The 123753-nt window shown below is 42.6% G+C and overlaps 2 protein-coding genes across 2 annotated transcripts; one reads left to right on the top strand and one right to left on the bottom strand.

Annotated features, from left to right (window-relative positions):
* Positions 1-17369: 17369 nt before the first annotated feature.
* Positions 17370-40375, top strand: LOC121282146 (guanine nucleotide-binding protein G(t) subunit alpha-2-like). The gene is made up of 9 exons (XM_041195657.1): positions 17370-17452; positions 17569-17611; positions 19417-19558; positions 20549-20706; positions 24303-24431; positions 26616-26745; positions 30507-30660; positions 36746-36959; positions 39785-40375. Exons 2-8 carry the CDS (start codon positions 17607-17609, stop codon positions 36934-36936), a joined length of 909 nt encoding a protein of 302 aa, XP_041051591.1. The 5' UTR covers positions 17370-17452; positions 17569-17606; the 3' UTR covers positions 36937-36959; positions 39785-40375.
* Positions 40376-42183: 1808 nt separating this feature from the next.
* Positions 42184-98679, bottom strand: LOC121282145 (guanine nucleotide-binding protein G(i) subunit alpha-3-like). Its single transcript, XM_041195656.1, has 9 exons — positions 98254-98679; positions 70961-71003; positions 69423-69564; positions 68311-68468; positions 57847-57975; positions 54718-54847; positions 47167-47320; positions 46481-46696; positions 42184-46251 (listed from the first exon to the last, which is right to left on the bottom strand). The coding sequence occupies exons 1-8, from the start codon at positions 98369-98371 to the stop codon at positions 46506-46508; spliced, it is 1065 nt and encodes a 354-aa protein (XP_041051590.1). The 5' UTR covers positions 98372-98679; the 3' UTR covers positions 42184-46251; positions 46481-46505.
* Between the last annotated feature and the right edge of the window lie 25074 nt (positions 98680-123753).

Here is a 123753-nt window from a genome sequence, read left to right as displayed (position 1 = left end):
GAACAATGGGAGAGTTCACCTGCACCTTTTTAGAATAGTGCTATGGGATCTTTAATATCCACCTGAGCGGGCATAGGAGCCTCAGTTTAACGTCTCACCTGAAAGACCTCCAACAATGCAACACTTGCTAAGTACTGCACAGCCTAGATAATATGCTAAAGGCTGTTGACCAGTCCAATAGCGTCCACATACCATATCTTACAATGATGACAGTGTTATCCTGTCTGCAGTGGGCTGGATTTTATGCCCCCCCCACCCCCCCACCCACCCAGTGGGCCTGTTTTCAGCAGGAGGGCAGGTAAAATATGTTGGGTTGCTAGCCTGCTTCCCTTCTGCCCACCCCCAACCTGTACCACATAATACAGGGTTGGCTAAGGCACCCACTAGGCCAGGTATTGCCCACTTCAGGCCCTCAATCCACCCCCAATGCCATAATATTCTGGTCAGTGGAAGGCTGTTTTTTCACCCAGGTTGGTGAAAGGTGAGAAGGAAGTAGGGTACATCTTTTGGAGGGTTCACTGTGTGCATCGGGGGCAGCCCTACCTAAGATCATACCTCCTCTTTGTGCCTCTCCAGCTGGCCTCCAAAACCCAATCACACCCCAACTTAACCCTCCCTCCTGTGAGTGCCCCATCCTTCCTTGCCCAAAAACCCTGGGACTTGCCTGGGTCTGGTGTCCATGCCTGATTTCTGTTGGTCTTCTTGCAGTCCCAGCAGCGCCCACTGCTGAGCTCTGGCGCTGTTGGCACTGCTAGAGCCCCCGGCCAATCAGATTGGCCAGCAGCGCTTGAAATCGGGACTTCGTTCCACTGAAGGACGGAAGTTCCACTCTCAGGTACTTAAGGCTGCCCGCTGCATAATATTGCTGTGGGACAGCCTCTTTTAAAGTCAAAACAAAAACAGAATTACCTGGAAAAACTCAGCAGGTCTGGCAGCATCGGCGGAGAAGAAAAGAGTTGACGTTTTGAGTCCTCATGACCCTTCAATAAAACTAGTCAATTGGTTTCTGGACAACTTTTCTTCTAGGTGGGGGGTGGTGGGGGTGGGGATAAGTATGTTCCTTCACCACCACCCCCCCCCCCCCAACACCCTCTCACCCCATCCCACCCCGTAAAAATCCAACCCAGTTCCTCCAATTGGGCACTGTGAAATTTTAACCACATAACCTCCTAAACAATGGTTTACCCACACTGCTCTCCCAGTGGGTCTCAAAGAAAGCAAGGGGGTGGAGGCATTATATTGAGCAGAGATGTATTCTGGTGCAGAGATTGGTGGACAGGGTGTGGCATCATTACATGGGTAACACACTTGTGCCAGGGTTTATTTGATCCTTTACACTGGACATTTGCTTCACATCTCGATTGTGGTGCGCCCCTGGTCCCAAATAGACAGGAAATCCCACCCCATAGTTTTAACAAGACTATTCTGTCTCCATAAGGGACATTGCGATTGATCTTTACATCTCCCTCAAGGTATACAACACATACCTTTAAATACGCTTAACGTTTGGAAGACTGCATGTGCAACTCAGGCTGCCATGCCTATACCGCTGCAATTATGATTGACAAATACTTGGTTCTGTTGGGGTCCCTGCTCAGCTCTTGGATGGCAGAATGAATCCAGGGCAGAGTGGATGATGTCTAGCTGCATGCACAAATTATTAATATTGATGTCCTATTGTCGTAAATGAAGTACCAGTGTCCGGATCTAAGCCAATAATTTCCTGGAGCCTTAGTCCCAAACAAGAGAAAGCCTCAAATGGTAGAGGGGGAGGTTCAAGGAGTTAGCCAGCATTTCCTAAATACAGCCAAGTGGAAGCACTTCAGTTCAAGTACCTTCGCAGGAAATTATAATCATTGAACTATTTGTGTCTCAATATTAATAAATTACAAGTGTTGCAAGTGTAAGTGTGCAGATATTATAGGACAAATAGAGAATAGAAAGGGAAACATTTTCTATATGTTCTTGGGATGTGAGTGTTGCTGGCAAGGTCAGTATTTATTGCCCAACCCTAGTTGCCCTTGAGAAGCTGGTGGTGAGCTGCCTTCTTGAACCGCTGCAGTCCATGTGGGTAAGTACACCCACAGCGCTGTTAGGTAATTAGAGTTTAAATTCTTTCTGCGCTTTAAATGCAGGAAAATACATGTTGAGAAAACTGAAAGCATTACACAAAAGAGGAGTTACTTTGTTTCGCAAAAATAAGGAAGGAAGGAAATGTTTGCTGATTACTCAGAAACTGGGGGCGGAATGTTTCCTGCCCGTTGGCAGTGAACATCATGGCGGGTGTGAGCAGACAACATGGTGGGAAGGCCAAAAATCAGCTTCACACCTTCGTGAAACCAGTTTGCGATTGTCCGCTCTGCCCATCAATGGCGGGGCCATCTTTCCCACCATCACACTACATATGTCGAGAATGTAATTTTAATACGTCTGCATATCATTATAAGCCCTGCTTGTCGGAATCATCCCCCACGTCAAATTTACCGCCCACGTCAGCAGGAAATCACTCCGGCCCAGAACACATCTTGACAAGTGTGTGAAGTGCGGAAGTTGGGACTTACCGCCAGGGCCTTGCCCACATAGTGGACACCTGAGGAGCAGAAGATGCTGGATCCCTACAGCTACCTGCAGGAATATGTGCGTCGCACGCTCGGTGGATTCATATCGACTTGGCTCCACTGCAAAGCAGCTCACAGAAGGTGGAAGGTCACCATTGAGAGCCTCCTTCAGGACATCAGTGTCTCGGCCATGGGCTGCTCTGGATGATCGTCGGTCTCAGAGAGGAAGGTGTCCCACAGGAGGGAGGTGTACCAGGGGAGGATGAGGTTGGGGGGGGGGGAGTCAACGATGGTGTCGGGTGGGGTGAGATTAGTGGGGAGGGATGAGGGTGTTGAGGGGTTGAGGTTGAGAGTGGGGAAGGAGGTACGGGGAGGAGGGTGTAATGGGGGAAGAATGTGGCAACTAGGTGTAAGGGGGAGAAAGTGTAAGGGAAGGAGCTCGGAGAGGGGAAGGAGTTCGGAGGGCAGAAAGAGTTCGGCAGAGGAAGGAGTTTGGGGGAGGGAAGGAGTCCAGGGGAGAAAGGCGTAAGGGTGGAGGAACAGGTAAGGGGGGGGGAGGAACTAGTAAGGGGGGAGGATGTCCAGGTGAACATACAAGAGAGGGGTCTGTGGAGTCGATGACTGCTTCCTGGGGACCGAAATGAGGGTGGGAATGGTGAGAATGAGAGAGGGCAGAGTGAGCCGGTAGGGTGGGAGGGTGAGGGTGTGACGGTAGCTGTAGAAGGGACAGTGAGGGTGGTTGGTGGGGACTCAGAGGCAGACACAGACCCTGGGGGTGGGAAGGAGGAGGTTGGGGGTGGGATTTTTGGGAAGGTAGGGAACATGCACACCTGCCTGGACATCCCGGAAAGAGAAGGGTTCTGGCTGGTAGGGGATGGTGGGAAAGCGGAAGGTGATGCCAGGGGTGGTCAACAGTGAGTGGCTGAGGGAGGCGAAAGGATGGGGGCACTGATGACATACTTCACTACAACCATCTTGCAAAACTGAAAGCGAAAGGAGCCTTGTGTAGGTGCTGCATGGGAGTGTGGTCAGTGGGTGGGTGGAGATGCGGAGCCACTCAGATGGACAACTGAAAGAGAACCCCAGCAGGCAGCATTGAAAATGCTCAGGACATTGAGATGCGTGTGATGGACGAGGGCTCCGGGTGCGTGGGAGAGAGTTTGCACGAGGCTCTGAAAGGCCCTGCCACACACACACTTCTCCCTCCAGAATCATTCATTGGCCAGCTACGTGCAGCTGAACTGCTGGTGGATGGAGGCAGGGGGAGGTCTCACAAAACCTGTAAGTGAAGCTGAAAGACACCACTACACATTTTTCAGTGAAAGTGAATATATTTTCCAATTACAAAGTAGCAAAATGTGTTCATCCCTGCAGCCACCTGTGACCAGAAATTATTACAAACATTCGAATTAGAAGCAGGGGAAGGCCGAATCCAGAGGCTTGTCATCAGACTCGGACCTCATGGATGCCCTTTGTTGAGCAGTCCTCCGAGTGCCGGGGAGCTCGGCTGAACCTGCCTCCTCCTGCAGCGGACACGTGTCTGTGCAGTGACCACCTGATTGTGAACCTGAGCCTGCTCTAGATCAAGGTCCCACCGAGGTGTGTGTCTCTGCACTGGTGCAGGGTGTGGGTAAGCGCTGTGACAGGTCTTCCAGGCTGCTTATTTCCAGCTCTTCAAAGGAGTTGGTGTCCTCTTGGCTGGAGGTGAGGATGTGGGTGGAGCTGAGGGACTGGCTGGCTGAGGGTATCGGTCACTTGGCAGAGCTCCCTGTGAACCAAAGTAGAGATAATGAGTGCAGGGCAGCTGAGTCAAAGGCAGGAGAGAGAGCTCTCACAGTTGCATTGAGAGAGGGATGATGGGGTGCAGGACCGTCACGTGGCTCTTCGCTGCCAACTTCACCGTCATGATCCACAGGCACGGTCCACGGTCTCGCCAACGAGCACAAAGGCACACTCCTCAAAGTGAGTGAGGGGCCTAATGTGGGCCACTCCACCCCCGGTCTGGGACCTCTCCCTGCTGTTGTGAGCTAGCTTCTCCTGCATGAAAACGGATGGAGAGGGTGTGAGCAGGACACATGGCACTGAGGGGAGTATTCGTGTGGTGAGCAGAACCATGGATGAGATGAGGACGCGAGCTCCAGAGGATATGAGCCTGATGGAGATATGAGGGTGTGTTTAGAGCTTGTGGTGTTGACCCTTGAGGCGTGAGATCCTTGTGGATGTGTGATGGGCTTGTGAGTATTTGCATTTAGAGTGATGAGATGGTTGCCTTACCCTGGCGGCATGGACGAGATCACTCATCCTCTTTCTGCACTGGATGGCCGACCTCTTGTGGGCAGCATTGGCACTGACCACCTCTGCCACTGTCTCCCAAGCCAGGTTGGTGACGATGCTGCCCCTTCTGTGGCCAGAGCGAAGGCATAGAGGACGTCACAGCGGACCTCCATGGCATCCAAAAGGCGTTCCAGGGATGCATCGGGAGAGCTGCCATCTTCAAGCCTTTCGGGGCCATGTCTTCTGTGCAGCAGTCCTGCTGGAGGCACTGAGAGATGTGCGCAATGCTGCACTTTGAATATGCCACCCGGTGTGGAGAAGCGGAGAGATGGTGGTGTGGCAGGCGAATCGGAGACCTCCCACCTGCGAAACAGTGTGTTTCCTGGGAATGCATGCTTAATGAGGTGGGATTAGGGCGACTTCAACGTGAGAACCCGCCATTGCGGCCCGCTGGTTAGATATCCTTCCACCCCCCTACTACCGCACTTTGTGCAAATCTGGGACGATCCCCCCCCCCAACCCCCAACCTCCAACCCCCTGGGCCTGTTTCGGACTGAAGAATGAAGTTTGAGGGAGCATACTGAAAGATTTGAAGGAAGAGAGGCGCATTATCATATAAATTGTTGTGATCATTTGAAATTTGGCATTCTTGCTTTTGTCCTGATGATGGAGAAGAGGGCAATTAAGCAGGAGGCCATGCGCACAGTGGGTATTCAGTCAGCACATCTCCCATCTACACATCTATGTCTGAGTCCCCTTAGCGTCACTAAAAAAGAGGCCCGACCATGAGCTATGGCACCTGCTGCCACCACTCGAGTGTCATGTCAGGGCATTGACAGAACTGCCCAGAGTTGTCACGGTCACCATGACCCTTCCTTTACATGCCACAGGCTCCTTCCAGGCAGCTTGTGACACCAATGGCACCTTACACTTTGCAGACCATCGCCACATAAGGAAGGTTACTGAGGCTCTCTATGCCAGGAGGAACAGCTATATCTCTTTCATACTGGACAGAGTGAAATGGTAGAACAGAGCTCTAGGCTTGCAGTCGTCCCCAGGCGTAAGATGCCTTTGACGGCTCCCCATCGCCACCCTGACATATTTGTCAATAGAAAGTGAGTCGACTCCCTCAACACCCAGCCTGTTTGTAGTCATACACAGCACATCACGTAGGTCTGTGCCTGTTTCCCGGCAGCAATCACAATTCATTTATCCAGTGCCAGTCCTCTTTGCCTTTATTCCAACAAGGCCATCAGGTTATGGGCTTGGCCATTGGGTGACGACGGCTATCACCTTCAGACTCATAACTTCTGTCAGGAACCTGGCAGAACCCCAGGTCTACGATGAGAGCCATGCTACCACCGAAAGCATCGGCAGGCACACAAAGGGCACGCCCAAGTAATATTTCAGCTGCCAGGTTTGTTCCGAATAAGCTGTGCGGCACAGTCCTGAGTGGGTATTCGGATTTATGGTCATCTGCTGCATAGTCCATAACTTTGGAGAGTTCTTGTCACATGCCAGGTCTTATCACCACTTGGGCAACAGAAGTAGAATTGCCCATTAGTGCTCTTAGCTGCCAGAGCTCCCAGAGAGCAGCTCATCAAAGAGGGCTTCTCCTGAACTATCTCTGCCACCTTCAACACACCAGCAGTCCAACAATCCTAATCATTGCAGTCTTTAATACTACTTCTCTCCCTTTAGTCCAGTCTTAGTAGAGTTGCCCTAACTTTGCAACAAACATAAACACCAAAATTGGAAGAACAAACAAATATAACAACTCAATTCCATCTGGATCTAATAGTTAACAGCAATAGTTGAATTGTTGGATCAGTGCTATCCTCTCTAATGGATGAACTGAAAGCTTGAAGTAGATAGCTAAATATATCAGACTGTCGAAGAAACTAAGGGCTACCAAATTTACAATGATGACGCAGTCCTTAACCTATTGACATTCTTGGCCTCATTATTTACTCTAATCCAAATGGAACTCTATCACAGTGGGTGTTAAAGAAAAAGAGAGCATCCACAGCCATTTTGAACATCCCATCATGCATCTATCATTGTCACGTGGTGAAGTTTGATATGAAAGTTTTCGGAACAAACAACGAATGACCATTGTATTTTTGCGGGGCCTGCACTGACTAAAGGGCTTCACATGACCACTCGGGATTCTGTTGGGCTGCAGCTGTTCTATTAAACAAAGGAGATGGGCAATATATCAGCTATGACATCTTCTCAGCTTCTCAAATACAATATTTGTACAAGAAGCCCCTAAAGGGTGAAAAACATTTATTTTATTTTTAATTGTCTCTGCTCACCTGCCACTTGATTTTTTTTCCCTTTTATTCTTTCATGAGATGTTGGCATCGCTGGCAAGGCCAACATTTGTTGCCCATCCCTAATTGCCCTTGAACTCGCCATGCTAGGCCATTTTAGAGGGTAGTTAAGAGTCATCCACATTGCTGTGGGTCTGAATTAACATGTAGGCCAGACCAGATAAGGACAGCAGATTTCCTTCCCTAGAGGACATTAGTAAACCAGATGGGTTTTTACAACAATTCTTGATAGTTTCATTGTCACTGTTATTGAGACTAGCTTTATATTCCAGATTTATTAACTAAATTCAAATTCTACCAGCTACCATGGTGGGATTTGAACACAAGCCCCCAGAGCATTCACCTGGGCCTCTGGGTTACTAGTCCAGTGACATTACCACGACACCACCATCTCCCCCTGGACTTGACTATTCTAATGCACTCCTGCCTGGATGCCCACATTCTACCCGCCATAAACTTGAGGTCATCCAAACCTCTGCTGTGCATGTATTAACTTGCACCAGGTCCTGTTCCCCATTCTCAACGACGTACATTGGTGCCCAGTCAAGCAAAATTTTGATTTAAAAATGCTCACCCTTGATTTCAAATCCCTCCATGACCCCGGCCCCGCCCACCACCTACCACCATATCTCTGTAAACTCCTCCAGTTCCACAATCCTCTGTGATATCTGTGCTCATCTGTTTCTGGCCTCTTGTGCATCACCAATTTTAATCACTCCACCAATGGTGGCTGTGCCATCCATATTTTAAGACCTAAGCTCTGGAATACCTTCCCTACAAATCTCAGCTAACTCTAGATTATAAATCTACATCACTTTCCTCCTTTACGACACTCCTTAAAATCAAGCTCTTTGTCAAATTGTTCGATCATCTGACCTAATAACTCCCTATGTGTCTCAATGTCATAGATTGTTATATGATGCTCCTGTGAAGTATCCTAAGACATTTTATTATGTTAAAGGCACAATATAAATAAGTTGTTTTTGTTGTGAGCCTCTTCACAGCACTAAAGGCTAAAAGAAACAGCAGACTGTTCCATAAAGATGATTGTACACTATTTAGGATTTATTTGTTTTTTGTGTAGCAGGGAGGAAGCATCCCTGTTATTTGACTATCTTGAGAAGCCAATAAGACCATGGTATTATCGACATGTGTAATAAGCTTACTTGACGTGACCTCACAAGTCATCCTGCCCAGTTAGTGATGCACAACTGTCCCACTTTATTAAGGTTGATCTCAGCTGAAGCCGATTGTGCAGCAGCAGGAAGCTGCATCCAAGGGAATTTAGGAATAACAGGAGCTATACCGGGAGATCTGGTGGTGGCATCACGACTTTACCAGATTAGCATCTTATCTACTAAGAGGATTACTGCTCAGAACGAAGAGCTTAACCTGGCAGCTCAGAATCGGAGCAAACATTTAATCAGCAAATGCGGCAGGAATCTACATAAGCTCCAGCAGGGGGGATTTTGCATGTTCCGTTTGTAATTTGTCTTTCCCTCAAATCCACTTCTCCCGCTGTTACGTTGTTAAAGAAAGCAGACACTTCCTGATTGGGACCACCAGGAACTAGGAACAGAATCCCTCCTGCAACTAATCAACTCACCAACTCGACCACCTTTTGGACTGTTCCCTCCCCATTTGCTCATCAACCGATTTGTATTCACCCCCTGTCGCTATCACTCCAGTCTACTTTCAAATGGAAACATATATAACTAACTAGGTAGTCCACAATCCCAACGAAAACGCCATCGTTAGATTGGTAGGGATCACAGTGTATTAAAGCTTAGAAACTACTTTAGGCATTAGGGGCTGTTTGGATGATATTCCTCTTATTTCATTGCAAATGGATTAAGGCTTCCACAAAGTAATAGAACAACGCAAAACAAGCATGCCAACCACCGCAGCATTCATGAAGGTGGCGCATTTCCTTCTCAAGGGCAATTAAGGATGGGCAATAAATGCTGGCCTTACCAGCGACATGCAAATCCCAAGAAAAAAAAATTTAAAAATATTAAAATCACCAAGTAATTTCTTTTTAAGAATAATTTCTCGTTTAAAATAGACATAGCTTTTAAAACATAGAAATTTCAGCACAGGAGGATTTTTAGTTTATTTGTTCGTGGGATGTTGGCATCGCTGGCTAGGCCAGTATTTATTGCCCATCCCTAATTGCCCTTGTTCAGAGGGCATTAAAGAGTCAACCAGATTGCTGGTTGGGTCTGGAGCCACATGTAGGCCAGACCAGGTAAGGACAGCAGATTTCCTTCCCTAAAGGGGCCAAGTGAACCAGATGGGTTTTTATGACAATCGGCAATGGTTTCATGAGTCAGCGTCAGACTGTTAATTCCAGATTTTCACTGAATTCAGATTTCACCATCTGCCATGGTGGGATTCACACCCAAATCCCCAGAGTATTACTCTGGGTCTCTGGATTACTAGCCCAGTGACAATACCACCGTGCCACCACTTCCCCCCAAATGCCAGATTGCTCACTGTACATGTTCTAGTGAACAGCTTGAGTAGTAACAGAACCCAAACACAATGCACATTAATCAGAACTTGTCACATCATATGTTAAGAAAACGTGCACTGACATCGGTACGAGGAGCAATGAAAATCTTTGGCTAAGGGCAAGAGTTCAGACGCAAGCAAGTTCCTTCTTAACATCAAAGAGGATCAATTAATTTGAAGGGCAAGGATTTTAAATTAAAGCACGGGCACCTAAAAAAAAAGGACCTACACAGCATAGTTTACAAACATGGTGCAGGATTCCTGATCAAGCAGAATAATTGTGCAACGTGTTTACTGGATCCACACCGGTTGGTGAAGCTAAAACTAAGACACAGCAGCTTTCTTTGCTACACAGAGTTTATTGGCTTAGTTCACAGTCAACACTACTCTAAACCCCCAGTGTCCCAGCTATCCCCGTTTATATGCTGCTTTGATTTATCCCCATTTATAGGTGGACAAATACCCATCACCTGTTTGACAATGCAATTGCCGTTAAACCTTAACAATGTAGTTCATAAGACTTTGGCCTGAATTTTACGCTCCCCTTGGCATATTTTTAGGTTTGGTGGGGTGGTGTAGGGGAGAGTGAAATTGCAGGGGTGGGATTCCGACCAGGTTCCTGCCCACCCTGAGCTTGCTGCAATTTTATGCTGGGGCTGGCAATGCCCTGGATGGGAAGCCTGCCCTTTGCCACGAATGAGGCCACTTTAGGGCTGTTTCCTACCCAGCCTCAATTTTTAGGTGGGGGGCAGATTGAAGCACCATGGGGGAGGCTGAAAATAGTCTGTTAGATCTGGGATGGGAGGTTGGCGTGGTGGGTGGGTGGGGGGGAGATGCCTCCATCAGAAGCCTTGCTCTGGCTGGGAGGGCCCCTTCCCCCCTTTCCCACCCCCCCCACCCCCCCAAAGGCCCAGTGACATCCTGACCTCTCTCCCCCCTGAACCCCAATTACCCCCTCCAGACAACGCCCCCCCCCCCCCCCCCCCCCCGCCTCCCAGGCCTTCCCTACCCTCCCCACCCTGGGGCCCCTGGCACTTACCTTTTCCTCTGGTCTCAGGCCTCTTGGTGGGTGCAGTTCCTCTCTCAGCCACTGCAGCGCCATTGCGGCGGGGATGGGGGAGCTGCCAGCCACTCTGATTGGCCGGCAACTCTCTCTAAGGCGGGACCTCCTCCCGAGTGAGGGGCAGAATTCCGGCCTAATGCCAATCAATGGTCACTAGAGCGTAAATTGGCAGCGGGGCAGTCAGAGTGGGGGTCCCCGCCATCCTAAAAATTCAGGCCATTGGCTCCGCGAACCTCTCACCAATTCCCATTCATTAAACCATGCCATTACTTAGCGATCTAGTTATTTAGAGGCGGATGTGCCTCAGATAGTGGTATTGTAAAAATGGGATAAATAGGGGAACAAATTAATAATGTAATACTCACTTATTGGGGTGGGAGGTGATTTACAAAGAGCCAAAACACCAGTATGGACCGAGTGGTCTGTCTGAATGCTTTACCCTCTGTGTAATTCTATGCGACACAGAAATATAAAACAGCCCAAAGTTACAAAAATTCCAAGGGTTTCTTTCCACCTCCACCAAGAGAACTCAAGGGCCAGAATTCTTACCTCGATGGGCGGGCGGACCCCACCGGCTCGGCAGCCAGCGAGTAGGCAGCTAAACTCCACCGCCGAAATGGGGCCCACCTCCATTTTAAGTGGGCGGGCCAATTAAGGCCCCGCCCAGCGGCCTGCCCGACAGGAAGCGCTGTGCACTTCCTGTACGGGGGAGGGGGGTGGGGGTGGAGGAGTGGGGGGGGGGGGTGGATTCCCCGTCTGTCAGAGTGCGCTCTTTCACGCATGCGCACTGCTCCCTGAGGCTAAGTGCTGTCTCAGGGAGATCACTGACAGTGTTAAAAAACATTAAAAATGGAAAGATATAAAAATTATTAACATGCCCCCCCTCATGTGACCATGTCACACGAGTTGGGACATGTTAATAAAATGGACAAAAACTTTATTAAACTTTTTAAAAAAGGGCATGAAGCCTCATCCCGCCGGTGGGTGAGGTTTCCTGTATTATCAGGAGCCCGCTGGGGCTCCTGGCCAGCCCGCCAGCCTTAAGGTTGGACGGGCAGGTCTTTAATGATCTTAGTTAGCCTGTCAATGGCCTCAATTGGGCATTGACAGGTCGGCAGGCAAACAGCTGATTTCGCTGTCCGCCCAGCTTCCTCAATATTTAAATGGACCGGGATGACATCAGGGGTTCCTCCTGACATCATCCCTCGTCATTTTCCCCTCGGCGAGAGGGCCCTGCCTCCAAATCACCAACAGGAAAATTCTGGCCAAGGTTTCAAACCAGGTGGTCGAGGCAGAACTGAAAGATAAAACAGCCTTTAATGCACAAGAACTAGAAAACATTCATTTATTGACTGAAAAGCACAAAACTCTCAATGAATATTTACAGAAAAACAGCAAATTAAAAACAGGTCTCATCAAACAGCACCTTAATGCAGCCCTAATGATGATACATGTCAATAATCATTAGGTTCTCTGCCACTCCACTTTACCACTGAGAAGTAAGCTGAAGTTTACTCTCATCCTTGTTTTCAATACCTCCATGACCTCACCCCTCCATATTTCTGTTATCTCCTCCAGCCCAACAAACCTCTGAAATACCTGCGCATATCCAATTCTGGCCACTTGAACATCCCGATTTTAAACCACTCAATCACTGCCAAGACCTGAGCTCTAGAATTTCCTTACTAAAGCTCTCCACCTCTCTACCTTGCTTTACTCCCTTAAGATGTTCCATTAGAACCTACCCCTATGTGTCCTAATATCGCCAAAAGTAAAATACGACAGAAAGTGCTGGAAAGTCTGAAGAAGAGTCATATTCGGCTCAAAACATTAACTCTGTTTCTCTCTCCACAGATGCTGTTAGACCTGTTGAGTATCTCCAGCATTTGTGATGCTTATCTCCTTCTGTGTCTTGGTGGCAAGTTTTGCTTTATAATGCTCCAGTGAAGCACCTTGGGGCATTTTACTACATTAACATTTACTATGTAAATACAAGCAGTTTACAAATACAAGCTGTCATGCTGTGGTTTCAGGTAGCAGTCGCCTCTCATCAACCAGCCACCTCATGACATTAACTGTATCCTTCTCCACAGATGCTGTCAGACCTGCTGAGTTTTTCCAGCTATTTTTGTTTTTGTTTCAGATTTCCAGCATCCACAGTATTTTGCTTTTAACTTCCTGACAGCAGCTAGTTAATCATGAGAGATTTAAAATATGCCAAGATAGGTTTTTGTGCAGGGTGAGAGTTAGGAACGACTTTTGTGCGGTAAACCCATGGAGTGAGACTGTCTAAGCTCATGTTTCAAAGAAGGCTCACTGCTGGCAGATAGAAGGAGACTCTCCAGTTATTCATCCAGGTTGGATTTTAACCAAAGGAGCTTTGGCAATGTCAACATCGAACTCACGGTTCCATCCGGATTTTCCATCTCAGAAATGGTTTAATCTGCATTATTCTGCAAAGAAATGGATGGCCACACTGATGACATATGGAAACCATAGAAACAAAAGCATTTTTAGAATTTTTTTCAAATGAGCAACATGATCCTAAAGGTCAGGAGAAACACCACAAGGTTATTTTTCCTTTGGTAGTATCTAATCTGTGAATGGGACTATGTGGCCAGAATAGATGTCCTTCGGAACATCTACGGCAAGTAAAGTATTTGTTTCCTCGTGTGTCAACTTTTGTTAAATTGTCACAATTTACAATCTTTTTAACCAGGCTCCCTGAAAACCCCTATTCTTCTTTAGCATTTTCCCATTCATGAAACTGAGCAATGCCACATCTGAATTGGAGCCAATCTTCGCTCTCTGTCCCCTTCCCCTCCCCTTGCCATCTCCACCTTCTAATTTACCATGAGTTCCTCATAATTGGCCTTTAACAGGCTTTCAACAATTAAGGCGCTGGGAGGTGGCTTGCTAATTCCTATGAACTCTACTTGGGGTAGTGGCACAGATAATCCAAACATTTTTAACCTGTGATTCCAACACACAGACTGGCACGAAGGTTATAACACAGGGGTTCTTTATTCCAATCGCATCCAATCTTCTTGAACGTTAATGGAAAAGCTTAATTTAGAGGAACAAACTATTTATAATGGATATTCACGGCCAATGCTCCAGATTCCAGGATACAGTTGAGAGCTTAACTCTTGATCTCTAATCAGCCAGATAGCACAGTTCAATTGGTGCAGCTCCCATTGCTAATTTCCTGTGACCATGTGAACTCAGTTACCATGTCCCATGGACACGAAGGGGGTCTTCCTCTTTTTGTGCCCTCTTGAGCTCAGGGGTACTGTCCAAGTTGTGCCCAGCTCTCTAGTGGTTGTTTGCTCCCTCTGCTGCTGCTTCCTGGCTCTGTCACCATCATCAGAGGCCTTGGCCTGCTCTATTCATGGCCTTGGCTCCTCAACGCTATGACTCACCACCCTCGAACTTCTGCTTCAGCTGCTTGGCTGCTGCCCTTCTCTCCCTATCTTCACGAGGTGCCTGGTCCTTCCTTCTTCAGCCCACACCCCGAGCTCCAGACTCCACCTCCCCCTTCTTCAGCCTGCACTCTGGGCTCAGGCTCCACTCCCAGCACCCAGTTTTGCCTCTTGTCCTCAGGGGAGACCCCAGGGCCCACCTAATCCCTTGCCTGGCATTCTCCCAGGCCGACAGACCTCCACTGGCAGAAATCTAGTGCCCTGCAGGGAATGCCCCATAGTCGGCAGGGCCCAGCATCAGGCCCCAATCCAAAATCGGGACTCTGAGGGCCCACTCACCTCCCCCACCACACACTTTGAGTAAAGAGGTTTTTAATAACAATTTTAGATTTTTTTTTGCTAATTCAAACTTATACCCTCTGCTGCTCCTTACCTAGTTTAGTTTTAAGTAATTTTCTGGCTTTATTTATACCAGTATCATTTACGTAGATGGTCCGGCCATTTATTTAATTGCTACTTGTGGGATCTTGCTGTGCACAACTTGGCTGCTGCATTTTCTATATTACGTCAGTGAACACGCTTCAAATAGTACTTCCCGAAATGCCTTACAGCCAATGATGTCCTGAATTTGTCAAAGGCTCGATATAAATTCCAGTCTTTTTTTCTGCAGCATTTAATATTTTTATATCTCAAGGACCGACAACAGTCTGTGTTTATAGAGTGTTTTACTAGTAAAACCCCAAAATGCTTCACAGAAGTAGAATTTGACACTGAACCACAGGAGGTCAAGGCGGGAAAAGATGTAGGTTTTAAGGAGAATCTTAAAAGGAGGGGAGCGATGTAGCGAGGTGATGAAATATAGGGAGGAAATTCCAGAACTTGGGGCCTAGACAGCTGAAGGCACGACTACCAAAGCTGGAGTGATGTGAACAATGCCTTGATTGGAGGAGTGCAGAGATCTCCGAGGGCTGTAGGACAGGAGAAGATTACAGAGATAAGGAGAGATAAGACCAAGGAGGGATTTGATAACAAGGATGTGCAAAGGCAGGCTCTGCGACCGCTTTGCAGCACACCTGCGGTCTGTCTGCAAGAATGACCCAAACCTCCCTGTCGCTTGCCATTTTAACACTCCACCCTGCTCTCTTGCCCACATGTCTGTCCTTGGCTTGCTGCATTGTTCCAGTGAAGCCCAACGCAAACTGGAGGAACAACACCTCATCTTCCGACTAGGCACTTTACAGCCTTCCGGACTGAATATTGAATTCAACAACTTTAGGTCGTGAGCTCCCTCCCCCATCCCCACCCCCTTTCTGTTTCCCCCTTCCTTTTTTTTTCCAATAAATTATATAGATTTTCCTTTTCCCACCTATTTCCATTATTTTTTTAAAAATTTTAAAAATCTTTTATACTCTCCCCACCCCCATTAGAGCTATACCTTGAGTGCCCTACCATCCATTCTTAATTAGCACATTCGTTTAGATAATATCACCAACTTTAACACCTATGTGTTATTTTGTTCTATTGTTGTTGACATCTTTTGATGATCTGCTTCTATCACTGCTTGTTTGTCCCTACAACTACACCCCCACTCCACTTCTCTCTCTCTCTCTCTCTCTCTCTCCGCCCCCCACACACACACCTTAAACCAGCTTATATTTCAACTCTTTCTTGGACTCGAACTCAAGTTCTGTCGAAGGGTCATGAGGACTCGAAACGTCAACTCTTTTCTTCTCCGCCGATGCTGCCAGACCTGCTGAGTTTTTCCAGGTAATTCTGTTTTTGTTTTTGTTTTGGATTTCCAGCATCCGCAGTTTTTTTTTGTTTTTATCAAGCTCTTTCTGTCTAGCTTTGCTAATTAGGGGTGCAGAAATTCCTTCAGTTCTTTCTCTTCCATTTTTAAACACGTGTAATTCTTAGTTTCTTCCATCACAGGGAAACAATTTTCGTATTTAATGGCTATTTTTAAAAAATTCTGAATCGTTTCATTGTTTGTCAAGGTTAAAAGGACATCTCAGTAATCCATGTAGCTAGATCACTTTGCATAGATCATTAGCTACTTTTCCCTTTGAGCAACAAATGATGCACTTGTGATGGGACCTGCTAAGCCCTTCAAACCAATCCAGATTTCATTGCCGAACTTTTAAAACACTGGTTGGAATGAGTACTTGGGGTCATATGTGCATACATAAAAAAAGGGTAACCAGGGAGCAACTGGCCCATTAATTCCACCTTGTCATGGTGTAGCTTCTGCACAGCATCATCCTCTTGCCCCTGCCACCATATCCGTGTCCACCCCCATGCAGCCAAGCAATCTCCCAGGAGAGGCAAATGAACGGTGCTAGTGATAGCGATTGGAATTCCCTCTAATCAAAGCACCCAGGGTCAATATCCAGCAATTCAGATACAGCATAGCCAGACCTAGAGTAAAGTTCCCTCCACTATCCCTCAGCAATGTGCCTCAGCCCTTACCTCAAGCAGTGTGAGGAACATTCTTTGTTCCAGTCATACTCGGGTCCCCTCCCTCATGTATTTCTCTGGCACATTGATAGCAACGTTGGTGCTGCTTCCTGGTGTTTCCGGCGTTTGCAGTGTTTTGCTTTTGTCCCAGGCAAGCGTCTTTATCTGCATCAGTGTGATTCCCCTCTTTCACGTTCCCCACATCATCCAACCTGAGGCTTGAGTTAGGCCACCAGCCACTCTGGTACTTGAGTTAGCTTGCCAATTAAAGAGAAAATTAAACCTATAGTTTCATGCTGCAGGAGTAGGTCCAGTAAGACCTGAACTAACACTAATTAAACTCTGCTTCTGTTTCTGATTTGGTTGTGTCAACATCACAGAGTAATATCCGTATTCCACCAACATTTTTTTGGGCAGCGCTAGCTAAACCAGGCATGACTTGCTGAGATGGTAGTCCTGATAATGAAAACTTACAAATAGAAATAATCTGAAGATGAGTCTTGAAGGTTTTCAGTGATGGGGCTGTGACTATTTCCTTTGGCAGCTTGTTCCATTGTGGGATTGTCCTTGGGAAGAAAGATTGTTGATGCGTTGTCTAGGTAATTAGTGTGGGTGGCTACCTTGAGTTTTGTCAATGCTGGAGGACACCAGGTACTTGTTTCTGTCAATTCCCAACAGTCCACTCCATGTTTTACAGAATACAGTCAGTCTATTTATTTCACTTCATTTCATTTCTTGTTGGACGATTGTAGCAAACGAGCTTCACCACATTTTTGAGGGCTGGATTCAGAGGCGAATGGTCAGCGCAAAACCCACTGCACCAACCAGGTCCCTATCTCTGACTTCTCTTTATGCTCATATACTCTATGTGGAGTCTATACACCTTCCCTATGGTACACTGTATGTCCTCTTTTTATGGTAACTGTTGTTTTTCAATGTTTCAGGTGCTGGTGAATCAGGAAAAAGCACCATCGTCAAACAAATGAAGTAAGTTTTGATTTTTCCTGCATTTTCCTTTTATTTAAGGAGATACAAAAGTTTAATCACTTCACTGATATGATCCCATTAATCATACAATGGAATTTCAGTGTTAAAATAACTCTGGTATTCCAGGCACACATATCCATGTGCCATTCATTGCCACTTGCTGCAGTCACAGCTTCCCAACTACACTACAAACACATTTGCATTTTCAAATCAAGCTGTAATTGCACGTTTCCTCCCACATGTACGAAACTCAGATCATCAGTTCACACTTACAGACTGTCCCATGCAGCTCGGTCTCACTGAGATTTAACCATTAACTATTGATAAAGCGGAACTGACCCACCTTCAGTTAACAATGTTACACATGAAACTTCGCTGTAAACAGAAACCTTTTCATCCCAAGATATGTCTTAATACATACATACATACAATAACCTGGCAGTGGTAGAATGAACATACATTTAATAATTTCCTTGAGGTGAAAATAAGTGATGGGAAAGCTGTTGCTTCCAGATGAATTGTGATCGGTGTTGTTGAATTTAATTTGAAATGTTATATTTGAGACTATGCTGATTTGCATTTCTTCTTCATTTCCTGGGCTAGGTATTTGTTTTCCATTCATGGGATGTGGGCACCACTGGCTAAGGCCATTTGAGTGTCATTACTGTGGGTCTGCAGTCACATGTAGACCAGACCAGGGGATTTCCTTCCCTAAAGGACATTAGTGAACCTGGTGGGCTTTTCCTGACAATCAGCAATGGTTTTGTGGTCCAGGTTTTTATTGAATTTAAATTTCACCATCTGCTGTAGTGGGACTTGAACCCTGGGTCTCTAGAGTACTAGTCCAGTGACAATACCACTGCACCACCGCCTGTTTGAGCAGATTCCCAGTCTCAACGTAGGAAATGCCGTTGAACATTTTGTGTTCTTGCTTGAATTCCCACAGTCAGAAAGTTATCCTCAGTCACTCCTTTTGATATTGTATGAAAGAAATCACAAATTCTGACTGTACCTTTCCAATAAGATAACCTTTAAGGGTATCTTGATAAAAGAAATAAAGAACTGGTTCAAAAAAATAAAGCTATAGTCAATATAGAAAAAACAAATTTCTCATTTGTGAATATTTTCTCTCCCTAACACTAAGAAGTCTGCCAGGGTGTCAAATCAGGTTCAGCTTACCCATAGAGAACTCAGTACTACTTGTTGATGGGAAGAATAAAGTTCATTGTATTTATAAACTTGGGTTGCATTGATATTTTTCGGTGCAATTTGCTGGATATTGATACAATCAGAGAAAAGGATCATGGAGTTTTGAGTGGAAATTGCGTTTAAACAAAAATCAAGTTTCTTTTGAGCCAGTTTTCAACACTCTGAATTAAAAGCTAGCCGAGGGGGATGGGGATAGGGCAAGAAAGTGGAGCTGAGGTGGAAGATCAGCCATGATCTCACTGGATAGTGGAGCAGGCTCGAAGGCCTACTCCTGCTCTTAATTCTATGATCTTATAAGCCTAGAGGGGACAAAAGAAGCAGGCTACCAGCAAGGAGGCAGTGCAAGCCAACACAGCGTTCCAATGGAAACCCCCCACAACAGGTACTATTATCTCCATCATTGCTCAAACACACCTTGTTGCATATTGCCTGTGGAACAGCAATGATAGTATTGCTGAGAATGCCAATGTTCAGAACCCTCTGACCAATCAGAGCTCATCAGAACAGAAATTTAGAGTGGAGAGTATGAAACATGAAGTATAAAACAACCAAATCTTTATTCAGTAATTCACAGAGCATGTTGACTTTTCTTGTAGAATTATCCATCAAAATGGTTATTCAAAGGAAGAATGTTTAGCCTTTATATCCATCATCAATGGCAACATTCTTCAGTCTATCCTGGCTGTTGTCCGAGCTATGTCCACTATTGGAATCGATTACGGAGATTCAGCAAATGTGGTGAGAATGTATCCTGGTTAAAATATTTTATAGAGGGAGATCCTTTAAGGCTACAAATGCTCTATGTTTTGATGAAAGTGAGCAGGAATAGCCCATTATTTTTAACAGCACATAGCATTTGGCAAAAGTATAGAAGTATTTAAAGATGCTATATAAATGCAGGTTGTTGTTGTGGAAATAGGGCATGAAGAAACACAGTTGAACGTTTTGTGCTCTTGCCTAAGCTCCCACAGTCATTTTTCCTCAGTCACTCCTTATGATATCGTATGAAAGAAATCACAAGTTCTTGCAGTACCTTTCCAATAAGGAATCTTATCTGAAAATCTTAGTATTCTACACAAAGTGTTTCAGTTTCCAAGGATACCTAGATGACAATAGTACTTTAAATCAATATCCGACTTTCTAAAGCAGAATGGGGTCAAAGTAGAAGTGATCCCAATAACCCAATAGTGATAATTCATGTCAGCACATTCTTAACGTGTTGAGACATATTTTACTTTCACATTAACTGGTCCTACCTATAAGCAATTACAAAGAACCGAGAAATATTTACCTGTCATTAAGCTGTACAAAGACCTTGAGGGGCATATTTTCAGCTCATGATGTCATATGAGGACATTGCTTCATCGCCAGTGTGTCATGCCATAGGCCTCTCCACTCGCTTCACTGTTGGACTGACACTGCAGCTGAGAGAGCAAGTTCCCACTGCAGCCTTTGGAAAAGATAGTGTTATACCTGTTCATGCGATTAGCAACAAATGCCAACACTATGACGCTGACCATAAGATCTGGGCCAATTTAGACTGTCGGACAGTTCATGTTTGCTTAACTGAAAGACAATACATTCATTCATAGTTAATGAATTGCGGCTAGAAAACATTTTCATACAGCAAATGGCCCTTACTAATTTGGTCAGAGTTGGGAATGACATAATGATGGATTATACCCCACAATTTCCTAACTCCTGTTTTCCTTTCATTTATGTTACCAGGATTCTGGGAGACAGCTGTTTAATCTTGCGGATTCCATTGAAGAGGGGACCATGCCGAAGGAGCTGGCGGACATTGTAAAGAAGTTGTGGATTGACTCAGGAGTTCAGGCCTGCTTTGAAAGGGCAGCAGAGTATCAGCTCAATGACTCGGCCTCCTAGTATGTTCAGCCTTGCAAACAACTATAGGCGAGAAAATATTGCTGGCAATATTGATGGATGCACTTCTGTATCTGTTACTTTAGTTAAGGGATTAACCTGTATGGTTTAAAATGATTAATGCCACTATTAAAATAGTGGACAGAGAAATATCTACCTAACATATTGTATGCCCACGAATCTCACCTGTGATGTCTAATCTGTAGTCGTGGAATGAAAATTGAATGAAAAGTCACCTTTCATGAAGAATTCCTATCTTCTTTTCCCCATTATTTTGTTGTTTTGGGCCATACGAGACCATTACTTTTTTGTAACAGTTTATTACAAACAGACTGAGAGCTGTGTTCTCATCAGGAAGAAATTGGTGATACATTATTCTACTGCTGTTACTGGAATGGTCAATAGCACGTACCCCACCCATACACATACAAAATCAGTGTTGCTTTCCCATTCTATGAACAGCCAATACTTTAACACAGTAAGATTTTTAAAATTTAATTCTTGGCAAGGTCAGTATTTGTGGGCAATTGTCCCTAACTGCTAATGAACTAAATAGCTTACTAGGCCATTTCAGAGGACAGTTAAGAGTCAACCATGTTGCTGTGGGTCTTGAGTCACATGTGGGCCAGACCAGGGAAGAACAGCAGATTTTCTTAGTGAACCAGGTGGGTTTATTTCAACAATTGATGACAGTTTCTTAGTCATCATTACTGAGACTAGCTTAACATAGTGGGACTTAAACCCCTAGACCGCAGGGCATCTATATTACCAGTTCACTAACAATACCATTAGGCCACTGTGTCCCCTCTGAGATGTGTCAATTGTGCTCTATTGCAAGGTAAAGAGTCCTCTCTTTTAAACCAACACAATTGGTTGGGAAAACAAAGCTTGTCCTACCTATGGCAAGTAGATTGGAGTAACAGGGTGGTGTGGGATAGATTGAATTTCATCCTCACTGGGTCATTTTGATGAACCATCTACCCACACACCATCTCTATATTTACATTCAAAGTGTGAGCAACAAAAATCACTCCAGAGGTGTGACAGATAAACGGGAAGTAATTGCCATTCATCACTTAATAAATGATTGGGACTGTTTTGGAAATTCTTTTCAGACTGAGCTTTTTCCTTTAATGGCAGGAAGTCATTGAATAGGTCACTGATTGCAATGACTTTTTAATGTTAGTTGAGTTGGACGCGTGTATGCCTCACCTCATGCTGTTTAGCGATACGCTTGCATGTGCACTCAGGCATCACTTATTTAAACTAGTGAACCCAAATGCACAGCACCCAAAGGATGATGCTGTGAGTATATAATGCTTAGTTGAGCGTGGATTGTATAAACATGGTTTCACAGGGGAATCTATGTGGTTTCCTTTTTATACTCTTGACAGTGCTGAGGTTGTTGACGTATCAGACTAGGAAGTAGACTGCAAGTTGACATTATTTTGCTCAATATGTTTTTTATCCCTTATAAACGTATCCCTTTCTAACAAAATGATGCCTTAATGTTGGAAAACTCCTTGTTTAAGTGGAATGATTCCCAGTAAATTCAAATAGTAGAATCTGATGTCTTATGTTTCTAAGGCCTGTTGCCAAGTTTAACCATGGCCTCAGAACTTTGAAGGACATGACCTTTTATGAACTAGAAAAGGGCTTTAGGCACAAGCACACCTGACAGACCCATCATCCACCTCCTCCCCATATTCCTCAATCCCTTCTCTCTCCCTGAATATATCTGGTTATTCTTGGACATGGTTAAAATGGCTCCTATAACTGCCTGCCTTGGTAACTAATTTCACAACTATCTTGCACTCTGAAAACATTTTGTTTGACTTCCTTATTTTAACTTAAGTCCTCTGGTAGTGGAAGCTTTCACCATAGTCAACAATTTAGGTTAATTTTGTTAATTCACTTCATAATTTTGAAAATGTTCAATTTTACTTTGAAACACCCTCCCTGGAGTTCAACTAATTATACTACTCCTCAATACTTATGTTCCTTATCTCTGGAATCATCTTATTGCAATGATGCACTTCACATGAAATCCTTATTTTAAACTACTTCCTTAATTTTCAAGAACTCTTCTTAACAGTTCATTCAAATGCCAAAAGTAATCTTGTTAAGCTTTGGAAAGATATTTAGCTATCAATTCCCAGTGCAATGGTATCTTTGCAATTCTGTGCTGTGGGAAAATTCATTCTGTCAGAAACGTAAAGTAGACTATTCAACATTAAGAAATAACTCGCATTTCTATTGTACCTTTCATAACCTTAATATATTCCTGGTTTGCTAATGTCCTGTAGGGGAGGAAATCTGCCTTCCTTACCTGGCCTGGCCTACATGTGACTCCTGACCCACAGCAATGTTATTGACTTTTAACTGCCTTCTGAAATTACCTAGCAAGTCATTCAAGGACAATTAGGGATGGGCAACAAATGCTAACCATGCCAGCAACATCCACATTACTTAATAGGAGATATCCATTTATATATACAGGTATCCACAACTGTCTTATTAAGCTATAGTTCAGTACCAAATACCAGTTTCCACTTCAAAAATAAAAATACCTGGAAAAACTCAGCAGGTCTGACAGCATCTGCGGAGAGGAACACAGTTAACGTTTCAAGTCCGTATGACTCTTCAACAACTTCTTCGCTTCTGGATCCTTTCCCTATCCAGAAGCAAAAACCCCCTTGCTGGGGAGTGGGGGGATCCCAACTCTTAGTACAGGCTTCAATGAGCTTCACCTGCTCTCAGTTCACTCTGAAGTTTGTCCTGGTTTATTCTTAAAGGGACCTGCATTTCTAACATTGTCACACATCCCATGAAAGAATATAGAGAAAAGAAGCCCCAAAGTGCATTATAGTCAATTAAGTACTCATGAAAACATAGTTACTGTTGTGATACAGGGAAATGTTGCAGCCAATCTGTGCACAGCAAGGTCCCAGAAACAGCAGTGTAAAATAAGTGACCAGATAATCTTTTTTACTGTTGCTCATTGAAGAATAAATATCGGCCAGGACACCGTAAAACACCCATTCTTTTATTAAAATAGTACCAGGGGATATTTTACATCCACCGGAAAGGATAGACATGCACCCAGTTTAACTTCTCATTGAAAAGATGGCACTTCTAACAGTGCAGCACTCCCTCAGTACAATACTGGCGTGTCAGCCTCCATTAGGTGCTCGAGCCATTGGAGTGCAGTTAAACCTACAACTTTCTGATTCAGGAGTAAGAATGCTGCAACTGAGCTGGAGCTGACATCTAAGCATCAAGGTAATATCTACACAAAGTAATATCTGCACAGAGGTATGAGCTGTAGAGGTGCAAGACAATATGACCAATTCTTCTGTTAGTCACGTCTTGTGTCTATCAGTTCACAGGGAATAATGTGTTGAGAAAAAGGGCAGACATCGGTAACACTGAGACCCTAACACATTTGAACATGAAGAGCTTTTCTGGACAGATTGTGCATCAGTTTTTGGGTTGCAGACTTAGGAGTGGTATTATTTTAATGTTTGGTTTTAACTAAAGAATGATTAGATATTAATCAAGGATGTTTGGAAATGTGATTTTTTTTTCTCTCCATCAGCTACTTGGATAACCTGGACAGAATCACAGCTTCTGGCTACATTCCAAATGAGCAAGATGTCCTGAGGTCAAGAATTAAGACCACAGGTATCATTGAAGAGCAATTCTCTTGCCAGGATCTGAACTTCAGGTAAACAGCGGCATGGTTTTAGAATAAAAGCAAAATACTGCGAGTGCTGGAAATCTGAAACAAAAACAAAAATTGCTGGAAAAGCTCAGCATGGTTTAAGAACTTAGTCTAAAGCTCCTGCATTGTGCATGCAAAGTGAGTTGTACTTCCAGGGCCACCTCACATTGTTGTCAGAGTTTGGATGATTCCCAAGACTTAATGAGCAAACTGAGATCCTTGTGGAATAAGTGTTCTGCAGTGTCCACTCCTTCAAGTCTTACTGCTTCTTACAAGGCACAGGTCAGGAGTGTAATGGAATACTCTCCACTTGCCTGGATGAGTGCAGCTCCAACAACACTCAAGAAGCTCGGCCCTATCCAGAACAAAGCAGCCTGCTTTATTGGCACTCCATTCACTACCTTCAATTTTTACTCTCTTTACCACCGACACAGTGGCAGCAGTGTGTACCATCTACAAGATGCACTGCAGCAACTTACCAAGGCTCCCTCAACAGCACCTTCCAAGCCCGCAACCTCTACCACCTAGAAGGACAAGGGCAGCAGATGCATGGGAACCCCACCACCTGCAAGTTCCCCTACAGGTCACACATCATCCTGACTTGGAACTATATCGCCATTCCTTCACTGTCGCTGGGTCAAAATCCTGATCTCCCTCCTTAATAGCACTGTGGCTGTACCTATACCACATGGACTGCAGCGGTTCAAGAAGTTGGCACACCACCACCTTCTCAAGGGCAATTAGGAATGGGCACTAAAATTACAAAAACAAAAACAGAATTACCTGGAAAAACTCAGCAGGTCTGGCAGCATTGGCGGAGAAGAAAAGAGTTGACGTTTCGAGTCCTCATGACCCTTCAGCAGAACTCAAGACTAAAATTACTGGCCTAGCCAATGACACCCACATCCCATGAGAGAATAAATAAAAATGCAGAGTTTAGTAACACACTCAGAAATTAAATTCACTTGCATTATTCGAATCGAAGTTAAATAGACTTCTGTGATTTTCTCTGAAACTTTGACTGCAAAGAAATTGCAGGTATACGTTATAATATCCCTTGGATGGTATGAACCTTAAGGTCTGTGGCACTTATTATGTGAATGTATAGCTGTATGGGATGTACACTTCATAAACAAATTATTCTCACCAAGGTAAAGGATGTTAGCACTGGGCTTTTGAACTTTATCCATTATGGGAAACTGGTGCCAACAGCAAGCATTCCCATGTCAGTTGTATCACAACCAGAGCCAGAATAAAGCTCCCCCAACCCTTTGCTGTTGTTCTCCAAATGAGAAAAGCACTCCATGCAACTCCTTTTTGTACTGGCTATTCTATGGACCCTCTTGAGTGTGATTGTCAATTAGGATTGTATTAAGGACAAGCTGTGCATACTCATTAGGATAAAGATTGGCAATATAATTTCAAATAGGACCCTTATGACCAGCGTAAAATATATTTCTGGCATCAACTCGGGCTTCACCTGGTGCAGAGGGAAGGGGGGGGAGGTGGGGGTGTAGGGAGGAGGACGGAGGACCTCCTTGTGAATCTGCTCTTGGGCCTGGCCAAGTTGGCCATCAACAGGTCCAGGCAGCGGGCGTTTGAGGAGGTTGTCTGACCCGATTGTCTGCCCCTCTTACGCGGCTATGTTTGTAGCCGGGTGTCCGCCGGCACCATCGAGACCTCCCATGTGCTTGGTGGGCACCGCGGGGATGGGGGTGTTTTACCGACCCCTTTAATCAAGTTTTAACTTGACGTTTTTAAGTCTCCTTTTTAAGGTTTTAGTATCCTTTTTGCAGGATCTCTTTAAGAGGCTGCTTTTTACTTTGTCCCTCGTTTTGTTAAATTAGTGTAATTGGTTTTAAATAAAAGAGTCGTCAATTTGGGCTGAGTTGAGGTCCGGGCTCCTAAGGTGAATGGCCAGCATCTGACCTACTCTTGTACTCAGAGCAGGTGTTCAAGGAGGATACGATCAAATGGACCAAAGACTTGCTTTTATATGAACCATTCAATTAAAGTAAATAAGCAGCTACTTTACCGGAAATAAAACTTTTTACTGGATAGTTTCAAAATGATACATATGAATGGGGTCTCTACCTTATAGGTACAGCACAATTTAATAGCGTCACTCTTTATTAGATTCGTAAAATACTAAAGCAGCTAATATTCTCATTTTTGCTCTAACCTCAGAATGTTTGACGTCGGTGGACAGAGGTCAGAACGGAAGAAGTGGATCCACTGTTTTGAAGGAGTTACCTGCATTATTTTCTGTGGTGCCCTCAGTGCCTATGACATGGTGCTGGTTGAAGATGATGAAGTGGTATGTAATTCTAAATGTGTCTTCACAAAATCAATCTTGTGTGACTGGAATACATTATTTTTGAAGGATTTAAAATCTCTCGTGTAGTGCCAGCAGTGATTCCAATATTTTCAAATCCTCACTGGATAGAAAAAAAAACCTAAAGTTTTAGGTGGACTAATTGGATAAAAGGGCTGGCACAGATATGATGGGCCCAATGACCTCCTCCTCTACTATAAAATTCTAAAATTCTGATCCTTTAAACAGATGACGTTATACAAAAGCACTAGAAGAGGTATTTTTGGAAAGACATGCATTTTCTAAAGAATGTATTTGAGTGAGATAAACTTCAGTGAGACCAAAGTATGTCATCACTGGATGCTAATTCATTGACGTTAATCCAGTTCAGAGCCTGAGCTTGTTACATTAACACATTTCTGCCTATGACTGAAATGGGACTAGTTTTAATTTAGTGCAATGTCAATAAATGGATATGTCACACGTTCATTTCAATGCAGTGTCATTAAGTAACTATGTCTCAGGTACAATCAATGCGAGAGCTGTGTCACTGTATTGGGGCTTCATTTGGAAAAAACATTGCTAACGTGACCAGAATGTTCAAGGATTGATTCAGAGCTTTACTGCACCAGAGTTCAACTAATGAAATGTCATTCTGTTGCTGTTCTAAGTTTCTTAAGTGTGGGATGAATGTCAGTTTAAGGACACATGTACAAAGGGCAAATAGCTCATTAAATTGGCCCTGGTGATTACTGACAGTTTATGATGAAAACTTACTACAATTAAATTCAACATAAAACTAAGCCTGTGAAATTTTCACTGGCAGTAATATGCATTCAGGTTTTCAGCATCTGCAGTATTTTACCTTGCCAGTAATCTGTGATTGTGCTAGACATTGATTGCATATTAAATTGCAAATTAACATTCTATTAAAAGCTGGCCTTACATGCATTATTTCAATTTTGATTAAACATCAGTGGAAGATTTCATCTCAGTTTGCGTCCTACAGTAATGAGGAGTGATGAGCATAATTAATTTTCTAGTGGATAGTGAAGCTCATATCGAGTGAGCTGGCTCAGACTTGCTCAGAATTTCCTTCACTCACAATGCTGAAGCTCTCAACTTGGATCTCAATTTCCCAATAACCTGTGTTGAGAAACAGATGGGCAGTGGTGGTTACTAACCTGTATTCTGCTGCTCCAACCTGCACCTGATTGTTGTCTCAAAGTGCAAAATTTAAAAACTCAGAATTTCAAAATTCCCATCCTTGTTTCCAAGTCTCTTTGTGGCCTCACCTCTCCCTGTTTCCGTCATCTCTTCCAGCCTTACAAAACCTTCCCAGATCCCTGCTCCCCTCTCATTCTGGCTTCTTGCATATCCTCAATTTCTATCGTTCCACCTTTGGTAGCTGTACCTTCAGCTGCCTAGGGGCTAAGTTCAGAAATTCCAAGCGTTGCCACCTCCCCCAACAATCCTCTCCACCTCTCCTCCTTTAAGACACTGCTTTAAACTTACATCTTTGATGGAGCTTTTTCTCACCTGCCTCAAAACTCCCTGCGACTCAGGCCAAACTTTGCCTTGGGACCTCAGAAATGCAAGGTTGTTATTGCAGCAGCACCATGTCACACAGAGGTTTGATCTAATTGAAATTAAATTGGGTCCCAGTTGAGCTGTTCGACAAAGGCAAGTCACAGGTAGAAGCCATCCTTAGGTCAGGTTTATTTCAAGTAACTTGACAATTAGCATTTAATCCGTGAGAATTAGCACCCGAGAAGGCCAAATGCAGAACTGGAGGAAGCGATGTGTTATCAATGGGTAACTGTTGTTGCTCAGTCCCTAACTTTCCTGGTTCCTGCAAGGTAGATAATAATCAGCATTTCACACTGAGGAAGGAGCTGTCTTTCTTCTGAGCAACAGTTAGTCTTGATGATATCTGCCCCATTCCACAAACTCCCTCAGTGACAGCAACCCTGCCTGTTCATTTAATTCTCAATAGACCCCCAAGTGTTTCACTTCTGCATCCTGAGTCCTTATTTCTGGTATAAAGCCTTAAGGAATCCTTGGCTTTATAAACAAGGAAGCATGCTAAACCTTTATAGATCAATGGGTAGGCCTCAGCTAGGAGATTGGGTCCAATTCAGGGCACACTTTAGGAAGAATGTAAAGCATTGGAGTGGGTGCAGATTTATTAGAATGGTACCAGGGTGATGGATAGGTATGTGGAGAGAGGAGAGAAATTGGGATTGTTCTGCCTAGAGCAGAAAAGAAGAGATCTAATAGAACTGAATGGCTTCGATAGAGTAAATAGGGGGGAAATTGTTTCCATTGGCACAAGCATGTAGATTTAAACAGCCAGGGGAAGAGATGAGGGATTTTTTTTTAATCCAACGCGTCATTCTCTGGAATGGACTCACTGCCTGAACAGATGATGGAAGCAAATTCATGAGTAACTTTCGAAAGAGAATTGAATATATCCTGGAAAAGGAAAATATTTTGGGCTATGGGAAGAAACAATGAAGTAGGACTAATCGACCACTTTTTTAAAAAGCTGGTATAGACTCGATTGCCAGATGGCTTCCTATCACACTGCACGATTCTATAGTCAAGGACTCCAGTCTTCGTCTGTATTATTGCCGATACATATTCCAATATCAGACCAGAAAGTGCTGGGAACCAGAATTGTGGTAAATGTGCGGTATCAGCTAAAATCTCCCAAACAGTTAAAAATGATGTTGGGATGCAGTAGAAGGAAGACAAAAGAGGAAGACATTTTTACAGAATGTACAGCACGGGAACCCTCCACACCAGTGTGCCTGCTCCATATAAGCCTCCTCCCTCCCCTCTTCATTTAACTCTCCCAGCATACTCTCCTCCGTGGCCAGAATTTTCAGCTCTCCGAGGCATAAAATGATGCGGAGTGACGTTGGCTGTGTGTCCCGACATCACCGCGCGTCATTTAGATTTTCAGTTCGGCGGGTGTGCAGCTGAGTTGGCTGCTCACCCGCTGAACTGTCGAAGGCCTATTAAGGCCATTTAAAGGCTAATTAAACTAATCAACTGAGCTGCCCGTCCAACCTTAAGGCTGGCAGGCAGGCATAGAGCCCAGGCGGCCTTCGCATTTTTCATGGAACCTCATCCACGGGCGGGATGAGGTTTCATGCATTGTTTATAAATGGAATAAAAATTTTAATGAAAATTCATTGAAATATTCCAGCTCATGTGACGTTGTCACATAGAGGGCACATGTCTTAAAATGTTTTCTTTTCTTTATTTGGATTTTAAAAACTTAAACTTCTCTGTGCCTCAGGGAGATTTCTGCGCTCTTTCACACAGGCCTCGACTCTGGGACCGCCCCTCTACCCCCCACCCCACTCTCTCCCCCACCCCCCACCACCCCCCCCCCCCCCCCCCCCCCACCTCCCACGCACAGGGAGCGCTCAGTGCCTCTGGATGCACGTCACGCTGGGTGGGCCTTAATTGGCCCGCCCATGTAAAATGGTGGTATGAGCCTGATCGGGGCCACACCCACCCCTGCACAACCCCCCTAACGGGGGAGGAATTTTCCCCCCATGTGTTTATTTGGCGTGTCTTAAATGCATCTAGTCTATTTGTCTCAACTAGTCCTTTGTTGTATTCCAACCACCCTGAGTAGAGAAGTTTCTGCTGAATTTGGTATTTGTCCCATTTATATGCTTTCTTCCCCCTCCCCCCATTCCACAATAATACAGTTTCAGCATCTCTGTCTATCTATTTATTCCCACCAGAACCGTATGCATGAGAGTCTCCATCTCTTCAACAGTATTTGCAACCACAGGTACTTTGCAGCCACTTCCATCGTGCTCTTTTTGAATAAAAAGGATCTTTTCGAGGAAAAAATCAAAAAAGTTCATCTAAGCATCTGCTTCCCGGATTATGATGGTACTTCCCATTTTCCTTTCCAATTTCTTAGAGGGGAATATGATTAGTAAGCTCAGATAGATAACATGGACAAACCATTTCTTACTCAGTTCAGATGATTTAATATTTGACCTTTAAGTGTCCTCTACGGTTTGTGTTTTTTAAAAATTCTCCAGTTGTGGCTGAGATCTGATCAAATTTGTTACCGTGATTCCAACTTCATAAGGAATATCAATCATAGCAATATCAGTTGTTGCCTTCAATCTTCCTGTACCAACAGTTCACAAGATCATTGTGTATTGGGAAGAATTATACTTTGAACCTATGGCCCTTTTTCAATTTAATTTAAACTAATATTCCAGATTTATGATAGAGATGAATTGTGTTCATCACAAATCACTGCTGAGTTTCCTGTAGATTCTGTGATGGTAAGGGTTGAAACGCAGCAAGGAAATGCCAGACCAACCATTGCTAGATCCAGTGCCAGCCTTGCATAATCACTGTTGGCCAATTGTAAAACTGCACACTCCTGTGACCACAGATCAGTTGTTCCATGCCCTGGAGAGTCGCCTCCCACATCATCAGACAGTTCTGCTAAATGCAATTTAGTAATAAGCAAGACAAGTTTGGAGAACTGACATTTCAAGCAATCTAATTGAAGGCTGCTTGGAGGTCCACATGTGTTGGGCCAAAGATAAAATCACAAGCTGAATTTTACAGAGGGTGACAGATTTCTACCATGTAGGGGTGGGGTGGGGTGGGGGGGAAGCAAAGTTGAGTTCCGTCCTCGAGAGCTGCCCGGACAGTCTGATTGGCTGGTGGCTCTTGCAGTCCTAGCCACACCAGAAAAGAGCAGTGAGGGCTGTTGGGACTGCAAGGAGGCCCACGACAAGTGTCATGGACATTGGAGATAAATAAGGCTTTACAGGTGGGGAGGGATCCCCGGGGATGGTGGTGAGGGCGTCCAGGGCGGGTTTTGGAGACCAGACAGGGAGGCACAAAGTCGTGGACGGGAGGTACAATCTTAAGTGGGAGTTGCCCTTGATGTGCACAGGCAACCCTCCCCTCCCACCCCCAAAGGATGTACTCCCTGCCTTCCCATCTTTTCACAAACTTTGGTGAAAAAATAGCCTTCCCACTCTTGCCACCTTCCACTATTGGCAGTGGGAGCAGATTGAAATTCTTAAGTGGCCATTAATTGGCCATTTAAGGGCCTCAATTGGCCTAAGGGTGGGAGGGATAGTGGGCATCCTATCCACCGCTCCGTATAACAGGGACTGGGTTGGGGGTGGGTGGGAACGCTGTGGGCTACCCACCTGTCATATTTTAGGTACTCTTCCCCCACTCCACCTCACGCCAAAAAGGCACCCAGCAGGAGGCCATAAAATCCAGCCCCTCAGTAAAGCTGTAATATATTATAGGGCAAAATAAATACCAACTGCAGAGATATAGCCACAAGCAGGGAAGCAACCATTTCAGTGCAACGAATAGTGAACATCGGCTGAATGAAGAAAGAACGCCTATGAACAGACCATTGGGTATCTGCTACAGGAAGATGATCATGATTTTCGGAGGGCAGGGAATTGTCCACCTTCAATGACACATCACTTCAGGAGTGAGACGGATTGCTAACAATTCCATTCATAAAATATTCTGATAATGAAACAGCCCACGTCAGCTTGCGACAGAAACTGTCTTTACACCCATGTTCCGGGTGACACATAGCAAACAAAATTCCTGCCAACTGCCGGCCAGTGGCCCCAGTTATCGCTCTGGGTTTTAATATCATAAATCGCCCTTCATCACCTTGGGCAGAACGTTTAGGTGCGCACGCGGGGTCCGAGCAATGAAGCGCATTGACGTCGGCCGAGCGTGACGGCGTCACCGCGCACTCTCGCGATATTTCGCTAGGCGGGCGCACAGTGAAGACGGAGACCTGCCTGCCATTAATCAAGTGACCAGTTAGGGCCCTTGAGACGCCAATTGTCCCAGAGTTTACGTGACCCCGTGCGATTTTCAGGCCGTCGCACTGACAAAACGGGCAGGCGGTAGGCCACAATTTCAAAAACCTCATCCATGGGCGGGATAAGAAGGGCGAGCGGGCTTGTTAATTTGAGTTGTTTGTACTTTAGCTTATAAGTTGCTGCCGCTTGATCGTGTGAACGGGACATCTTCATTTCGCTTCAGAGCTGCTTTGACAGAAATAAGAGGCTTCAGTTCAGGGCCCTGTGAATCCTCCGAGGGCCTGGAAAACAACAACGTGTGGGCCCTTCCAGGTATCAGACGGCCTTCCCCTACCCTGGGAATAAGGATTGTGGTCTCCGCTGGAGGCACCTCGGAGGAGGAGGAAGAAGAGGACAGAAAGGGGAGGAGGGCAGGTGTCCCTATTCAGCCTCCAGAGGAGCAGTCTGTGGGAGGAGAGGCGCAGGCACAAGGGGTGCAGGGCCAACAGGAAGTCCAAGACCGAAGGGGCCGTAGAACATGCCACTATCCTGCTGCCAGGGTTTACAGGCAGAGATGCAGCTACCTCAATATGTCTGAAGTGCATTGCCGAAGGAGGGTCCGCCTCTCAAGGTAAATTTTGATCTCCATCTGTCACAGGATCGGCCCTGAGATCAGCTCCGACTGTGTGGGGGGACACCCCATGCCAGAGGCGCTGAAGGTCACTGTGGCCCTCAACCTCTATGCCTCCGGCTCTTTCCGGGGGTCAGTGGGTGATCTTTGTGGTGTCTCCCAATCAGCTGTCCGCAGTAGTGTCAAGCTGGTGACAGACGCTCTGTTCAGGCGGGTATTGACTTTCATTCGCTACCTCACAGATGAGGCAAGTCAGACACAGCGAGCCAGAGGCTTCGTGGCCATTGCTGGCTTCCCCTGCGTCCAGGGAGCCATCGACTGTACACATGTGGCCATCAAGGCACCAGCTGGTCAGCTGAGTGCCTTCATCAACAGGAAGGGCTTCCACTCCATGAACGTGCAGATAGTGTGTGATCACAGGATGCAGATTCTACAAGTCTGTGCAAGGTACCCAGGCAGCTCCCACCACGCCTACATCCTCAGACACTCCCAGGTGCCGGGGCTCTTCAGTGCTCCAGCCCAAATAGATGGATGGCTGCTGGGTGACAAGGGCTATCCCCTCAGAAGGTGGCTCATGACGCCTCTCCACCATCCAAGAACAGAAGCTGAGCAGCGGTACAATAGGAGCCACGGCACCACAAGGGCGGTGGTAGAGAACCATAGGTCTTCCCAAGATGTGCTTCCGATGCCTGGACAGTTCAGGGAGTGCACTCCAATACCCCCCAGATCATGTGTCACTGATAGTCGTCCCATGCTGCGCTCTCCACAATCTGAAATGGGGGATGCAGTGGAGGAAGAAGATCTTGATGCAGCTGCTCAGGCAACAGACAATGAGTCCAGTAGTAAGTCCGAAGATAAGCATGCTCAGGATAACACTGAAGGCATAGAGGCTGACCTAAGCAACCTCCAGGGAGGCTTTGATCCAACGCTCCTTCAGCTAGCCTACCAAATGAGAAAAACCACCACCACATGACAGGGCTGCAGGCTCCATACTCGATCCCTGAACATTTGCTTGGTGAACAAAATGCACTATGTGCCATTTCAATTAATTTAATGAGAAACAAGTCACCCATAATATCATGGGTCACCCTGCGCCTGCAGAACTAATGAAGCACCCAGAGGCATGTTGTACAAAAACACATTTAATGATGTGGTGCCTGGAAAAAGTTCACAAATGAAATTCAGAGGTGTTCTCCATCACACCAATTAAGAATTAAATTAAAAGTGGGGCAAACGAATATCTCCCGTGATCAGGCCATATTGTGATTAAGGTGCTTTTCACTTGTGGGTGCTACGTCTAGGTTCTTCCCCCTTCACTGGCACTGGCATTGGAACCAACCTGCTGACCCTGGCCTTGATGACTTTGGTGGGCGTCTGCTGGCCCCTCCTGGGAGGCAGTGGCCAGTGCCATAATTGGCTTCTCCCCAGTTGCCACAGTCTCATTGGATGCCATGATCAGTGGCAAAGGGGCGGAGGAGCTGCTTCCCTCAGCTGGAGTCCCCTGAGAGAAGCCCGCAGAGATGACAGGCAGCTCGTGCCCTAACATGAAGTCACTCTGGACCTCCCTGCTCACCATTGATGGACGGACATGTAGCTGGGATACTGGGTGCCCCAATCCATCTCCCACACTGACAGTGACCACCTGAGGTCATTGCCGGTGTGAGGGCTTGCAGGTCTGAGTGCGTCCCCAGGAACACCCGATTCAGCTCCTGGAGGAGCCTCTCCATAAGAGTCACCTTTCTCTCAATGAAGGAGGCATTGCACTTGGCCATGAGGGTTATTGCATTTCTCATGCTCCACATGGACTCCTCCACAACGGAGACCATTGCACGCATTCCGTCATGTATCTCTGCCAGATCCTCCCACACACCCTGCTAAATGTCCAGCATCTGCTGCCTCATGGATGACATGAAAGGCTCATCATCAGCCACTGACTGAGCATGTTTCTGGTCCCCAGTGCTCCTCTGACTGCCGGCACCCTGGGCACTCTTTGCCTCTGCCTGCACCTCAAGCATGTGTGAAGTGCCCTCACCAATGTGCTCTGAGACACTAGCCTCCGATCTAATGCCCGCCGTCGTGCTGGTATCTGCGCTGGTGCATGCTTGGCAGAGAGGGTGTATCGCAGGTGCGTTGTGATGGTTGCTGTCCTCTGGGGTCAGTGGTGGACCTTCAGACTCCTCACCCTGATGGGCTGCTGGTGAGCCTGAAAAGAAGAAATGACATGGACATGTCATTAGTTGAAGTCATTACACTGTAACTGTGCATGCCTGGCACCTGGGTCAGATGTCCTCATCTTTCCATTATCAACAGGGATTACAGGTTCAATGTTCTCATCAATATAGAGACAACAGTGGAATGGTTGCAATGACAGACATTCTGATCTCAGTGCACTGTACTCTTAACTCCCTGTGGTCCCCCAACCTCACCGCGGCAGGTTGACCTAGGTGCATGGCGTCTCTCCAGCTCCAGGGCCTCCTGCTCATATCAGGTCAAGATGAGTAGGTGGGGCAGTTCTCCGTCAGTCCGCAACGTCTCTGCATTGTAATGGGATGTTTTCTCCTGAAAGGAGAGAGGAGCATTGATTAGTCCACCCTCTACCTGCAGCACCAATGCAGCCTGGCCAACCCCACCTGAGGAACACCTCGCAGAGCTCAGCCGATTCATGACCCTGGAGCCACAAGACACTCAGTGCAAGCAGCCAGGCTCACCCCCTTGGCCAGATGCTTCCTCTTTGAACATTTGCCACTCACATTGTAAGACCTGTGAGGTCCAAGGAGTGGGGCGGGGGTGGAACGGACAGCTCTTAACTGATGTGCAAAGTGATCTATGCCAACACAGCATTCACCCTTCCCAATAATAGGAGATTGTTGAATTGCTTCTGAGACTGGATCCATGTGCGCCTAATCACATTAAGGTTGCTGACCCTGGATGCCACCTCCTCCTAGGCCCTTTTGGTGAGGTGGGGGAGCCTCCTCCTCCTCCTCCCGTCCAGGAGGGCAGCAAGGCACTCGTCAGAGAAATGCAGGGCTGACTGCGCCACCGACCTGCTGTGTCCACCAGCAACCAGATCCATCATGACGATTTTGTGTTCTTCCGTGGTAACCTACTAGGGGCTGCCTGGACCACTTTTTAATCAGCCGCTGGGTTGCCATTGGACCCAGCGGACATTGAGCTCCTGACCCGCCTGCCCCTTCCGTATCTTACGCTGGGCAGGCCTTAATTGGCCCGCCCGCGTAAAATCACGGTGTGGAGCCAATCGCGGGCGGCGGTCAGGTTCTCAACAGCCCCTGCCTACCCTCGCCAAGTCCGCCAGACGAGCGAAAAATTCTGGCCTTTGAGATATTCATAACTGACTAGAAACTTTCGTTCAAACTGAGCTTTCACCTGCAATAACTAACAAATATTTGAACATTCTGAGCATTTTAAAAAATACAAACAGAGCATTGCTCTGGAACCAATGTTCCCTTGGACTGACTATAAACCAAAGTTCTTCAGTGCAACATGGAGTAAAATCTTTGTGCTCTATTTTAAGGCCCCAACACATATGATGATGCTGGCAACTACATCAAGGACCAATTCCTAGACCTCAACATTCGAAAAGATATTAAGGAAATCTATGCACACATGACGTGCGCTACTGACACAAAAAACGTCAAATTTGTATTCGATGCTGTGAAAGACATCATCATTAAAGAAAATCTTAAAGACTGTGGCCTTTTCTGAACATCTGGGCTTCAGACTATCAGGTATGTAAGAAAGTTTTGTAAAAGTGATTATTTTCAATCACCTTCTTTATTATAAATTTTCATCTCAGTAGAATCAGTTATTACAGCAAAGAAGGTCATCATTCAGCCCATCAAGACCATGTTGGCTGTCTGTTGGCCAGTCCAGTCATGTCCATTTCCCCATGCTATCCCTGTAAGTTTCTTTCTCTCAAGTGCCCATTCCATTTCCTTCTGAAGTTGTTTACAGTCTCCAATTCCACCACCCTTGTGAGTAGCTACTTCCAGGTCATTACCACTCACAGCATAAAAAAGTTCTTCCTCACATTCCGTCTGCATTGACTCCAGTGCTTGAATGTCGTCTTTGTCTCCCAGCTGAAGCACTCAAAGTAACTATAAATGCACTATTAAGCATGGTGTAAACCTATGATTGTATATAGCCACTTTGACAAATCTTCAGTAAGGGGGCCCAGTCTGAATTCAAGTTCTCAGAAGCCTGCAGATGGTCACACAGTAACACAGATATCATTTAACACAAATATAATTAAAACAATTTAACAACCCAGAAGGGCACCACCTAGTAGCAAAATATATTGCTAAACATCTAGTTGCCAAGGGAAAAATCCAATACTGTAAGATAACAATTTAGTTGTGCATAAATAGGTAATATTTCTCCAAACAAAACAGCTGATGAAATGCAAGAGAATTGAAATCAACCCGACTGTATGAATAAGAACTTACATTTATTTTGGAACTTTTCACAAATCCAGGATGTCCCAAAACATCTCCCCAATATTTTTTGCACAGCAAGGCCCCAAAAGAAGCAACGGGATAATGACCAGATAGTTTGTTTTAGTGACATTGATTGTGGGATAAATATTGTCCAGGACATCAGGGGAAACTCCTTTGCTCTGCTTCTAAAAGCACTATGGGATCTCTTACACCCATTCAAACAGCAGATGGGGCCTTGATTTAATGCATGTGAAATATATATGTACTGTTCATAATATACACCTCAATCCAAATTAGTGGAGTTTAATTTGCATAGTTGTAATCTTTATAGCAATCACTCCCAGAAATAAATGGCATGGCTTCTAGTCGTCTTCCATATTAGAATATATAGAAAATTATTTGGTTTTTCTGACATTTTGTGGCATAAAATCTAAGTTTAAAATTTATGAACTACTGGAATAGAGCAGCAGGTTTAGACAATTTTGCGCTTGATTTATCATCATATACTTTAGCTGTTATTGTAAATAAATCAAATGGTAACAGGGTAGGTGCAGCAGTAAAGGGAAGAGTTGTGTCCCTGTTTATAATTACCCTCCATCTGCTTGCAGCTTGAATATTTCAGATACCGTTTTAAATCATTTGATGTGGTATGTGAAGGTTTTCTTTGTTATCCTAATTCAAATCTACATTTCTATTATTGTGATAGTAAAACAGAAGACAGTAAATACACAGGTCAGTCAGCATCTATAAGGTATGATGTTTCAGGTACATAACCTACATCAAAATATAAGATTTCTCCCTCCTTGGTACATGTTTGATCCCATTATCGTATTGCTCAGCCCTTCACCATTTTGAGCTGCTGCAGTTCTTTCCTATGATGGTGTAAGGTGGGAAATTCCAGGAGCTTCATCCAGCACTGATGAAGAAATGGCAGCATTTATCCAAGTTAGAATGTTGGCAAATTGTAGGGTGATGATATTCTTGTAATCTTGATGGCAGATATCAGAGTTGGAAGATGCTGTCAATGAAGTGCATGTTTTAGGTAGTTTTTTAAAAATTCATTTACAGGATGTGGGTGTCTCTGGCCAGGTCAGTATTTATTGCCCATTCCCAATTGCCCTTGAGAAGGTGGCGGTGAGCTGCGGCCTTCAACTGTTGCAGTCCCTGTGGTGCAAGTACACATACAGTGCTGTTAGGAAGAGTTCCAGGATTTTGATCCAGCAACAGCAAAGGAACAGCAATATATTTCCAAGTCAGGATGGTGAGTGACTTGGAGGGGAACTTCCAAGTGGTGGTATTCCCCTGTATCTGCTGCCCTTGTCCTTCTAGATGTAGTGGTCACGGGTTTGGAAAGTGCTGCCTAAGGTACCTTGGTGGTGGTACACTGCTGCTACTGTTCGTCATTGGCTGAGGGATTGAATGTTTGTGGAAAGGGTGCCAATCAAATGGGTTGCTTTGTCCTGGATAGTGTCAAACTTCTTGTGTTTATGGAGCTGCACTCATCCAGGCAAGTGGAAAGTGTGCCATCACATTCCTGATTTGTGCCTTGTAGATGGTGGACAGGCTTTGGAGTCAGGAGGAGAGTTACTCATCACTCGTTTCCTAGCTACAGCATTCATATGGCTAGTCCAGTTCAGTTTCTAGTCAATGGTAACCCCCAAAATGTTGACAGTGGGAGATTTCAACGATGGTGATGCCATTGAACATCATGGGGCGATGGTTAGATTCTCTTTTGCTGGAGATGGTCATTGCCTGGCACTTAACTACAGTAGAGATCAATTGTTTTGAGCTGAAGATATCCAGCTTTAATGTTATTGTGGTTAGGCCCATCTGGGTATGAATTTGAGCCAGTTATGAGTATCCAATTTTGGTCCTGCTCTTATAAGCCAGTATTCAAATGGCTGGTTCAATTGGGCTTGTAAACAATGGTGACATTCCTCAAGAATGTTTTCCACTTTACTATAATTCCTGTTGTCTTCATTTTTGAAGTGTTATACAACAGAAATATCATAACTTGAATTTTTACAGATGCCACATGCCCTGAATATTTCTATTTTGCTGTTACAATGGCTGTTCATTTTGTCTTTAAACTTTAATGTACTTTCTTCCTCCATCAGGACCACCTGGCCATAGTCTTTCCAGCTTTCTCCTGAGGTGTACACCATTACCTTGGTCGAATCTGCATGACCAGCTTCCCCAAGCCAATCTTGAACACAAGCAAGATAAGCAGCAAAATAAGACATGGTATAATTTGTCATGTATTGCTTTCCAGGTCTCAAATACTTCATTAATAAAAGCAGCACCAAAGAGAGGGGAGATATGTGTCTAAATCAGTGACTAATCTTTCAACGGTTCCAGGATTTTGCGGAAATCTGGTGTTGCTTTTACCACAAAAAAAAGTCACCCCATTGTGTATTTTTTAAATAAAGCAGTTAAAGTTTTGTTAGACAATGCAAGACAACCAAGAAACTACCCTCTAACATTTTGAAAACAAAAATATTTGATTTTATGTAATAGTATGTATTAGATAACTTTAGTATATTTATATTTTAATCAGCTTTTACTTTTCATGGATTTGAACTTATTTGAACAGGGAAATCACTGGTTTCACTCCTATAGATAGGGTTCACAATTGTTGGAAACTATCCATACTTCTAAAAACATTATTCCTTATCACCCTACTTTCCATGTACACATCTTTATATCTTAAAATTGATAACGTTACCAAATGCTGCCACGAATGTAAGTGTTCAGCTGAACTGCATGCTACCGCCATGCTGGTCAGAACCCAACGTTTGAAGATCACATACAGGCAAAACAACTTTATTTGCATTAAGGTTTGTTTATTAGCAATTTCTTTTAAAAAGTTGAAGAACAAAATTTGTAAATAGAGGCTTATTACAGTGGATATTAAGAATGCATTGAGAATTTTAGGGATTAAAATTCCAATTGCATCTTTAATTTGAATTTCAACCACCTTTATTTTCTGTTTTGCTGCAATAAGAGTTTAACAGCATGTGAACCAACCAGGTATATGAAATGATGTAAAGCATCAAAGCTATTTCCCAATGGATATACAAGTAAAATTATTCTTTGGTGGGCTAACAGATTAGTCATGTTGATCCCTATTGATCCTTTCAGCTTTTTTTTAAAAAAAGACAGCCACTTAAAGTACAAAAATAGCACTGCACAGGTTTAAGATGTACTGCCCAAGATGGGGATTAAGTAATTAGTTAACATTGAAGTTATCAAATTGATTCATGTTCTTTCTGCTCTTTTTAAAGCACTGACTTTTGTCATTATATGGTCTTCATATTCACTGGCAGCACTGCAGTACTTAGAATAGTCAGACAATAGGCAAGTGCCTGGCATGAATAGCTATTTAACCAATCATGAAAAATGTTATAGAATCTCCCCCAATATTGACACCATTATAAAAGTTTAGTATTTATTCTAAGGTTGCAAGAGCTTGTCAATAACTTTGATTAAGTGAATTATTTTAACCACAGGGTCATCTATAAACATGAGCAAATGAGCAAACATTTATAGCCTTAGGTGATACTGGGTTGAGTTTGGGGATACATTTAGAGATAATATTGGGGTAATTTTGGATCCATATGTTCAAGCTATAGTTAGTGGTCTAACATAGCAAGTAAACATCACTTCCCTTTACAGACAGCAGCATGAGTGTGCTCTGCATTTTCTCCAAATGGCAGGTTATATCAAAAGCACATCATATAGGAGTTTTATTTCAGTTTTGGTAACTGTTATAAAAGCAATTTTGCTTAAATTTTCTAGCTTTGCAGTACCTAGAATTAAAATAGATCTGGTCTTTTCTTAGAAAATTAAGGTTGAGCGATGAGGAATCTATGGGATCAGACCAGTCTGTTTCCTAAGTAGTCAGGTCACAGGTATTTTGTCCAAAGTTCTGAATTGTACATGTATAAAGGGATCAGCATGTACAGAAAAACAGGGGCAGCAACAGCCAAGGTTCTAAATTTCAGATGATGATTTTCTTAAAACAACCAAAGTTGTTTCTAACAATCACAGAGGTATTCCTCTCCAAACTTCCACCTAGGTTACAGACAATAATTGCACAGATTCACCACAAGATTTTTTGTAGCTCAAGCTTTGGATTATAAAAGTCTTGGTTTGCATGTGGGATTTGTCTTTTCTCCTCATGAGCATTAAGTATTGGGAGCCCAAATCAGAAGGCTCCAAATATGGTTCATATGGTAACCCAACATTAACATTGCAGCAGCACCATAAAAGGAAATAATTTAAAAGGTAAGGCTCTTGTGTGGAAAACCTGGCCGCCAGGTAATGTGAAATTTACAACTGTATACTTTACCTGAGGATTATGGATTATGACTGAACGACGATATATTCAAAGTTGTAATGTTGGTGATTTCGGTTCCCAGTTCATTACAGAGACTTTGTCACTTTTACAAAAAAAATTAGCAAATATTCAGTGCAGTACTGAGAGTCAAAGCAAGAATTGAGTCCAGTGACAATCTCAAGCTCCATGTTATCTATATTTTCCCATTTAGAAGTGCCATTGCAGTAACAAAGAAAGTCTGCACAAACAAGACTCAGTCTAACCCATAAAGCAATATATGTCAAAACAACTAGTTTACCAAATGAAATGAAAATGACAGGATAGCAGTTTGGCACAAATTTACAAAATACATACTAGGTATTTATAATTTTTTTTTAAAAAAGACAATCAATACATTGGATGATTAGAAGAGCTATTAGAAAATATCACAGTTCATTGTCAAAATTTAAGTTATCCAAATAACTACAACTTAGCAAGAGTCAATGTTGAAACATGCTGAGGTATCATCAAGGACATCAAATGGACTCAAATGTGAACAGATGAGTGATCATGTGCAAACCAAGCTAAACAAAGCTCTTCCCTCTAAATCCCCGAAGCAGGCAGCTAATCCTATCAAAATCTCTGCCAATAGCCTCTGTGAAAGATTATGCATAAACTGCCTGTCTTGTAATAACTATCTTCCTTTCCATTTGATTTGCTTGTTACTCTTCCTAACTGCTGATTGGAGATTAGGAACTTGCTATGTAGCAACTTAATCCAAAATAAACTCGTTCTTAAGTGCATTAACATGCAAGAGTTTTACTGAATGCCACTTCTATAAACAAATGTTTTAATATTCTTCAATGCATGAAAAATGTAAGGCTATATATATATTAAGTATAGACAAATACATTCTTCTGGCGAAAGGCCACACACTTAAGACTCAACTTATCTAGTGGCAGTTCTCTAAGTGCACCATGACAGAAAACATGGCTCAACTGCATCAGAAGCATTTTATTCACATACAAGCCTCCAGATATCAGCAAGTTTTCAGGTAAATCTCAGAATCCCCTCTTGGGATATTAGATGTTCATATGCAATGCAAGCGTGGCTGGCCCTATGTGCAAGTCCCTATTTTTTTATAGCCTCCAGAATGTTTTACCATTACTCATCATTAAAAAAAAACACCCAGGTCCAATAGATGCAGCCATGGAGACCTTTAATCAGCAAAGTGACTCCCAACAATGAGCCCAAAGTCACTTCCAAACATGCACACATTCCCTGATGTGGACAGATTATGTTCTCCTTTAATGCTGAAACACTCTCTTCAGATTCCCACCTCCATATCAGTGCTTTAATTTATTCCTCCTGACAGCTCATCACTAATTCCCACATGTTCAATGTTCAGGTGAAACCTGAGGTCTCACCCTACATGAGATTTCTACTAGATATTCCCTGCTGTAAATTAGATGAACTTTCTGGCTGCATGAAATCAGCAACTGAGCAGCAGGCTGTAAACTGTTTGAAATTTGAGGAAAAATTGCACACATTAAAGGTTGAAGAAAACCAAACCACACCAGCTGCTGTGAGATGTTAAACACTTCATAAGCCACAGCCTATAATCATAAAAGTAGAGTTGGCAACTGCCTTTATTCTTAAAATGCACAGCATACCTATAGAAATGAAACTATCTTAGAGTATGCATCAGTTACTTTTCCCACTGAATTATATTCTACATTTAAACATATGAATATCGATATACAATGGGTCATTTTTCCCCACAGATGTCTCAGATTTTGACATAAGTCTGCAGTTACAGAAAACCAAAGATTGAGCTTTACTACAGTGAAATGATGAAGGTCACCAAGTTCTTGTTTAACATATCTTGGGCAGCTCACCAAATTGGCCACTGATTCTTTTGAAAAGCGCCACCCCACCCAAAATGCTCTATGAGCTGTATATTATTTCCCACCAAAGGTACTGCTGCTGAGATGCATGAATCATTGAAATTGGGCACAAGAAGCCATTGTTTGGCACACATATCTACACTGGTCTCTTTTAATCCCATTGTCCATCTGGCTTATATCCTTAAAAATGACTCCAGATATGTGCCAACTCCCTTATAAGCAATAACTTGTGGCATCACATTTGATATAATAATTTGTATGGAAAGAAAATTCTTCTAACCTTCTATGAGGCCTATCCCAGCAGTGGCAGACCATAGAAGAAATTCTAACCTGTACTTCATGGAATTGTCATAAAATTTGACTTTTTACCCCAAATATAGGAGTAATAGGAACTGAAAGAACAAAAATTGTTCATTCAGAACGACCAGCACATGGAAAAACCTAGAGGACCGAACAGGATAGAACATATATGTGTGATAAACAATGTGCGCTATAGCATTTGGAAACACAATCATTATGGGATCCAAAGCCTGGCCTCACCATAGCAAGTCTCCAACTTTATTTTGATTGAGTCACTTAAAAATACTAAATCAAAATCATCACTGACTCAGTCATTCACAACAACCTGTTGTGCCAAATGTGGTTTGACATTAATTTTAATTTTTCTCTTTAAAATTGTATTTGCTAGAGGTGAGTTTTCCAGGCATAAAAGCAAGCAATAACACGAGCAATTCAAGTAAAAAAAAATCTGTAACATTCCAATTCTGACTAAACATAGATTAATACTCAAAAGATTTCAATGAACACCAGAAAATGGATTGGCTTTTCTGACTGACACCAAAAAATTGGGTCTGCTTGATGAAATTTCAGAGCCATCTTAAAAGAAAACCATATAGCAACTTGCAGACATTAAATTTCAACATAACTTGTGTGTGACAACTGTTTATTTGGAGCAGTGGGGAAGAAGGGGTTGGGGGAAAGATTATTAAATAGATAGTCCCCAAGGTTGTTTAGTTATAAATCATAGTGAAACGTAACCACCAGATGTGGCATGTTTAACAATTCTAAGGCATGTGAACCAACTATGGTACAAGTTATTACCAACTATGGCAAAGGCTGGTTGAATGCTTAGAATGGATGGCCTTTTCACTGGGGAAAAACGGAAGTTCCTACAGAACTTACTTTTCATACATATAATTATATTTTATATATATATATATATTTTATTATATATATATAAAAATTGGTTAAGGTTTTTCATGATTTTATTTTACTCTCATGGTCCATATGGCAGTACTGTATTATATAATAAAAATAACCAAGTGATAGTAGTACTACACTACTTCACAGATTATAACCATGATATTCAAACTCTTTTTAGGTCATGGTTGTTTCTATTGTTTAATGGAGTTCCAGATTAAAATCCCTGCATTTTAAGAAAAGGTCAACAGGCACCAATTCTGAAATAAAAGTAGGCGTGATACAACAATATAATGGGTAATTCATTAGAAAAGTTTGGCTTGATTTTGACTGGCTAGATCTTAAGCCATGCAATGTTTGTATATTTGGCAAACCTTGAACAATAGATGGCACTTTAAATTCCAATGGCAGTGCATAGTTTTAACCACAACTACATAATAATACTAAACCATTGGACGTTCGGAAGTCACTATATTTTGTGGATCTTGATACAACTTTCTAACTGGGCAAATATATTTGAAATAATTTACATTGGTGTCAGCCTACAGAAGTTTGTACTGTAGAGTTAGGTTTTCCTTTTGGTGGGCTAATCAGAACTAACATTAATGTCACAGGATATAATGTTTTGCATGTTAACAAGAAACACAACTTAATACAATCCTTGAATTTCATATTGGTCCAGGTGTCATTTAGGGCTAGTAAAAGGAGTGATGATCAGTTATAACAAAAGTTTCAACAATTCATGGTGTTACAAAATTTAGCTATGTTTGGCAACAAACGCAGAGCAAGAATACTTGATGAAATGCCTTCTTAAAAAGTAATCTAATGGTCATGGATTTCACCATATTTTGGTCAATCAACACAATTGCATATTAACATACAGAAGACAGGAAGAATAACCAGAAACAAAAGAATGAACAAAGTTTTCTTGAACATAATGCTGAATCAGTGTAAGTACATTAGGTACTTACTCATTTCAGACTAAAATACAATCTTAAAGGTGTTCATAATACATATTTAGTAACTGAATCAATATCTTGCATGCAGCCTCCCTCATGACGCAGTCATTTCTCTTCTAACCTGTTCCCTTTGGCAGGCAGCATAACCAGGAAATAAAATGGTTCACCTGCAGGCTCCTTTTTATTAACAAAAGAAGCACCTAAAAAGAAAAGTAATTTCAGATGTATTCAAAAATTGCTATAAGTAAAATATAGTTTATAAAAAAAATGTAAGTTTTACATTCAGCAGGGTGCAGCAATATTACATAGTCTGCTTTGTTCATGAAAATTTGTTTAAATGTCCAGTCACTTTCAGCTCCTTTATTCACCCACCCACCCCTCAGAAAATACTACAAACATTTTGTGTGCTGTTAGCTCAGATTCCCTCACCTGGATGCTCTCTCAATAACATGTCTCAGTACAATCCACATTCTTTCAAGTTATTTTTGATGATGACATCTGTCACAGCATCAAACACAAACTGCACATTCTTGGTATCTGTGGCACATGTGAAATGGGTGTAGATCTCCTTGGTTTCTTTTCGTCTGTTCAGATCTTCAAAGTGACACTGAATATATGCTGCGGCTTCCTCGTACGTGTTGCATCCTGGTCAAAAGCAAAATTAGTGGTTTGTTTTGCATTAGAAGGGAAAAGGAGAAAAAAAACCAATACTGCAAATAGAATCCTGTATTATTTCAGACCTATGGTAATATTTGCAAATACCGGTAATGGAACTTAGTTTGAAAATGATTTGACATATATTCTACAGAATATACGAACAATGGTATTACTGGGTACAATGCATTTCAGAATTCAAAAATTCTTGGAGGTCTAGCATAGCTATGTTTATAATATTAGCGCCAAGGGTGTTATGAAGCTTGCAACGTATCTCTAGCCGTCCACCATTCCATGCAGTTTGGGTGGGATACTTTGTTACAGTTTATGTAATTGTATTATATCCCCTGCCAATTGATACTAAAAGAAATGTAACAAAATAGACCACTAAATCAAAATTTTGATCAAAACAATTTCATATCAGACTGAAAACCATCTAAGATCTGTAACAATGCACTTGCCTGTATATTCTGGGTAACAAATTGTCAAAGGACTTCTCTTAATCTTCTCTTCAAACAGATCCTTTTTATTCAGGAACAGAATAATGGATGTGTCTGTAAACCACTTGTTGTTGCAGATGCTATCAAAAAGTTTCATGCTCTCATGCATTCGGTTCTGTGGAAACAAAATTCCATTGCATGTACTTATAAAACAAACCACACAGATTATCAGTTTAATCCTTTTCTTAATTAAACATCCAACAAGTGAAGAAAAACTGAATAATTACCAGGCGATGTTAGTACATAAAAAAGTCACACTAATAGCTTCAACAAGTATTCTTCCACCTTATGTTTAGGTATTACCAGAACACTTAACTTTCAGGAGGCTTTTTTTATTGCAGACTTCTGGCTCATGAAGATTAGGTAGGTCCCCCTTATAAATTTCTCAGGTTATGAAAGAAGCATGTGAATTCTCAACTAGCACCAGCCATTACTCTGCAAACTAATGCTTTACACTGGTCTGGTGGTTAATTTCAATTACTCAGCCAACAAAATGCCATTCATGGCTGATGGAGAGATCTATCTCTCTAAGCCTAAAAAGAGACGAAAAATGTGTTTTCCTAAAAGGCTAGCATTTCCTTCTCATTTAAATAATATGTGGATATATAGTCAAAGCTCGGTCATTATGATTACTGCAAGTCCAGCACTTACCACTGACTAAGTAATCTGATGATTTAAGCAAGGTTCCAAAAACATTCACATTAGCTTAATTTTGCACATTTCACATAGCATGAAATAAGACCATAAGAAATAGAAGTAGGCCATTTGGCCCATCAAGTCTGCTCTGCCATTCAATGAGGTCATGGTTGGTCTGAACCCTCAACTCCACTTTCCTGCCTTTTCCCCATAACTCTTGATTTTCTTACTGATTAAAAATCTGTATCTCAGCTTTGAATATACTTAACGACCCACCCTCCACAGCCCTCTGTGGTAAAGAATTCCACAGATTAACTACCCTCAGAAGAAATTCCTCATCTCTGTTTTAACTGGGCGCCCCCTGAGATTATGCCCTCTGATCCTAGATTCTCCCACATGGAGAAAGAACCACCCAGCATCTATCCTGTCAAGCCCCCCTAAGAATCCTATATGTTTCAATAAGGTTGCCTCTCATCTTTATAAACTCCAATGAGATCAGGCCCAACCGACTCAACCTCTCCTCATAAGAAAATCCTTCCATTCCCGGGATCAACCTAGTGAACCTCCTCTGGATTGCCTCCAATGCCAGTATATCATAACTTAGATAAGGGGACCAAAACTGTTCACAGTATTCTAGATGTGGTCTAACTACTGCCTTGTATAGCTTTAGCAAGACATCCCTACTTTTATACTCTATTCCCTTTGAAATAAAGGCCAACATTCCATTTGCCTTCCCAATTACCTGGACTTGTATGCTAGCTTTTTGGGATTCATGCACGAGGACCCCAAAATCCCTCTGTGCTGCAGCTTTCTTTTGTCTTTTTCCATTTAAGTAATATTCTGTTCCTCTATTCTTCTGCCAAAGAACATAACCTCACGCTTTCCCACATTACATTCCATTTGCCACGTTTTTGCCCACTCACTTAACCTGTCCATATCCCTCTGTAGACTGTCGTCACCACTTGCCTTCCCTGTTTTTGTGTCATTCGCAAACTTGGTGATAGTACATTCATTTCCCTCATCCAAGTCATTAATATATATTGTAAATTATTGTGGCCTCAGCACTGATCCCTGTGTCACTCCTCTATTTACAGGTTGCCATCCTGAAAATACCTCGCTTATCGCAACTCTGTCTTCTACTAGTTAGCCAATCTTCTATCCACGCTAATATACTACCCCCTACACCATGGGCTCTTATCTTAAGTAGCCTTATGTGTGGTACCTTATTGAACGCCTTTTGGAAATCCAAATATATTACATCTACTGGTTCCCCTTTATCTATCCTGCTTGTTACCTCCTCAAAGAATTCTAACGAATTTTCAGGCACGACTTCACCTTCATGAAGCCATGCTGACTCTGCTTGATTAGATTATGCATTTAATGCTCTATTACATCCTTTATAATAGACTCCAACATTTTCCCAATGACAGATGTTAAGCTAACTGGTCTATAGTTACCTGTTTTTTGTCCCCCTCCCTTTTTGAATAAGGGTTACATTGCAAGTTTTCCAATCCTCCGGGACTTTTCCAGAATCTGTGGACTCTTGGAAGATTACTACCAGTGCATCCTCTATCTCTGCAGCTATTTCCTTTAAATCCTAGGATGCAACCCATTAGGTCCAGGTGAGCTATTGGCTTTTAGCCCTAGTAGTTTTCCTAGTACTTTTCCCCTAGTGATAATTATTGTATTTATTTCCTCCCCGCTTTGGCTCCATGATTATTTAGTATTTTTGGTATGCTGTTAGTGTCTTTCACCATGAAGACTGATGCAAAGTATTTATTCAACTCCTCTTCCATTTCCTGGTTCCCCGTTATTATTTCCCCAGCCTCATTCTCTAAGGGGCCTATATTGACTTTGGCCACTCTCCTTTTTATATACTTAAAGAAGCACTTACTGTCTGTTTTTTTATTACTTGCTACTTTACCCTCAAAATTTATGTTCTCCCTCTATATTTTTTTGGTCGTCATCTGTTGGTTTTTAAAACTTTCCCAATCCTCTGGCTTACCACTAATTTTGTCACATTGTATTTTTTTTTCTTTCACTTTGATACTATCCTTAACTTCCTTGGTTAGCCATGGTTGGTTTATCCCCTTCCTACAATCCTTCTTCTTCACTGGGATATATCTTTGTTGTGGGTCATGAACTATTTTCTTAAATGGCTGCCATTGTTCATCAACCATCTTTTGTACTAAACTCCTTTCCCAGTCCACTCCAGCCAACGTTGCCTTCATGTCTTTGTAATTACCCTTATTTTAGTTTAGCACAGATGTTTCCGGATTAAGTTTCTCACTCTCAAACTGAATGCTAAATTCCACCACGTTATGATCACTGCTTCCTAGGGGGTCTTTTATTCTGAGCACATTTATTAAAACCTGTCTCATTACACATTACCAGATCCAAAATGGCCTCATCCCTGGTTGGATTCACAACACATCGCTCTCGGAAACTGTCCCGAATACACCATGAATTTTTGCTTGTGGCCACCTCTGCCTATTTGATTTTCCCAATCTACATGGAGGTTAACGTCACCCATCATTACATGCCTTCATTTTTTCCTGATTTATTCATTGCCTGGCAGCATAGCTACTATTAAGGGGCCTATAGACTACTCCCACCACTGTCTTCTTCCCCTTGTGATTTCTTACCTCCACCCATATGGATTCCACATCTTCCGATTCAAGGTCATTTCTTGCTATCATACTTATTCCATCTCGTACTAACAAAGCTACCCCACCACCCTTTCAAAAAGTCACATACCCTTGAATATTTAGTGCCCAGCTCTGACCTTAATTAATTGTGCCTTTTTGCCATTTTTCCCCCCTTTGACCCTATTTGCTGCTTTTTCTTTATGCTTGCACACTCTATCCCTTGCTGTCACACTCTGGGTATCATTACCTAAGTAGCTGCCCTGCAAAGTTGTCATATCCTTTTGCTTTGGAAGCTTACTCATCTCCTCTCCAGAAGCCGCCCCCATTCTATAATTAGTTTAAAGTCATCTCTACAGCCCTAGTTATTCAATTTGCCAGGACACTGGTCCCAGCATTGTTCAAGTGAAGCCCATCCCACCGGAACAGCTCCCTTCTACCCCAGTACTGATGCCAGTGCCCCATGAACTGAAACCCATTCCTCCCACACCCATCTTTGAGCCACACATTTAACACTTACAAATTCAAACAAATTTGTATATGTTCTGATAATTTCTCCATCATTTAAACTACATGTAGTCTTTGCAGTAAGACACGAGCTCTACAGTGCAGAATTGTATTTCCTTTAAAAATTCTTTACAGAGCAAAACCTTTGCTTTTCTGGAGCATTTTAAGGCATGTTAACATTTTCAATAAAAACATTAGGACTGAAATACTAGTATAAATTTTGGAAAATGCATTCACATTTTGTGGTTTCGACCATTAACTTTATCAGTCCTATTAGCTATGTCTAGCCTCTATCTACAGTCCTCCTTTGTGAAAATTGTAGTAGGCCAACCAAATCCTGATTGTCATACAAGTAGAGCATCCTTTATCTGAAACCCTTATGGCCGATTGCATTTCGGTATTCAGATATTTTTGGTTTTCAATCTACTATATATATTAGGCCTATTTACATTACAATAACCTAAGTCTAGGCTAGCTATAGTCTACAAATGCTAGGTTGTTTCTCCATTTGCCAACTCGCACACATCTTACTTCTTACCTGTCAACACTTATTACACCTGTGATATATTACACCACCTTTTTTTAAAAAATTCATTCATGGGACGAGTGGGTCACTGGCTAGGCCAGCATTTAATGCCCACCCCGAACTGCCACTGTGGTGGTGGTGGTGAGGTGTCTTCTTGAACTGCTGCAGTCCATATGGTGTAGGTACACCTGCAGTGCTGATAGGGAGGGAGTTCCTGGATTTTGACCCTGCGACAGTGAAGGAATGGCAATATATTTCCAAGTCAGGATGGTGAGTGCCTTGGAGGGGAACTTCCAGGTGGTTGTGTTCGCATCTAGCTGCTGCCTTTGTCCTCCTAGATGGCAGTAGTTGTGGGATTGGAAGCTGCTGTCTAAGGAGGCTTGGTGAATTTCTGCAATGCATCTAGTAGATGGTACACACTGCTGCCACTGTTCGTCAGTGGTGGAATGGGTGAATGTTTGTGGATGGGGTGCCAATCAAGCTAGCTGCTTTGTCCTGGATAGTGTCAAGCTTCTTGAGTGTTGCTGGAGCTGTATTCATCCAAGCAAGTGGGGAGTATTCCACCACACTCCTGACTTGTGCTTTGAACAGGCTTTGGGGAGTCAGGAGGTGGGTTACTCGTTGTATGATTCCTAGCCTCTGAATTGCTCTTGTAGCCGCAGAATTGATATGGCTAGTCCAGTTCAATTTCTGGTCAATGGTAATCCCCAGGATGTTGACAGTGGTGGGGGGGGGGGGGGGGGGGGTGGATTAATTGTTAGTAATGCCACTGAATGTCAAGGGGAGATGGTTAAATTCTCTCTTGTTGGAGATGGTCATTGCCTTGCACTTGTGTGGTGCAAATATTACTTGCCATTTGGTCAGCCCAAGCCTGGATGTCGTCCAGGTCTTGTCGCATTTGGACGTCATTGCTTCAATATCTGAGGAATCGCGGATGGTGCTGAACATTGTGCAATCACCATCAGCGATCATCCCCACTTCTGACCTTATGATGGATGGAAGGGAGGCCATTGATGAAGCAGTTGAAGATGGTTGGGTTTAGGACACTATCCTGAGGAACTCCTGCAGTGATGTCCTGGAACTGAGATGACTGACCTCCAACAACCACAGCCATCTTCCCTCTGTGCTTGATATGACTCCAACCAGCAGAGAGTTTACCTCCTGATGATTCCTACTGATTCCAATTTTGCTAGAGCTCCCTAATGCCACACTCAGTCAAATGCTAACTTGATGTCGAGGGCAGTCACTCTCACCTTACCTCTGGAGTACAGCTCTTTTTTCCATGTTTGAACAAAGGCTGTAATGAGATCAGGAGCTAAGTGGGCTCTGGCAGGACCCAAACTGAGCATCAGTGAGCAGATTATTACTAAGCAAGCGCTGCTTGTTAGCACTGTTGATGACCCCTCCCATTACTTTACTGCTGATTGAGAGTAGGCTGATGGAGTGGTAATTGGCCAGGTTGGGCTTGTCCTGCTTTTTGTATCAAGATGTATCTGGGCAATTTCCCACATTGCTGGTTAAATGCCAGTGTTGTAGCTGTAGTGGAGCAGCTTGGTTGGGGGTGTGGCAAGTTCTAGAGCACAAGTCTTCAGTACTATTGCCAGGATATTGTCAGGGCCCATAGCCTTTACAGTATCCAGTGCCTTCAGCCGTTTCTTAACATGACGTGGAGAGAATCGAATTGGCTAAAGGACAGCATTTGTGATTCTGGGGATCTCCAAAGGAAGCAGAGATGGATCATCCACTCGGCACTTCTAGATGAAGATTGTTACAAGTGCTTAAGCCTTATCTTTTGCTCTAATGTGCTGGGCTCCCCTGTCATTGAGGATGGGGATATTTGTGGAGCTTCGCCCTCCAGTAAGTTATTTGATTGTCCACCACCACTCACAACTGGATGAGGCAGGGCTTCTGATCTTAGAACTGATCCACTGGTTTGTGGGATTGCTTAGCTCTGTCTATCACTTGCTGCTTATGCTGTTTGGCACGCAAGTAGTCCTACGTCATAGCTTCACCAGGTTGACACCTTTTTTTTTAAAGGTATGCCTGGTGCTGCACCTGGCATGCCTTCTTGCATTCTTCACTGAACCAGGGTCAATCCCCTGGATTGGTGGTAATGGTAGAATGGGGCATAGGCCAGGCTATGAGGTTACATATTGTGGTTGAGTGCGATTCTGCTGCTGATGGCCCACAGCACCTCTTGGTTGCCCAACCTTGCATTGCTAAATCTGTTCAAAATCTATCCTACTTAGCAGAGTGGTAGTGCCACACAACACATTGGAGGGTATCCTCAATGTGAAGGCGGGATTTTGTCTCCATAACGACTGTGTGGTGGTCACTCCTACCGATACTGTGATGGGCAGGCAGGTTGGTGAGAATGAGGTCAAGTACGATTTTCCCTCTTGTTAGCTCCCTTACCACCCGCCGCTGGCCCAGTCTACCAGCTATGTCCTTTAGGATCAGCCAGCTCGGTCAGAGTGCTGCTACTGAGCCACTCTTCACGATGGACATTGAAGTCTTTGCAACCCTCAGTGCTTCTGCCAAGTGGTGTTCAACATGGTGGAGTACTGATTCATCAGCTAAGTTGGGGGATGCGGTACATAGTAATCAGGTGGTTTCCCTGCCTAAGTTTGGCTTGATGCCATGAGACTTTATGGAGTCCAGAGTCAAGGTTGAGGACTCAAAGGCAAATCCCTCCCAGGTGCATACCACTGTGCCAACACCTCTGAATGAAATGCATTCCATTTGAAGTCTAATTTCCTCAGTTATATTACTTATAATACTTATAACTCCAAGAAAAAAGGCTTTTAAAGTCTTATGCCACTACACTGTTGATCTTTGGATTATATATTTTTTAACGACACATAGTCCCATTTGCTGTTGATATAAGTTGCTCATTTTTATGTTCAGAATTTAGCTGGCAGCTGTTCCAAGTTGGTTGTGCCGCCCATCAAGAATAACTTGATGGACTTTCTTTTGACAGAATAAGGTTCTAAACAGTAAAAATCTTTATATTTATGATCAATTTCATTCATCTTGAAACATGACAATCCTCACAAAGCAAATTGTGAAATTACAATAGCTAAATTTTAGTTTGTACACAATTGCAGCAGGCAGTTAATGAAGCCCTGTAAGGACACAATCTTGGCCTATTTCTCAGCTGTTCGACAAACACAGAGCTAGAACTCAAAACGTACGCACCATTTCCTCATCTTCAGCAAGCACAAGATCATAATCACTTAATGCCACACAGAATATTATTGCAGTTACACCTTCAAAGCAATGAATCCACTTCTTCCGTTCTGATCTCTGTCCTCCTACATCAAACATCCTAAAATGAACAGAGATAGCATTAACACTTTTAAAAGCAATTAAATTAAAACTGCCAACCATTTGCAGTCTTCTCTAAAATATCACAATAAATTAGTTGCATATGCAATAAGTTTTGATGTAACATGCTGCACAGATTTTATAATCATGATTTTATAAATAAAACATATGCATATAACATACAGAATTTGTGTAATAGCTTTAAAACTCTATACACAAGTTTCTGTAGGTAATCAGATTTCTCTAACATACTGGCAACAAGTTACAACAATTTTGAATCTCATACGGAATACAGCTGCATGTATTTTTAAAAATGCCTCAAGCATGTGGTGGTCTCTGGGCATCCAATTCCTGGCAGAACCCCAAGGGCATGTTTTAAGGATACAACTCATTTATCAACTTTTGAAATCTATTTACTGCAACTCATTAAATACTGTAGCTCTATATGATATGCGCTTATACAGGTGTAATATTAAAGTATACTTGGCATATATAGTATACATATTAGATTTATTTTTGGTACTCAAAATGTTGAATAAATAAAGTTTTAAAAGGAGAACTCTCAAATACACAGTCAAAATGTAAACAGAAATGTTGGAAATACTCAGATCTGGCAGCATCTGTGGAGAAAGAAACAGAGTTAATGTTTCAGGTCGACGCATCTCATGCCTGTGAAAATAAATATCATTGAACTGCCCTGGAGAATAACTGAAAAGATATGAACTTTCCTGGTGCAAAACCAATAGTAGTGCTTATTTCTGCATTAATTCCAAACTAGTTATATTATCGGGGAAGGGCTCAGCCCTCCATCATGTTCCCTTCAGAGTTAAGTTACATATTTAACAAAGTCAAAATGTTGACATCAAAGATTCAACAGCAGATTTCAGTCCTTAATTAAGAGATCTTTCATCTGACAATTTATACACAAGTAGAATGAGCCTTCCAAGTGTCAACTAGATAAACTTTTATGTATATGTTGTTAGTAACCAAAAATGAATAAGTTTCATATAAGTAATTTGAATTCTAATTGATTTAAAACCTTAAAATTGGGTGCAAGAATGAAAATTACTCCTGGTTCAATTGCTCCCTATTGCGAATTCCAACCAAAGCTAGGCTGGCTCAATTTTATTAGTGTTTGTTATGATCCTGGACCAGACCCCCAAGTTTTTGGTACAATCTGGTTAGGAACCAGTAATTTTTTGTTTAAAGGAAATGAAGTTTGGGATCCCAAGTACTTAATAAGAGAATAAACCCATAAGATTCCAGTTTTTGAAAATAAACTTTACTATACAGAGTCAGAAAAGCAATGCAAATTACAATATCTATTTCATACTCTAACATTCAGAATTAACTTAAGGTACATGTAAATTGACAGGCAAACTGTGGTAGAACACTCTATACTACACAATAAATTGCAGATTTGACCAAGACAGATCTCACGAATTTCTCAGCAACACACCCAGGTGTTAGTATCCACTGCGAGTTACACAATCTCGTTAAAACTCTGTCTGCGTCATGAGGGATTGCAAACTTTTCACTTTCAAAGTCAAGTCTCTGAATTCCTTCAAAGCTACTCCAACTTAAACTACTGTTCACCTCCCAGGGTTTCAATCTCATCTCCTGAGATTACGTTCTCCTGGATTTCCAAGTGTGCACCCCAGCACTGACTTACAGGTACAACTCCAGCTCTTCAGCCATGCCGAGCAGAGCACCACTGCTCTGAAAGATTAACTTTGCCCCAGTAATCCACAGCAGTCACCGACCTTCTGCTGCTTTTTCAGCTCTGCGGGGCTTCCCAAGCCCTCACTACCTGGAGCCTACCAAACCTGCTCCTCCGAGCTCACAGCAGCACTTCAGTTACATGCAGCTTCTTCTGCTCCTGTGTCTCTCTCTCTCCCGTCTTTTTGACTGACTCTTGAATTGCTCTTCACTGACCCTTCAATTGATCTGGGTGATCTATCAAAACACTCCAACAGGGTCCTGTCCTTGTTACATTTGATTCTGCCTAGAAACAAGTATGGGAGCGGCCTTTGCTCTGAATATTATAATCTCCACAGGTGCAAGCAATAATTTTCAGATAGCAAAGCTGTTTCAACTCAAATGCAAATCAGATAGATTTCCTTCAGAAAATAATTTTGGGATTTAATATTTTGAGACATGAAATGGAAGAAATAGAAAAAATAGCTGATTTATTGTTCCTGTAGCTCTTCACCAAGGGTTTTCCTCATACCATTTCTGGGTCTGTTATAGACTAATTGAAGATGTTAGTCAACAACTCATTATCATTGTGTCATGTAATTAGTAGCATGGCAAAAGTGAACTAGACAGGCCATGGTCTTATTTCAATTCCGATGTTCCCTTGAAAATAGTTCTACTGATCATGATGGATATGGCTGTTGGTTCAACACTTCATGAGTCAAGAATGTGTGCAAATTGCACAGTATCCCTGCCATTCACTAATTAACTTCTCGTGAACCAATACAACAACCAAAGACAATGTGGTTACAATGCCCTCTTCTGCTTGTTCTTTCCAAAAAATAATTTTTACTTTTCCTTAGTTGCTTTCTCTTAATCTGCTCTCTTCCCTTCCCTCTCTATTTCTGGATCTAATTTGACTCCAAATCATGCTATTTCCTTCTCTGTTGTTCACTCAGTTTTCTCTCTGCACATTTCTTTCATTGGCTGAGGAAATAGGTCTTTAGGCATGCATCTATGGGGTCTGAGGTGAGACAATGAAATCGCTGCACAATTCCAGTAATTTGCAGCATAAATATATCTAATCAATGTGGTAAAAACTCCAATTAATTTAACCCACCACAAAGTGCCCCATTGCAATTTGCAGTCATGATATATTTACAGAAACTAAAACTTTAAAATTGATTCTTAGTCCAATAGGATCACGATCTTCAAGAATTTATGGTCCTGGGAAAGATGCTTATCTACATTATGCACAAATACAAATGGTAAATACACTGGTGATTAAGGAGCATTATTACTTACTTAAAATACAGTTCTTTGAAGGTAAAGTGTGTCTCCACTATGCCTGTAGTTTTCACTCTGGTCCTCAAAACATCTTGTTGAGTTGGGATGTAGCCTTGTAAGGATATTCTATCCAAATCATTCAAATAACTAAAGAAAAATAACTTACAATGAATTTGATGACGATACACCAATAAATCCAATTCATTTTCTAATAGACAGTCTGATGGTCACTGCACTTTTAGACGTCTCTTATGCTACATGTGTAATAATTTAAATAGTTTTGATTGAAGGGTAAATGTGTTAGATGAGATACTGAGTTCAACCATGTAAGACATGGATCATCACAAAATTGGCTATAATTTGCACTGACTAGCCAGCTCAGATCAATGTGTTAGCTGTTATGGAGATTGGAATATTCACTGAAGGAACACACTTCTTAGGTTGGGAATAAGATACTGTTGTTGGAGGACAAGAATGCAAAATATCCATCTGGTATTGTTGTGATACTATGTGTTTCTAGGCTGCTCACTGTACCTAACCTTTAAAAAGTAGTTTTACATTTACGTTGTAAAATGATTGTGTACAATATCCTGCAAGATCCATCCCAGCCATCCCTTTCAGTGGCCATGGCAGAGTTTCTAAAATTTGCGAATTAGTGCTATTCTACACAAAAGACCGCGTGCTATTAACTCCCCATTTGGAGTATGACCGTTCACTTGTCAGTAGAGTCAATGCAACTGAAAAAGAAAGAAAATACGTTGGGGAGGAGAGAGAAGACAGACATCATCTAGCCCTGGGAAGTGTGTTCTGCAGTCAACATCGTGGTGAAGCAGTCTGGGAAGAGTGTCCTGCAGTCAGTTTTTGTTGAAAATAACAAGAGTGACATCACAAGACAGCGTGAGAAAGTGGCAGAGAGATCAGAACGAGCGCAAGTGTGGGGAAGCTTCAAAAAGTGACGTCAGCATAAAGTTGAGAGCTGATTGGTGAGTGGCGGGTAAGTGCTTTTCTCCAATTTAAAATAGATTAAGCTAAGGTAAGGGTTCCAGTTTTTATTTAAGGTACATAAATAATTTAACTATTTTTTACTGCATTTAACTAAAAGTAAGGGTTCTTTTTCAAGTAGAGGCATGGCAGGGCAGCTCAGTCCCGTGTTATGTACCGCCTGTAACATGTGGGAAGTCCTAGACACTTCGTGCGCTCTGACCGGTCACGTATGCAGGTAGTGCTACCAGCCGCAGCTACTTAAGCTCTGAATTTCAGAGCTTGAGCGGCAGCTGGAGGCACTGAGGTGCATCTACGAGGTTGAGAATTTCGTGGAAAGCACGTTTTTAGATGTGGTCACCCCACAGCTTACGGAAGTGCAGACAGAGAGGGAATGGGTGACCATCAATCAGAAGAAAGGTATCAGGCAGGTAGTCAGGAAATCCCCAGGAGCATCTCGCTTGAGAACCATTTTTGTGTGTTGGAAAAAGGTGAGAGTGATGGTTCCTCTGGGGAGAGCAGCCATGCTCATGGCACTGAGTGGCTCAGCTGCACAGGAGGTGGGGGGAGAGAGGAAAAAGAGGGGAAGAGCAATAGTGGTAGGAGATTCGATAGTAAGAAGGATAGGCAGGCGTTTCTGCGGCTGTAGACTTGACTCCAGGATGGTATGTTGCCTCCCTGGTGTCAGGGTCAAGGGTATCACTGAATGGCTGCAGGGCATTCTAAAGGGGAAGGGCAAACAGAGATTGTAGTACATATTGGTACCAACAACATAGGTAGAAAGAGGGATGAGGTCCTGCAAGCAGAATTTAGGGAGCTAGGAAACAGAATAAAAAACAGGACCTCAAGGGTCTGGATTACTTCCGGTGCCACATGCTAGTGAGTAAAGAAATAGGAGGTTAGTCCAGATGAATGCATGGCTGGAGAGATGATGCCAGAGGAAGGGCTTTAGGTTTCTGGGGGCGGTGGGACTTGTACAAGATGGACGGGTTGCACCTGAACTGGAATGGGACCAACATCCTTGCGGGGGAGGTTTGCTAGTGCTGTTGGGAAGGGTTTAAACTAACTTGGCAAAGGAATGGGATCCTGAGAGGAGTTTCAGCAGGGGGAGATGCACAGCCAAAATAGAAGAAAAAGCAAGTGTGTCTGGAAGGCATAGAAATTATAGGCCAGTTAAGGCACAAGGGAACTTGGCAAAGTTGGATGGTATTTATTTCAATGCCAGGAGTCTGACGAATAAGGCAGATGGGTTGAGAGCCCAAATTAACACATGGAAGTATGATGTCATTGCTGTCACAGAGACATGGTTGATGGGGGGCAGGATTGGCAGCTCAATATTCCAGGATACAGGGTCTTCAGGCAAGACAGGGAAGGAGATAAAAGAGGAGAGGGTATTGCAATATTGATCAAGGAATCAATTACAGCAGTAAGGAGGGGTGACATCTTAGAAGGCTCCTCAAATGAAGCCATATGGGTAGAACTTAAAAACAAAAAAAGAGCAATCACATTGCTGGGAGTGTACTACGGGCCCCCAAACAGTCAGAGAGAAATAGAAGAGCAGATATGTAGGCAAATTTCAGAGAAGTGTAAAAATAATAGGGTAAAAATAGTGGGGGATTTTAACTTCCCCAACATTAACTGGGTTAGTCATAGTGTGATAGGTTTAGAGGGAGCGGAATTTTTAAAATACATCCAGGAGAGCTTTATAAGCCAGTACGTAGAAGATTCTACAAGAGACGGGGCGGTTGTGGACTTAATGTTGGGGGAACGAAGCCAGGCAAGCGGTAGAGGTATCAGTGGGGGAGCATTTTGTAGATAGCGATTATAACTCCGTTAGATTCAAGGTTGTTATGGAAAAGGACATGGATGGGCCAAAAATCAGAGTTCTAAATTGGGGGAAGGCCGATTTTAATAAGATCAGATATGATTTGGTCAGAGTGGACTGGGGGCAGCTACATTTAGGTAAATCTGCGTCAGAGCAGTGGGACTCATTCAAGCAGGAAATAGGGAGAGTACAGCACCAACATATTCCAGTGAAGACAAAGGGTGGGACGAACAAATCCAGGGAACCCTGGATGTCGAGGGATATACAAGATTGGATAAAGAGAAAAAGGGAGGTTTATGGCAGATACCGAGGGCTCAAAACAGCTGAAGCCCTAGAGGACTATAGAATGTGTAGGGGGGAACTTAAAAAGGAAACTAGGAGAGCAAAAAGGGGCATGAAAAAACATTGGTAGGTAAAATAAAGGAAAATCCAAAGTTATTTTACATTAAGTGTAAGAGGATGACTAGAGAAAGAGTAGGGCCCATTAAGGACCATAGCGGTAATTTGTGTGTGGAGCCGGAAGACGTAGGTAGGGTTCTAAATGAATACTTTGTGTCGGTGTTCACAATTGAGGGGGACGACATGGGTATGGAAATCAGGCAGAGGGACTGTGATATAATTAAAGAAATTAGAATAGAAAGGGAGAAGGTTCTAAGTGGTCTGGCAGGCTTAAAAGTAGATAAATCTTCAGGCCCAGGTGAAATGTATCCCAGGCTGTTGAGTGAGGGAAGGGAGGAGATAGCAGGGGCGCTGGTAATAATCTTCTATACCTCTCTGGCCATAGGAGAGGGGCCAGAGGCCTAGAGGACAGTCAATGTGGCACTTTGAAGGCAGGAAGGGATAAACCAGAGAACTATAGGCCAGTCAGTCTAACCTCAGTGGTGGGAAAACTATTGGAGAGGCAGGGATTAATCAAGGACCAGTCAGCATGGTTTTGTTAAGGGGAGGTCACGTCTGACCAATTTGATTGAATTTTTCGAAGAAGCGACCAGGTGTGTAGATGAGAGCAACTTGGACTTCAACAAGGCTTTTGATAAGGTCGCACATGGCAAGGTAAGAGCCCATGGGATCAAAGGCACTTTGGCAAACTGGATCCAGAATTGGCTGAGTGGCAGGAAGCAGAGGTTGATGGTCGAGGAATGTTTGTGTGACTGGATGCCTGTGTTCCAGTGGGGTTCCACAGGGATCAGTGTTGAGTCCCTTGCTGTTTGTGGTTTTTATAAACGATTTAGACTTGAACATAGGAGGGTTGATTAGTAAGTTCACAGATGACATGAAAATTGAAGGGTGGTAAATAGTGAGGAGGATAGCCTTAGATTACAGGAGGATATAGACGGGCTAGTTAGATGGGCTAATGGAATTTAAACCGCTAAGTGTGAGGTGATGCACTTGGACAGGACAAACAAGGCACGGAAATACATGATGAAAGGTAGGGCCCTAGGAAGTACCGAGGGTCAGGGGGACCTTGGTGTGTATGTCCACTGGTCCCTTAAGGTAACGGGTCAGGTAGATAAAGGTGGTTAAGAAGGCATATGGAATACTTGCCTTTATTAGCCAAGGCATAGAGTATAAGAGCAGGGACGTTATGCTGGAACTGTATAAAACGCTGGTTAGGCCACAGCTAGAGAATTGGGTGCAGTTCTGGAATCCGCATTATAGGAAAGATGTGATTGCGCTAGAGAGAGTACAGAGGAGATTTACCAGGGTGTTGCCTGGGCTGGGGAGTTAGTTATGAGGAGAGATTGAATAGACTAGGGTTATTTTCCCTGAAACAGAGGAGATTGAGGGGGAAATGATTAAGGTGTATAAAATTATGAGGGGCATAGATAGGGTAGACAGGAAGGAACTTTTCTCCTTGGTGGATGGATCAATAACCAGGGAGCATAGATTTAAGGTAAGGGGCAGGAGCTTTAGAGGGGATGAGAGGAAGATCTGACTCACAGCCTTGAAAAGGTGGTAGAGGCAGATACCCTTACAACATTTAACAAGTGTTTGGATGTGCACTTGTGATGTCATGGCATACAAGGCTATGGGCCTAGTGCTGGAAAATGGGATTAGAATAGTTAGGTGCTTGTTTGACCGGCGCAGACGCAATGGGCCAAAGGGCCTTTTTCTGTGCTGTAGGCCTCTGTGACTTTGAATACTACTTTTAAATTTAAACAGGTTCATTAGTTCATGATAATCTGGTTCACACAATCAACATTTCAATCAGTAAAACACAGTAAAATAGGTAGTGCCATGATCTTCCTGTCAAACTACAACCAGTCTATGAAAATCAACAAAGGCTCATTGTTTTATATAAAGACACTTCACACAGAAATGGATCTGCCTTGGCTGTTCTTGTTGCCCCATTTATATTGCAACAGATAATTTTAAATTACATAAGCTCTGATGTTTAAGAGTCATGACTAGCTTTCTGGCTAACTACCTTTAGAGCTGGGGAAGATCCATACAGGTCAAGTATTTGGCCCAGATGCAGGTGTGTAAAATAGTACTTATAATGGCAGCAGTTGTCACCATCGCTAACATGAGTGCCAGTGAAAAATATCAAGATGACATTGACAAGCAACAGCCTCATTTAACTTGCAGCACTGTTACTGGAGATAGGGCTGTTAGTCATGCTGATGCTGCAAAGTAAATGCTGTATCAGATTAACCATTGGCATAAAAATATTTCCAAAAACTGGAACTGGAATGAGAATGGTCTTCGTCCATCAACAGACAAAAATTACTAAGCGATGTCTGCATTAATCCCTCCAAAACTTCAGACTAGTCTGGCAAGCAAAGGTCTTAGGCTCTTTTGCTAACTAGCCAACATAAAACTCTACAAAGTAGAAAGTAGCTTTCCTGTATATCTATGTTAGAATCAATGTGGCTCAGTTAGCAACCCCCCAGCCTCTGGAGTTAGGTGGTTATTTATACAGCATTGTATAACCTGCTCAGGATGTTCCAAAGTATTTTACATCGTGATTCTTTTTACTGTACACACTTATGTAGCAAACACAGCAGCCAATGGATAGACTGAAAAGGTCCCACAAATGACCAATCAGATGAACTGAACAATTTTTGGTTTCGATCCAGGAACATTGGCTTGGAAATCAGGGAACATCCCTATTCACCTTCAGAAAATGTATGGGAGCAATTTTGCATACTTCTGTAAGGAGAAGGGATCATGGCTTAAACATTGAGGGAAAATTTTACAGCACCACCCCTCACCTCACCTCGGTGTGTTTTCAGCCAGCAGTTGGGTGGGGGGGGAGGTGGTTTGGCATGTAAAATAGTCGAGCAGGTGGGTAGTGCACCACCTCCCTGCCCACTCCTGACCCAGTCGCCATAACAGCAGGAGTGGGTAAGGAACCCGCTAGGCTGCCCACCCTTAGGCCTACTCTGGCCCCTAACCACCACTGCCATAATACACTGGGCAGTGGAAGCCAGGGAACAGCGAGAAGGCCGGTGGGGGGGGGAGGTCAGTAAGAGAGGTGGATCCTGTCGCATCGAGGGCAAAACCCCCGCCCAAGATTATACCTCCACTTTCTGCCTCCCCGCTTGGCCTCCAAAACCTGCACCCCCACCCTCTTCCCCCATCCCATGGATGCCCAATCCCTTCTTGCCCAAGAAACCCTGGACTCACCATATCCAGTGTCCATAGCACTTCTTCATAATTCTCCTTACAGTCTCAGCAGCATCCTCTACACTGACACTGCTGGACCTCCAAGAGCTGTCGGCCAATCTGACTGGCCAACAGCTCTCGAGGGCGAGACTTCCTTCCGTTAAGGGGCGGAGGTTTAAAGTCAGTCGGTTTGCAACCGGCTTTACTTCCAGGGAGCGTGAGCAGTACGCCCCCCAAAAAATTCAGCCCCTAAAGTAGTACACTTTGAATGAAATGTGGATAAAAAACCCTAGCAAGTAGTTTTACTAAAGTTTCAAACAGACTGCAGCCAGCTACAATAAACATCACAAGTAAAAGGCTTGATCATGCTCCAGGTTGAGACAAATAATTCAAGACTGCTCCAACTGCATCAAAGCTCAGTAAAGGCGATTACAGCAATTCAATCTATGTGGTGTGCAGAAAATAAATACCAAAAGGCGGCACAGAGGCTACTTTCATATCTTAATTTGGTAACGTGTTGTATAAACATAAGGAATAGGAGCAGGGGAATTCCATATGGCCCATCAGGACTGCACTGCCATTCAATAGGATCATGGCTGATCTTGGGTTTCATCTCCATCCCCCCGCCACCCTCCAAAGCTCTAGATTCAATGAGCATCCAAAATATCTATCTCAGCCTTAAATATATTCAATGATGGCATGTCTATATCCTTCCAAAGTTTCCCAATCCTGAAAATGAAGAAATTTCTCCTCATCTCAGTCCTAAACAATCAGCCCCTTATCCTGAAAGAGTGCCCCTTGTTCTAGAATGCTCAGCCAGGAGAAACAACCTCTCAATATCTACCGTGTCAAGCCCCTTCAATATCTCAAATGTTTCAATGAGATCACTTCCCATTCTTCTAAACTCAAGAGAATATAGGCCCACTTTACTCAAGCTCTCATCATAGGACAACCTTCTCACCCGAGGGCAAAGTCTAGTGAACCTTTGCTGTATTGCCTCCAATACAAGAATAGCCTACCTTAAACATGGAGACCAAAATTTCACACGTATCCTAAGTACGATCTCTGCAAAGTCCCATACAATTGTAACAAGACATCTTCATTCTTGTATTCCAATGCCCTTGCAATAAAGGCCAAGAAGTCATTTCCTAATTGCTTGTTGTCTGTGCATGCTAACATGGGTGTCCTTGTACAAGGAATCTCTGACCATCAATAGTTACAAGCCTTTTAAAAATATTCTTTTATTCTTACAATTAAAATGAATAACCTTACACTTCCCCACATTATCCTTCATCTACCACTTTGCTGCCCACTCACTTATCCTGTCTTTGCTGCCTATTTGTGTCCTCCTCATAGCTTGCATTTCCACCTAGCTTTGTATTGTCAGCAAATTTAGATATATTATTCTGTCTCTTCGTCTAAGTCATTAATATAGATTGTAAATCATTGAGGTCCCAGAACGGACCCTTGCAGCACTCTACTAGTCACACTAGCCGACTTGAAACGGCCCCTCTCTGCTTCCTGTCCATTAATCAATCCTCCATCCATGCTTGCATATCATCCCCCAACTCCATAGGCCCTTGTGTGGCACCTTATCAAATGCCTTTTGGCAATCCAAGTACACTACATCTAATGGTTTCCCTTTATCTCCCTATTATCTAGTTACATCCTCAGAAAAACTACGCTTTATTTTTAAGTGCATTGTTAAGGCTTCCTTAATAATAGATTCCAGCAATTTCCCGGTGACTGATGTCATGCTAACTGCCCGTCATTCCCTATTTTCTCTCTCCCTGCTTTCCTGAATAATGGTGTAACATTTGTTAACTTCCAATCGGGAAGTTGGGTCTGTTCCAGAATCTAGGGAATGCTGGAAAATGATATCCACCATCTCTGCAGCTAACTTTTTTAAAAACCTGGGATGTAGGTAATCAGGTCCTGGGAATGTCAGATTTTAATCACCTGAGTTTCTTCTGCCATTTCCTCATTCCCTATGATCATTTCTCCTGTCTCTGCTTCCAAGAGACCTAAGTTTGCTTTAGCTACTCTTTTCCTTTTTGTATACTTGTAAAAGCTCTGTTTGTTTTTATACTCCTGGCTAGTTTACTCTTATATTCTATTTTTATCCTTATCATAAACTTTTCGGTGGCCCTTTGGTGATTTCTAAAACACTCCCAATCCTCAGACGTACTATTTTTGCAACATTAAAGCTTCTTCTTTAATCAACTGGTATCCTAAACGTCCTTCATAAGCTCTTCCTTGCAGAGTTTTTGTTTTTTAAAGGAATGTATTTTTGTTGAACATTTTGAATTGTTTCTTTAAATGTTTCCCACTATTTATTTACTGCCATAGCTTTTAATCGATTTACCAAATCGACCTTAGCCAGCTCTCCCCTCATCCCTATGTAATTGGCTTTAAGATTCTTGCTTGTGATTAGGGTGCATCATTTTCAAACTTAATGTAGAATTCAATTGTGCAATAAGTCCTTGCTAAATGTTGCTTCACCCAACGTTGTTTTGATTTAATGTTACTAAAGCAGTGGCAGTAAATCTGTCTGATGTTGCCAGTTTCACTATAAAGTAGTTTGCCACAGACTTCCTCTTCTGTGGCCTGCCTGTGCACAAAACGTTTCCCACAGCACTTCCGCACTCGCCCCCAGTCCCTCTTCCCCCACCCTGTACTTGCCTCCAATGCTGTCCTCCGGTGCCCGGGGCTAGCAACCTACGCTGCCCGCTGGCACGCACCTCCAGGACCGCTACATTGCTCTATGGCCCACCTCCAACCCCCCCAGCACACACTCTCCGGCCCGCCTCTAGCTCCCCGATGCTGCTCTTCGGCCTGCCTCCACTACGCCCACCACCACCAACAACATTGCTCCCTGGCCTACCTCCCCACTGGCCTTGCCCCCCACCCTCTGTTTTTACCAGGGTCTGTTTTCAGCTGCTCTGCTCCTGACTCCCACCCTAATGGTAGAGGGTAGGCAGTGCAGAATTCCTGCAACCTCTGTCATGACATGGAGCCTGGCCAATCTAAAATTACTGAGGTGAGTGTAATTTTTAAAAGTTATACCATGTATTGTATGTTTTTTTTATATTTAATGATTTTTTAATGTGAAAGTTATTTCAGCTAGGAATTCACAGTATGGTACAGTATTTCAACTTGTACATTGTTGTGACAAATGTCTGAAAGAACCTACCACTGGCTTTAACATTGATTCCAATGGGAACCCATAATTCACTTAGTCAATTCACTTAAAGTAATGATTTTCAGGAACAAAGCCACAACTTTAGTGAGGACTCCCTGTATTATGATCACTATTTCTCAGTGAATCTTTTACTATGACATTACTAATTAACCCTGTCTCATTCAGAATACTAGATCTAAAATAGTTTTATCCATAGTTGGTTCCACAACATATTCCTCCAGGAATTTGTCACGAAAGCACTCTAGAAAGTCATCTTCCAGACGACCTTTGCCAATTTGATTGGTCCTGTCTATATGAAGATGACCTATTGTATTGCCTTTGTTACAAGCTCCAATAATTTCCTGCTTAATGCTCTGCCAGTGGTATAAATAATGTTGGGGGGGGGGGGGGGGGGGGGGGGGGGCTATAAACTACTCCTACTTGCATTTTCTGGCCCTTGTTATTCCTAATCTCCACCCATAATGATTCTAGTTCCTGATTTTCTGAGCTAAGATCCTTTCTCACTAACGTCCTTGTGTAATAAGGGCTACCCCTCCTCCTTTTGCATTCTGCTTGCCCTTTTGAAATGTCACGTACCTTGAAATATTTATTTCCCAACCTTGGTCACCTTGAAACCATGTCACTGCAATGGTGATTAGATCTAAATCTTTTACCTCTATTTGTATCACTAGCTCATCCATCTTATTGTAGATGCTCTGTGCATTCAGAGAAAGTGGCTTAATTTTTTTTCTTTTACTGCTATTTTCTACATGGACCTTACTCGCTGAAGCACTATTACCATTAAGCTCTGTCCCTTCCAAGCTTGCCTTGCATTACAAAGATAATATTACAAAGATAATATTGACATTAAAAAAGCCATACTCACTATGATGCAGAATCATTCAGCTGATATTCTCTGGATCTACCAAAACAAGCCTGAACACCACCATCCTGCCATAATCTTTTGATAACTCCTGCAAGTTCTGTTGTCATGATCCCTTCCTCTGTGGTTCCTGCTAGGACAAACAGCTGGCGGGCATCATCCTACACAAACAAAAGTGCTTTAGAGATTGGAAATTATATAAAAAAGGTATAATACTGTAAATTTAAACCAGTGAACACAGACTTTACTTTGTATTATTTAGCACAATATTTCATATACTATATCTGTCTGGAAAAATATTTTTGCCAAATTAAAATTAAATTTATTATGTGCAGTTGCAGGCCAAGAATTAAAAATTGAATTTGAGGTCAAAAATGGTTAACAACTAAAATTGCAATAAACAATGAACATGATCCAACATTTTTAAAAATCCAAACACACAAAGCTCTAATATTGAACCTATTGGTGTCAGTTATTTTCAACCTTCCTTCAGTTCCAGTATTCAACTCTAAAATATTGCGTAGTTTACAAATTTAGATCAGACCAAAAACTTCAAAAGGAAAAGATGAAATGGTCTTATCTTTAACTTTGGCATTGGCTGCAACCAAATAATTAATTTTAATGTTCATTCTCAAAGCAAGTGATGGTCAATGTTAGGCAATAGAACATTCCTAACATTATGAACAAACGTTTCCAGTACAAGAGCAATGCAGATCAGATGCAGGCCCTCCTCTCTCCAGTCTCTTCAAACATATTTCTAAAACATTAAGTCATTTCTTTAAAATGCCTTGGGACAGACTCAAATCACAACGCAAGTTAAAATTTGAATAGATTAACTAGCAGTCTTTAAAAATATAGCCAATCACAAAATAAATTTTTCAACAATGCTCTTAACAGCTTCTGTTACATTCATTAATAGAAGTATCATATCTTGCTGCAGTGTAGCAGTTCAATTTTAATTAAACTGAATCTGTTTGCAAAGTCTGCAATCTTTTTTTCATTTTTTTACAATTCTTCTTTAAGAGAAAACTATTGCCTGGATAATTAAATATCATCCATTGACTTTAACCAAAGGATCACGTAGGTAGATTCAAACATAATTGACATGTACTCACTGCTCTTATTGGGTCTCCAAAATCAACCTTCAACCGCCCCATGGCCCTGATTATAGCAATGATGGACTGAATTGTATTGCTATAAACCACTGCTTTATACTGTTTGCACTCCTCCTCCGAGTACCCATCCTCATGAATGATTCTGCAAGGTCACAGGCAAAAAAGAATTTATTAAAATTGCACTTCAGGAATGCAATGCTGAACTAATCTTGAGCTGAGGGCTAAAAAACTATACTTAATGTGAAACCATGTCCCACCACACTAAAAAGAAATTCCTGAATGAGATGAACTCCACAACAAGTACAATGGTCAACTTTACAGTGGTGTAGTTCTTACTTTCTGAATTAGCTCATCATAAACAAAAGCTAAATTAAGGTTAACTATAGGGCGAGTAAAAAGTGCACTCAATATCAAGAACTGCTTCCAGTCAGTAATTTGAAAACATGGTTATTTTTCTCCCCACAGTGATTCACCGTCTTGAATCTCTTTACTCAACATGTCAGCTCCGTAAATATCAGCAAATAATTCTAATGGACGTGGCATTGATTTGACTTCCTTTACAGCCCTGCAGTCTAACCTTGGAAAATAGCACTGCCTTGCCAGCAATGACATGTATAAACTTGCAATGTACTGGTGAGAGTTTGCTGAAATTCTGTTGGTGCTATTTCCCTGTCATGCAAAAACAATGATCACGTATGCATTTTGCAGAGGATTTCAATTGGAGCTGGCACTTTGAAAGGATCCAAACCCAGACCAAAGCAATTTTTGTTTCGAACAGCAGCTTTGTAAAGTACGAGAGTCGAATTGTTGCCCTATAGCAAAGCCAGAGGTTTCTCTCAAGTATCAAACTAGTTTTTATATTGTTTACTGCGACTTTAAGGGAATGAAATTCCATCAATAAGATGCATCTTGCAGTCAAACCTAGCTGTATGCTTATGTCTTTTTAACTCAAATAGCCCCAAGTAATTTGTCCACAGACCTAGTTACATACACAAAAGGTACCACTATAGTGATATAACAGAAACAAATGAGGTTTTATGCACCCTTATTTCTGCCTTCAGTAGTAGCTAAAATGGCAAATGTAAAAATATTTGTCTTGAAGCATTGAAAGGCAATCTGTAAATTTTGGCAAGGGTCACCTTGGACTGAATCCGAACCGGGCTCAAGAGGCGCACCAGTTTCCCTTACCCTACGAAAGACTGGACAGTAGTATGAAGATAGGTTAGAACAGTAAACTAGAATTTTTATTGTATTCTGCTAGTTTTATACATAGCGAGTAATTCATTTTTCACATTGTGTAACAATCAATATTACTCCCTTCCAAATTGAAGGATGAAAAAATGCAGAGAATACAAAGCTTCTCAACACAACATGGAGAAAGGTATCAAGAAGTGGATGACGTGGCCACAGTTCCACATTTAATCTAAACATACAATACAATAAAGGCCTACAATGAAGTGTGCATTAGCTTTCAAAATTCTCAAAGCAAGAAACCAAGGTCAAAACCAACAAAGATGTATAAGCTGTTTCAGACTCACTTCATTTGTTTTACAATGGTGCTTTTCCCAGATTCTCCAGCACCTGCAAGGAAAAATAAAATTGTAACTAATGTCACACCTCAGTACCTTCACACAACTTTGAATTACAAGAAGCATGCTTCATAAGCATGGTTTCAGCTAAACATGACACCACAAAATCTTCAACGCTGTCACATTTATGGATAATGATGTATGTCTGTTTCAGAATATGTCCAATGGTTCTATGAAAATGCTGTGGATTAGTCAAAGGTGGCAATAATAGCAGAAGCAATTAGAGTTAATAAACATCAAGTATCAAAACATCACTGATACAATTCTATTGAAAATCCTAAAGCTCAGGAAACAAAATTATATTTTGCAACACTTGGTTAGCATGCATTTAGATATAAACTGTAAAGACATCTTTAAATCCTGGGATTGTCACTGTTTCAAAAGTTATGTCTTCCCTCACAGCTGTAAATGCAATGTTCCCTCCCAGCCCGAGATGTGTATAAGGCATTAAAAGGTCAAGATTTTGCAGTCAATGGTGAACAAGCAGCACAAGTTATTTGTTAAACTTGCACTTGCCCTTAAACTTCCTAAAGGCTTATGCATTGGAAGTTCTTCTCAGATAACTATCAAAAAGTGCAGCACCCTTAGCAGGGCATTTGGGATGCCTGAACAGGGTACACAACTGAATCTTGTTAACTAGATTTAAGAACTGTTAATGAGCTGCACAAGTTTCAATCAGAAAGTGCCAGTTAGAGTATGTAATTCAATGTCAAATCAGGTACAGAAAACCAAACAGAAAGAGAAAGAAAGAGCAATGAACAAAATATAGAAAAAGTAAAAAATAAATAGTGTTTCAAAGAAGTCTCCAAAAATTATAATCTGAAGGAATGCGACTCGACACTTTTAGATTTCATTTTCAGTGCCAGAGAAGTTTTTTGGCCGTAATTAAGGCTTTATCATGCAGCTAAAAGTTTACTTAAACTGAAATGGACAAGCCCCAACCTTTTCCTGACATGTTTATTGTGTTTATCAGGTTAAGTACAGCAACTTCACAGTGTTCCTTGTATTTAATAGCGACTCCGTCAGCAAGATACCATTCTGGCACAGCTTTTGGACAAGCCAGGCACTTCGGGCAGTAACTTCTTGAAATATACACTTAACTCCACGTGTGCAGTCCCTGGAAGTTGCTATTAGCTTCACTGTTACTTCTACCGCAAGGTCTGGTTCAAGCGGTTTTTACAAAAGCATTCAAATGCATTTGGAAGCAATACAGGTTATTGAAATACAAACTTCAGTCTATTCTAACTGAATTTTTAATTTAGACTTGTTTCGAGCTGCATGGGTGCTGACCAGTAACAGCAAAAATGAAGTTAGCTGAATAACCATTAGCAAATGATTTGTTGCTTCCAAATACGTATCTTTTCCGCCATCTTTTATAAGTATGAGGTAGAAAAACTTGGATAACGCAATTGCCATTACAAGAAATACTACAAATCACACTGTTGAGGGGAGATGGGTGGGAATAGCAGTGTTGTTGAATTGGGTAGCCAGTTGTTAGATTTGATCGTTTTTCTTAACATTTAAATGGAGATGATAATCATCAGATTAGAATTCCTGCTTAGATAATGGACATAACCAATCATACTGAAATATTTTTTAAACATGACAAGATTATACATTCCTACCCATGCCCCAAGTTCTAGAATTCCCATCTAAACCTCTCCAGCCTACTCTCTTCCATTAAGCCATGATGGCTCAGTGGAACTTGAGTACAGAAAAAAAATTTCAGCCTACTCTCAATGCAGTAGCCAGGGAGTGCTGCAACATTAGAGGTGCTGTCTTTCGGATGGGTCAATAAACCAAGCCCCATCTGATCTGCTTTTCAAATGAAGGGTCATTGACTTGAAATTCTAATTGTTTCTCTCTCAACAGATGCTACCAGATCTGAACATTTCCAGCATTTTCTGGTTTTATCAGTCTGTTCTCTCAGAGATTCCAAAGCAATATTTGAAGAGTAGTAGGGGAGGACTTCCCAGTGTTCTGGTCAATACTTAACCCTAATAAACATCACTATAAAGGAATGTCTGGTTATTTTTATGCTTTTTGTGGGACCTTGCTGTGGACACATTTACTGCCACATTTTTACATGACAGCAGTGACTGTACTTCAAAGTACTTTGTTGGCTGTAAAGTGACTTGGGAACTCCTGAGTTTGAGAAAGGTGCTAAATAAATATAAGACTTCTTTTCTTTAAGATATACCACCTTGACAAAGCTTTTGGCCACCTGCTTTAATACCTCCTTACATAATTTGGTGTTAAATTTTGTTTTGTAACACTCCCACGAAACGCCTTGGGACATGTTACTATGTTAAAGGCACTACATAATTTTGTTCATGTTGTGAGGCACAAGCCAAAACCAACCGTTACAAGTGAATGCTGAATCATTTATATTACCTCCTTATTGCATATTTCAGTTACTGTTGACTGCAAAAATGTAGAACCTCTCAGCCAGGTTGCAATCATAATGAGCTTGACACCTGCTCTATGACTAGATGTCAACCCCAAGACCTTAATTTGGCCTGGTATCAACAGCCAAGTCCACCATTACTGGCCGTATCATCCTCAAAGCTTGCGGAAGGGACCGAGACCAGATAAAAGGCTAGTTTTCCACTTTATCACAGGAGATACAGACTATATGAAAAAAGCTTGGTCTTTTCAATTAGTTGCACTCCATTGTACAAATGCCCAAGTGTTTTGGATAAATGCTGGCCAGGAAACCTGTTGTTCTTTGAATTACACCATAGGACCTTTGACATTTTCTAGAGAGAGCACAGAGGGTGTCAGTTTACAGACTCACCTGAAAAACAGCACCCCCAACAGTGCTGCATTCCCTCAATACTAGTGTCAGTTTAGATTGTGCTCATGCTCTTGGAATGGGAAATGAACACACAACATTCTGAATCAAGAGACAAGAATGCTACTACTGAGCAATGGCTAAGCAGCAGGGATTTGGACTAATTTAAAGTGTAATGCCTCAAGCTTCTTCCCTACACTGTGTTCCCCCTTCAGCAAGGGGTGACTGAGGGTAGCGAGAAAGAAGGTCTATGCAGCTGTGTATCCAAATGAGGAGGAGGACTGCGTGAAAATCCCCCTGCTGCATGGCCTTCAGCCAACCTGTGGCTCAACCATATGCCAGGGCAAAGATTAGGAAAAGAGAGACTATGATCCGCCGTCCTGTGCTATCACATTAATTGACTGTTGTGAGGGAGCTGGGAGCTGGTCTACTTATATAACAACAGGAAATCAGCAACTTCGAGATGAAATTGCATTTTTATAGTGCATCAGGATATTCCTAAATGCTTTATAAGAAACAAGTCACTTCCAAAGCACAGTCAACCAATTTGGACACCATGAGCAAATTAATGAATGGTGCTGGGTCAGGGAAGAATGTTTTCCACTCTTCTAATATTGTTGAGATCTTTAACATAAACCAAAGTAGGCCAACGGGGGCCCTGGTTTAATGTTATAACAGAGAGGCAATACCTTCAACAATGTAACATTGCACTGAAATATCAGTCAAGACTGTATGCTCCTACCTGTAGTCAGACTTGAATGTAACTTAGAGGAAACAGTACCACCAACTGAAAAAAGCTATCAAAGTTCCTTCAGATGATACAACTAATCTAAAAATCAGAGCAATAAACATGCAGCTATGACCAAATGTCACTTTTTGGATATGGAATGCTGATATAAGACCAAAGGGTTACAAATAGATTGGTAGTGTATTCTCTTCCAGGAAAAAGTACCTATGACCCCCTTAACATATAGATGGGAAAAACAGTTTTACTTGAAAGACTTCTGGGTGGTCTGGAATCCACCTAGTTTCTCAGCACTGGCAGAAAAATGACCAAGTTCCTTATGCAATAACACTAGTGGTTTTTACGGGTAGGGTCTCCCCAGCCAGAGAGAATTGTTGCATGTCACACAATTGTCCATCCAATTTCATGTAGAGAACACTTACTAAAAATTGACCTTCTATCTAACATGTTTCATATTTATGCTGCAACGTATCTCGACACTATCTGGCTTAAGAATACTTAATAGCAGCTGAATGTTTTTTTTTGTCTAAAAGTTGGACATTTGTTCATATATGTATGCAGTGGCTTAATCAATTTTTAATCTACAGTACAGACATCCTAAACTTTTCCTTCTGCTATATTTAAATATGAATCCTGTACTGCTAAGTAAATATATCTGTGGATTAAAACACAAACCCAGTCCTCATAAGTTACAAAAGAAAACCAATTTAATCTCATCAGAACATTCTCATTTCTGAAGTATTCAGAAATCACAATCAATAATAGTTTCTTTTTGATATAAGTCAATTCAGAAAGATTTGTGCAATAATTCAGTAGGCTGGAATAAACCAAATGGATAGGATTCCATGTTTAAAATCACTTTAAAAATCCACAATTTAATATCTTTAAACAGCTGCTTAGAAAGTACTTTAAAACTATAATTTTATTAACATTGGTGGGTCCACTCTTTTCAAATCAGAGCTCTAAATAATCCTATCAAGCTTTCTTCACAATAACATCTAGGCCTTTACCTAAATCCTACATTTGGTGATTCATGTTGCAAAAATATATTTAGATGCTGGAGAATATTCTGGCTAAGCTTTTCACTGAATCCTTCTGCCGAAGTTTGCGGTCTTAACATATTAAAACCATATTATGAATGTAAAAAAAACATTGGCTTACTTTATACATGGCTGCCATTTTAAAGTTCAGAATATATGAACAAGTCCACAGTGATGACAGGGTGGAACTCTGATTTTCAGTTATACCCAAATTGACAGTAAAATCCAAAGTAATGGGTACCGTAAGACTTCCAGATATTTTTCTTTTGTTAAAATCATAAATACCAAGATGCATGTGGCAAAAAATACAAAATTACATCAAGATGTGAAGAACAGATCACAATACTTTCAGATCACTTTGCAGCAGACAAATGTGAATAAAAACTAGGTCACTAATTGAGTATTTTTTAAAAAAAATTCACATTGACAATCAGGAACCTAGTAGACATTATTCCAGTTTTTGAATACCACTTTTTTTTAAGTGCAGCCATATAAAATGCCACTGAGTCTAAAACATCATATTAATATTTAGATCCTGTGTAAAACAATTTTAACTTTAATTCAACGATCAGTATTTAGGCATCTTTTAGCATGGAGAAAATTTATATGAAATTTAAAACTGCAGAATGCATTGGAAGCCAAGGTATGGTAATGTACTGGTCATGTTACTGAACTAGTAGTTCACAGGGCTGAACTAATAATTCAGAGAATGAGTTCAAACCAAAAATAGCAAGATGAGATTTTTTATTTTAAAACTGGAAATAAAAATCTGGTATTATTAAAAGTGACCATGAACTCTATCTGAATATAGGAAGTGTATGTATAGTGTAGTCGTTTGCCACCCAGTGAAGCTACCATATAGTCCAGGAAGGAAATTTGCCTCTATGAGTATTCTAGGCTTGTGAAGGGGCATAAACAGAAGAAATAGTCTCTCTCTGTTCATCATCCAAACCATTCATAATTTTAAAAATTATCATTTAGGCTTCATTGAAGTGAAAATAATAGTATCGCAAGCCTCTCTTCAACAATAGCATCCCATTTCAGACATCCTGTCAAATGAATATTGCATTATTTTCTATAACGAGGCACTAAAAACTACAATATTCAGACTGTGAACTATACAACGTATTGTATGAATTTACAAATACTTTACAAGTGCGCTCAAAGCTTTCATTCATAAACTAGTAAAGGGGAGAATAGAATATGAATGCAAACTAGCAAAAAAAAACAAAAATGTACTTTGAAAGCTTCTATAGGTGTGTAAAAAGGAAGCGTTCGGCTAAGACAAATGTGGGTCCATTACAGGTAGTCAGGAGAATTCATAATGGGGAACAGAAATGGCAGAGAATGATTACTGTGTGTCTGTTTTCACTGAGGAAAATACAAGAAATCTCCTTGATTTAGAGATCCAAGGGACTAGGGAGAATGAGCAGTTGAAGGAAATTTGTACAAGAAAGAAGGTTGTATTGGAGTAACTAATGGGTTGAAAGTTGATAAGTCTCTGGAAGCTGATATTCTGCATCCTAGTGTTGAAAGAGGTTGCTATAGAGAGAGTGAGTGTATTGGCAATCATTTTCCAAAATGCTATAGACTCTGGAATGGTTCCTGAAGATTGGAAGATAGCAAATGTCACCCCACCATTTAAGAAGGGAGGGAGAGAGAAACAGGCAACTGCAGGCCTGTTAGCTTTACATCAGTCATAGGGAAAATGCTAGTATCTATTATAAAGGATGTGATAGATGGATACTTGGATAATCGTGATCTGATTGGACATAGTCACTGGACTTGGTCAGCATGAATTTCCGAATGGGAAATGGAGTTTTTTGAGGATGTTACTAACAAGATTTATAGAGAGTTGATGGATGTAGTATTCTTATATTTCCAGAAGGCTTTTGATAGTCCCCCACAGGAGGTTGATTAGCAAAATAAAAGCACATGGGATAAGAGGCAATACACCAGCATGGAAAAAGGATTGGCTAATGGGCAGAAAAGCAGAGAGTAGGAATAAACAGGTCATTCTCACATTGGCAGGCTGTAACTAGTGGGATACCACAAGGATCAATACTTGCGGCCCCAGCTGTTCACAATATATATCAAAGTGGGGGCCAAATGTAATATTTCCAAGTTCGCAGATGGTACAAAAGGAGGTGGGAATGTGTGTTGTCAGGAAGATGTAAAGTGGTTACAGGAGGATTTGGACAGACTTAGTGAGTGGGCAAAAACATGGCAGATGGCATATGATGTGTAAAAATGTGAGGTTATCCACTTTGATAGAAGGAACAGGTGTGCAGAGTATTTCCTAAATGGTAAGAGATTAGAAAGTGTAGATGCACAAAGGGACCCGGGTGTCCTTGTCCATAAGTCACTGAAAGTTAACATGCAGGTGCAGCAGGCAATTAGGAAGACTAATGGAACGTTAGTCTTTATCGCAAGAGGGTCAAAGTAAAGTAGTAATGAAGTCTTGCTTCAGTTGTATAGAAACTTGGTTAGACTGCACCTGGAGTAGTGTGTGCAGCTTTGGTCCCCTTACCTCAGAAAGGAGATTATTGCATAGAGGGAGTGCAACAAAGGTTCACCAGACTAGTCCCAGGGATGGCAGGACTGTCTTATGAAGAGAGATTGAGAAAGCTGGGCCTGCATTCTCTAGAATTTCGAAGAATGAGAGGTGATCTCATTGAAATCTACAAAATACTTAAAGGAATAGACAGGGTAGATGCAGGTAAGAAGTTTCCCCTGGTTGGGGAGTCTAGAACCGGGGGCACGATTCCAAAATAGGGGGAAAGCCACTTAGGACTGAGATGAGAAGAAATTTCTTTACTCATAGGGTTGGGAACCTTTGGAATTCTCTACCCCAGAGAGCCGTGGAAGTTCAGTCATTGTGTGTGTTTAAGGTAGAGATTGATAGATTTCTGATTGACAATAACGTAGTTATGGGGATAGCGTGGGTAAAAGGTATTGAAGTGTTCGATCAGCCATTGTATTGAATAGCGGAGCATGCTCAATGTGCTGAATGGCCTTCTCCTGTTCCTATATTCCCAAGTTAAAATGCCTTTTTCCAACTTTATATCCAGCTGCACTTACACTTTCATTAAATCAGCTATTTAAACCCCTCAGTCTGTTCATCCACATCTTTCAGCATTTCTCATTGAGTATATGCCTATTGCATTTTTCTTCTCCAAAAATGTTACACAGGACTGTATGGCTCAGCCAACCATTTCACTAAATAATATCTCCCTGAAGTCTTTTACAGCCCTCCTCGTTGTTTTCCAAAACATCTACTTTTACATTATTTATAAATTTCATAAAGGATTGTATTCCTTATAATTAATCCAAAGCCATTTTACAAATTTGTTACATGATAGAGGGGTAACATTCAGAATGACAAAAAGTGCTAGAAATTGAGTTACTCCAATTTTCAAGTGCATTGGTCACGATGCATGATCTGCCCACTCTCACTCAGATCAAGGTGGGCAGCACACAAGTTTGGTCCGCCCACCTCATATGCACGATTGTAGCATCTGGCCGAATGTACAGCTGTCTTAATGCTGCCAGCTGCAGTAGTGCTCAGCACTGGAACCCAGTAGCATTATTCAGGAACCATATGGTACAGTCAGCCTTTTTGCTTCAAAGGCAGGCTGCCCCAAAGAATATTGCTGCAATTTAAATGGTGGCAAAGTGAACAGGGGAGAAAGGGGGGTCCAGGGTGATGGATAAACCACTGGAGATTTCTAGTGGTGAGGGCAGGTGAGCAGGAGTGACACCATTGTTTCATTGGGTGCCAGAAGGTCCTCAAGAATGAAGTAGGAGCAGGTGGCTAGAGTGGTTAACTCCAGGAGACTGGAACTGAGGACCTAGCAGCAATGCCAAAGGTGGTCTAATAAACTCACATGGGTGGTCAAGATCAGTGAACGCATCTTCACATGACATCGCCAACCTACACGCTGTTCAAGACACCATACTTCCAACACTCACTCAGAACCAGATCCTGGCACTCAGGACGCACGTCTAACATCCAGAAGCTTCATCTTATCTTCACACATCTTCCGATACTACCAACCTCAACACCCACAATTCTCTGCCTCCACATGCCAGTAACTATTCAGCAGTGGAAGGCACATCACAGAAATGATGTAACACAACCATGACATTCCGCTCTTGCAGAACAAAGTGGCATACAACAGCAGGGAAAAAAGCAAAACCCGAAGGGAGAAGGATGTCTGCATCACCTGAGCCATATGGAGGAGCTGACTGTCAAGGGACCAGATGCGACAGGGTGCATGGCAAACAGCACTGAGAACACTGAAGATGACAGTATGCTCCTGCCTTATGCCCTTCTCAACTCCCAGCACACCCTCATCCTATTATCTAGCACAATGAGTAAGCTGCTGTGACCATGGGCCTCTGGCTTCCGCTTTCTCTCACACCAACCTTCCCCTCAAGTTCTTGCTTTTAGACACTCAAGAACTACCACCTACTCACAGCAGAGACATAGCAGAGCACTTAAGAGTCCCTGTTACTTGATCTGGCATCTGGCAACTGCAGCTACCGGCTCAGAAACTGGCACAGTACATACCTTGGAGGCTAATATAGAATTGGAATCAGCGCCTGGTGAGTCACGATGGCACGAGTGGGCTGCAGCCAGGCCAGCGATAGAGATCCTCAGGGTAGCGTTGTAGGCCGAACCATCTTCAGCTGCTTCATCAATAACCTTCCTTCCAACATAAGGTCAGAAGTGGGGATGTTTGCAGATGATTACACAATGTTCAGCACCATTTGCGACTCCTCAAATACAGAAGCATTCCAAGTCCAAACGCAGCAAGACCTGGACAATATCCAGGCTTTGGCTGACAAGTGGCATGCAACATTTGCACCACATAAGTGTCAGGCAATGACCATCCCCAACAAGAGAGAATCTAACCATTACCCCATGACATTCAATGGCATCACCACTGCTGAATCCCCCACTATCAATATTTTTTTGGATTACCATTGGCCAAAAACTGAACTTGACTAGCCATCTGTGGTTAACAACAAAAATTAAAGACAGCATCAAACTTAAAGGAAAGGCATATAATTGCACAAAGGCAGGTGGCAGGTCAGAAGTTGGAAAGAATATAAAGAACAAAGAATGACAAAAAGATTAATAAAGAGGGAAAAATTAGAGTACGAGAGAAAGCTAGCTAGTGATGTAAAGACGGTTAGTAAGAGTTTCTATAGATATTTAAATAAGAAAAGAATTAACAAAGTGAGCGTTGGTCCTATAGAAAGTGCTTCTGGGGAATTGATAATTGCCGTGAAACTAACATTTTTGCATAATATTTTTCTGGTTTATTGCAAAGTAGGTTTATGGGAGTAAGTATAGTTGGATCTGTCTGTGAGAGTTAATTACATTTGGAGTCAAGTAGACTGCAAGTTTGAAATCATCAAAAGCAGCTAGGCGCTTGACATGCTAATGAGTAAACATGGATGCCGGCTTAGCACGCAAGGTGTAAAGGGAATTCAAATTTTTAGATAAATGAAGGAATGTTGGGATTTCAAAGGGATCTTAGTCTGTTTACAACCAGCAAGATAAGCAAGGCTAAGGAGTGTACTTATTTTTCCTAAAGGTTACTGACAATACATACTGGCAACATGAAACTTTTTATATTACGAGGAAGATAGTTTCAAAGACATACGGAATAAAATATACATATTAAAAAGACAAACATATAGAGAGGAGAATGAAAGGTTATGTTCAGAGGGCCATGTAAAATCTAACAGGAGTATGTGAAATAGCCGCAATGAAGCTTCCAGCACTTGTGCATAAGTCTGCTATCTAACGAAACTGAAGGAGAAAAGTCCTTCAGGATTCCACTGTCAGGGTATTGTGTTAACTTGCTGAGTTTGTCTTAAATCTAAAATCTATTGGGGACCATTGCCTTAAAGGGAGTGAAACTGGGGCTTAGTTAATTAGGCAGTAATTTGTGGTCTTATGTATGCGCTTAAAATCTTTGATATTTTGTTAATAAATATTTTAATTTAATTTTTAAAATCTCTAAAAGCCTTGGTGGACTTATTACTTCTGAATTCAGTGCATACGTCTCGTAATAAATACAAATTGCAAAACCATGGTGATAGCGCGACCAGGTTTCCCTCGTGGATTTGGTCCGCCTAGCAAACATCATCTGCCATGTCATAATATAATGGAAAATAGGGAGATGGGGGATGAATTAAGCAGGTATTTCACATTGGTCTTCACTATAGAGGACACAAGTAACATCCCAGAAGCAGCTACAAATCAGGAAATGGAAGGGAAGGAGGAACTCGGGGAAATTATAATCACTAGGGAAGTGGTATTGAACAAATTGTTGGGACTGTGGCTGACAAATCCCCAGGTCCAGATGGACTTCACCCTAAGGTCTTGAAAGAAGTGGCTAGTGAGATTGTTGATGCATTGGTTTTAATTTTCCAAAATTCCCTAGATTAAGGGAAGGTTCCATTAGATTGGAAAATAGCAAATGTAACTTCTTTATTCAAAAAGGGAAGGAGGCAGAAAGCAGGAAACTACAGGCCAGTTAGCCTAACATCTATAATAGGGAAAATGTTAGAAGCTATTACTAAAGATGTTATAGAAGGCCATTAGAAAAATTCATGGCAATCGGGCAGAGGCAACATGGTTTTGTGAAAGGGAAATCATGTTGAACTAATTTATTGGAGTTCTTTGAAAGAGTCGCATGCGCTGTGGATAAAAAGGAACTGGTGGATGTACTGTACTTAGATTTCTAGAAGGCATTCGATAAGGTGCCACATCAAAGGTTGTTGTGGAAAATAAAAGCTCATGGTGTAGGGGATAACATACTGGCATGGATAGAAGATTGGCTAGCCAACAGGAAGCAGAGCTGGCATAAAAGGGTCTTTTTCTGGTTAGCAGGCAGGAGGTGGTGAGTGGTGTGCCACAGGGATCAGTGCTGGGGCCTCAAATTTTTACAATTTATATAAACAACTTGGAGGTATGGTTGCTAAATTCACTGACAATACAAAGATAGGAAAGTAAATTGTGAAGAGAAATGGGGCTACAAAGGGACCAAAGCTAGATTAAGGCAAAGATCTGACAAATGGACTATAATGTGAGGAAATATGAAACTGCCCATTTTGGCAGGAAGAATAAGAAAGCTTATTATCTATATGGTGAGAGATTGCAGAGCTCTGAGATTCATAGGGATCTGGGTGTCCTAGTGCATGAATCACAAAAGACTAGGATGCAGGTACAGCAAGTAGTTAGAAAAGCTAATAGAATGTTATCGTTTATTGTGAGGGGAATTGATCGCAAAAGTAGGGAGGTTATGGTTTCAGTTGTACACAGCACTGATGAGACCACATCTGGACTACTGTGTACAGTACTGGTCTCCTTATTTAAGGAAAGATGTAAATGCGTTAGCAGTTCAGAGAAGGTTTACTAGGCTAATACCAGGGATGGGCAGGTTGACTTATAAGGAAAGGTTTGACAGGTTCGGCTTGCATCCATTGAGGTTTAGAGGAGTAAGAAGCGACTTGATCGAAACCTTTAAGATCCTGAGGTGTCTTGACAGGGTGGATGCAGAGAGGATGTTTCCTCTTGTGGGGAAATCTAGAACCAGGGGTTACTGTTTACAAATAAGGGGTCACTCATTTAAGACAGAGATGAGAAGATTTTTTTTCTCTCAGAGGGTTGAGTATCTTTGGAACTCTTCCTCAAAAGGCAGTGGAAGCAGAATCTTTGAATATTTTTAAGGCAGAACTAGATAGATTCTTTATTAACAAAGGATGAAAGGTTATCAGGGGTAGGCAGGAATATGGTGTTGAGGTTACAATCAGATCAGCCATGATCTTATTGAATGGCGGAGCAGGTTCAGGGGCTGAGTGGCCAACACCTGCTCCTAGCTCATATGTTCATCTATAAATACCGTGGCTACAAAAGCTGGACAAAGGCTAGGAATCCTGCGGCGAGTAACTCACTTCCTGACTCCCCAAAGCCTGTTCACCATCTACAAAGCACAAGTCAGGAGTGTGATAGAATACTCTCCACTTGCCTGAATGAGTGCAGCACCAACAGCACTCAAGAAGCTTGACACTATCCAGGATAAAGCAGTCAGCTTGACTGACACCCCATCCACAAACATTCATTCCCTCCACCACTGAGGCACAGTGGCAGCAATAAGTACCAAATACAAGATGCACTACAGGAACTCACCAAGTCTCCTTAGATAGCACCTTCCAAACAGATGGCCATTACCATCTAGAAGGACAAGGGCAGCAGACATATGTGAACACCACCACCTGTAAGTTCCCCTCCAAGCCACTCACCATCCTGACTTGGAAACATATCGCTGTTCATTCACTGTCACTGGGTCAAAATCATGGAACTTCCTCCCTAACAGCACTGTGGGTGTACTTACACCACATGGACTGCAGCAGTTCAAGGCAGCTCACCACCACCTTCTTGAGGGTAATTTGGGATGGGCAATAAACGCTAGCCTAGCCAGTGACACCCACATCCCATGAATGAATTTTTAAAAAAGGATGGTTTCTTTTCCAGTTCATGGAGGGGGGCGGGGGTGTAAACGAGTTCTACTTGAGAAGTCTCAGATAAGGCCTTCAACTGGGCTGCATACATAAGTGTTCTGATGGGTATGCACACTGGGTGGATGCATTGTATAGCCTATCAGCCTACTGTAACCATTGAGAAGTCCAGCTCAGTGCTGGCAGAGGATGTGGTGCAGAGCTTGCCCTCTTTGCAGCAGCTTCTGCTCTATTTCCCTGCCATGCTGCAGACTGAGAGACACTGTACTGCTGCCTCTAAACCAGTTGCAGCCATTTTGTCTACACATGGCTCTAGGCTATTGAATTTCACACCCAAAATCAACAACATATGCTTTTTTTCCATTTAACCATTTCAAGTTTTGACATCGCTGAATATAGTTATATGCCCGATGCACTATTTACCATATAATTTGTAGAACATTCTTACCAGTGCACAATGTTAGCAAATAACATTATTTATTTATGCTTACAGCTAAATCATAAAAGCAGGATCCATAGTCATTATCTCTCTGGGCACTGCCCAACAAACCTAATATCATGTTAAAAGAAACGATTCAAATTGTTCAACAAAAATTTGTTCCATTAAAAGTCAAAAGCTCCAGAGTGATCTATCCCTGACTTACTAGCGAAATTGAGGACCATATTTGATGAAAAGCGGCTTAAGAGCATTGCAAAGAATATGGGTAATCCTGAGGATTGGGAGAGTATTAGAAACCAGCAAAGGACAACCAAAAAGAGGAAAAAATAAAATGAGCCAACTAGCCAGGATTATAAAACAGATTGCAAGAGCTTTTACAGGTATATAGAAAGGAGAGTATCTAAAATAACTGTTGATCCCTTACAGGCAGAGACTGGAGAAATTATCATGGGGAATGAGGAAGTGACTGGGACACTGAGCAACTATCCTGAGTGTCTTCGCAATAGAAGACACAAGTTACATACGATAAATAGAGGGTATCCAATGGGCTGAAAAGTGAGGAACTTAGAGTATTTCATATCACAGAGAAAAAGTATCAGAGAAACCTAAGAGGCTATAAGCCAATGGATCCCCAGGATCTAATGGTCTACATTCTTGGGATTTTTAAGAGATAACTGCAGAAATAATGGATGCACTGATATGATTTTCCAAAATTCCCCAATTTTAGAATGGAAAGGTTGTTTACCCTGGCTGGAGAATCTAGAACATGGCAACATAGCTGAGATAAGGAGAAATTTCTTCACTCAGGATTGTGAATGTTTGGAATTCTCTAACCCAGAAGATTGTGTATGCTATAAGCTGAGTATATTCAAGACTGACATAAATACAAAAGGAAAATACTGTAGATGCCAGAAATCTGAAATTAAAAGCAAAAAATGCTGGAAATACGTAGCAAGTCATGCAGCACCTAGGGGGAGAGAAACAGTGTTAAGGTTTCACATCAATGGCCTTTCAATGAAAGGTCATCAATCTGAAATGTTAACTATGTTTCTCTCACCACAGATGCTGCCTGACCTGAGATAGATTGACTTTTGGGCTCTCGGGCAATGAAGGACTATAGGGAGAAAGCGGAATAGTGGAGTTGAGGCTGAAGGTCGGCCACAGTTTTGTTGAATGCCAGAACAGGCTCTAAGGGCCATATGGTCTACTCCTGGTCTTATTTCTGACGTTCTTATGTGATCAATAGCTGGATAATAAGTAACTCAGTTTCACAGTTCAATAATATCCTATTACTTACATTGACATTTTATAACTCCTGGCTTTTTTTTAAAAAAAAGGTAAGCTATAATTGTCCAAAAATAAAACATGATAGATACACAGAACAAAAGTAGACTCAGCACTGACTGATGCGGTACACCACTTCCAATCTTTCCATAATCCAGAAAGCACCTACTTACCCTAACTCTTTTGTTCTAGTCTTCAGCAAATCAAATTTTAAAATTTAAAATAAACTTAATCCTTTTAACTTTGGTAGACTGTAGAAATTACAACTGTATTATAAAATCTTACAGATTAAAATATTGAGTTGAGTGCAGTTTTGTTACCAAAATACGAATATTGTTTTTAATTAATGAGAACAGAAACACGGGTGATAGCATTCAAGTCTTCTTTTCCCAAGCAGGACAAAACATCAGTTTAGATGCAACAAAAATCCAAACTGTTAACTTACGAGAAAGAAAAAGCCTGGAAATGAGGTTTTTTAAACATTTTGATTAGTATTGCTGAAAAAGAGAGATGTCAAAGCTTTTTGTCTTGCACTCATCAGGATACTTCACAATAACACCAATGTAAGGGGAAAACAACAATTTATACCATATGAGAGGAGTGCTGATTGGTTGGCGTGGACTCTGATTGGTAGAGGTGCTGCCATGGAGAATGCACCAATTGCTGGTGACTAAATGCACCAATTGATGGTGACTGTCAGTCATCACCAATTGGTGCATTCTCCACGCTAATGCCTCTACCAGAGCCCACCTACCAACCAATCAGCACTCTCTTCTCAAACGGTATTAAACCGGTGTTCTTGCAAAGTGTCCTGATGAGTGCAAGATGAAAAGCTTGACGTGTCTCTTTTCTCAGCAATACTCAAGTTCTGTACTATCAAACGGCTATTTTGATTAGTGTTCACACATAAGCTTTAATAATAAGGCTGCATCTATAACCACTATTATGAACTAATTGAAGAACGTGCATGTACTACCAGGCTGAAATTAGTATAAAATCTTCTAGTGTAGCTCTAAATTTTGTTAAATAATGAGTCATTTTGTTGGAAGATATAATGGGACATATATTTGTCAAGATTTAAGCCGTCAAAGTATAGGGAAGTGATTTGCATCCGTGTTCACATATGCAGTGCAATCAATATTCTAACATTCAAGAAAGCAGGGTGCCTGAGGACCAAATCTTTCCGCATTAAATACTAGTTAAGTTGCAGAATGTTCTGATTCGTGAATGTATTTACTTATTTTTTTATTCTTGTTGGAACATCACAGGCATAGGATTCATATCACTCTGGGCACTGCACAGGAATCAATACATGAGAAGTAACAGGACCACAAGTGACCCATTTCCACAGTTCAACAATATGTTGCTACCTATACTAACATATCGTAATGCTGTGCTTTTCAAGATGCAAGCTAAATTTGACCAAGAACAAAATATAATGTCACCCTTCATAATATAGTTTTTAAAAGTGTTTATTGTTTTTCTCTATCAGATTAAGTTCTCATATTTTAGATCATTTTCATAGATGAAATGCAATTAGTGCATTTGAAAGTTATCTTAATTAACCTTGATATCCAGGTAGTTTTCAGTAATTTGTCCATGATAATGATCTCATTTAATTAATGGAATTGCAATTACCCCATGAATCCATAGGATTTTTCTTCTGTTTCCAATAAATAGTAAGCAACACAACATGAGATCTTGTTTTAGATATAAACTAAAATACAGCACTTAAGGAATTTCTTTGTGCTGAGCTTCAGAAGTTGGTTAAGTAACGTGTACTGAACCCCAAGAGATTTAGTAAATCTCAATACTTTGTCAGACCCATTATTGGTTATGAATACAGCAAAGTCCTTTCTTCATCGCTACCTCTTTATATAAAAAATATAGAAACCCAGTCTTCTGACACACCAAATTAACTTCGATTGCTAGGATCTTTCAAACCATTTTTTCCACGTCTAAGCTGCAGGGGACAAAATAAATTATGATTCCTTAGTATTAAGAGTTACAGTAAACCTCAATAATCCATACATAAGAGCTATCTTGCAACTGCACGAAGCTACTTTTTACATTGCACTAAGGCCTGGTGCTGGCTCTTGACACTGGTCTTGCACAGCTAGCTGCAATTTGAAAGTAAACTTGTAATGACAGCAAAAATAATTTTAAATTGAGATTTAAGCAGTTCCTGGTAAATTTATTTTCAGACTGCACTTGGCTGAATGAGGCACAGGCATCAGCAGCTGGTGCCACTAGAAAGCTCAATAAAGGCCTCAGGTACTGTAGAGTTGTTCATCTGTGGCCTGACAGGCAGTTTAGTTCACAAGTTTGGGACACACATTTTGGTCTAGTACCACATAGATTATAGCACCTTGAGCCCAGAAAAAAAACTCATCGTGTTCAATCTTTCATACATCATGCAGTTACCTTTCTCATGAGCCTCTCAGATGAGCGAATTTATTCAACTACATGGACAAAGGAAAATTTCATGCTCAGGATTCTGGAACGTTCCATTAATATTTGAAATGCAATATGGATTAATAATTTGTCAAAGGGTCAGTGTAAATTTCTATTGTGAATTAATTTCAATAGAAATATACTTCTATGTTAAATCCACGTCAGGGTATAACTAAAGGAAGTATACCAGTTAACAGCAGTGATATCATATAACAGAAATATATTTGTGCCCAAGGAAGCTGGAAATGTAAACCAGTAACATAGAAAGTAGTCAATAGTTGCTGAGGCTGTCCCATGACAGCTCTTTTAAAGAGCTTTAATCCAATAGAAAGGAGAAGGAAAGGTTAGAGATGATTTTGTAATTCAAAGTTCTGCCTTTGTAAGAAAAACTAAGTACCTGTTGACACAGAGAAAGTCACTCTCTCTGCTAAGATACCCAAGAGATGGCAATTATGAAAGAACATTTACATGTACCCTCTCCTTGCAACTGAGTCACATGCTTTCCAACCAACCTAGAAGCTACGGTGTGGACGAGAAAAGTTCCATCACCAGCTGTAACATGCTCTCTCCAACCTGTTGCTGTAATGAAGCCACTTCTGATTGGTCCTGGTAATAGCATTTTCTTTTATTCATTCATAGAGTCTGAGCAATGCTGGTAAGGCCAGCATTTACTGCCCATCCATAATTGCCCTTAAGGTGGTGTTAGTGAATCACTGTAGTCTGTGCGGTGAAGGTGCTCCAAAAAGTGCTCGTTAGGAAGTGAAATTCATGATTTTGGAGTGATCACTGGTGTGACCCAACAGAGCAATTGTTAGTTTAAGTTCATTTAGCTGTTTTTAAAAAAAAGTTTATCACTATAAAATAGGCAAACGCTTGGAATGCAAAACGATCTTAGGCTTTCCTTTCCCTGTTTCCTGTGAGCAAATATTTCTATTGAAAGCTGAAAGCCATAAATAAAGGGCCAATGATAACTTGGTTTCTCATTTTACAGAAATACTAAAAAAGATAGTGTAATAAGTTTTGATTGTTGATTTACATTGAGAAATCTGAGTAGAAAAGTACTGCATATGTAATTTACCACTAGCAGAGCCCCCATTATGTTACTCACATTAAGTATGTGCTTAACAAAAACAAAAATACCTGGAAAAACTCAGCAGGTCTGACAGCATCTGCAGAGAGGAACACAGTTAACGTTTCAAGTCCAAATGACTCTTCAACAGAACCAAGAAAAAATAGAAAAGAGGTGAAATATAAGCTGGTTTGGGGGTGGGTGGGGGGGGCTTAGGCTGTTTTCTAATTAAGCTGTCAAGGAAATTGCAATCGTGTTAAGTGTTACAGGGGAAAAAAGACACATATGGATTGTGCATTCATGGGAAATTCTTAATACATTGGATAATTGAGAGAGGAACCAAAAAATTCAATTCCCCACGAGTGTGCCATAGAGATGTATTTCTCTATGTTTCCAAATCCAATTCAAGAAAAGTCATTAACAGATTTAATAGACAAAATCAAAAAAATAAATTCCAGTGAGATATTTGAAGGAACCTTCTATATCAGGCCAGAAGACAAGAGTTATTTACTAAATTCAGTAAACAGTCAGTCTCTGATTCCAGTTTAATATCTAAACCTCAGCAGAACTCAAAAACTTTGGCAGAGACATAAGAAAGTGGCAATGGATCAGTTACCAGTTAGACATCCCACTTATTTTGCTTTACACTGAAGTAATGGAAAAAATCTGCTATTGTTTGTGTTTCACCTCAGCCAAAGCTGCAGGTTCTACCTAGTATTTTAGAAAAGCTTTAACTATACCTCACCAGAGGTTTCCCTGTATTCCCTTTAAACTCAAGAGTCTGCACTAATTTCATTCCAATTGCTGCAGATTGAAGTCAATTGTTCTACACCATCAGCAAGACACATCTTTTTATAAAAACAGAAAATGCCAGAGAAATCCTCCGTACATTTGGCAGCATCTATGGAGAGAAAAATGGAGTTAGCTTTACAGTCATCAGAAAAGTCAGAGAGCTGAAATATTAACTCTTTCCCTCTCCACAGACGCTGTTAGAATGCTCAGTATTTCCAGCATTTTCTGTTTTATTTCAGATTTCCAGCACTTGCAGTATTATACTTTTCTACAACTATCTTTCTATTTCATATGTATTGGCATGGTGAACTATGTAGTAAATGGCCATTTCTCTTCTTTATCATATTTTATTATTAGTTTTCTATACATTTTTCAATTCTCATTGCAGGGAATCTGTAGTTACAGACAAACATTTGAAGTAGGAGGAGTATGCCACTCACCCCCTCGAGCCTGTTCCACCATTCAATAAGATCATGGCTGATCTGACCTCAATTCCACACGCCCCCAATAACCATTCAATTCCGATAACCTTTCACCCCTTGTTTAGCGAGAATCTATCTCTGCCTTAATAATATTCAAAGACCCTGCTTCCACCGCCTTTTGAGAATGAGTGTTCTAAAGACTCATGATCTTCAGTTACACGTTTAAATACACATTACACAAAGAACTAAAAACTTCCTCCTTCCCCCACACCCCTCCATTTCTTAATATTTCCCCTCTGTTCCTGAAAACGTTGATAATGTATAAGTTCCTAACCCTAATACTGCCTAACACTACCCTGGCTGACATCACTATCTTTCTATTTCATATGTACTGGCACAGTGAACTATGTAGGTAAATGGCCATTTCTCTTCTTTATCATATTTTCTTATTAATAGTTTTCTGTACATTTTTCAATTCCACACCTGTGTGCAAGTTTGGTCTCCTTATCTGAGGAAGGATGTTCTTGCTGTACAGGGAGTGCAGTGAAGGTTTACCAAGCTGAATCCTGGTTTGGCGGGACTGACATATGAGGAGAAATTGAGTTAGTTAGGACCATATTCGCTGGAGTTCAGAAGAATGAGGGAGGATCTCATAGAAACCTAAAAAATTCTAAGAGGGCTAGATAGGGTAGATGCAGGAAGGATGTTCCCGATGGTGGGTGAGTCCAGAACCAGGGGGCACAGTCTGAGGATACGGCATAGACCATTTAGGACTGAGGTGAGGAGAAATTTCTTCACCCAGAGCGGTGAGACTATGGAATTTGCTACCACAGAAAGTAGTTGAGGCCAAGACATTAAATGTTTTCAAGAAGGAGTTAGATATAGCTCTTGGGGCGAAAGAAGTCTAAGGATATGAGGAGAAAACTGGAGCAGGCTATTGAGTTGGATAATCAGCCATGATCATAATGAATGGCGGAGAGGCTCGAAGAGCCGAATCGCCTACTCCTGCTCCTATTTTCTATGTTTCTATTTCTATCAGCTAACTCAACACAGACATACAATAAAACCCACTGAACTACAGAATTATTATGCAAGCTTTTCCCTTATGTGATTTGCATCAGGCAACTAATCACAATATTATGCGATACATTAGGAAAATCAAACATGACATTTTTAGACAGGTTACAGCTATACAACCAACTCTCAAATGGAGAGAGAGACATTCCCATGTTCAATCAGCAAACCATATTAATAAGCAGGCAGGTAGAAAACAAAAGATGACAATAATTTACACAAAATATGCTCCATCAGTTTTATTAAAAATGTATTATCCAGGCTTTTACCTAGTAAAATACACCATCTTGTATGTATTTAATTTCACATTTAGGTCTGTCCAAACTGTGAATGCTTGCATTGTTGCTTTAAGTCCAGATCATAATATGTCTCACCAGAACAGTGCTGTTCCAGTGGGAACTGAAACAGCTGATCTTAAAGGGGGAGGAAATGAACACTTCCACAAATGTGTCACATATTAAGATTTTTTTGAGAATTAGATGGAGAGCTGCACACCAAATTTACTTCTATACTTTCCTTCCCTTTTAAGTCTCTCACAGGTGATTAATTTAAAGGGAGACACATTTATAGCTTTGACAGCCCAAAAATAATTTATTCATTTCCACCTGTGGGTTTGCATTATGAGGTTCATTCTCTAGCTCATAAATTTGGCCATGTGATTCATCATTGCACTTCCTATTTGTGAGTAGAAAAGAGAACATTCTAAACATGTTGTAATGAATGAATGAGACTCTCAGATACAGCCTAAAATGGTTGCAAACCATACCAAAACCCAAAAAAGGAAACAGGTTGAAATTTTGCAATGAAACATTAGCTATTTTTCTTGCAGGATATATATGAGGATTTGTAAGCTACATAAATGCCAGTTATAAGCTGGTTTCATCATACAGATAGCAAAAATAAAATGTGAAGAATGCAAGCCAAATGAACATAATTAAAACAGCTCAAGTTACTTCCCATAGCAGATTCTATCTAAAGTATAGTCACTGCAATTTAATCTTTCAGCAAGGCCATGTCAGCAAATGAAATTTAGCATTTTAAAAATTATTGGCCCAACACTCAGCATTCTATCCTACTCCCTCAATCAGTATCTGAACATAATTCTCTTGCATAGTCATAACTGCTATGACAACACTACATTATTAATTTCCTTCACCTATTCAAAATAATATGAATAGATTATCAGACTTCAGAATACATTAGCAACATTAATTAAAATGCTCATGCATCAATGACACCTCCCCCAAAGTTTAATTTTATTCAAAAGGTCAACAGATTACAATAATTAAAACCAAGGGAAGGTAATCATTTTATTCAAAAATTTTAATATTGCTGAAAAGAGAGACATGCTGCTGAAGCTTTTCATCTTGGGGACTCCATGGTTCCCTGTTAATTTGTGCAAGGCAACGCCTTAGCCAATCAGCACGCTTTTTTTGTGCAGTATAAATTATGATCATTTGAAATTTGGCATTCTTGCATCTGTCCTGATGAATGCAAGATGAAAAGCTTCAGCAACATGTCTCTTCAACAATATACAAAAATTTAAGGTGACCGTCAGTGTGTCCTTGGTTACAATCCAGTCAGGATCCTAAGATGGCCATTTCGAAGCGGGGGGTCAAATAGCAGAAATACATTTACACTAAAGCTGGCCAAAAAAGGGCTATCCAGCCTAATCCTACTTTCCAGCTCTCGGTCCATAACTGTGCAGGTTACAGCACTTCAAGTGCACATCCAAACAGTTTTTAAATGCAGTGAATGCTTCTACCAGCCTTTCAGGCAGACAGCTCCAGAACACCCTTGGAGAAAATATTTCTCAATTCCACCCTAATGTCCCCAAGTTATTGCTCTCTGCTTCCTTTCCACTCCACGTGGGTCCACAAAGTTTTATACATCTCAATTTAAATCTCCTCTGTCTTCTCTGTTGCAAAGGGAAGCAACTCCTGCCTATCCGATTTTTCCTCCTATCTGAAATTCTCCATTTCTGGCAACATAATCGAAAACTTCCTCTGCGTCCTCACCAGGGCAATCACATCTTTCCTGTAATGTAGTGACCTAGAACTGCAGTACCCTAGCTTTGGCCTAAGCAGTGCTTTATATAGAATAACTTCCCTGATATCATATTCTATACCTCGCTAATAAAGGAAAATATCCCATATGCCTTCTTAACCACCTTATCTTCCTGTCTACCTAGAGATCCATGGATATGCTGATCCCTCTGCTCAACTTCTCAATATCTTGTCATTTACTGTGTATTCCCCTTACCTTGGTGTCCCTCACCTATTCTGCCATTAAAAATATTCACAACAATCCAACAGTTCCCTGTAACCCCACCATTTTATAAAACAACATATAGCATATGGATAAAAGCAAAAAACTGCAGATGTGGAAATCCAAAACAAAAATAAAAATACCTGGAAAAATTCAGCAGGTCTGGCAGCATCTGCGGAGAGGAACACAGTTAACAACTCGAGTCCAAATGACTCTTCAACAGAACTAAGGAAAAATAAAAAAGAGGTGAAATATTTAAGGGGGGAGGAGAGAGAGAGAGCTGGATAGAGGGCCAACGATAGGTGGAGATAACCAAAAGATGTCATAGACAAAAGGACACTAAAGAGGTGTTGAAGGTGGTGATATTATGTAAGGAATGTGCTAATTAAGGGTAGAAAGCAGGACAAGCAAGGTACAGATAGCCCTAGTGGAGGTGGTGTGAAGGGAAGGGATCAAAATAGGCTGTAAAGTGCCTAGTGAAGCTTCACTCCAGTGAAGCTCAACGCAAACTGGAGGAACAGCATCTCATCTTCCCACTAGGCACTTTACAGCCTTCCGGACTGAATATTGAGTTCAACAATTTTAGATCATGAACTCTCTCCTCCATCCCCACAACCATTCCGATCCCTCCCTTTTTTCCCCAATAATTTATATAGATTTTTCTTTTCCCACCTATTTCCATTATTTTTAAATGTATTTCCATCCATTGTCTTACCTCCACCTTTTAGCCTATTTTGATTCCTTAGATAATATCACCACCTTTGTCCTTTTGTCTATGACATCTTTTGGCTATCTCCACCTGTCACTAGCCCTCTATCCAGCTCTGCCCCCCCACCCTCTTAAACCAGCTTATATTTCACCTCTTTTCTATTTTTACTTAGTTCTGTTGAAGAGTTATACGGACTCGAAAGGTTAACTGTGTTCCTCTCTGCAGATGCTGCCAGTCCTGCCGAGTTTTTCCAGGTATTTTTATGTTTGTATAGCATATGGTTAGGGGGAAATAAGTGCTCAAAATGCGAACTAAAAAAAAAGTACTGAAAGCACATAGCTGGTCAGTCAATACTTAAAGAGCAAAAAAAAATAGGTCAAAGGTATGCACAGACCCATCAATTATGAGGAGTCTCAAGGCAAAATGTTAATTGTTCACATATTCATATGCTGGCAGGTTTACTGTATATTTCTAACATTTTTTATTACCTTCCCCCAAAAAACCTACCACTCCTCCTGTAAGATGGTTTTACTATAACATATCTTCTTTGTTGCACCACTTTCAGGAAAATTACAGTGCATAAACAATTATCCATAATTGGTCTGTTTTGAGCAAATCTTGCAGAGTTGTTCAACTAGTTGCAAACTTGATCTCATGAGTTTAACGCACATTAACTGCCAATTATACTGAACCTCACATGTCATACATCAGCAATATAACTTGTGTCTAATGTGGCTATTCCATGATCCCACAATGAATACTAAGGAGTGCTTAATTGGGGTCAGTTTTAATGCACACACACACACACACACACACACTGTCAACAGAACAGCTCACAATTGGGTGTAAAATTGTCCAAGTCCATATATCAATTTGAGACTACACCATTCCCATCTGGTGTCTTTTAGCCACACTGACTTTTAGGCTGAAAGACCCCTGCAAGGGAAAGGGACCCAATTTTAAATCTTAAAGTTGAGGCCTGATGTCTTCAGTGCCACAATGGCATTTTAACTCCTGCATTCAAGAGGTCTGCAAGGGTCCAGAAGACAACATGGTAAATTTGAAAATAAACTTACACGTAGAACCCTTATGGGCCACGAGGAGTAGCAGTACACTTGATGGCCTTAAAAAGATACTTGGATTTTCACTTCTGGTTCCTGCTCCGCCAATGAGATTTTACTTTCACTCACTCTGCTGGATAAAGCTTCAGTGGGTCCCCAGCAGTGAGCAGACCTCCTGAAACAATTTCCAATTCCTGCCCCTGGCAATGATGTCACTGCAAATGTCTTTGGTCGGGAAACAGTTTTATGGAAGGTATTCAAATGAGGCCAGGGGTTAAAATCTGCTGGGTTTCACCATCTGGACGGTCAAATGGAACTTCAACAACTTCACCTCCTTCCCCCTCAAATTACAATCCACATCATATAGTGCCTGATACATTATAGTTCTGGTAATATTGAGCCAAGCCCCATGAAGGCCACAAAGTCTCAATTAAGTAAACAGCACACTGTCAGGCTTTATTTGATGTTTGGTCAGTACTTTGTAAATTGGAATATGCTAGCTAGTCCCTTACAAGATCCAAAAATAAGAACTATTTCTAGATTGTCATAGAAACATAAATGGTTAGATAAACTTTGTTATTTTAACCACCACGCATATGTTAGGATTGGTTCAAACACATCACAAAAAACCTAACTAATACTACATACTGCCTCAAGGTTTTAAATAGGTATTTTTAATATCTCCAACTCCTAATTTAAAACTTACTCAGCAAGACTTCCACTTAAATCAGTGTCCTTAAATGAGTTTCCTTATTACTGCAATTTATTAATCAGATCCAATTTAAGGCTTCATCCACACCATTGAGGTAAACTGGCAAAGACCACAAAGGTGGGCTGGGACATGGCCGCAGTTGCAATTTACAACTGGACCTTGTCTCAAAACACTGGGGCGGAAGTTACTGTGCTCGGTGGCGAACGGGGACCAGTTATATCTTGGAATTCCTGCACACATTACCTGACCAAATACGCTAACGTCCACCCCATAGTTATGAGACAAGAAATTCCAATTGCAAATGGCAGCTACAGCTATGCCTCAGGCAACTTACAGTCTTTGCCTGTTTGCATCCTCCAAATTATAAATCTGGGTATGTGCACTTTCCCCATCACCTTGCTTCCAAACCTCCTCACCCACACCAGAATGCAACCAAACCACCTCACTCCCCACATCAGCGGGTGAGCGAAGCCCCTTAAACCCCAGTGGGTGAGTAGACCTTATCAAACCCACCAATATGGTGGGCAAAGCCCCCCCTCCCCATCAGTGGGTGGGCAAAGCCCCCCCACCCATCAGTGGATGGGTAAAGCCTCTCAACCCCTGCCCCCCCACCCCCCACAGTTGGCAGGTGGGTTGAACCCACCCACCCCCCCTCGCCCATCAGCAGGTGGGTCAAAGCCCCTGAACTCCACACCCCCCCAATCATCTGCCCCCTACCCAACCCCCCTCAATCATCTGCCCCAATACCCAGCCCCCCCTCAATCACCTGCCCCAATACCCAGCCCCCCCTCAATCACCTGCCCCAATACCCAGCCCCCCCTGAATCACCTGCCCCAATACCCAGCCCCCCCTCAATCACCTGCCCCAATACCCAGCCCCCCCTCAATCACCTGCCCCAATACCCAGCCCCCCCTCAATCACCTGCCCCAATACCCAGCCCCCCCTCAATCACCTGCCCCAATACCCAGCCCCCCCTCAATCACCTGCCCCAATACCCAGCCCCCCCTCAATCATCTGCCCCAATACCCAGCCCCCCCTCAATCACCTGCCCCAATACCCAGCCCCCCCTCAATCACCTGCCCCAATACCCAGCCCCCCCTCAATCATCTGCCCCAATACCCAGCCCCCCCTCAATCACCTGCCCCAATACCCAGCCCCCCCTCAATCATCTGCCCCAATACCCAGCCCCCCCTCAATCACCTGCCCCAATACCCAGCCCCCCCTCAATCACCTGCCCCAATACCCAGCCCCCCCTCAATCACCTGCCCCAATACCCAGCACCCCCCTCAATCATCTGCCCCAATACCCAGCACCCCCCTCAATCACCTGCCCCAATACCCAGCCCCCCCTCAATCACCTGCCCCAATACCCAGCCCCCCCTCAATCATCTGCCCCAATACCCAGCCCCCCCTCAATCACCTGCCCCAATACCCAGCACCCCCCTCAATCATCTGCCCCAATACCCAGCACCCCCCTCAATCATCTGCCCCAATACCCAGCACCCCCTTCTCTCTCTCTCTCTCTGACATCCCCGAATCTCTAAACCGAGCCCCTGTCCAACCCCCCCGCCCCCCGCCCCCCTCCCCCGCCCCCCCCCCCCCCCCAAACACCCCGGTCCTATTCTAGGGCGAGGTAGGGTGGGAGGGGGGAAGAGTTGATGCTAAATTCCCTCCCCAGCAAAAGGCGAGGGGCATCATTCTCCAACCTGACCGGCGAGAAGTAAAACTCCGCTCTGGATCACGCTTTGAAAAATAAAATAAATGAAAAGACGGTGTTTAGTTATTATCTATTATTATTATTATTATTATTATTTATTATTTATGCGGTTTTTTTTTTTTTACCCAGTAGCAGAAGTTTGACCTCCCGGGACGATTTCTCGCCGTCTTCCTTCAGGTTGCGGTCGATCATTCTGCTCCGGGCCATCGCCGCCTTGTCCTCGGCGCTCATGGTGCAGCCCATGCCGGCAGCCGGGGACAGCCGAGCCCCGGGGCGGGGGATCGGGGAGAGAGCGGAAGGAAAATCCCCTCAGACCCGAGGCCCGGAGGAGAGAGTCGGAGGGAGGGATGGAAGTGGGAGGGAGGTGGGGGGGGGGGGGGGGGGGGGGGGGGAGGTGGTGTTGGAAACACCCAAATAAAAAAACTCCCTCACAGAGTTTAACCGAGAGACGGATAAATTTCTTCTTCTTCTTCTTCCTTATCGGTTAATTCACCTAAAAATACATAAAGAGAGTTTGCGAGGAAGAAAATAAAGGAGGGGGAGGGGGGGGGGGGGGGAGGAGGTTGGTATAAGAAGTTCTTTTCCAACCGCCGCTCGCCGACCGTTAGCGATTCAAACCTCCGACGCCGGGAAGGTGGGGGCCGGCGCGAGCTTTCGGGAACCGGAAACCCTCCCACGCCGACCGGAATCCGTCACCCCGCCGCGCGGAGCACTGTGGGGGTTGTAGTCCACCCGCCGACACACCTGGGCACAGCAGCTGGCAGCTGGCAGCTGGGGTGGGGTGGGAGCAGAGATGAGATGCTGGGTGGCGCTGCAAGAACGACTTGCATCTTCGCTCAGAAGCCGGTGAACCTTTGGAATTCTCTACCCCACGGGTGGGAGGGTGGGGGAGTGGGGGAGTGGGGTCTTCGGGTATATTCAAGACAGAGATGGATTGGTTTCTAGGTTTTTCTTTTCAACCGGTTCGCGGGATCTGGGCTTCGCTGGCTGAACCCCAGCATCTATTGCCCTCATTTCCCTAATTGACCTGGGGAAGGGGGTGGTGAGCCGCCGCCTTGAGCCGCTGCAGTCCATGTGGTGTAGGTACGCCCACGGTGCTGTTAGGAAGGGAGTTCCAGGATTCTGACCCAGCGACAGCGAAGGAACGGTGATTATATTCCTGAGTCAGGATGGTGTGTGGCTTGGAGGGGAACTTGCAGGTGGTGGTGGTGTTCCCATGTGCCTGCTGCCCTTGTGCTTTTAGGTGGCAGAGGTCATGGGTTTGGAAGGTGCTGTCAAAGAAGCTGGGGTTATTTTCTGCAGTGCATCTTATAGATGGTACACACTGCTGCCAATGTACATCGATCGTGGGGTGATTGAATGTTGAAGGTGGTGGATGGGGCGCCAGTCAAGCAGGCTACTTTGTCCTGGATGGTGTTGAGGTTCTTGAGTATTGTTGGAGCTGCACCCATCCAGACAATGGAGAGTATTCCATCACACTCCTGACTTGCGATGGTTATTAAATATATCAAGGCAGGGAAATGGGGATAGTGTGGCAAAATGGCGTTAAAGTTAGAAGATCAGCCATGATCTAGTTGAATAGTGGAGCAGGTTTGAAGAGCAGAATGCCCTATTCCTCCTATTTCTAATATTCCATTGGTATGGAAACTTTAACATCCCCCCCCCCCCCACCCCCAGCCAAATATATCAAGGGGCAAAATTTGATACCGAGCTACATATTTTCTTTTACTTTTATTCATTAATTGGCTTGGTAGTACAGAACTTGAGAATCGCTGAAAAGAGAGACATGTTGGCACAGATTTTTATCTTAACTCATCAGGACAAATGCCAAATTTCAAACGATCACAATGAAGTGGTCACAACAATTTATACTAGCGGCGAAAAGGGTGCATTTGGCATTCTTGCATTTGTCCTGATGAGTGCAAGGCGAATAGCTTCAGCAACATATCTCTTTTTTCAGCATGTATTCATTCCTGGGTTGTGAAGGTTGTTGGCAAGGCCATCATTTGTTGCCCATCCCTAATTGTCCTGGATAAAGTGGTGTTGTAATATTGCTTTGTGATGCTGTTATTACTTAGCAGTTGGTAAAGGTTGAGTTGTACAAATCCCAGAGGGAAACTTGAACAACTGTCATAGCCTATATTTTCAATTGGGATGCAGCTCTGAATTCAAGAATAAAACCACCAAGCTTCAAGAGGTTTTTTATGTAAAACTAAATTAAACATTTATTAATTTAACAACTAATTAAACACATGCACTTGTCTACAAATTACTCCTCTAATAACTTTTAAACAAATCCCCAAATTAATCACTCCCAGGTAAATCTTCACCAAGGCAACAATAACCCATGGACTTTAAATAGATACCAGGCAAAGCATATTGGACCTTACAAATCCAAAATTTGGTTCCTTTGCAGACAGTTGTAGGTTTACAGGCTGGTTAGATCTTACATGCCCCTGATACACACACACACACACAAAAATTCCTCTAAATTTATACCTAGCTTTCCCTTTAAGTGTAATTTTTCCATTGTATAACTAGGTTTTTGATTTTACCTCTCCTAACAATAATCCTTTCATTCCACAAATTTTATTAGTAATATAATCACATTGCTTGGCATCTCCCTGCTAGGTGCAAGATTTTACCCATTCTTTTGAATGGTTTATTCAACAAATGCAAATGTACTCTTTACCTTCTACCCTTACATTTATCTAATTAACATCTCAAACTACTATGCATCAAAGCACCCAGATTAGCTGGCTTTAATCCAATTAAACCACACAAAGACACACACATAGACACAGACCGCACTACAATTCGAATTTAAAAATAATTAACAATAACATTATAGACATTAATCTCTTCATGACAGGCGCATACTGCTGAATATGTTAATGGTTTGATACACATTATCATAGGAAGTGAAACAAACCAACAAGTGATATATTACTTGGAACGGTATTGATCAGCAGGTTACAATGTATGAAGAGCTCTCCTGGAATTCTGTTGTTCTTCAATGAAGAACCTTTTCTTTAGAATACCAATCATTGTCTTAGTGTTTGATACGTTTGTGTTGAGAACCGATAACACAACATCGCCTCTTTGAACCGCTACAGTCCATCTCTTTCTTTTCTATTCTTTTTTTTTGGGGATGTGGGTATCACTGGCAAGGCCAGCATTTTTTAATTGCTGTTGAGCAGGTGGTGGTGAGTCCATTAGCTGGCACACTCACAGTGCTGTTAGAGAGGGCGTTCCAGGTTTTTGACAAAGCAGAATTGAAAGAACAGCGATATAGTTCCAAATTAGGACACTGTGTGGCTTGGAGGCGGAGCTTGTAGGTGGTACAAAAGCAAAATACCACACATGCTGGAAATCTGAAATAAAAACAGAAAATGCTGGAAATACTCAGCAGGTCAGGCAGCGTCTGCGGAGAGAAACAGAGTTAACATTTCAGGTTGGTGAACCTTCATCAGAACTGAGAAAAGGTAGAAATATAATAGGTTTTGAGCAAGTGAAGGGAGGAGAGGGAGGAAGCACAAAAGGGAAGGTCTGTGATAGGGTGGAGAACAAGAGAGATTAAATGAAAAATGGTTTGATGGTACAAAGGTCAAAGGGAGTGATAATGGATAAAGAAACAAAAACATCTGTGTAGATGAGATGTGAATGACTGGATAGCAGCTCACTGAATGCAAAGCATAGGCATAGAGAAAGAAACAAGATAGAACCATCAAAAAATAACACAAAACAGAATGGAGACAGAGGTTATGTTCTAAAATAGTTGAGTTGTGAAGGTTGCAGAGTCAAAAGATAAGGTACTGTTCCTCGAGCATGCATTGAGCTTCATTGGAACATTGTAGCAGGCCAAGGACAGAAAGATCAGTGTGGGAGTGGGTGGAAAATTGAAGTGACAAGTGACAGGAAGCTCAGGGTCATGCCTATGGTCTGAATGGAGATGTTCTGCAAAGTGGTCACCCAGTCTGCGTTGGTCTTTCCAATGTAGAGGAGAGTACATCGTAAGCAGCGAATATAATATACTAATTTGAAAGAAGCACAAGTAAATCACTGTTTCATTGAGAAGGAGTATTGGGCCATAGATGTGAGAAGGGAGGAAGTAAAATGACAGGTGTTGCATCTCTTGCACTTGCATGCAAAGGTGCTGTAGGAAAGGGAGGAGTGACTGCAGTGACTGAGCAGTGACCAGGGTGTCAAGGAAGAAAAGGTCCCTTTGAATGCTGAAAGTGTAGGCAAAGAAAGATGTGTTTAATGGCAGAATCATGCTGGAGGTGACAGAAATGACGGAGGATGATCTGTTAAGTAAGAAGGCTGGTGAGGTGTAAAGTGAGGACCAGGGGGACACTATCATGGTTCTGGAAGGGAGAGAATGGGGGTGTAGGTGATGGTGTTCCCATGTGTCTGCTGCCCTTGTACTGTTGAAAGGGATTTAATGCCAATGACCAAAAGCTTGGTCAAAAAGCTAGGTTTTTAAGGGGCATCTTAAGGAAGACAGAGAGGTTTTTTGAGGGAATTTCAGAGCTTAGGGCCCAGACAGCTGAAGGTATGGTCACCAGTGGTGCACTGATTGAAACCCAGAAAGCTCGAGAGAACAGAATTGGAGGAATGCACAGATTTTGGAGGGTTGTGAGCTAGGAGAATGTTACTGAGATAGAGGGAGCGTGGCCATGGAGAGATCACTAAGCAGGTCAGGCCGGCATCTGTGTGAAGAGAGAGAGAGAGAGAGAAAGAAAATTAATGCAGAAACCCTAATTTCATTTTAAAAAATGCATTTGAAATGCTGTAACTTTCAGAGCTACGAATCAAGGGCCAGGAAGTGAATGCAGACTGGATAGCTCTTTTCAGCTAGCAGGGCCACCACAATGGGTGAAATGGCTCCTCCCATGTTCTACGTTTCCTATGTTGACATTTCAGTTCAATAACCTTGTCAGAATTGCAAAATGTTAGAGATGTACCAGTTGTTAAGCAAGTACAGAGATGGGAAACGTTTCAGAAGTAGGGTGGGGTTGGAGAAGGAGAAATGGTGTGATAGGATGGATGACATAATTAAATGATATTAGTGAGTGATTATATGACAAAAAGGATGATGGTGAAAGTGGGTGGTAATAGAACAAGTCAATCAACAAAAAATGGCAATGGTCATTACCAACATCAGTTGTCTGAAAAAACGGGAACAGTTGTTATGATCAGAAATTTTGAACTTAATGTTGAATTCAAGTTAAGAACAGGAGTAGGCCAGTGAGCACCTTGAACCTGCTCTGCTATTTAATTAGATCAAGCTGATCTGCAGCCTAACTCCTTTGTGTTGGTTCTATAATTTCTTAATATTCTTTGCTAGCAAAAATCTCAATGTAAAATTATTAACTGAGAAAACCCTACTGCTCATGGAACAGGCCCTTTGACATTGGGTAATGGAACTGTGGGGAACTCTGTGTGATGAGGAGCTGGATTAGGAGACAATTGAGATGACATAGGGTGGGACACATCCAAAATTGCAGCTTGGTGAAGGCAAGAGAGGAAATGAGGGAGAAGTTATAGAGCCAAATGAATTTGGGGTAGAAGGAAAGGGGAGCCTGAAATGAGAATAAGAGAATGGCAAAGAGGCTGAGGCAATCTCAATCAGGGGGAGATGGTGGGGTCGTGATATTGTCATTTGACTAGCAACCCAGCTAATGCTCTGGGGGCATAGGTTCAAATCCCACCATGATAGCTGGTGGAATTTAAATTAAATTAATCAATCTGGAATATAAAGATAACCTCAGTAATGGTGACCATGACAACTATCATCGGTTGTCATAAAAACCCATCTGGTTCACTCTTTAGGGAAGGAAATCTGCCATCCTTACCTGATCTGGCCTACATGTGACTCAAGACCCACAGCAATGTGGTTGCCTCTTAACTGCCCTCAGTTCAGGAGCAATCAGGGATGGGCAACAAATGCTGGCTTTGCCAGCAATGCCCACATCTCATGGAGGAATAAAGGAAAAAAAATCTGTTCGCTCCTCACACCTGACACTGTGGAAGTTATTTGTCATTGAAAATATTCTGGGGTTTTCCTTAACTCTGGGTTAATGAAGGATTAGCAAGATGGTTTGTTTGTGGAGAGACAGATCTGACCGTGAATCTCCAGGCCAATCGTGTGTCAAGTCACCGAATGAATGATTCAAGTGTGAAGACTATGCACTGGGGATATGGGGATGTGTGTGCTCTTTAAATCCATAAAGAATGAAACCCCAAAATATTTTCAATGACAACCAAATTCCTCAGTGTCAAGTGTGAGGAGCAAACAGAGTGAGATTATCCCAGCCTCATTCCCCTTCTCTTACTTTTCCACTCTCCCAATTCCCTCCTGCTTCTATTTCTGATGTTCTTATTAGATTTTGGACAGTGAGGAAATCGAGGTTATGGGAATCAGGTGGGAAATTGGAATTGAGGCAGAAGGTCAGCCACGATGTAATTGAATTATGGAGCAGGCTCGAGGGGCCGTAAGGTGATCCCTGCTCCTATTTCTTGTGCCCTTATGTTGCCAAACCTCTTCTGAGAGCAGTGAATCTTGGTAAGATTAAGTTCCATTGGTGCTACTACACCCTCCAGTGTCTGGGCCTCCCCCCATGTATCAGATTAAAATTTGAGTGGTAGCTGTAGAGGAAATCACAAACCAGTCCGACCCTAACCTCAATCAATATCAACACATGCATTTTTCCACCATGGGCAAGATAAGGAGCAGGAAATGATGGTTTGATAGTCTGAGTTGCTGTGGAGAATTATTTTGCCCTGTACTACCAGCCTAGCTAGGATCAGCAGGCAAAGCGTAGGCCATGAATGGAATTTGGGAACATTTCTGGTCTGTATGATTCAGTTCCACATTGAACAGTAAATGAAAACCAATGTTCATGCAACATTGATTTTTTTCAAACTTCTTCAAACTCCATTTTTGTCACACTTCAACATTATTTTAGGAAGTTTAAAACCGGGGCACTTTCAAAACCCAAGCCACTACAGATCAGATAGTGTTACTATTTACCCAGATCAGTAGTTGCATAGCGAACAACTCACATTGAAAAAATATCATAAAATGGAAAGGCTTATGTTTATGGAAGACTTTTCATGATCTCAGGATGTCTCAAAGAGCTTTACAGCCTATGAAGTACTTTTGAAGTGCAGTCACAGTTGTAATGTTGGAAATATGGCAACCAATTTCTTCACCAATTAAAAACTGTTTGCGGTGCAGATGAGCTGTATCAATTAAGAAACAATGCAATTGATGTATTTTTCTAACACAATCTCTCTCTGTAATATGTAATAAAAACTTAATTTCTACAGTACGTGCACTTCCTTGTCTGCATCATGTGACTTCTTTATTTTTTGTCAACAGTTTCTATTCTAAACCTTTGAGCATGCACTTATCATGGGATGTGCGTATGTAATCCTATTACTCTGATTGTGAAATCTGACTGCTGCGTTCCAACAATTCTTTCAAAATGTTTTCTGAAAGTGTTTTCACATTTTCTACCCCTGCCATTTCTCAAGAACTCAAGTTTCAAGTTTTTCCATCAAGGGTTTAACCAAAAAAAAAACACGTTTCACAATAATGAGGTTAAACTTAGTCATTGAATTATCGTTTGTGTCTTTTAATGCTTTCATTTAAAGTTTTGCATGAAAGCCCCATAATCCTCTGGCAATGCAAAGCTGCATTAGTGGTTCCAGTTCCGGACCAGCCAGTGCTTCTCATGCCCCCAATAATCTCAGTGAACCCCCAAATTGGGAACCTCTGTATTAAGACTGCAAAGAGTGGGAAAGAAAGAAGGAGATACTGCCCTACCTGGGCTGCGAGAAAAAGAGACAGTGGTTAGGGGAGAGAAAGCTGGTTGAGAGAAAAAGGCTGATAAGTTTACATTGGAAGTTTTCATTGTAAGCGTAGACATCTAAAATTTATAATAGACTTTTTAGAAAGGGATAGTATGTATTACTTCAAAAGGGGGATTGAGTTACAGTTATGTACTGTTGTGTGATTATCGCTGTAAAATTCTAATTTAGCAGGAAGGACATTACAGTAATATTTAAAAATTATTAGACAGTTTTTCCATTTCAAATCAATTGATTGTGTAATTCTTAAAGATTCCATTGAACTAGCGAGTAAGTATCTTATTACTTCTGGAAGAATGCTTTAAACAGATGTATCATATTTATCAACCTCTTTAATTGTTCAATGGGACAGTGTAGAGGGAAGTTTACTTGAAGTTATATTGCTTGAGGTAGAATTGCTGTCCCCTGGGGCAGGATTTTTAAGTCGGCGTGCGGGCACGATTTGTGGCCCGGGAGTAGCTGGGGAAGGGACTGCAACTGTGAGCTGCCCCTGACCGCGATTTCACGCTGGCTGGACTATTAACGGCCAGCCAGAGAGAAGCGCGCGCCCAAGTTAACAACGCTGCTGAGGTGGGGGCAGGAAGGTGGGCACTGATGTAAATGCGGGCAGGGGGGGGAGCACTGAATGAAAGCTCCCTGTACGCAGAGAGCTGCCTCGGGGAGCTGAAAACTTTAAAACCAATAAATAAAGTTTTAAAACTCATGGAAAAAAACGGTTCACGCATCACGATCCATTCCCTGAACACAGACATGATAAAAATACTGTCCGTCGGTTTTTTTTTAAAAATGTAATAACGGAGACCTCATCTCGCCCTTGGATGAGGTTTCATGAAAAATGCAAAGTCCCACCTGGCCGATTGTCCCGTCCGCCAAACATAAGGGTGGACGGACCACGAAAAATCAGAGAAAGTTACAACTTTAGAGACCTTACTAGGCCTCTTAATTGTCGGTGGCGCGCTTCCTACCGAAAATCCGTGAGAGCGCAGGATGATGTCGGGACTCTCGGCCGATGTCTTCATGTGCGATTTCGCGTCTGATCAGTTCGGACACGCACCCTCACTTCAACCTAAAAATTCTGCCTCTAGTTTTTTCTTATCTATTCTTTCACAGAATGTGGGCATCACTGGCTGGGCCAGCATTTGTTGCCCATCCCCAGTTGCCCTTGAGAACGTGGTGGTGAGCTGCCTTCTTGAACCACTGCAGTCCATGTGGTGTAGGTGCACCCACAGTGCTGTGAGGGAGAGAGTTCCAGGATTTTAACACAGCGACAGTGAAGGAACGGCAATATATCTCCCAGTCAGGGTAGTGGTGTTCCCAAGCATCCGCGGCTTTTGTCCTTTACTGATATATGCTGAGAATTCTATCTTATGGTTGAGACAATAAACCAAGATCCCATCTGCCCTGCCTGGTGGCCGTGATTGACCCAATGGATCTCTTTGAAGGAGAGTAGGGGAGCTCTCCCAAGATAAACCAGCATCATTGTTTGCTGACATTGTTTTGTGCAAATTGACTGTCACATTTCCAACACTACAGGAGTGACTACAATTCGTAGTTACTTAATTGGCTGTCAAATGGTCTGAATGCTCCAAGATCATGAAGGATATCATAATTCTTTCCTTCTTTACTGATAGTGAAGCACAGACCATTTTATGTAATATTGTCTGAAAATTTAATCTACTAGAACATCATTAGAAATTATTTCTACTCTCAAAATAATTTTATTTGTGCCTTTCTCAATTTGTTTTCCACATATATATGGCTGGTATTACAGCATTTCCAACTGTTGAATTCCCTGTAAATATTCAGTAATGTCAGAGGCATGAATCATCTAATAAAAGCATCACTGTGTTAATTAGGGGTTCTGTCACAATTCAAATCATAAGAAAAACATACATATTTATGGGTTGATGAGTTATGATTAGTCACTTTCCCTGACTGTTAGCTTAGATTGGCTTCCAGAGAATCCCCATTGCTAACGTGTGACTAGAACTACCCTAGGAAATTAATCTGTCTTTTGTTACTGTGAATGACTTAAGCAATCACTTCAACTAGCCTGCTTGTTCAGCCCACACCACTTTGGCCGGGATGTTCCATGCCTGCCGGTGTTGGGTGTGTTCAGTGGGGTGAGCGGACAATCTAGCAAGAAGGCCAAAAATCAGTTTCACGCCACCGTGAAACCAGTTTGCAATCGTCCGCTCGACCCGCTGCTGACAGGCCACGTTTCCTGCCACCTGACATCAGGGACCTCATTGTAATACATCTGTAGATCATTATAAGCCCAGCCAGCCAGAACCATCCTCCACCAGCTGGATCACCCGCTCACATCGGCACGATTGCACGCCAGCGTGTTTCACAGCAGCATGTAAAAGACGTGCACTTGGCGGGCTGCACTTTGAGGAGAACTCGGAGGTGAGTATACAGTAACGTTGCAGAACACTCGCCTGGGTCGCCTTTTGTTTTTCAAGGTTGAGGCACGTTGTGGGGGGAGGGGGGTGGCGAGGGCTGCCCTGCAGTTGAGGCACATGGGTAGGGGGGGCAAGTTCTGCCTTGTGGCTGAAGGTAGCGCACAAGCACGTTGGGGGTGGGGAGGTAGGCAGGGGAAGCGGCCATTCATTACAGGAACCTTGTATAAAGTGACCATTCCTCTGCAGATGAGACAGTTCAGGCAGAGCCACATTGATATGATTGGAGTCGGGCCTCTAGCCCCTCTGCCCACTCAACCAAAGCAGAGGCATCAAAGTGCCACCGAGTGCTCCAGCGCTTTTCGCCCCTTGGCACAGACTGCAAAGTAATGGGCGTTTTAGTGGACTGCAGAGCAGTTAGGCAACTGGGCACGTTGTACAATCTTCTTGCCAAAGCTGGCCATAGAGCAGTCACTGGTGGAGGAGCTCACAGCCCCTTGCAATGTCTTCAGCCCAGTTTGGACCAGTCTCCCCAATGGTTCAAGCAGCCTTGCAGCTTGGGTAATGAGAATCCCTGCCCCCTGAGCTGAGAGCACAGCATGCAGTCCAATGAGCAAAGCAGCCACCAATCGGTCGGGTGCAGGGGGGGCAGAGGTGGGTGGGGTTTTGGGCAGCCATGCAGCGCACTAATCTCTGGTCATCCAAGTTGTAGCCAGCACTCTTCGGGATGCATTAAAGGGCTGATAGACTTAACCAAGGCAGGTTCTTAGTACACCCATGCTAACCCCCACTCAACACTTTCATCCTGCAGGAGGAGTACATCAGGGTCATGGAGCCTGGTGACCTAGCTGTATGCGAAGATGACAGAGAAGAGAGCGACTGGCTGCCTAGAGGGAGGAGCAGCGCCCTCTGGAAGAAGGGGCAGCTGGAGCTCCTGTGCATGCCGCTGAAGAACCATGGCAAGCTTTCACTGGTCAGCGCTTAGCTAGACCCAGGTTCTATAGATACCGCCTTTCATTCCTGCAGATAACCGAGAACCAGTGTCACCAAAGACTGCATATGTCTATGGAACTGGTCGGTCATATCTGCCAGCTACTCTAGGTTTTGGTGCCACAGGCATATGGAGGACATCCACCTCCAGTGGCCGTGAAAGTGACAATGGCACTCAATTACTACGCTAGTGGCTCCTTTCAGGACTCCACGGGTGATCTTTGTGGGATACCACAAGCCTCCACCCACAAATGAGGTCAAGGATGCCATCTTCACGAGTGCACACAACTTTGTGAATTTCGCCCGGGACCAGGAAAGCCAGGGTGCAAGAGCGATTGGATTTGCCCAGATCTCGGGTATCCCACAGGTGCAGGTTGCTGCTAACTGCTCAGATCTCTGCTGCATCACGCGGTCCACTATGTCAACCACAAGGGATTCTATTTGCTGAATGTGCAGCTGGTGTGCGACCACCACAAACACTTCCTGCAGTTCTGTGCACAGTTTCCAGGTAGTGTGCACAACTCCTACATTCTCAGTCGGTCACAGGTTCCTGACGTCTTCCAGCGTGCACAGAAGATGCAGGGCTGGACCCTCGGGGACAGGGGCTATCCGCAGAGGCCATAGCTGATGACATCCGTATGGTGGCCTCAGACTTCAGCAGAGTGACGGTATAATGAGGTTCATGCTGCAACTCACAACTTGGTGGAGCAGACCATTGGGACGCTGAAAATGAGGTTCCGGTACCTGGACCGGTCTGGTGTAGCCCGGCAATACAGTCCGCAGAGGGTGTCACACATTGTTGTCGTTGGCCGCCATCCTACCAGTGTTTACCTCGATGCATTGGCACGCCAGCGCTATCGCCTAAGCCTGAAGACGGCTGGACGCCTCCCTCATGCCTTGCAATCTGAGGAGTGCAGCGGACATCCCTCCCAGAAGTTCCTAAGCTTGCCTTTCCAGCTCCAGCAACTGCGACATGACCGAGTTCAGAGGTCGTCATTTGAGTCAGACTCAGCAACTTTCTGGCCTCCAGCTATGCTCCGAGTGCTGGACACCTGGGAAGTCCCTGATGCTGCCTGCTGCAGATCAGACAGTGTGATGTGCTCACTAGAATCTGATCCTGAGGCTACTGCAAAGCTAGGTCCCACTGAGGTGTATGCCTCTGCACTGATGGAGGGTGCGGGTGAGCGCTGTGACAGAACTTCAGGGAGGGTGCCTCCTGATTCCTCTTCAGAGGTTTCTTCGGGGCTTGATTGGAGGCCCTGGATCATGGACTCTGTCAGCTGTTTCCCAGATGTGCTTGCGGAAGCAAGGAGAGATAATTAGTGCATGGCAGTGGCCTGTGAAACAGGATACATCACTCACAGCATGGTTGCCTGATGGATGTTGCACTGTTGGATCCTCACTTGGTAGAGCAGCGCCAACCTCACCGTCAGCACAGGACCGGTCCAAATCCTCGCTGGCCAATTGGATGGCTCTGTTTTCCCGGACCTTGATTTCAGACATTCCTCCACTGGTCTGAGACCTTTTTCCTCTTGTGTGCCAGCTTGTTCTGCATGAATAGAGATGGAGAGAGTGTAAGCAGGATGCCTGCCAGGCCAGATTATAAGTACGCCTGGCATGTGCGGGTGGTCCCATGGATGGGATGAGGATAATGAAGGTGTGTGTGAAAGAGTGAATGGTGATGTCCCTTGGCACCACTGCCTTCAGCAATGAATGAGGGCCCTGTGGATGGGTTTGTGAGTGTGTAAGTTGAGAGTGATGAGAAGAGTGATGAAACAGAGGAGATCATTCATCCTCTTGTGGTTCTGTGTGTCTGTCCTCTATTGAAGGGCGTTGGCACTGACCACTGCTGCCACCGCCTCCCAAGCTGCATTAGTGAGGTTACTGTCCATCCTGCGGCCAGAGCTGGGGCAGAGGACATCACGAGACTCCACTGCATCCAAAAGGCGTTCAAGGGACGTGTCATTGGAGCTGAGGGCTGCGCCTGTTTTGCCTGACAGGGCCATGTCTTCCTTGCAGCGGTCATAGGTTGGAAGCACTGAGATGTGTGCACGGGGCTGGACTTTAAATATGGGACCTGGCATGCTGAAGCAGCGAGGCGAATGAGAGCCCGCCCACCATGGAAATGGCGTGTTTGCCAGGAATGCATAATTAATGCTTTGGTTTTGGGACATTACAGCATGAAAAGCTGCCATTGTGGCCGGTAGGTACAACATTGTTTTACAAGTCTGCTACAACACTTAGTGCAAACCTGGGGCGATTCTGCCCTTTAGGTCTGAATAGTTCAGGCACATATTGCCACTGCTACCAAATATCAATTCCAATGGCCAAGCTATTTGAATTAGCTTTGTTATGAACAGAAGTCATCCAGGTATCACTGCAGATTTTAATCTTGGCTGTTTTGACCATATTCCCAAAGGACTTTCTTGACCGCAAGTGACCCTATCCTGGATGCCATTGCTACAATAGTGAGCGATGATCTTAGTTCTGGAGATCAAGATGTAAAATTAGTTTGGGCAGAGTTGAGAAATAGTAAAGGTAAGAAATCACTTGTGGGATTGGTTTATAGACCCCTGAACGGTGACCCCACAGTGGGATGGAGTTTACAGGAAGAAATAATGGGGGCTTGTGAGAAATGTACAGTGATAATCATGGGTGATTTTAATCTGCATATGGATTGGACAAACCAGATTGGCAAAGGCAACCTGTATGAAGAGTTCATAGGATGTTTTGGGGATAGTTTCTTAGAGCTGCACGATTTAGCACCAGCCAGAGAGCAGGCTATACTAGATATTTCACGTCTGTCTTTACTAAGGAGGATACAAATAACATCCCAGAAATAATTGTGAATCAGGAGGTGAAAGGAAGGGAAGAACTTAAAACCATTGCAATAACCAGGGAAAGGATATTAAACAACTTATTAGAACTAAAAGGGTGACAAGTCCCCAAGTTCTGATCAACTTCATCCTAGGGTCTTAAATGAAGTGATGCCTTGGTTTTAATTTTCCAAAATTCCCTGGTTTCTGTAATGATCCCGTCTGATTGGAAAATAGTGAATGTGACTCCTCTATTTAAGAAAGGACGGAGACAGAAAGGAGGAAACTATAGGCTAGTTAGCTTAACATCTGTTGTAGGGAAGTTGCTTATGAAGGAGGTTATAGCAGGGCACTTAGAAAATCTTAAGGCAGAGTCAACATAGTTTTGTGAAAGGGAAACCATGTTTGACTAATTTGTTGGATATCTTTGAGGAGGTAACAAGCAACATGGATGAAAGGGAACCTGTGGATGTGCTTTACTTAGATTTCCAGAAGGTATTTAACAAGGTGCCACATCAAATATTACTGTGCAAAATAAGAGCTCATGGTGTGGGAGGTAACATATTAGCTTGGATAGAGGATTTGTTAGCTAAGAGGAAACATAGTAGATATAAATGGGTCATGTACAGGTTGGCAAGATGTGATGAGTGTAGTGCCACAGGGATCAGTGCTCGGGCCTCAACTATTCACAATTTATATCAAAGACTTGAACGAAGGGACTGAATGTTTGGTCATTAAATTTGCTGATGACACCAAGATAGGTAGGAAAGTAAGTTGTGAAGAGGATATAAGGAGTCTGCAAAGGGACATAGATAGGCTAAGTGTGGGCAAAAAATTGGCATATGGATTATAATGTGGGAAAATGCGAACTTGTCCACTTTGGCAGGAAGAATAGAAAAGCAGCATAGTATTGAAATGGAGAGAGATTGAAGAGCTCTGAGGTACAAAGCGATTTGGATGTCCTGGTTCATGAATCAGAAAAACATTGCATGCAGGTACAGCAAGTGATTAGGAAGGCAAATAGAATGTTGCCATTTATTGCAAGGGGAATGGAATATAAAAGTAGGAAAGCTTTGCTACAGTTGTACAGGGCATTGGTGAGACCACACCTAGAGCACTGTGTACAGTTTTGGTCTCCTTATTTAAGGAAGGATATAAATGCATTAGAAGCAATTCAGCGAAGGTTCACTCAACTGATACCTGGGATATTTTGGGAGGTTGGGGTGGGGGGAAGGCTGGACTAGCTGGGCCTGTATGTAATGGTGTTTAGGAGACTGAGAGGTACTCTTATTGAAACACATAAGACCCTGAAGGGGTTTGACAGGGTGGATGCTAAAAGGATATTTCCCCTTGTGAGAGAGAACAGAATTAGGAGACACAGTTTTAAAATGAGGGGGTTTACTATTTAAGATGGAGATAAGAAGAAATTTGTTTCTTAGAGGGTCATGAATCTTTGGAACACTCTTCCCTCGAGAGTGATGGAGCAGGGTCATATGAACATACGAATTGGGAATAGGCCATTACTAGTGCTGAACAAAAACAAAAACAAAAATACCTGGAAAAACTCAGCAGGTCTGGCAGCATCTGCGGAGAGGAACACTGTTAACGTTTCGAGTCCGTATGACTCTTCAACAGAACTAAGTAAAAATAGAAGAGAGGTGAAATATAAGCTGGTTTAAGGGGGGTGGGACAAGTAGACCTGGGTAGAGGGCCAGTGATAGGTGGAGATAGCCAAAGATGTCATAGACAAAAGGACAAAGAGGTGTTGAAAGTGGTGATATTATCCAAGGAATGTGCTAATTAAGGGTAGAAAGCAGGACGAGCAAGGTACAGATAGACCTAGTGGGGGTGGGGTGGGGTGAAGGAATCGAAATAGGCTAAAAGGTAGAGATAAAACAATGGATGGAAATACATATAAAAATAATGGAAATAGGTGGGAAAAGAAAAATCTATATAAATTATTGGAAAAAAGGGGGGATCGGAAAGGGGGTCGGGATGGAGGAGAGAGTTCATGATCTAAAATTTATGAACTCAATATTCAGTCCAGAAGGGTGTAAAGTGCCTAGTCGGAAGATGAGGTGCTGTTCACTGGAACAATGCAGCAAGCCAAGGACAGACATGTGGGCATGAGAGCAGGGTGGAGTGTTGAAATGGCAAGCGATAGGGAGGTATGGGTCATGCTTGCGGACAGACTGAAGATGTTCTGCAAAGCGGTCACCCAGTCTGCGTTTGGTCTCTCCAAAGTAGAGGAAACCGCATTGGGAGCAACAAATGCAGTAGACTAAATTGAGGGAAGTGCAAGTGAAATGCTGCTTCACTTGAAAGGAGTGTTTGGGCCCTTGGACGGTGAAGAGAGGGGAAGTAATTACTAGTGCTGGTTCAGTGTCAGTTTTGGCAGAGTGGAAGTACTTCTTTAAGGCAGAAATTCATCGAGATGTGAGCGTGTAATTCGGGCTGATATTTTATTGCAACACTGAGGGTGCACAAAACTGTTAGAGGTGCAGTCTTTGGGGTGAGATGTTCAACACTTTTTAATGGACCTTAAAGAACCCAGCCATTATTTTGAAAAGGAGCAGTGTGTTTTTCATGTGTCCTGGCCAATATGTATCCCTCAAATAACATCACTAAAACACATTTTCTGATCATTATCACATTGCTGTTTTTGGGACCTTGCCATATGCAAATTGGCTGCTGTGTTTCCTACAGTACAGCAGTGGTTACACTTCAAATGCAATTAAATTGCCTGTAAAGTGCCTTGGGGCAGCTTGAGGTCATGAAAGGTGTAATATTAATGCAGATTCTTTTCCTTTGTTTCCTTTAGTATTGCAAAGAGAGATTGAGAAGCGTTGCACATTTGTTATTTTGTATATCTAAAACCTAATTACTCAGTATTCAAGTAAAAATTGCTGCACTAACTTTACACTACTGTTTAAACTTTCAATGTTTCTTTTGATAGATATCATTCATGGTTGTAACTTAGATCACCACTGCTGATAAGAGCATTTATTTTTCCACTTTCCAAAGGCTAGTTGCACTACAGAAGACTTGTGTTGATTTAGTGTGCTGATTGCAATATAACTGTTTCCGTTCAATCATATTCTGCGGAATGGTCTTTGGTGCCGGGCATGAGGGAATTATCTGGTTGGGGACACGGCTGTTGCAGGCTGGCACATTCCAAGGTCCAGGACTACGTGCTGAGGGACGCACTAAAGCTTGGGGCAGCTGCCACAAAGGCGCAATGGGGAAAGGTCGCTCTCTAAGACCTTTCTGTCACAGTGCACCGAGGGGCTGAGAATTGCATGGATCCCTTGGGCTGTACGACTCACAATGAACGTATGCATTCAATACTAATTGTATTATAATTGTATTGAAGCACCACAGAGTGCAATATGATGTATGTCGATAACTCCAATCCCATTGCACTGCCTTGACTGTCTGTAATGACCATACTGAAATGACTGTAATATTCATTGAAGCACCTCGTGATCCATATGTGAAAGTTGAATATGATTGCACTTTTTGTGATGGCCATTTAGAAACGTTTTGTAATGTTCTTTCAGATATTTTATGAATAAAGTATATTTTTCCAAAAAAATGGGGGAATTACCTGGGTAAAGACTGATGTTTTTCAGAAATCAATTACGTAATGGCACTGCTCTTCAGTGCCACAACTTGCAGCCAAATGGCCAAAGGAGCTGCTGTCATAATTGGATATAAAAGATCCCAAAGCAGCATTTGAGGTAAACTAGGGAGTTCTCCCAGTGTCCTGGTCAATAATTATTTCTGAACCAACACTGCCAAAGCAAGATAAACTGGCCACTATCTTGTTTAACTGTTTGTGGGACTCAGCTGTGTTTAAACTGACCATCACATTTGTCTAAAAAAAAAAGTTTCTTTTTCCAAAAATATACTTTATTTATAAAATTTGTGAAAGTACATTTTAACCTGAAAATCACAAAAGTTGCCATAAAATTTGAGTTGCCTCCATACAATATGTTCCACTCCTCAGTGCCTCCACACAATTGTAATTCTCTCGATTATTTACCATATACATTTTATGTCGGGCACACAGCCTGACAGCAAGAGATTTCAAATTGAAAAATGATACAAAGTGCAATAGAATTCAACTTTCCTTCATAAGCATATTCCTCTCTGAGGTGTCTCAATGCAATTTCAATATTCTTGATATTCGAAAAGTCAATTCAATGTCAGGCATGCAGCCTGAGGGGTTCTGCAAATTTTCCAGCCCCTCAGTGTATTATGGCTGGAAGACCATAGACAGTGATCTTTCCCCATTGCGCCTCTGGAATGACTACCCCAAGCTTTAGTGCATTCCTCAGCATGTAGTTCTGGACCTTGGAATGTGCCAGTCAGCAACACTTGGTTAAGGACAACTCTTTGCACTGGATTACCAGCAAGTTTTGGGCAGACCAAAGAGTGTCTTTCACCGAGTTGAGGATTCTCCAGCAGCAGTTGATGTTTGTCTCGGTGTGCATCTCTGGGAACAGCCCATAGAGTGGAGAGTCCTGTGTCACGGAGTTCCTCGGGATAAACCTCACAAAAACCATGGCATCTCTTTGAAGACCTTCTTTGCAAGGCAAGTTCCAGAAGGAGCTGAAAAGCGGTCTCCCCTGCCACAGCCACCTTGGGGGCAACGTGCTGAGCAGGTGAGACTCCAGGTGTGTAGGAAGGACCTGATGGGGAGGGTCTTTCTCACGACCAGCAAACAAGAGGCCAGTAGCTGAATGAGAGAGGAATTATATAGTCAATTCCCTCTTTAACAAGAGATTGAAAAACTATCAAACCCTAACAGCACTGTGGGTGTACCTACACCCGTGAACTGCAGCGTTCGAGAAGGCAGCTCACCACCAACTTCTCAAGGATAATATGGGATAGGCAATAATGGCTGGCATAACCAGCAATCCCATGAAAAAATAAAAAAAAGTTTGTTCCAGTCCAATGAAAATGCATTGAGCACAACTCCTCCAATTAAAGCAGCCTGTAACAGCACTTCATTCACTTAATGACAGTACAGCTGCCAAATAATTGTCATATCATCCAGATAATCAATGCCACTTTATTTGCTGAAGCATCAGTATAATTCAATTTATCACATAAAGATATCAATAAAATGTTTTGTGGCATTTAGCTATCAGTTTGTATTACTATCCCAAAATCAATACTTAGAGGAAATGTTGAGTATCTCTGTACAATATATTACACTTGGGACTTTGAAGTCAGAGCTATTAATCCCTGATAATTGCACTAATTCTTGTCAAACATTTGCATGTACCTGCACAAATATTTGCACACAATAATGCACAGACTCAAAAACAAAACAAGTGTGGATGCTGGAAACCTAAAAATTAAAACAACACTTGGCAAAAGGTCAACAACTTGAAACATTCACTGTTTCTCACTTCATACAGGCTGCCAGACCTGCTGAATGCTTCCAGCATTTTCTGTTTTTATTTCAAAACGAACAAACACAGACAGTATTCCTGTTTCACAGGTATGCTTTGAGATTTGTGCTGTTATTTATTTTGGCCTCTGTTGTAGGAACCACATGAAGGAACAGTTTGAAAAAAAAACAGAAAACCCATTGAAGCCAATGGAATGAAAATTATACATGTTCTTTAATGGGTGGATGATTTACTCTGTCTGCTTATCACCCCAGGGAGTGAAGACAATCACTTACCAAAGTAAAAATATTTTCCTTTATTTTTGTAAGCTTTGTTTCTCTTTACCCAATCTTCATGCAGTGACCTTGATAATTGCAGGAGTTCCTCAGGGTAGTGATCTTTGGCCTGGCTATATTTAGTTGCTTCAGCAATGACCTTCAGCCCAGCATAAGGTCAGAAGTGGAGATGTTCGCCAATGATTGCACAGTGTTCAATACCATTTGCAATTCCACAAATACTGAAGCAATCCGTGTCCATATGCATCAATATCTGGACAACACTCAGGCTTGGGCTGATAAGTGGCAAGTAACATTCGCACCACACGATTACCAGGTAATCACCATTTTCAACCAGAGAAAATCTAACAATCGCGCCTTGAAATTCAACGGCCTTGCCATTGTTGAATCCTACGCCATCAAAATTATGGGGAGGTGGGGGGCTTTACAATTGACCAGAAACTTTAACCGGCCAAGCCATATAAATACTGTGCCTGCAGGGAGAGGCTAGGAATTCTGTGGCGAGTAACTCGCCCCCTTCTTTCCAAAGCCTGGCAGTTTCAAGACACAAGTCAGGAGTATGATGGAATACTCTTCACTTGTGGATGAATGCGGCACCAAGAATTCTCAAGAAGCTCAACATCACCCAGGACAAAGCAACCTGCTTGTCGGCACCTAATCCACCACCTTAACCATTCACTCCCTGAGCAGTGTACCATCCACGAGATGCATTCAGCAACTTGCCAAGGCTCCTTCAACAGCAACTTCCAAACCTGTGACCTCTACCCAGGACACATAGGAACATCACCACCTGCAAGTTCCCCTCCAAGACATAAACCATCCCGACTTGGAAACATATCACTGTTCCTTCACTGATGCTGGGTCAAAATCCTTGCATTCCTGTGGGTGTATCTGCACCTGATGGACTACAGTGGTTCAAGAAGGCAACTCACCATCATTTTCTCAAGGGCAGTTAGGGATGGGAAACAAGTGCTGGCATTGTCACTGACATCCCAGAAACAAATAAAAGAAAAGTTACAAAAAAACAGCTTTCAGGATTATAAGCAAGGTCAGGGAAGCATTTTTGACTATTCTGAAACTCTCTTGGCCAGTATACCATCCTCCAACTTCCATAAACATCAGCATATTATATTCACCATATTATATCCCATGCCAATTTCCATTCACTCATTACCCCTATACTGGCTTCTGACCCCCCAACAGCTGAGTTTTAAAATTCTCATCCTCATGTTCAAATGCTTTCATGGCCTTCCTCTATCTCTGATGTCCTCTACATATACTATCTTCCAAGAAATCGTTTTTTTGCTCGAACTTTGGCCCATTCGCGTCACATCATATTTGTTGACAATGTCTTCTGTTGTCGAAGCCCTGAGCTTTGAAATTCTCTCCTTACAATCTCTCCAACTCCCTCTCCTCCTTTAAGACCCACCTGAAAACTCATCTCTCGGACCAAGCATTTAGTTACCTTTCCAATTATCCCCATTCTTTTGCTATGGGTAGATATTTGTCCAATAATGTTTATGTGAAGAACCTTCAGGCATTTATTTTCTTTGTTAAAGGCACTATATAAAAGCAAGTTGCTGTTTAAACACTGGCTTGAAATGTCTACAATATTGGTTACTTTCATTCCATCATTCTAGGTTCACCTCTAGATCCTAAAGATAAAAGGCCAATACCTAAATCACTACAGAACTTAGCTCCCCTTCATAGAGCTGGTCTCCTGCACTGAATCAGCGATGGACTCATTTTTGAATATTTAAGAGTTGGTTTACATTATTAACTCTGAACAATGTTAGACTTCTTTATGTGTCTATTGTATCTCTATTGCAAGGGACAGAAAACAATTACTTAAATTGTTGACTTGGAATACACAAGTAGTAAACAAAAATATGTTGTCAGTTGAAGCAACACCTTTTTTCTTGTAAGCTTACAACAAATCAACGTATAGATTTTGCAATCAGAGGTTTATTAAGAATTGCAAGGTTGGGAAAATTGTTCTGTTACTAATCGAATTCCGAATGAGGAGTAGTTACGGGCTAGTCCTGCCCAAGGCAGCCAGAAACTGCAGATATGATCTAACATGCGCAATGCAGTTCAAGGATATTGATTCCCTTGTGAAAAATACCTCTGCACACTCAACAAATTTGCATTCAAACTTCTAGTGACAATGAGTTCTGACTCATCATGATAGAATGGGCTTTCTGCCTAGAAAATGCACTCTCCTTCTCTCTATTAATTATCTATATATAACCTCCTGTCTCATTTGGCATTCCATTTTCTGTGTTCACCATCGCCATTAATTATAGCTACATATCATTTCAATTAACATCTGCTGAAATGACTCAAATTTCTGCCTCAGTTTCAATAAAAGCAACAGATCCCAAAACAGGACATAATTAGCTCTGCAGCAACTCTTGTAATTACTGTCTCAAAACTGCCTTTCTCCTCCTGGCTCGGAATAAATCTTCTCGCTTAGCTCCCATTAGGTGACAGGCTGAGTAGCAGACCTGCTAGTTTCTTTCAATAAAACATCCAACAATTAAACAAAAAGAGTAGGGGAGTTCTCGCTGGTGTCCTAGCCAAGATTTATCCTTCGACCAACATCATTATCAAAACATATTTACCTGGTTATTATCAAATTGCCCTTTGTGGAAGCTTACTATGCTCAGATTAGCTGCAACTTTTCCTACATTGCGACAGTGACCGCACTGCAAAAGTACTTATTGGCTACAAAGTGCTTTGGAAATCCTCCCAGAAGGAAAAGCCAGTTCAAAATTTTCAAGCCCCAGTAAACGTCAATGAAACTGGCACCAGTAATACTGGAGTTCCATTTTAAGATATACAAGACGATTCTAGACAAGTTTTGCTGGTACCCTTCATTTCTGAGTTTTGCTTGTTGTTCTTTCTGGGCTGAGGTTGTGAAAGGTGCGATATTAATGTAAGTCTTTCCTTTATGCATGTTTCTAGGACTTTATAGTGTGCAAATTGGCCGCTTTGGTTTCCTATGTGAAGCGGTGAAACATTGTTTGGAAGACACTTTGAGATGTGCTAAGGATCTGATATCCTCCTATTGAATTACATGTTTTTTCTTTCCAGCAGACCCACAAACTGTCCAGATGCAATTGGGAAAGATGTCAACATTGTTAAAGGGAGGGAAGGAAATTCTGAGTTTCCATTTGTGTGGCTGATTTCTGAGTGGCAAAAGTAGTAGGTGTGTCATGGGACTGCCCTCATTAATAAAAGCAAAAAACTGCGGATGCTGGAAATCCAAAACAAAAACAAAAATACCTGGAAAAACTCAGCAGGTCTGGCAGCATCTGCGGAGAAGAGCACTGTTAATGTTTTGAGTCCGTATGACTCTTCAACAGAACTAAGTAAAAATAGAAAAGAGGTGAAATATAAGCTGGTTTAATAGGGTGAGGGGGTAAAGCTGGATAGAGGGCCTATCACTGGCCCTCTATCCAATTCTACCCCCCCTCCCCCACTTAAATTAGCTTATATTTCACCTCTCTTCTATTTTTACTTAGTTCTGTTGAAGAGTCATACGGACTCGAAACGTTAACTGTTTTCCTCTCCGGAGATGCTGCCAGACCTGCTGAGTTTTTCCAGGTATTTTTATTTTTGTTCTGTCCTCTTTAATGTCTGGTGCAGACAGAATAGAGTGCAGACAGAAAATGAATAAATACTTGATCAAAGACTACCTGCCTCTCCCAATTCTTTTTAACTGAAATTTGAAGTTGTTTATAGGAGAATTAAGACCTACATGAATGGGCATTAAACCAAAAAAATGAAGACAAGATACAGAGAAGTTAAAGTCAGCTTTGTTAGTTTGCCAGAACCTTCTCTGAGTTTCCTGGTGTTTGTTTTCAGTCCCCTGGTATTCCTTTGTTGTTACCAAAATCTTCATTTCTTTTTGTATTTGCCCAGTATTTGTCAATTTGGGAAGTAAAACTCCCTATTATTGACGCTATTGAATATAATGTTTGCAATTTTAAACCCAGCGGGCTAATGGACCAGTTAAGATAACTGAGAGAGGATTGTTATATGGACATGATAAGTACGTGTGCATTAATATCTTAAAAACAGTATGTTCTAAAGCAATGTATAGAGGCTTTCTTAACTGATTCTGTTTTTAAAGCACTTCTTGTGACTGAATGCAAATCCCGACACTTATCTTTTCCAGGAACCATCAATAAAAATACAGGAATAAGCTTGTGAGAAAGTGGATGACTCAGGGTTGTCTAGCTGCCTCTCCTCCTCCCTTCAGGTGCACGAGGGCCCCAGCCTGACTCTTTGAGGGAAGGAGCACCTGGGGGGACATCAAGGGGTCCGGTTCCTCTCTTGCGTTGCTTCTGCAGGAACTCGCCCATGGCTATTGCGATGGAGTACAGGTCTTCACCCATCTCCGCATTCTGCTGTACCAGGGTCTCCATGGTTTCCGCCATCCTCTCCATGGACACCTCAATGTGTGCACATGTGGGCACCACTTCATCAGAGAGCAGGCTCAAAGCCACTTTATTGAGGGTTTCCAACGGCTCTGCGCGATGTTCCCGGCCTTCTGTTGGCTCTCCGCGATGAGTTGGGAGGATGAATCCAAAGACTTGTCATCTGACTTTGACCTCACAGATGCCTCTTCCCCAGGAGTCCTCCGAGTGCCAGGGAGCTCGGCTGAAACGGCCTCCTCCTGCTGCGGACATGTGTCCGTGAGGTAACCACCAGATTGTGAACTCAAGCCTGTTCTAGATCTAGGTCCCACCGAGGTGTGTGTCTCTGCGCTGGTGGAGGGTGTGGGTAAGCGCTGTGATGGGTCTTCCAGGCTGCTTCCAGCACTTCAAAGGAGTTGGTGTCCTCTTGGCTGGAGGTGAGGACCTGGATGGAGCTGAGGGACTGGCTGGCTGAGGGTGTCAGTCACTTGGCAGAGCTCCCTGTGAACCAAAGTAGAGAAAATGAGTGCAGGGCAGCAGAGTCAAAAATAGGAGAAAGAGCACTCACAGTTATGTTGAGAGGGGGATGATGTGGTGCAGGATCCTCAGATGAGTGTTCGCTGCCAACCTCACCATTGCCACAGGTATGGTCCACAGACTCACCAGTCAGTCTGATGGCACACTCCTCAAAGTGAGTGAGGGGCCTAATGTGGGCCACCCCACCCCAGTCTGGGACCCCTTGCTGATATGAGCAGGCTTCTGCTGCATGAAAAGAGATAGAGAGGGTGTGAGCAGGACACTTGGCACTGCGTGGAATGTATGAGTGGTGAGCGGAGCCATGGATAGGACGAGGACACGAGCTCCAGAGGATATGAGCCTGATGGAGATATGAGGGTCTGTGTGAGAGTTAGTGGTGTTGTCTCTTGAGGTGTGAGATTCCTATGGATGTGTGATGGGTTTGTGAGTGTGTGAGTGGAGAGTGATGAGAAGAGTCACATATCCTGGCAGAACAAATGAGACCATTCATTTTCTTGCAGCACTGGGCGGCTGCCCTCTTTAGCAGGGCGTTGGCGCTGACCATCAATGCCACTGCCCCCCATGCTAGATTGGTGACCCTGCTTGCTGGTCTTTGCCCAGAGCGGGGTTGGAGGACATCACAACGGGCATCCATTGTGCCCAAAAGGTGCCTGAGGGATGCATCTTTAGGCCGGGTTGGGGGGGTGGGGATGCGGGAGGTTGGGGGGGTGGGAGGAGGGTGGTGGTGCTGCAGCCTTTTTGCCTTTCGGAGCCCTGTCTTCTGTGCAGCAGTACTGGGCTGGAGTGACTGAGAGGTGCGCGTGGCTGCACTTTAAATATGGCGCCCGGTGTGATGAAGCAGTGAGGTGATGAGAGACGGTCCACCCTCAAACCAGCGTAT

The sequence above is a fragment of the Carcharodon carcharias genome, chromosome 9 (assembly GCF_017639515.1).
Source record: "Carcharodon carcharias isolate sCarCar2 chromosome 9, sCarCar2.pri, whole genome shotgun sequence".
Taxonomy (NCBI): domain Eukaryota; kingdom Metazoa; phylum Chordata; class Chondrichthyes; order Lamniformes; family Lamnidae; genus Carcharodon; species Carcharodon carcharias.
Note: the sequence above shows the minus strand (reverse complement) of the source record. Positions and strands in the feature narration are given on the sequence as shown.

What these genes read in the sequence shown, in the direction of transcription:
- LOC121282146 (XM_041195657.1), top strand. An exon ending in TGCCAGGATCTGAACTTCAG is followed by an intron (nt 24,432 to 26,615) that starts GTAAACAGCGGC and finishes CTCTAACCTCAG; the next exon opens with AATGTTTGACGTCGGTGGAC. An exon ending in TGGTTGAAGATGATGAAGTG is followed by an intron (nt 26,746 to 30,506) that starts GTATGTAATTCT and finishes TATTCCCACCAG; the next exon opens with AACCGTATGCATGAGAGTCT.
- LOC121282145 (XM_041195656.1), bottom strand. Translation starts at nt 98,371, where the DNA reads ATGGGCTGCACCATGAGCGCCGAGGACAAGGCGGCGATGGCCCGGAGC. An exon ending in GGTCAAACTTCTGCTACTGG is followed by an intron (nt 71,004 to 98,253) that starts GTAAAAAAAAAA and finishes TTTTCCTTGCAG; the next exon opens with GTGCTGGAGAATCTGGGAAA. An exon ending in TTCAAAGAACTGTATTTTAA is followed by an intron (nt 54,848 to 57,846) that starts GTAAGTAATAAT and finishes TGTTCATTTTAG; the next exon opens with GATGTTTGATGTAGGAGGAC.